Genomic DNA, 144,179 nt, shown 5'->3' on the forward strand with positions numbered 1-144,179 from the left:
GCATCGAGGATATGGCCCAATCTATACAAAAGATAGCTGAAGATGCTTCAGCTAGCAAGCAAGTTGAAATCCCTACTACCTCTGCACAACCAATAAAACCCACGGTAATTGATTTAGAGGAAGAGTGGGATAATTTTAATAAAAGTCTTAATATAGAGGAACAGGTGCCAAAGTCGCAAACTCCTCAAAAGGAAAAAGCTCTGGAAATTACAGTCGAAGAAACTGCAAATGAACCAGAAGTAGAGCATATCCCTGTTACCCCCACCTCCGAAATAATTTTGAAGATTGAAGAAATACCCCCTCTGGATGTATTCTATAGCCCACAGCATAAGGTCGTGGTGAAAAGGCAAAGAAAGAAAAGAAAATTGGACTCTATAGCTGCTACTACCCCTGAAAATGAATTAATGGATGTTCTATGGAAGGACTCGCCTGTTGATCCATCTGCCAACTTAACTAGACTCTCGCAATTTGTAGGTGCTTATGCTACAACGACCATAGACAAAGCAACAGAAGTCCAAATGTTTCTTAGAGAAAAGGAAAATAAAATAACGTCACTTGAGCAACAATTACAACAAGTCAAATCTGACCAACATGCAGAGATACAGTTGGCCAAGCTTCAACAGGAATTTGAACAAATGCAAATAGAACATCGAATCAGCTTAGCCGAGAAGGAAGCACAGGTGCAGGCAATAACTGATCTTCATAAAGATGATCCAAAAATTGATCAGTTTATTATCGAAGCACTCGGACTTAATTCCCAGTTGACACATCAGAAATAATTACTGTGCCAGAAGATTTCACACTGGAAATCTTATTGCGAAACAAGTGATAAACTGACAAGTCAAGTCATAGAAATGCGACTTGAATATGATGAGATCTTTAAAAAGGTCTCTGATCACATCGCCTGGCAAAATATAGAGGAGGGGAGAAAAGACAACCTGCCCAAGCTAGAAGAATCACATAAGGAAATTCTGTTTGCAAGCTAGGATTCTCAGCTAAAAGAAGTAGAAAAGGCAACAGCAGATGCGGCGGCAGCAACAAACATTATCATAGAAAATATCAATTAGAATTTGCATGGTGCCAATCTAGTAGCGGAGTTCATTCCATGGTTCCTTCCAGATGTGAAACAACTCGAACAACAATGGAAACAGGGAGCGTAAGACAAAGCGGAAGTAATAAGGCAAACAACCAGGCTAGACTGGGAGGCATATTGGCAACAATTGGTCAAGCCTCATAGCCAATGGATGACCCTGTGTTGCCTAACCACTTCTGCCGAGAAAATGGCGCCAGCACTGACCGATGTCGTATTCGATGGACAGTTGAAAGCTAAAGTTGGCCGGCCTACAAAGCTAAAGCCTATGGTGGATATTTGTGATCTGAAGGATCGAATGCAACATAGTTAGTCACCCTGTTTACTTTAATTTTGGTTTTATTTTTGCCTAAATTGAGGCAGGTCGTTTAAACCTCCTCAACTATTTTTGTAATAATCTAGTTTTAGTTTTATAGCTTTAGTATTTAAACCCCTCTCATGCATTTAGAGAAGGGTCCAGAATTTTATCAGAAACTCTCTTCAAAACATGCACTTCTATCCCTTTGAGGAAGTTCTGGTGAAATATATGGAACATGATTTATTTTTATCTAATTTAGCATCTTCTACTGAAATTGCACTTTTGTACTCTTAGATGATGTTGAATGGATTGAAGATAGATCAATATTGCTGAAACACATGAGTAGGATGTATTATAAATGGTACTTTTATCTCGTAATCCTTTTTACTTATGTATTAAGCAATCTTTTCTTTTTGAATTATTTATGTATGAAAGTCTGAATTTTGATTATCGTTATTGCACTTCTGTATGATGATGATCTTTATTTTATGTTGAATATATGAATAACTCTTTATGCGAAATATTTCTGGCAATCGTTTCAGCCAACTTTTTATACGAAATGATTATTGTTAAAACAGATTCACTTCTAATCATAATTGAATGATCTTTATTACCAATTACTTTTAGAAATTATTGTAGATTGCATACATCAAGTTTATCCCAAGTATATTATGATTAGATAGCTTTTAGAAATTAGAAGTTAAATGCATTTGTGATTGATTAGTTTAGACTAGATTACCATTATCTTAAATGTTACTCTAAACGCATCACCCCATTTAGCACAAGCATTAAACAGATTGGGAAACTGGTCCCATTATCCCCAGTCGGAGCCACTACTCCAATCAGAAAAGGAGCTGCCAATCAAGGTCTGAACCGGGTGGTTTTCCCCCATGTTGAGGCAACGATTTTCGAGTCTTCAACAGTGGAGTAAGGCGCAAAAATGAGCATATTTACAAAGTCTGTCCACAACCACCATGATGACTGACTTGTTTCTTGACTTCAGAAGACCAGTAATGAAATCCATAGAAACATCTGTCCAGATTGAAGCAGGGATGGGCAATGGTTGTAAGGTGCATGGGGACTTGACTGTTTCTCCTTTGTGGTGTTGACACACAGCACATTTAGCTACAAAAGTAAGAATTTCAGTTTTCATGCATGTCCAAAAGAAAGAACGACAAGTGCGAGCATAAGTCTTCTGAAATCCTGCATGGCCTGCAATGGGAGATGAGTGCAACTCTACCAAAATGCGTGTTTTGAGGGTGGATGTCGGTGATATCACTACTCTATCCTTGTAGTGAAGAATCTCATCCTTCCAAGAGTAGCCCACTATGGAATTAGGATCTGCTCTCAAGTTATTAATGAGTTGGGAGAGAGAGGGATGTGAAAACCATTCCTTGCAGGCTTCTTCAATCTAATTTAGTATGGGAAGAAAAATTGATAGCAGGGTGCTTTCATCCTCAAATTGGCATGATAAAGCATCCATTACTACATTTTTGCGTTGTTTCTTGTAAATTATCTCATAATCATATCCCAGCATTTTGGCCAGCCATTTATTTTGTTGGGGCGAGGATAGATGTTGCTCCAAAAAATATTTGAGGCTTTGATGGTCTGTGCGGATTTGGAAACGTCGCCCCAATAAGTGTGGTCTCCAATTATCTATTGCATGTAAGATGGTCATCATCTCCTTCTCATAGGTAGATTGTCCCATATGTTTCCCACTTAGTTGTTGGCTGGTGAAAGCCAAGGGTCGACCTTCCTGCATTAAGACAACACCAATACCAGTACCTGAAGCATCACATTCAATCACAAAAGATTTGGTGAAGTCGGGTAGTGCCAATACAAGAGTGGAACACATGGCCTATTTGAGAGCCATAAATGCCTATTGTGCTTCATCAGTCCAGAGGAATGAATTTTTCTTGAGAAGGTTAGTGAGGGGTCTAGCAATGCAACCATAATTGTAGACAAATTTGTGATAGTAGCCTGTGAGACCCAAGAATCCCCTCAAACTCTTCAAGTTTTTTGGTTGGGGCCAATCCTGCATTGCCTGTATCTTTTTGGGATCCACCCAGACACCTTCACGACCCAAAATGTGGTCCAAATACTCAACTTCTTCCATGCCAAAATAGCACTTGGACAATTTGACAAATAATTTATGCTTCCAAAGCAGTTGCAAGAGTAGGTCTACATGCTGAAGATGTTTTTCTCAGGTGAGGCTGTAGATGAGAATGTCATCAAAGAAAATGAGGACAAATTTTCCAAGATATGGTTTGAGCAGGTGATTCACGAGGCTTTGAAAAGTGGATTGGGCATTACAGAGACCAAATGGCATGACCAAGAATTCATAATGGCCTTCATGAGTTCAGAAAGCAATCTTGGGAATGTTTACTTCTTTCATGTGTATTTGGTGATAGCTCGAGCAAAGATCTAGCTTAGTAATGAATTGAGCACCATGTAGTTCATCCAGCAAATCATCAACAACCGGGATAGGGAATTTGTCTTTGACCGTGAGCTTGTTGAGGGCCCTGAAGTCTGGACACATGCGCCATTCCCCATCTTTCTTAAGCACCATGACCACTTGTGATGAATAAGGATTGATGCTAAGACGAATGACATCGGCTTCCAGGAGTTCCTTGATGTTTTTTTTGATTTCATTCTTTTGGGCGAAAGGATATATATATGGACGCACATTCAGTGGTTGTGCCCCTGGGACCAAAGTGATGCTGTGATCATGTTCTCCTATAGAGGGTGGAAGCTCTTTAGGTTTGTCAAAGACCTGCTGGTGGCAGTTTAAGACCCGTTGCATCTCAAGATGAATATGAAGAGTAATGGGCTTGATGGCTCTTATGGCATTAAATTGGGTGATAACTCCATGATGGCCCTTTTTCAACAACTTTTCCATTCGATGCGAGCTGATGATAGAAGGAGCACTTGCCTGGAGTCCAAGGAGGGTATGCATGTGGTCATTCTGCTTACAACACATATATAACTCTTGGAAATCCATTGTGATTGGGCCTAGTGTGCGAAGCCATTAAGCACCCAAGACAATGTCACAACCACCCATGTTGATTTCAAACATGTGGGTCTTTAGGTGGTAGTCTCCCATCTGAAGTTTGATATTTTCGCAGCGGCCTTCACATTTCATTGTCCCCCATCAGCAATCTGGACCTGGAAATTAGAGACTGCCCTGACAAAACAATGAATAGCTTCGGAGACTCTCTGATGGATAAAGTTATGAGTGCTACCACTATCAATCAATACTACTATAGGGTGATGTTTAATAAAACCTCTGATTTTGAGAGTTCGGGGGGCAAAAATGCCTGCAAAAGCATGTAGCGAGATAATTGGTTCTTCTGGTGTAGCTAGGAGCTCATTGTCCTATTAGGTGTCCTCAAATTCATCCTCTGGTCCCTCAAGGGGTGGGACTTCCTCATATGAGCTGTGATCAGTAACATCAATTTGAAATAATTTGGGTTCCTTGCATTTATGCCCCGGGGAGTATTTGTCATCATAGTAGTAGCACAATCCTTGTTTTCTTCTTTCATCCATTTTTGTTGGGGACACCTTTTGAAACTTAAGTGTTTGGGTAGTTCCTCGAGCCTGGGTGGGGCGTCCCTTGGCTATGAAATTTGGACAAGGCGACTGGGAAACTAAAGCACGTTCCACTTCAATAGCCTTTGTGCAAGTGTCCATCCATGTAGGTGGGTGGTGCATCCGGACATGGGCTTGGATGGCTTCTTTGAGACCACTTATAAAACATTCCAAATAGAATTCATCTCCCAGACCTTTTGTGCAGATGGCCAATGTCTCAAAGGCTGCAATGTAGTCTTTTACTATGCCTGTCTATCAGAGCTTAGTAAGACGACCCAAAAAATTAGATTCACGGTCAAAGCGGTCACAAATGGATTTTGAGAACACCTGCCAAGTAATTTTCCCAGGATAGCATTTTCGATGCCACTGCCACCATTGCCATCTCTCTTGGTCCAAGTAAAGGGCTCCCACACGTAGTTTAGTTTCATCATCTAGGATATCATTCAGAATGAAATATTGGTCCATTTGTGCTACCCATACTACCAGATTAGAGCCATCAAATTTATACATGTCCAGCTTGGGTGGTCGAGGGTGGGAATGTTGGTGATTTCCATGGAAGTGAATATGATGGCTAGATTCTCCTTCAAGGTCTTCATTAATACCATGTGCCTCTGAATGCAACCCCGACGTGCTCCTTTTGAATGTGTCCATGAATTGCTGCATCTGGTCCGCTATGTTCTTGAAAGAAGCCAACTATTTTTCAAGGCTCTCGATCTTCTCATTGGCCATGGCTTGAGCTCTGGTTTCTACCATACACAGATCCTGGTCACTTGTTGTCACTTTGAAAAAATTTGGGACTACCCGAAAATTGAAGTTGACAAGTGAATGGTACCATGACGATCAGCTCGTCGTCCTGATTCTTATGGGTAAAGTCTCTTATAAGCATCCCGGGAAGGCCTCAAACTTTTTTTTTGTTTACTCTAAATGGAGTTTTACTCCCCGCTTATCAATACTGCAGTGGCCAATTTCCAAAAAACTTAATCCTGCCCAATGTCTTGCGAGAATCACCCCAAGGTATAGGAGCCACAAGCCTCACTGCACAAATGGTCAGATATGCCTGCGAAACCCCCAACTGCTGAATGTGAGTTGGACTACGATGGTGACAAAACCCCAGCTACTAGATCTGAATGGTACTGTGGCAGTAGAACCTCAACTAGTGGATCTTATTGTTGCGGCGGCGATAGAACCCTAACTACTAGATCTGATCTGGCAAAGAAAATAATGGGCGATCTTCAGAGAGTTGAGGGAACTATGGTCTCAAGGAGTGTCAGGTGCTATAGATCGCAATATACATAAGGGTTCAACAATAGTACTCAGCCCAATCTTTCAGGGCACTAACTAAGGAGGATCAACCGTACCCTTAGTCGTACTACCTGACTACCCAATCGTACACGCGAGTAATCTCCCCGAGTGTTGTTCTCGATGTACTATAGCAGCAAGACGGTCGACGGTTTATCTAAGGCGAGGTTTCAGGTGAGCCTAGGGGGCTTTCGATATACCTAGAGGGTACGTGGAAGACAGTCGGTGCGCGGTTTTGTCTAATGCACTACTACTCGAAGGGGTACCCACAGGGTTACAAGGGAGTCTAACAAGCGTGACCACCTCTTGTATTTCCTGCGTGCATACCTCCCCAAATCCGCAGGTTTATGAGCTCAATGACAGATTCTATGGTTTAAAGACGTCGGAACATGTCTCTAGCATAAAAAAAATTCTGCAAAAAATGGAGATACCACCGGCCCTGAAAAGCACTCTAATACCACTTGTTATGCTCTTGACCTACGAGAAGATGCTAGAATTCCAAATATACGAATAAATACAACCCAGAACACAGAACAAAATGAGAAAAACAACAAGTATTTTATTATTCAGAGATGAAAGCAATGTTCACTTGCCTCTTTGAGGGGGAAACCTCCAGCAGAGCAGAGCTCGATTACAAAATAAGACACGACGCTCCTCAATGGGGAGTCTCTATCCTTTATATAGGATTCATACATGCAATACCATGGGTCAGTACCATGGTTCTCTCAATACCATCTACCTAATACCATGGCCCATTTGCAACTAACTGTGGTCCCTTTCTTAAATGAGGGTCAACCACTTATAATTATTAATATGAGCTTTATTGACTCTTTAACTAACTATAACTATGACTCGACCTTATTACATAAATAAAGGGGTTAGGGTTGGGCCCTAAAAGGGACTCTTCTCTTCTTATTCATCAACTAGTCAAAGGATCTAGTCCCAAAAATGTTGAGCTCTGCCAAATATTAGCTCGCATTTGAAATCAGTTAGCACACCTTAGGGACGTCTCCTTCTACCATATCTTAAGAGGAGATAAAATTGTTGCAGATCACTAAGAAAATAGAGCATGCCAATGATCCCAAGGAGGGGCAATAATCAACTCTGAAAGCCAAACCATCCATATCCCTTGACCATTTGCATTAAGATCAATCCATTCTCAGATCTTGTTCCACCGCCCCTAAATTCCCAAGTCAGAAAAAAAACTCCAAAGTAGGAAATATCAGTAGCTATGACGCCAAAATAACTCTCAGGGTTCAAATCCACTCCCCCTCAATAGATTCATTCAAACGAGAAGGACAATTTGAAAATGAAATTATCCTTTTACTATCATTTCCCTTGATCTTGCACATAGATTCCTATCTCTTGAGCCACTCTCTATATCTGATATCACGAGCCAACATCTTATTAAACTACCCTTAGTGCTTGCACACTTCATCTTACCCCTCGCTCAAAATTATCCTCCCCTAAACCCTCCAATCCCCTCCACTCCTCTATCCCCCATTGCTCATGAACTCTATGTAATGGATCCATTAGGACCCTCTAACTCTTCCTGCAAACATTATGACAATATCAACGCAGAGTTGGCTCAAACCAAGGAAATACAAAAGCGATTGAATGAATAATTCTAGAAAATGTTCAACACAAAGATAAAAATTCTACAAGTTGATGCAATCTTGATCAGAGAAGCACTCAACTGGGAAAATCAATGATGCTACCACATCGAGAAGGAAATATCTGCTCTCCATGAAGTCATTGATGCACACCATGGCTACATTGGAACTATGGAACATCGAGTCTTGTTGCTGGAAAGAAAATATGTAGAGAATTCATACTCAAACAATTGAGACCATTGCTCAAATCCCGGCAAAAGAACATTCAATCAACATGATATAACATGGACAAGTAAATTGCCACATCCAAAAAACATCAATAGTCCATAAAACCTCAATGTAATAACTAATGAAGTGCAAATATGTTTTACCCCTCCACTAGTTTGTAAGAAGCTATACAAGTAGTGCAGTAGGAATAGATGGTGTCTCAATAGCAATCAACACTCTTGCAGTGGGAATTCTTCTACTTGATTTTCCCTTTTTCTCTGCAATAATGTATCAAGGATTTCTAGCCTTGGTTTTTTTTTTTCTGGAATTAATACAAAGATAGTCGTTTCAATCAAAACTAAAATAAAAAGATAAAGCCATTATCCACAAAGAAATACATCCATGTTCACAAAATTCAATCACAACAATGTAAACTTTGAAACATGAACTATAAACTCAAAATAGGAACTCTAGCTGAAAAAACCCCAAAAAAACATGAAAAACAGTGCTAAAAACAAGAAGTGTTGATGCTGGAATAACATTTTTTTTTCTAGGGTAAATTTTCAACATGTTTTAAAAATGGCAATGAAAACCAATTTTTTGTGCAAAAAACACCTTGAAAACGAAAAGTGTTGATGCTAGAATAACACTTTTTTTTTTCTAGGGTAAATTTTCAACATGTGTTGATGTTTAAATAAGGTCTGTTTTTTTTTCTTTTCAGGATAAATTTTCAACATTTTGATATAATGGCGTAAATTTTTTTATCATGACTCCGAAAAACATTAAAATTTCAAAAGAATAACGAAAACATAAATTTACCACACTTGTTGGTTCGAAAAGCGTCGGACAAAAAATTCTCTTATGAAATTTTCCTTATGTTATTTCTACTAAAAGACTCTGCTTAAAAAATTAAAACAATGAAAAAAAACAAAAACAAAAAGTAAAAAAAAAAAAACAAAACAAAACGTAAATAAAAATATATATTAAAAAAAGAAGAAGAAGAAGAAGAAGACAAAAAAATTAAATATATAAAAAAGACAAAAAAAATAAAAGTCAAACATAAAAATAAAATAAAAAACAAAAAAAAAATATAAATCAATCATAAAAATGTAAAAAAAAAAAAAAACAAAATTAACCTATAAAAGATAAGAATTAAAAAGCTAAAAATAATTTAAAAAAATATAAAGAAATAAATAATAACAAAAGCATATTTTCAAAAAAAAAAAATATTGTGATAATATATATATATATATATATATATATATATATATATATATATATATTTGAAAAAAAAAACTATAAAATTAAGTAAATAAAAATACAAAAACTTAGAAAAACCATTAACAAAAAAACTAAAAATTAAAAACAAACTTGATTTAATAAAAAAAAAAAAAAAAAACTAGAAAATTTACCCCAAAACACCAAAAAATTTAAAACATTTTAAATAATTTGAAAACAAAATTTAAAAACTACTAAAATTAAATTAAAAACATTAAAAAGAAAATTAATATAAACCTAAAAAAATTCAAATTTAAAAAAACAAAAAACAAACATTACCATTAAAATTAAATATATATATATATATTCAAACTTAAAAAAAAAAAAAAAAAAAAAAATTGCGCCCATGGGCCATTGGGTGGGCTGAAAGCTGAGTCTGAGAATCGAACTTCAGTGCCTCAGTAGCCCGTGGGGGTGCGGTCCTGGGTGGCGGAACTACGGGCCGCTGGGTGGGCTGAAGGTCGATTCTAAGAATCGACCTTCAACCGCTCGGCGGCCCGTGGGGGCACGGCCCTGGGCGGCGAAGCACGCGGCTCCGTCACCCAGAGCCGCTAGGCAGCTAAAGGTCAATTCTCAAAATTGGCCTTCAGCATACCCAACGGCCTAGGGGGGCAATTTTTTTTTTTTTTTTAATGGTAATGTTTGGTTTTTTTTTTTAATTTGATTTTTGTTTTTTTTTTTAAGGTTTATTAAAATTTTTTAATGTTTTTTTATTTTTTTAAATTTAATTTTAGTAGATTTTGTTTGTTTGTTTGTTTTTTTTTTAATTATTTAAAAAGTTTTAATTTTTTTTTATTTTTTGGTTAAGTTTTTGTTTTGTTTTGTTTGTTTGTTTGTTTTTTTTTAAATCAAGGTTGTTTTTAATGGTTTTGTTTTTTTTTTTAAATAGTTTTTTAAAAATTTTGTACTTTTATTTATTTAATTTTATAGTTTTATAAATTTTGTTTTTTCAAATTTTTATGGTTTACAAGATAATTTTTTTTTACATTTTTTATATATTTTTATGTCTCATCTATATATATATATATATAGATAGATATAAGCAATCAACATTGAAAAAAAGAGAAACAAGACTACTAGAAAATTTGTTAAGTAATCATGATTTAAAAAATGTAACATTTAAAAAAAAATATCCACACTTAATACATTAGAAAATTTAAAGTGTAAAAAATAAGCCCTCTAAAAAAGAGGGTTGATGCTGCATCAACACGTTTCAAAATCAGCATGAAAATCACGAACATTTAAAAACAAATATTTATATTTGATACATAAGAAAATTTAAATTGTTAAAAATATGCTCCGAAAAAAAAGAAGTGTATTCTGAATCAGCGTTTTTCAAAATCGGATGATTTTTTTGTTACTTCAAAAAAACGGGTAACCGTATCAGTTCTCGTTTCAAATTTTACATTGTTTCACTCTTAAATATTTAAATGATATTTTAGACTCATTTTATGCTTGGATTGGTATTTGTTTTTGCCGTCTCATTTATGCTCTCAGTGTTTTGAGTTTGGATTTGGTTCATAACTTGGGAGGCGACACTACTTTAATTATCATTATTTTTCCTCTATGGAGGAACCTTGTAGTTCTTGACCAACCTACATAGGTTTGGGGCTATTATTCTGGTAACTTTCTACCATCCTTGGGTTTGTTGGTGGTCTGGGCATCGAGTTGTCATGGGTTTACTTGTAGAAGTGTTCATGGGTGGTTAGTAACAACCTATTTTGCTTGGTGTAACCTATCTCAATGTCGACATTTCATTGGAATTTTGTGGTCCCTTTCCTATGTCATGGCTCTGTCATTTACTTGTCATCTGGACTTGTGAAACCTGTGCTTCAGTCAGGGTGGGGTTTATGGCCTCTCGTGGTTGGCCTTGTATCTGATGAGTAAATACTCCAGGTGTTATTTGTATCAACCTAACATGCATTGACTAGGCATGGGTAGTAGGCAAGGGTGGGGAGGCAAGACAAGGTCCCTAGGCCGCGACCAAAGTCAATAATAAGCCTAGGCTAATGTTGACACTTACCATGTTGTTATTCCCCTAGAAAGTCAAAGTGAAATTTTCTAGTTTGAGATGCTTATTTTTTGAGAAATACAAGCTCTATTATATTTTGAAATTATGGACATATCACCATGGATTCTTGAGTCAGGGACCATCGAAGGAAGAAGGAAACATTATCTCTCAGCCTTTGCTTTATATTGGCAAGCAAAGACCCTGTTGGGGAAGGAGTTGAAGGATAAATAGGCAGAAAATTATAATGTTTTTTCAAGCTTGGCATACGTCAAAAGAGTCCAGCTTAACCAACATATGTTTTTAGAGAGGATTAACTTGATGTTGGCACACATTGAGCTCCATTTTCAGTGTGGACCTATACCACTTGCCCTTCTAGGTTCCAGTGCTAGAGATCCAACTCCCATCACTGATCTGGATTGGATCATTATATTTTTTTCATCTATCTCAATGGTTTTAGAGTGGAAAATGTGCAGTAATAAGCTCATGGAATCGTTTTTACAAGTGGGACCCAATTTGGCAAAATAGGGTCTGAAACTTTCTGGGAGCGTTTTGAGGCATCAACCGACATTTTTTGGGGGTAAAATTGTTCCTCTATAATGTGCAATTTTTTTTTTCTATTATACCCATAGAGACCTTTCTAATGACATAAGAATCATGTTAATCGAAGTCTGTATGTGAAAGTTATGCCACTTAAAAGTTGACCTTCTTGTTTTCACCACCATAGTTCGAGAGGATGTCACATCAACCCCCATTATTCATGAAAAATGGGCTAGCCATGTTATTATGATGTAGAAGACTCTAGAAGAGTCTATATTATAACTCTGGTTAAGAGTTGAGGTAGTCAAACCTAACCACTAGTAGGCTATCACGTTGTATTATAACCCAGCCACTAAGAGGAAAAATGGTTTCATTTTTTCGAGTGCATTCATTCCATAATTGAGCAAAAATAGCCAAGAGGGATAAGAGGTAGAGTAGACATATAGGATTTGTGCATTGTAGCAACTCATGGGCCATAGGTCATACTTCTTTGCACTCTCAGCCACATTTTCATTCAAAGAAAGAGAGTGAAGTGACCTCACCTTCCAACTAATTTTTTCTCCCAAAAGATTTTCCTAGAGCATATCTTGTGTCAAATGTGTGTGTGTGAGATTTTATATCTCGTTCTCCATTTTTTACATAATTTTTGTTTGCATGCATGCACTATTAACAATAAATCTACATATCCATAAATATAATAAAAATTGTAGTAGTGTAAAATTTTAGATTTTAAATATAATATTATGAAATCTGTTGTGTTCAATGAAATATCCACAACAATTTACCGATCAATCACCTCCTCAGATTCTTGAGACTAAATGTTTATGTTAAGTTTTTGTTTTTACAGTACTGTTGTAGACACTTTAGTGATGCTAGAACTGTTGATACTCTTTAAATTTTGGGTTAATTACTCTATTGCTAGGTTTATGTTAAGTTTTTGCTTTTACAGAACTGTTGTAGACACTTTAGTGATGCTAGAAGTGTTGATACTCTTTAAATTTTGAGTTAATTACTCTATTGCTAGGTAGTAAAAAATATATGAATTTGAGTTAATTACTCTATTGCTAGGTGGTAAAAAATATATGATTCCCACTACGTAGATTTAGACCACTTAGTCTGTGACATGATGATGAAGTTTGTTAGATATATGTTCTTGCATGAAATTTTGAAGTGATACATAAATCTTTAACTTATAAAGAAAAATATATATTTTAAACTCATTTTTATTGATTTTATAATATTTTAATCATTTTCTTTGATTTATTTATTTTTTTTATTTTTTTTTTAATTTAATCTTAGCGGTGGAGAGGAAGGGTGTGATTTCTTCATTATGTTTTCAATTAATATATCGAAGTTTTAATAAATATATTATCATAATAAATTTGAACTTTTGTCATTAACTACCCCACCAAAAATTTTTTTAGAGTTTATCTGAAATACAATCCTTGAAATAAAAGAAAGTCCATAACTTTTTTTTTCCAGAAGTATATTACCTGCAATTATTCCTTCATAAATATAGAAAACATACCTATTACTTTGTAATCAAAGAAGTTAATGGTAGAAAACTCTGTCTAATCTACCATATTACTTTAGCTTCAGCACTGCAGCTTGCAGCGAGGGACTTCTAACAATGTGTTTCCAACTTAAAAAAAATTCACTTATTGAATTCAGTGCAGATTGTCCGTGTACTGGGGCAGAACCTAGTTCCATGTGGTCATTAATGTGATTTTATATTAGTTCCGCTAATTTCATTGACAAGTAAAGAACATAATAATTTGCAGGACTCGGTTTTCTTTTGGTGAAGAAAACTAGGTAATATAAGTTTAAATGAGTTTTGATTTAGATTCGTATTTCAAAATGTAAAGATGGTTGAGAGAATGATGATTAGTTTTAAAATAAATTATATGATTTTTAAATTAAAATATTATTAAAAATAATTTATTAATATAAAATTAAAAAATATATAAATATATTAATTAAATATTATAATATTATTTATTATTATTATTATAAAAAAATGAAATATGATATATAAAAAGTTTATATAGAATAAATGTTTTAATATATTGATGATGATTAATGTTCACTAAATATTATTTGGTTTATTGAATTTTAAGAAGGTAAGAAGTTAATCAAAATTGTTTAAAATTTTATTTTTATGCTTAAAAAGCAGTGAGCTAAGGATTCCCAAATCACCATATTTTTGTTGACTTAAAATGTCAATAAGGTTCATATTGTGACACATATTTTGAAAATTAGATCGAATGTGAGTATAAGATTAAAAATATAAAAGAAAGTGTTTTTCATCTTCAGCCCTCTTAGTATCACATTAGTAACAGACTCTTTCATCACATGGTGTTTTGAGAATGGACCAATACCAAATCTACCTACAAAATTCATAAGTATTAATTTTTATCCTAAAAATAAGTATTAATTTTTATCCTAAAAATATTCAAAATTTTGGTCAATAGGGGAATATATGTGAACTTTGGGTGAAAGAAGATTGGTTGACTTTTGTTTTTTTATTGATAATCGGATTTGATGATGAGCTAATATGCTTTGTCTCAATGTTTAATCAACCGCTACCAAAAGGGAAAAGCAAAGGAGGAAACACGTGGCAAGATTGACTTTTATAATTTAGAAAATAAATAAAAAATCTCCATATTACAATAGTCTATAAATTTCATTAGAATCACAATAGCCTAAAAATTTCATTACAATTCACCATGGTCATAATTGAAAATTGAATGTTAATTTATAATAAATAAAAAATATGATTATAAATTAAAAAAACTTCATTTTTAGATATTTTATTTTTTTTCCTGGGGAGAAAATATCGTAATTTCCATTAATTTGTTGAAAATTACATGTTGTAAATGCCATAGGCATATGCAAGTACTGTGACCGTAGTCAGCTGTGTAGAGTTTGAACTGTAAGTTCTACAAAAAGACCCTGTGTTGGGTGTGCTAGTGACTGTTGTTCATATATAAAATAATTACATATTCAAAAATTCACCAATGGTGTTTGTTGTTTTGTTGCCAAAAAGTGATAATTACATAATAGAAAAATTGTAAAAGACTGTTAAAGACTATTGATATTAGGGCCTGTCTGCCCTCCGTAGTTCCTGATCCATATATGGTATGTGGAAGAACTGATAGGTCTGCTCAGGTGTGTGCTCTGTGATCATCCATTCTCCTCGAGGACGATGCGTTGCCTCTTTCGATAGCTTGTGCACACTTCATTACGCTCCTTGTAAATATGAGTGCATGAGATATGAACAAAATGTGTTTTGAGAAAAACAATATCATCCAAAATAGTTTTGAGAGTATATGCATGGCATGATGTTGTGTTGTTGAACCAGTTTATGACTATTTTGGAATCTCCAAAAATTTGTATGTGTCTGCACTGTTTGAGAATTGCAAAATGTAAAAGATGTCGGAGTGTAAGCAGCTCTGCAAAGTTATTTGTACCCTCTCCCAACCCCATGCAAATGTGAAAGTAATGTGTATCAGATAGATAAAGTATAATGCCTCCACCACATCCCTGTACTTGTGCAGCACCATCGAAGTATGCCCAAGGGTGTGCTTTGTCGATCAGTTCCTGTGTGATGTTCCGGGTTCTAAAAACTTGTTCATCTGTCGGGATTTCCCCATAGCTCATACAGATTTTTGGTGGAATCAGTGACCAGATTATATTTCGGCCCCTAAAAATAATGTTATTGCGGCACATCCATATGTGCCAGTTGACCAAAAGCGGCAGGTTCCTAGTTCTCGGCTCAGTTGCAGCTTCCCACCATCTTTCCCAAGCATTTGGGATATCGTCCCCACTCCAGGAATGCATGATACTTAGTGTGTGCCGGATTTGAGACCAGAGAAGTTGGGTAGTGGGGCATGTGAGGAATAAATGGTGATTTGATTCCTCCTCTGCATGGCATAAAACACACCAAGTCGGGCCTGGGAAAGCCCGTTTCCTGAGGTTTGCTCCTGTAGGTGTTTTATCCATTATAATGTTCCACATCAATAATTTTGTGCGCGGAGGGGCTTTTAACTTCCATAGATGTCTCCACCAGCTCATCAGTCTGTCCGGCTTGTGATCAGCATGTATAATATCATACCCTTCCTTGGAGGAGTAGTGCCCATTCTTAGTATATCCCCAGATCAATTCATCCTCCTCTTCTCTTAGGCGCACATGGGATTCTATTAAAGTCTGCAAATAATTTCTCCACTGTCTTTGCCATTGTTCCAGGATGTTCCATGCCTCTCCTATATGCCATGCTTGCTGGAAAATGGTTGAGTTGCGAGGGTCTCCGAGATGTGTGATGAAATGGACACCGTTGTGGTTTAGTAGTGTGATCAGTTCCTGTGGGAGTTGGTAGGCATTTCCACTGCCAATCCATGGATCAATCCCGATCCGGACTGACTCACCATTCCCAATCCTCCAAATGAGGCCCCTTTTAATGATGGGAAGAGTGTTGATTACTACCCTCCAGATAACTGATATACCCTTCCTGTTCCATGTGGGTCATCTTAGCCAGTCCAATGTTGTGCTAGGCCAAATGTATTTGTGGATGACCACCTCCGACCAAAGGCTCTTGTGCTTTAGGAGAAGCCAGCCTAGTTTTGCAGCCAGAGCTTGTGCGAAAGCAGGGAGGTGCTTTAGACCCCAACCGCCCCATTTTTTGGGGGTTGTAATCCGGCTCCATTTGACCCATGCAAAAGGCTTTCCTTCTTTCTGTCCCTTCCAAAGGAAATGGTTGCAGACTCATTGGATCCTATGCAGTATCCCCTGGGGGATCCAGGCCAAGGACATCCAAAAGACTGGGGTTTCTTCTAGCACTGCTTTTATGAGCACCAGTCTTCTAGCTCTGGAAAGTAAGCGGTGGCTCTAGATATTTAATCTTTTTTCCACCTTTGAAATCAGCCAGGTCCAATCTGCAATTTTGTAACTATCTGCTTTAATCCTGAATCCCAAGTACTTCAGACCGTCCTTCAGTGCCAAGGTTTGGTAGGGGAAATTTTGTAGGGCTAGTTGAGATTCTTGTTGTGTGCAATCAGAGAAGGATATAGTGGATTTTTCCCTATTTATTTCCATTCCTGTAGCAGCGCTGAAAAGTTTTAATACCTCTGTGAGGGTGATGATGTCCTGAATTCCCCCATTAAGGAATATGAGTATATCATCAACAAAAAGTAGATGAGTTAATAGGCAATGATCCATGATCTTGAGGCCCCAGAGTCTCCCAGCTCTCTTCTCAGTCGCAATCAATCTGCTCAGGCCTTCCATTACCAGAAGGAATAGTAGGGGGGATAAGGGGCAACCCTGCCTGATTCCCCACTCCACTTGAAAGGAATGGGAGGCTGACCCATTTATAAGGATTGCAAAAGAAACTGAAGTAATACATCCCATAATCCATCTGATAAACACCGGAGGGAACCCCAGGTGGGTGAGTATCATCCTTAAATATAACCAACTAACCTTGTAAAAGGCCTTTGAGAGGCCGATTTTGAGTGCCACCCCTTTTAGGTTCTTCAGCTTAATGGAGTGGAGGGCCTCTTGGGCAGAACCAATGGCTTCATGAATTTTTCTATTTTGAAGGAAGGCAAATTGCTCTTGAGATATGTGTTCAAATAGGATCGGCTTGATGTGATTTTCTATAATCTTTGCAATAATTTTGTAGAGACAGTTGCATAGGGATATAGGATGAAAGTCATTGAAGGAGGTCAGGGAGTCTGACTTGGGAATGAGGGCAATAAAAGTAGAGTTTATGGGGGCATATATGCGGCCTAGAATCCGGCTCTCTTCCACCACCCCAAGCAGGTCTGGTCCAATGATATCATAGAAAGCAATAAAGAATTCCACAGGCCAGCCATTCGGTCCCAGACTTTTGTCCTTCTTAAACCACTTAAGAGTGATTTATAATTCCCCCATGGAGAAAGGTTTTATAAGGTCCTCCATCCCATCAGGTTCCACAAACCCAGGGAAATGGCCTGCAATGTTAATGATTTCAGCAATAGAAGTGGCATGGGGGGCTTTGAAAAGTTGCTTGAAGTGAGAGATACCTAGATGGGCAAGCTGAGAGTGAGTGTTGACTATCTGATCCTGGTCCGAGGGCATCTGCCAGATTGTATTGCTGGATTTTCTTCCATTTGCGTATTTATGAAAGAACTTTGTGTTACCATCCCCCGCTTGGAGCCAGATTGCTCTGCTTCTGAGTCTCCACGTTTCTTCCCGGTTAAGTAGGATCTTAGATCTCTGTGCCTCCAAATCAACCAGATGTAGCTTAGCTTCGATGGATAAGTAGCCAAGCCCACTTTCATCCGTTAAGGAGGCCAACTGAGCTTCGATGTCCGCAAGGGTTTGGTCATCCCTAGCCTTTTTCCTTTTTGTCCATTCAATGGTTAATCTCTTAAGTTGGTTCAGGTTGCTGCAGAAACCAGCAGCCTTCCTCTGGTCCCTGAAAGGGGGTTGGGCTTGCCAAAAATCCGAAACCAGCTTAATGTATTCAGGGTCCTTTAACCATGTGGAGTTAAATTTGAAAGGTGCCTTGGGTTTTCTGGATGAGCCAGCCACTTCCAAGTATATGGGGGAGTGATCTAAAATGCCCCCTGAGCCCACCCATTGCCTGAAGATGGAGAGGGAATGGAGAAGTTCTTCTTGAATGAGGTATCTATCAAGCCTTCTACCAAGGGTTGCTTCTCTAATCCATCTGTTATGCCATGTTGGCATCTTCTTGTTCATGGGAACATCTATAAGTCCATAATGATCCAGGAGGGAGCTCAGCTGATCAGAGAGAGGGTCTAGCTGCGAGTGATGCCCCCAGGATTCCTCATGTTCAATGGAGAAATTCAGGTCTCCCCCAAGAATTGTGGCATTGCTGATCAAGGGATTTTCCAGAAAGGTTTGCCAAAAGGCAAGCCTGTTTTGGTTTGGAGCATAGATATTAATGATACGAAGTTGTTGCCTAATTCAGCTGAGAAGATGTCCATGCCCAGGAAACCCTGGCCTCCCCAAGAAGATATGATCCTTATAGGTTGAGGGTTTATCCCAATGGCTAAGCCCCCAGATCTACTTGCTACATCCAGGGCTTGGAAGTGCCAGCCGGGTAAGATGGCTTGAAGGGTCCTAACAATCTGTTCAGATGGCCCTAGGGTTTCCTGAAGAAGGATCATGTCACAGGGAATGCAATGCAAGAGTCACTTGAGGGCCAGTTTTTTAGGGGGGTTGGCCAAGCCCCTACAGTTGTATGAGAGCCATTTCATCAGGGAACGGAGTCAAGGGTGTCAGATGCTCTAAGTGCCCTTTCAATGGTGTTCTGGCACCCCTGAGCCACATCTGCCCCCACAGATTTGATGGCTTTGGAGATCTTTGAAGGTCTGCCCCTGGAGGGTTTGTGCTCGGAGGAGGGGGGAGGGATGCCCAGTCCTAGCAGGTTAGGGTTAGTCAATTGTCGAGAGCAGAGATTGTAGGAGTGCGAGCCCAAGGCAGTAGGGGAGTGGGAGGGGTGATGGAGGGGGCTCAGTTCTTGTACCATCGGTGGGGTGGTAGAAAAAATGGGGGGAGGGGCTCGAGCTCATAGTTAATGGGGGTATTCATGCAAGAGAGGGATGCAGATTGAGCCAAAGATGCATTTATATGATTATAAAATAGAGCAGAGGGAAAGGGAAGAGGAGCATTACCCATTGTAGGAGTAGCCTCCGTAGCAGACCGGGATCGTGTCAGTGGAGGGGATATAGGTGGTATCTGTGGAGCACTGGTTTGCTAAGCAATGACTCCATCCGCAACCTTTGAGTGATCCAGACCTGTGGGCTGCTCGTCCACAATCGGGTCTTCCGGCTGGCGATGTTTCATTCCCCTTGCAGCCGCCTGTGTAGTAGGAGTGAGCAGTGGGCAGTCCTTGTATAGGTGGCCGACCTTGTGGCATCTTCTGCACCGAAAGGGAACACCTTCATAGTCCAGATTTTGACGATGCAAGAAATGTCTCCAATGGAGGGTTATCTTTTCCTCCAGCCCTGTACCAGGATACACGCCATTGTCATGATTCCTGTCTTTTTGAAGGATTGATCGTGTTCCAAGTAGGTGCCTAGGGCATCTCCAATGCGCTTGAAAACTATAGGGGTCCAGAACTACATCGGAAGTCCCGGCAAATGGACCCAGATCAACCCAACACCCATTTGTTCCCTCTCTGGATCAAATAGTGGATCCCATCTTTTTAGCAGTACCAGAGCAAACTCTATGTGCCAAAATCGGGATAATATCCAGTCTATGTATTCTTCCCTATGGAAACGTAGGGCAAACCACCCTCGAGCTAGTACCAAGGAAAATATTGCAGACACGCAGAACTGTAGCAGATTGAAAACCATATAAGTGTTTGCGGTGTAGCAACCCAGAAACTTAAATTACAAACAAAATCAGGAAGTTGGGCCTATAGGGAGGAAGTTTGTCCCTTTGTAGACAAGGTGTACAAGAAAAATAACATTCTCGACCACGAGAATTGAAGCCTAAAATTTAATACACTTTCGAAGCTAAACTGAGTGTGTGCATCAATTATTACCCGGGAAACACCATAACTGCAAAGAAATACTTGTTGGGACAACGACTGTGTTGTGGGGAAAAATGCCTATGCAGGACGATCCTATCCACCTAAGGTGTGACAGCGCCTTAGCAACAAACGAATACAGCTATCATGATTTCTTCCTTTATAAAATATAAATAGAGGAGATCGGCAGACTTACCGTTGTCTTCCGGTTGTCCCTCGAACTAGATCCTCTTCCCTTTGTATGTCCACAGCTACTTGCCTCCTCGCTTGATTAAGAGAACAGCTACTTGAATCCCACGAGATCACAAGAGAACAGCTACCTGTGACAAGAGAACAGCTACTTGCAACAAGAGAAGAACACAATACAAAGGCAGATATACATATTCATAAATGATTCAGGATTAGAAGTAAATCAAATATACTAATGCAATCATACGAAATACACCAGCATATAGGAAAGAATCAAGATAGCTTTATTGAAAGTAACAGGGTTCAGGAAGAGATACAACCCATAGGGCTCCAACCCAGCATCTCCTTCCCAGCAGAATGGAATTCCTTCTTCAGCTCCCTTCAAAGCATAACACACCGAATGTTTCTAGCCACAAACCAACAGCAATTCTTTGCAAATACCAAATTCCAGCCCCCCAGATCTCATGTAGAAGAGATCTATATATAGGGATATTGGAGAGAGGATGAGTCAGCTTGAGACTGGCCTGAGACTGACTAGTGTCCTCTCCCACTTCAGTTCTTGAGTCCACTTGGAGGTCCTTGCTTCCACTTGGAGATTTGGAACCTCTTACTCATCACTAGTCGAATTCCTTGATCCAAGTGTCATTTTGGAAGCTTCCTGGGCATTGACACCTTGAGAAGTGACTCTGCCACTTGTCCAAACTCGCTCAGCGCAGGTAGCCTTCTTTGCAGTTGACATTCAACGCAGGTAGACAGTGGAGCAGTTGACATTCAGCGCAGATGCTCAGTGGAGCAGTTGACATGATCCAGAATTGCCTTGTTTTTGAGTGTTTTCAGGTGGAGAACTTTTGTTAAGTGCGGTGGTTTGCTGGCCTTGTTCCTCTAGGGGTAGGAACAACATGTTTAGGGACTTTGGATCCCTTGATTATTGACATTTCATGCTCAGTGATGCAAGGCACAAAATGTCTATAACAGACTGGAAGTAACCTGACAAAGGGGTTTTGCTTAGGAGCTTCCACAGTGAAAGGAACACTACACATTTACTTTCCTCGATTCAGTTACCGCCGTCCCTGCCATCAATTACGAACAGAAGGGCAGTGCAAAATGTTAAGAAATTGAAAGAGAAAGGGAAAAGGATTAAATAAAATAATTATTACCATCATTTACTATATAAAAATATAAAATTAAATAAAAGAAATCGTAAGGCCATATTAATTTTTTCAATATACAAAAAGATATTTTTACAACAATGTTTGAATATTTAAGTAGATCAAAATAGACGATGTTGCAGGGGGAAAACTGTAGTCACCAGAAGGCTAATCAAGCCAGACCATCACAAATAACTCATGTACTGCAGAAAATAGGAATTTCCATGTTGGGGTGCAAGTCATAATAGGAAAATGTGTTACAACATAAAGAGAGTTTATCAGTATTACCTAAACAATTCACCACTATAAATATTCTCATTGCCCACAAGTGGAAACTCTGCATGATAAAATGAGAGGTTGCTAAACATAAGTCAACCGGACGTAATTAAATGGAAACTACATTTAATGTGACTATTTACAAAAAAAATTGAGGGTTGAGTTTAGAACACAACATTGATAGAACCATAATAAGGTAATACAAGCTTTACTAGGCCTTCTGCCTTTGATCTTGGCAAGAATTTACTTGACATGCTGTGAGGATTAAGACACCAGGAAGGTGTTATGAAACTAGCTCAAGAAAAGATAGAAAAGATAGATCAACGCCTTAGAATTCAACCTCTTCGAGGGGGCAACTTCCTTTACATTACATAAATGAACAATTCTTGGATGATACAAATGACAAAACCTCCTTTCTATATATAGGAGTCTAAGGAGTCACAATATAATCCAGCCGACCTAATAATAATAATATAAAGCCACAAAAATAACAATAGATGGATTCTATGGGGCACAGAAATAACAATATGGGGGTAATAGGGGCACAAAAATATAAATAAGGGGTATAACTACAATAGTAATGGGGTAATCACTAGTATTATAGGGACCCAACATGCCCCTATCTTTCAAAAAAGTGTTGTCCTCAACGCTTGAGTAGTTCTGGATACTTCTACATAAAATTCTCATCCTCCCATGTCGAATCTTCAGCGGATAAGTTCTTCCACTTGATAAGATACTTTGAAATTGATCGACTTCATAGTTGTCGAGTTCTTGTTTCTGTGACTGCTTCCGGTTCCAATATAATTTTTCCTTCCTCGTCAAGTTCTGGCAATATTGTTTGAATTGGGAGCTTGTCACCTATAACCTTCTTTAAACATGAAACATGGAAAACTGGGTGCAATCGAGAAGCTGCAGGAAGCTCCAATTTGTATGCCATAGTACCAATCTTTTGCAACACCTTGTACGGACCATAATACTTTGGTGATAATTTATTATCCTTCTTAGCTTGCTTTAGGGACATTTGCTTATATGGTTGTAGCCGTAGGAATACCCAATCACCTACATCAAAACTTCTTTCACTGCGATGTTGATCTGCCTGTTGTTTCATTCTATTTTGTGCCAACACGAGGTTATCCTTTAAGAGTTGGAGGACTTGTTGTTGATGTTCGATGTGATGTTCCACTGCCTGAACCTTAGAATTTTCTCTTAAATATGATGTGATGGATGGTGGTTGATACCCATAAAGTGCCATAAATGGGGTCATTTTTGTTGTTGTATGGAAGGAAGTGTTATACCACCATTCAGCCAGAGGCAACCATTTGACCCATTGTGTCTATTTATCAGATACAAAGCAACGAAGATATCCTTCCAAACATTTGTTTACTATCTCAGTTTGCCCATCAGATTGAGGATGATAAGATGAGCTATGAGCTAACTGAGTACCAAGACAAGAAAATAATTCTGTCCAAAAATTTCCAGTGAAAATGGGATCTCTATCACTTACAATAATCTTTGGGTTTCCATGTAGCTTTTGAACTGTTTCCATAAATGCAGTAGAAACTGTACTGGCTTTAAATGGATGTGATAATGCACAAAAGTGTGCATACTTGGTAAGTCTGTCAACTACCACCATGATGACACTCTTTCCCTCAGACTTGGGTAAACCTGTGATAGAATCCATTGAAACCTCCTCCCAACGTTGGCTTGGAATGGATAAAGGTTGTAATAGACCCGGTGTCTTAATTGTTTCAACTTTATTTTGCTGGCAAACCAAACATTCCGCCACAAACTTTTGAATATCTGATTTAAGGCCATCCCAAAAAAATTCCTTCTTAACCCTGTGGTAAGTTTTTAAAAATCCTGAGTGCCCTCCTAAGGGAGAAGTGTGCAATTCCATAAGAATCTTTTGTTTTAGCTGGAAATTCTTACAGAGGTATAAGCGATCTTTGTACCATAACGAATCATTTTGCCAGCTAAATGTATCAAAAGTACTGGAATCTTGTTGTAGCTTTCGAATAAGTGCCCACACTTCTTCGTCATTCTTCCATTCCTCCCTTGCTTCGTTTATCCAATCTGGTTGGATAATAGAAATGGCACACAACAATGCTTCCACATCCTCATCCTTTCTTGAGAGTGCATCTGCCACCACATTTTGCTTCCCTTTTTTGTAGATGATTTCAAAGTCATAACCCAACATCTTTGTGACCCACTTTTGTTGCTCTTCAGAGGATAATCTTTGTTCTAAACAGTATTTAAGGCTATCATGATCCGTTTTTACCTTGAAGTGTCTTCCCATTAGGTAGGGTCGCCATTTCTTAAGTGCATGGAGTATTGCCAACATTTCCTTCTCATAAATAGCTTTGCTTAAAAACTTTCCCTTGATTGGACGACTTTCAAAAGCAATGGGTCTTTCATATTGCATTAGAACAACACCAATTCCATTTCCTGAAGCATCACATTCCACAATAAAGGTTTTTGTGAAGTCCGGTGTAGCTAAGACCGGTGCTTGGCACATTGCCTCTTTAAGATGTTCAAAGGCATTTGTTGCTTCCGGAGTCCATGAAAATGAATCTTTCTTCAATAATGTTGTTAGAGGTGCTGCTATTCTCCCATAATTCTTAACAAACTTGCGATAATACCCTGTCAACCCAAGAAATCCTCGCAGATGCTTTATGGATGTGGGGATTTTCCATTCCTTAATGGCTTTAATTTTGCTAGGGTCTACCTTAACTCCATGAGATACAATATGACCCAAATATTCCACCTCCTGGACTCCAAAGAAACATTTGGATCTTTTTGCATATAATTGTTTCTCCTCCAATAGTTGTAGCACCCTGTCAACATGTTCAACATGATCCTTCCAAGACTTGTTGTAGATTAGTATATCATCAAAAAATACTAACACAAATTTTCTAAGGAATGGTTTGAAAATTGAATTCATTAAACCTTGAAATGTTGAAGGTGCATTGGTAAGGCCAAAAGGCATGACCAAAAATTCATAATGACCCTCATGAGTTCTAAATGCCGTTTTCGGAATGTCTTCAATCTTCATTCTAATTTGATGATATCCCGAATGAAGATCCAACTTGGTGAAGTAAATTGATCCATGCAATTCATCCAGTAATTCATCAATAACAGGAATGGGGAACTTATCTTTAATAGTGAGCTTGTTGAGCTCCCTATAATCCGGACACATGCGCCATGATCCATCCTTCTTGTGCACCAATACTACTGGAGCTGAGAAAGAACTTTGACTCGGTTGAATTATACCAGCCTCTAGCATTTCTGCAACCATACGTTCAATTTCACTTTTTTGGACATAGGGATATCTGTACGGCCTGATGTTTGGAGGAACACTTCCTGGAATCAGATGAATAGCATGATCATGATCACGCATAGGTGGGAGACCTTTTGGAGTCTCAAATACCTTGGAATGATTGTCCAGGACTTTTTGAAGATCTGGAGAAATAGATGATTCCAATGTGGAAACATCTAGCGAACATAATTGTGCAATTACACCTCTTTGCTCCTTTTTTAGAAGCTTTGTCATGCCATTAGAGCTAATTATCTTTCCTGGTTTCCCTGCAATACCCCTTAATTCAACTTCCTTTCCTTCTGTAGAAAATTTGATGAAAAGTTCTTGAAAATTAAAAGCTATTGTACCCAAGGATTGTAGCCATTGGACTCCTAGTACAACATCAGCACCTCCCATTGGAATGGAAAGAATTGGGCTAGTCAATACATATTCTCCCATGGATAGCTTGATATTATGGCACTTTCCAGAGCAATTTATTGTTCCTCCATTTGCAATCATCACTTGACACTCTGGTGCTGGATATAGGAAGCAATTCAATTCTTTTGCTACCCTACAATGAATAAAATTGTGGGTGCTTCCTGAATCAATCAACACTATTACCTTTTTATTCTTGATTTGTCCTTCTATCTTGATGGTTTGAGGAGTGGTAATTCCCGCCAATGCATTACAAGATATGGTCGGATTTATTTTTTCTTCATCTAGGCTTTGTTCCTGGAGTATATCTTCTTCTTTTGACCTTTCTTGCTCCTTTTATTCTTCCTCTTCACAATCTATGTAGAATAATTTCTTCTCAGCACACTTATGACCTTTAGTGTATTTGCTATCACAACTGTAACAAAGCCCTTTTGCTCTTTTTTCTTCCAATTGTTGTGGTGTCAACCTTATAGGTTGTGGAAGACTAGGGGCAACAACACTTCCGTCTTTATAGTTGTGAGTGGTATGCTTCCTGGTTGCCATAATTTTGCTTTCCATTTTTCTTGCTAACCTAAATGCCTTCTCTAATGAATCAGGTTCCCAAAGGCGAACATCATGTTGGATATTATCCTTTAAAGACCCTATGAACACATCAATCCTATGCTCCTCTGGAATATCTTTTACCCTTATGTTCAATTTTTGGAACTCCTCAATGTGCTCCATTACTGAACCCTTTTGTTTGAGACTTATCAATTGGCTAAAAAAAGTGTTGCTTTTTGTATCTTCATAATGTGCTATCAATTCTTCCATAAAAATTGCCCAAGTGATAAATTGTTTACGAGAGCAAATCCATTGATACCATACAAACTGATTTGGTTCCAAATATACAGTTGCCATACGTACCTTTTGTGCGTTTTTCACATTATTGAGATCAAAGAATTGCTCCATCTGTAATATCCATGTGGCGGGATCCTTGCCATCAAACTTCCTCATATCTATTTTTGGAATATGGTGATTCTTCGATCCAACATTAACGTCTATGGAATCATGATTAACATTTCTTTTGTTCTCATCATGAGTTTCCTTTACTACCTTTTCATCATTAGTGACCCTTTCTTGTAGCAACTTCTTCAATTCTTCCATGTCTGTCTTCAAATCTATCTTCAAATCTGCCATGTCTCTCTTCAAATCTGTCTTCGAATCATCCATATTAGCTTCCATGCCCTTTATCTTAGATTCCACGCCACTTATCTTAGCTTCTGTTAGCTTTTGTGAGCGTGACATTTGTTGCACTTGTTCTTGTAATTTTGATATATCATGTAGCATTTCTTCCTCTTCTTCATGAGTCATGCTAGATCTTTCAGTTTCCTTACTAGGTGTTTGCATTTTCTTTCCTCGGGCATCAGTTACCAATAATAATGCTTTACTATGCCCTTTGAATTCCGTTAAACCAAGCTTACACAAAAATTTAAAAAAAAACTACACACATTTTTTCACTTTATAGAAGCCTGATATTGAATTTGATGTATCTTTGTAATTTCGGATCATCCAGTTCTGAAATTGCTACCTGTAGTAGCCTTTTGTGTCCTCTTTCCAATGCCATAAGTCTGAGCCAAATTGGATTCTCCAAGGAAGAGTTATGTGAAATCTCCCACAATGACTTGCTTTTAGACTGGTTCAGTAGAGCGAATTTGTACGACGTGCCACGAGTCACTGTTTCAACCTTTGAATCTGAAACACACACACAAGAAACTACAGTCCGTCCTCTTTCTGTACCTTCTTACGAAATTTCAATCTGATCCCCAGAGAGAAAGTTATGATGATTTTCCCTAGGTCACCTGTTTTGAATGTAATTCAGGAGTCTGCAAAAAGACCAACTTCCTCAGATCATATCTCCGCAAAAATCGCGCAAAAAGCTCTGAAATTCGGACCCAAGGTTCAGCGCGATTTCTTCTCAAATGGGTTTTATTTGTGACTTCTGAAACGTCACAGAAAAAAAGTTATAGCGAAAATGCCACGATGACCTATTTGGAGCAGCGAAACCCTAGAATCCAAAGCTCCGATACCAAATGTTATGAAACCAGCTCAAGAAAAGATAGAAAAGATAGATCAACGCCTTATAATTCAGCCTCTTCGAGGGGGCAACCTCCTTTACATTACATAAATGAACAATTCTTGGATGATACAAATGACAAAACCTCCTTTCTATATATAGGAGTCTAAGGAGTCACAATATAATCCAGCCGACCTAACAATAATAATATAAAACCACAAAAATAACAATAGAGGGATTCTATGGGGCACAGAAATAACAATATGGGGGTAATAGGGGCACAACAATATAAATAAGGGGTATAACTACAATAGTAATGGGGTAATCACTAGTATTATAGGGACCCAACAGAAGGAGTCAGTAAAACCCTTGGATTTCCCTCTCGAAAACTATAAGAAAATGTTAATGGAGAGGCGACTCCAAAGGGATTAACCCTGAAGGAACATGATTTATTCACTAGTAGATAGTCTTAACCTTCAATGTTGGTGTAATCAATCGCATACTAACAAACTGAACAGAAGAAATAAACCCAAAACTTTCATATATAACATATTGAAATAAATTCATCACAATAATTATGTGAAGGAAAAATTGTATTGGGGTCATATGGTCGTTATCCAAAATAATACAGAATCAACAATAACAGTTAGGGTCGGAAACCGTTGTGAATTTATAGGTACTTTTAACATGCAGGTTGTCGAACTCCAGAGCCAGTGGAACTCTATATTCAAACTCGGTCTGTGAATTAACAGATTCTAGGCTGAATCGAGGAAAGGTCCTCATGCCAGTGAATCGGTAATTGCTACAAAAAAAAAGAAAAGTTGTTCTAGACGAAGAAGTGTGAGGGGAGGATCAGGATGTAAATAACCTTGCTGAATTCAGAGGTTTTGGTTATTATCACATTAACAAATATTCATATTAAATGCTCACTGCTAAGATTTTGAGCCATGCAAATAACTGGAAAAATTGCTTAATAGAAGTCATCCAAACACAGTTTGAATAATTATGTGTTACACTGTGAGAACTTGCAGAAGCTAGGATTTGAATCTATTAATTGTTCAAACGAACACAACTGATAGAAGCATAACAAACCCTATATTTAATATTCAATCTTTTACCTGTAGAAATTAATTTGACAACCGTGAGGGTTGGGAGAACTGGAAGGAAAGTGAAAAACCCCCAGTTTTCCCTCTCGAAACACCAAAAGGGTATCAGAGAGGCAGTTCCAGAGGGGTCAAAATCTGAAGATAAAAGTTAATTTAACAGTGATTGGTCTGGACAAGTCTAAACTGGATAACCGAATTCAATTTAAACAAATGGGAAAGGAGAAAAACTAAACCCTAAACTTGCATAGGTGACCATTGTATATGGATTTAGTCATCAAATAAATACAAGAAGCAAAATACTGTAAGAAGGTCACATGGAGGATAACCAAAGAATTTGGTTCCAAAATCCGCCGCTATAATATTACCATAATACTGGATATCAAAACTAAAGAAATCATCTGTTCACAAGAATCATAAACTTTCAATATACCAAGAGCCCATTAGGGCCTAACCTTCATAGTTAACGAATAGCAAACAAGAAACTGGGCAAGATCTTAATGGAATTACAAAAACTACAGTTGGGAAGCTATCACCTTCCTTAAAAGAAAACAGACTGTTCACACCTAATGGAAATACCCTGAGCTACAACACCATAATCTAAGTATTTGGAATAACAACGAGAACCATTTATTTTTCAATACGACGATAATCCTTGGCATTAAACTACACCCCAACAGCCAGAAGTGCACGTGATGTCGTCCCTGAAGATATGATTGTAACACCCGTAGGTTATTGCGGCATTCGAGCGGCATGGGCGTGCCCATCGGGCGAATGTAAACGATGGAAACGAGAAAGCGAGTGACGGGCAACTCATTGGGTAGCGACAAGCTGGGAGGTGACTCAGCGAGCAAGCGCGCACGGCCAATGAAGGCAATGAGTTGGCAGAGGAAACACGAAGTCAAAAATCCAAAATGCGACTAAGTGTTGGGCCACTATGTATAGGCGGGTGGGCGGTCCTAGGTGCGGGCGCCCCTACCCCAAGCCGACAGTGGAAAAACTCGTGCGATGGGTCGGCTTGGCTCATGGCCGAAGCCCCCACCCAAACGAGCTAACACTCGTATATAAGGCGGAGATGGAGCGTTGATAAAGGGCAAGCGAAGTGAGAGCTCCACAAGACTTAGCTTTGCGGTAGCGAAGGTTTTGGAAGGCAGATGAGCCCGCAAAATGGGCAGACTGAACGCAGGTTTTGTGTAGACAACCGCAGATAGGGAGACATAGGGTGTGCATGCCTTCTGGGTGCGGAAACAATGTGTGGTTGGTAGGGCGGCCTAGGGCGAGGGCATCTGCCGATTGAACGATAGTGCGGAGGTGTGGTCGGGGCGACTCATGGAGCGAGCGCCCGCCGAACGGAGGGTTGACACGATGGAGGGTTGAAACGGGTGAAGCCACACAACGCGCTGTGTGGGCTGAAGGTAGGCATCGTCCAAGGTATGAACGAAGGGTGTTCTGGTGAGGCTAAACGGTGCAGCGGCCGGAGGCCGAGCTGCACGACAACTCAACAATGGAAATTGTATAATGCCGATTGAAGGTTTTCCTCCCAGTGAATGTAAAATAGATTTAATAATATAAATCTTACTTGCATATGATTAAGTGTCTTCTGCTGGTGAATGTTTATTTAATGTTATTCCACACATTAAATGTTTAATATGGTTAATGAAGTGAAAGTTAGGCGTAGTTCAGGAAACATCTTAACAAATGAAAAATTTAAGTGTTTGGCCAATGTCGCACGAAAGCCAATTTATGAAAAAAGAGTTGGGGGCATGATAATTGGTATCGGAGTTGATTGCAGAGATCAGGAATGTATGCAGTTTGAAGTTATGGAGAAATCATGGATTCATAATCTGGGTTTCATAGACTTGGTGGTCCATGGTAAGACCATTCAAGCGCTAGTGGACATAGGGGCCACGCATAACTTCATGACGACACGGCTAGCAAAAGAAGTTGGATTGAATATTTTCCCATCGAACATGGAAGTCAAGGCAGTGAACTTGAGAGCTAGAGTGGCGGGTTCGGCACACGAGGTGCTTGTGCAGATTAAAGACTGGCAAGGTCAGTTGGACTTCACGGTGATGGAGATGAACAATTTTGAAATGATATTGGGGTAGGATTTATTGAAGGGCAATAGAGTAGTTATTGTCCCCTTCTGCGATGAGGTTGTGCTGATTGGAGGATCACAGACTTGGACTTTGCGTACTCATAAGCAAAGGAAGGAAGTCAAGGTGCAGCATGTTTCTGCACTGAGTTTGGAGAAGGCTATGTGGGGGTCAGACATGGAGACATATGTGACTGTAATAAGAGAATTCGATGACAATGATGGAGTGGGGACGCCTGTTCCAGCTGAGATTTCTGAGGTGCTGGCTAAGTATGCAGATTTTATGCCCGATGAGCTACCAAAAAAACTTCCACCAAGGCGTGCGGTGGACCATAGCATTGAGCTTGAGCCAGGGAAACAACCTCCGGCTAAAGCTCCTTATTGATTATCAGGACTTGAGTTGTAAAAATTGAAATGATAGTTAAAGGAGTTAACTAATGCAGGTTTCATTTGGCCTTCAAGGTCCCCCTATGGAGCTTTAGTATTGTTCTAGTGGAAGAAAGATACGAATGAGCTTCGTATGTGTTGTGATTATCATGCTCTCAACAAGCTGATGATAAAGAACAGGTATCCTTTGCCATTAGCTACAGATTGCTTCGATAAGCTTGCGAAAGCCCGAGTGTTTTCCAAGCTGGATTTGAGGCATTGGTATTATCAGGTGCGAATAGCGAAAGGAGATGAAAGGAACACCGTTGATCCGGATTTAAACAGGAACGCAACAAATTACAGAGATAACCATATACACAAAGATGCAGCGGAAATAATACTTCATTTCATTAATGGACAATACTGAAATATGCTTACAATCAGAAATGGAAATAAACCAGCTAGGGCGATGGTAGCTTATCTCTGAGAAGAGATGTGATGGCTACATGCCTTTGAACTGTCTTACAATGAGGCTCGAAGGCCTATTTATTGTTGCGAAACAATGGAAAACCCTTAACATTCCAAAACCTAACCCTAGGAGATGAAACGCCAAACTGTGGGCCCCGTTTGGGGTAAATTGGTACATCAACTTCCCGGGGTCGTAACTTTGGCATAAGATCTTTGTTTGATGCGTACAATAGCTCATTAGAAAGATCTATCCGAGCACTATCATTGTTGGAATGGGCAACATCGGTCCATGGACCCATGTTGCCCCTGGATTCCCAAAAAACGTCATTTAGGGCCTCAAAACAGCTCCGAAAGTTCAGGACCCGAAAAACTGCTAAAAATAGTAAGTTGTGCTACAATTAAGGAAACTGAAAATGCTGAGAAAGACAATGGTGGGGGTCCAGGTGGACTTGGCAGGTGGCCACCAATATCCACCTGGATCATTCCTCCCCCCTTAGGAAGCAATGGTCCCCATTGCGTTGAGCTCCTCCATGAGATGAGGAAACTTCTGCTGAACTTGTTCCCTGGTGAGCCACTTGCCCTGCTGAAGGAGTTGGCCTGCTTTGACAACTCGATACAGTTGGATATTCTGTTGGCGAGTGTTCTTGATCTGTGTGTCCATGATCCGATCAGTTGCAGCTTGTTCCATGCAATCTGGATTTAATTCTGTGGGTTTGAGCTGTTCTGCAATGTCGGATGTGTCTAGCAATGGTGGGAAGTATGGCCGAAGGCGGTCCACATTGAACACTGGGTGCAGGCCAGGAATGGGGGAATGCTGAGCTCAAATGCATTGTCTCCCATAGCCTTAGTAATGGTGTAAGGACCATATCGGAGTGGTCTCAATTTCCGATAGGCTCCAGTAAGGCGTTCCTTTTGCAAATGCAACCAGACTTTGTCGCCCACCTGAAACTTGTGTGGCACCCGATGTTGATCATGTCGCTGCTTGTACTTGGCATTTGATTTCTCAAGAATGTCATGGACCTGCTGGCGAATATGTTGGATGCGCTCAATGAAGCTGGTGGCCTTATCTGTTTCGGACTGGACATGAGCTGAATTCATGTGAGTAGCTGCAAGTGGCATGGCCACATCAATGGGGCATAGTGGCTGGAATCCCAAACCACCTGAAAAGGGCTATGGCCAATGGAGCTGTGAAGAGCTCGGTTGTAGCTGTGCTGAACATAGGGGAGGCTCTCGTCCCATGTGCGTGGATGCTTTGAGTTATACATGCGCAGAATGTGCACAATCATCCTATTGACAACCTCTGTCTGGCCATCAGTTTGAGGATGGAAGGCTGTGGACTTCGTGAGTTTGGTGTCCAGCATTGACCAGAGACTGGACCAAAATGTGCTGAGAAACCGACTGTCCCGATCTGAGATGATAGACTGTGGGATCCCAAAGTGCACCCACACTCGTTCAAAGAAGAGTTTAGCAGTGGCTTCTGCTGTGATATTCTTCTTGCAGGCCACCATAATGGCCATCTTCGAGAACCTGTCGACGACCACAAAAACACAGTCATTTCCATGCTTAGTGGAAGGAAGGCCTGACATGTAATCCATGGAGATGGATTCCCAAGGTCGACTAGGGGTAGGCAACGGGGTATAGAGGCCGTGCTTCTTAATGGTCGGTTTGGCAATGGCACAGGCAGTACATGATCGGATGTACTTCCCAACATCCTGTCGAAGATTCGGCCAATAGAAATAATTTTGCAGTACTGCCACTGTTTTCTCGACCCCGAAATGCCCAGCAGCCCGATGTAGTGTGCTTCCCAAATCATCTTGGCACGCTCGCTTGAAGGAACACAAAGGTGACCGAGGTGGCATAATAGGGCATCCTGGAGGTGAAAATCTGCAACATGCCGACCCTCCAAGAGTGTCTGGTATGTGTGGCCGAATTCTGGGTCGCTTTTGTAGAGAAGTGGCCAATCAGAAGTCTCGTGCCCACAAGAGTTGAGCACGGTGGTTAGCGCCATGATCGGTGGTCGACTGAGGCAATCTGCAACATTATTGGTGCTGCCCTTTTTATACTTGATATTCAAGTGAAACTGTTGCAGGTATGTAGACCACTTCTGATGGCGATCATTCTGCAATTTCCCTTGGGTCTGTATGAACTGCAGAGGTCGATGGTCTGTGTGGATGACCGTTTCCTTCCCCAAAATGTAATGCTTCCATTGTCGGCAGGCCTGTAAAATGGAATACATCTCTTTATCATAAGTGGGGTACTTCCGGACTGTGTCTGAAAGTGTTTCACTGTGATATGCCACTGGATGTCCATGTTGAGTAAGGACTGCCCCAATAGCATAGTCAGAGGCATCTGTCTCGACCTCAAATGGTTGTTGTAAATCTGGTAACGCGAGCACTGGTGCCGTGCAGAGGCGATCCTTCAACTCCCTGAATGCCTTCTGTTGAGATTCAGACCAAAAGAATTTTGCTTTCGCCCCGCCCTTGGTGACTTGACTCAAGGGCCAAGAAATATGAGAAAACCCCAACACAAACCTGCGGTAGAAGTTGGCAAGACCTAAAAGCTGCGGAGCTCTGTTAGAGTGGTTGGAGAGGACCAATCCCGAATGACTTGGATCTTGACTGGATCGACATGCACCCCTTGTTCATCAATGATGTATCCCAGATACTGAACCTCGGTCATGCCAAAAGTGCATTTCTCCAAATTGGCACATAGCTTGTGTTGCCGCAGTGTTTGGAGAACCTGTCGGATGTGGTGGAGGTGCTCTTCCCAACTCTGGCTGAAGATCAGAATGTCATCCAAGTATACTACTACAAAGGAGTTGGTGAATGGCCGCAAGATGTCATCCATTAGCCTCATAAAGGTTGCAGGAGCATTCGTCAATCCGAAAGGCATGACCAACCATTCGAAGAGGCCCTCCTTGGATTTGAAGGCAGTCTTCCACACATCGGAGGGTTCGATTGGTACCTGGTGATATCCTGACTTCAGATCGATCTTTCTGAAATATTTCGCCCCCTTTAGTTGGTCTAGGAGGTCATCAATCCGCGGGATCGGGTACCTATTACGGACAGTGATCTTGTTCAGCGCCCGATAGTCAATACAGAGTCTCCACGTCCCATCCTTCTTCTGTACCAACACGATCGGGCTCCCACAGGGCGATGAACTCGGACGGATGTGACCTTTCTGCAGGAGCTCCTGAATCTGCCTCTTGATTTCATTGTTCTCCAGAACGGAGCGCCGATAAATTGGTCCATTGGGTAGCGGCGCACCTGGGGTCAGATCGATGGAGTGCTTGACTTGACAGTGCAGAGGAACCCCTGCCGGGGAGGTGAAGATGTCCTCGTACTCCTCCACAACCTTGTCCATCTGTAGTTGTCGTGCAGAGGGACCCCGTTTGGAGGCCACGGCCACTGTCTTCTTCTTTCCTTGAGGGCGTATCATCAGGAAAACAAATTTCCTGGTTTTGGAAATGATCTTACTGCATTGTTTTGCAGTAATCAAAGAGATGGCGGCAGGTGGTGCTACCTCTGGTATCCTGAACAACTTATTTCCCAATGTAATAATAACAGCACGGGGCCTTGATTCATACACAGCATGTCGCTTCCACAAGTATGGTTGTCCTAGTAATACATCACAAACTTCAAGGGGAGCAATGTCACACAATACCTCATCCGTGAAGGGCTTGATGTTGTATGGAAGGCGACACTGCTGGCTCACGCGAAGATCTCGTCCTTGGTGAAGCCACCCAATGGTGTATGGTTGTGGATGTGCTTTGGTCGGTAAGCCCAACCGCTTCACGACCTCTGCCGAAATGAGGTTTTTTTGACTCCCGCTATCAACAATGAACTGTATTGGGGAGCCCTTTACCCACATCTGGGAGTGGAAGAGACGCTCCTCCTCCTCTGGATCTTCGGGTTCATTTTTTTGGATCTTTGCGGTAGCAACAGTGGCGCTGGGATCCGCATCAATGATCTGCTTCCCTTTTTCATACCCCTTATCGGGTTCTGACTCAGAGTCGGAACATGCATCTGATTCTGAAACCTTTAGCTCAGCCACCAGTGACTGCTTGGCCCGACACTCACTTGTGTTGTGAGTGGAGCTCTTATGGAACTCGCACCATTTTCCAGTGTCCTTTCTCGGCTTCGCAGCGCTGTTCTTTGCTTGCAGCTTCAGCTGGTTGTCTTGGGCTGTCCCGCCTTGGCTTTGTCCTTTGTTCTGTGGTTTAGGGGCACCTTTCCCCTGCTTTGGATTCGCAGATCCAAAGTCTCGCTTCTTTTGTTTAAACTTCTGCTCGACCTTACGGCATATCGGTATGCTGCGTTGAGTGAGGGGATGTTTAGGAATTGTATTTCTTCCTGGATGTACTTGTGCAGGCAGCCACATTATTTGAGTATCAAATGTTGCTCCAAATCCTTGATACCCAACTTTGTGCGAAGGGTATGGAAAAGATTGGTGAACTCCGGCACATCTTGGTCCCTTCCCTGCCGCAGCGTGGTCCACTTTATGTATTCATCCTCATAGCTTCCGACAGGGTAGTATTGCTCCTTGATGGCATCCCGGAACGAATCCCAGGTGGGTGCAGCTGAAAATAGTGAGCCAGTACTTTCATCCTTCTGCTCGCAGTAGGTTTCCCACCAGTCCTTGACGTGGGGGGCTGCTTTGAGAAGAGCAAAAACAATCTTTTCCCGACTCGAATATTCATGAAAGAAAAATAACCCTCTAGCAGATTTAACCATTTATCTACGGCATCTGCATCTATCTGACCCTCGAATATGGGGATTTCAAAATTAACTTGTACCTTAAAGGGTGTGGCGTTTCCAAAGTAGCTGCTGGAAGCCGATGCGCCGCTTCTGGGTAGCCGCTGAAGGATCTGGGCAAAGCTGTCCATCATCGCGTTCCGTTGTCGCTCGAGGGCTTCTTCAAGCAAGATTTTGATGGGATCTCCTGCCCCCTCGTCTTTCTTCTCGTCCGCCATGGGAGGCCGTCGGGATTTGCGAGGCTGGTATTGCAAAGGTTCAACCAGTTCAAGCCCTAACTCCTTATATCCCGACCTTGTTGGGGACATGCAAAGAAAAACAGAGAAAAAGCAGACCGCTCTGATACCACTGATCCGGATTTAAGCAGGAACGCAACAAATTACAGAGATAACCATATACACAAAGATGCAGCGGAAATAATACTTCATTTCATTAATGGACAATACTGAAATATGCTTACAATCAGAAATGGAAATAAACCAGCTAGGGCGATGGTAGCTTATCTCTGAGAAGAGATGTGATGGCTACATGCCTCTGAACTGTCTTACAATGAGGCTCGAAGACCTATTTATTGTTGCGAAACAATGGAAAACCCTTAACATTCCAAAACCTAACCCTGAGGAGATGAAACGCCAAACTGTGGGCCCCGTTTGAGGTAAATTGGCACATCAACTTCCCGGGGTCGTAACTTTGGCATATGATCTCCGTTTGACGCGTACAATAGCTCATTAGAAAGATCTATCCGAGCACTATCATTGTTGCCCCTGGATTCCCCAAAAAAAAGTCGTTTAGGGCCTCCAAACAGCTCCGGAAGTTCAGGACCCGAAAAACTGCTAAAAATAGTAAGTTGTGCTACAATTAAGGAAATTGAAAATGCTGAGAAAGACAATGGTGGGGGTCTAGGTGGACTTGGCAGGTGGCCACCAATATCCACCTGGATCAACCGTGATGGTAACAAGGTATGGAAGCTTTGAATTCCTTGTTATGCCATTCGGGTTGTGCAATGTTCCTACTACGTTTTGCACTTTGATGAATGATGTACTATGTCCATACTTGGATTTGTTCGTAGTAGTTTACTTCGACGATATCGTGGTATATAGTCATAACATGGAGGATCATAAGAAGCACTTGGCATTAGTGTTCGAGGCACTGAAGAAGAGTTAGCTATACTTGAAAAAGTTGAAATGTGTGTTTGCCCAGACTGAGATTCCGTTCCTTGGACATATTTTGGGTCAAGGGTACATATGGATGGAGCCGAACAAGGTGAAGGCGATCGAGGATTGGGTTGAACCGAAGAATGTCCATGATATGAGGGTGTTTTTGGGAATGACTAACTACCAACGGAAGTTTGTAGAGGGGTACTCCAAGGTGACATCATCACTAACAGACCTTCTGAAGAAGGACAAGCAATGGAGTTGGATGGATAAATGTCAGATGGAATTTGATGATTTGAAGAAGAGGATGGTTTCAACACTGATACTGAAGTTGTCAGACTTCGAGCGACCATTTGAGGTATACACATATGCTTCAAATTTTTCCATAGGAGGGGTTCTTATGCAGGATGGACATCCGGTGGCATACGAGAGTTAGAAGTTGCAGGATAGAGAATGGAGGTATCTGGTCCATGAGAAGGAGATGACTGCGATCATTCACTATTTACAGGTATGGAGGCATTACTTGATTGGGAAGCCTTTTGTTGTCAAGACTGACAACGTTGCAGCAAGTTATTTTGCATCACAACCAAAGCTATCAGTGAAGCAAGCTTGTTGGCAGGACTTCTTGGCAGAGTTTGACATGACTATTGAGTACAGGCTGGGTAGACTCAATGCGGTGGCAGATGCCCTTAGTAGGAAGGGACAACTAGCAACATTGGAGGAGGAGGAAGACCGGGTAGCATGAAGTAGGAGTCGAGTCCATATGACAGAAGAGATGCAGAATAAGCTCAAGGAAATAATTGCGACTGATACTCAAGCGCATAATATAGTGAAGCAGATAAAGGAGGGGAAGACACGAAAGTTCTTTCTCCAAGATGGATTCTTGTTCTTTGGAAACTAAATTTATGTTCCAAAGTCATCTAGGCTTAAGAGGCACCTTTTGAAGGAATGCAACGATTCTCCATGGGTTGGCCACCCAGGGCAACATCGTTCTTTGGCATTATTGGAGAGAGGATTCTTTTGGGAGAAGATGAGAGAGGATGTGGAAGAGTATGTATATACGTGCATCATTTTTCAGTAGGGAAAATTGGATACTTAGAGGCAAGGAGGTCTGTTGCATCCTTTACCGATTCCTGAGAGACCATGTATGAGTGTCTCGATGGACTTCATCACTTAGTTACCACAGGTACAAGGGTATAATGGGATCATGGTCGTGGTTGATCGTTTTTCCAAGTATGTTGTCTTTGTTCCAATAAAGATACCTTGTGGAGCCGAGAGGACTATGGAGTTGTTCTTCAAGAACATAGTGAAGTATTGGGGAATTCCGCTGAGCATTGTGTCGGACCGAGATCCGCGATTTACAGGTAGATTTTGGACCACGTTGTTCAAGCTAGTCGGGACAGATTTGTTGATGAGTTCGAGTTACCATCTATAGACAGATGGGCAGATCGAGGGGATCAATGCATTGCTGGAGGAATACCTGAGAAATTATGTGACCGCTGATCAGAAGAATTGGCCTGAACTCTTGGATGTAGCTCAGTTCAGCTACAACATACAAAAGAGTTATGCGACAAGGTATAGTGCATTTGAGTTGGTGAATGGATAGATGCCAGTCACACCACACACCGTAGTGATGGGGGGTTTTTTTAGGAGTCCTCATGTGAAGAAGTTCATGAAGGCTTTGGATGAGACCTTGGAGTTGGCACGGGTGTGCTTGCACGAAGCTGCAAGGAGAATGAAGAAATGGGCAGATAAGGATAGACGGGATGCACACTTCAGTGTGGGAGACATGGTGTTCCTCAGGATTACCGGAGATCAGTTTCAACCACCTAAGGGGACTGCGAGATCTTTGACGAGGAAGTATGAGGGGCCATTCTGGGTTAAGAAGCGAGTGGGGGAGGTTGCCTATGAGTTGGAGCTTCCGCACCATATGCATATGAAACATCTTGTTTTCCATATCAGTCATTTGAAGAAATGTCGACTTGATGCAGAACATCTAGAGAGAGTGGAACCACTGAGGGGACTAGCCATGATTGTCGACAGACCAAACCTTGTGATGGAGAAGATTTTGAATCTTCGGACAACAGGAATTGGGAGTCACATAAGATGGGAATTTCTTGTTAGATGGAAGGATGCACCGGAGGAGGATAGCTGGGAAACGGAGGACTCACTTTGGAGATGGAAGCAAAATATTGTGAAGTATGACAAGAAGCTATGGAGGATAGCCGGATTGCCGAGGATGGAAATGACATTAGGTGGGGGATAATGTAACGCCCACAGGTTATTGCGGCATTCGGGTGGCATGGGTGAGCCCACCGGGCGCGTGTAAACGATGGAAATGAGAAAGCGAGCAATGGGTGACTCGTTGGGCAATGACAAGCTGGGAGGCGACTCGGCGAGCAAGCACGCGCGCCCAACAAAGGCGACGAGATGGTGGAGGAAACGCGAAGTCAAAAAGACAAAATGCGACTAAGTGCTGGGCCACTATATATAGGCAGGTGGGCGGTCCTGGGTGCGAGCGCCCTTACCCCGAGCCGATAGTGGAAAAACCTATGCGATGGGTCGACTTGGCTCATGGCTGAAGCCCCCACCCAAACGAGCTAACACTCATATATAAGGTAGATATGGAGCATTGATAAAGAACAAGCGAAGTGCGAGCTCCACAAGACTTAGCTCTGCGGTAGCGAAGGTTTTGGAAGGAGGATGAGCCCGCACGACGAGCAAACTGAACGCAGGTTTTATGTAGACAACCGCGGGTAGGGCAACACGGGGTGTGTGTGCCTGCCAAGTGCGGAAACAACGTGCGGTTGGTAGGGCGACCCAGGGCGAGGGAACCCATCGGTTGAACGATCGTGCGGAGGTGCGGTCAGGGCGACTTATGGAGCGAGCGCCCGCCGAACGAAGGGTCGACATAACAGAGCGTTGAAACGAGTGAAGTCGCATGATGAGCTGTGGGGGCTGAACGTAGGCAGCATCCAAGATGTGAATGAAGGGTGTTCGGGTGAGGCTGAGCGGTGCAGTGGTCGGAGGCTGAGCTGCACGACAGCTGAACGGTGGAAATTGTATAACGCCGATTGAAGGTTTTCATCCCAGTGAATGTAAAACAGATTTAATAATATAAATCTTACTTGCATATGATTAAGTGTCTTCTGCTGGTGAATGTTTATTTAATGTTATTCCACACATTAAATGTTTAATATGGTTAATGAAGTGAAAGTTAGGTGTAGTTTGGGAAACATGTTAACAAATGAAAAAGTTAAGTGTTTGGCCGATGCTGCACGAAAGCCAATTTATGAAAAAATAATTGGGGGTGTGACAATGATGGTGGAACAAGTGGTTGGAGTCCACTGAACTCCATGCTGAGTCGCAGGGTAACCTGCCAGGGTGGCCAAAAAACACAAACTTAACCTGTTTGGAAAATAGAATCAACAAAAAATAAAATAAACAGAATTTGCACAAGAAATTACCCACCCTGATGAGTCCCCATTGCACCAAGCCTGTAAACAAGGTAAAGAATTTGGGTGACAGACCACCACCTGTAAATAACTACAACAAATATTAATTTCAAATACACAGCCACAGGAATTGAAAACCAGAGTAGTATAGGAAGAAAGAAATCATTATGCCACCAACATACCTGTGAACAGGTTCCCTGAGCTATAGCTGCCTCTAGGAGGAGAGAAATCGAAATGGGTGTTCGAAATCTAGTATTATTAGTGATATTGAATGCTGGAAGAGTCAAGGAGCCATTATCGTGGGAAGAACTTGCAAAGTGAAACCCTCTCCAGACGAACAACGTGAATGGAAGACGAAGGGCAGGGTTAGGGCGGGTGGTTACCAAAAGGAACCCTAGACTGATGCTAACCATGCAATCAAAGAACAACCAGATCAACACTCGTGATGTTTCCAAGTTGCGCCTAAGAAAATTCTGGAGATGGCCACCTGCTATTGAAAACAAGTCATGGTTATGTAAGATTTAAATATCAAGTACCATGAGGATGCTAATTCTTGTTTTAACTAATATATATAGTAAAGCTTTGTGGTTCCAGAGGGGTCAAACTCTGAAGAAACAAGTTAATTTAATAGTCACTGGTCTTAACAAGTCTAGACTGGATAACCGAATGCAAGTTAAACAAATGGAAAAGTAGAAAAACTAAACCCTGAACCTGCATAGGTTACCATTTTATATGGATTTAATCATCAAATAAATACAAGAAGTAAAAGACTTTAATAGGGCTACATGGCCGATAACCAAATAATTTGGTTCCAAACTTAGCCGCTATAATATTACCATAATTTTGAATATCAAAACGGAAGAAAACATTTGTTCACAAGAATAATAAACTTTCAATGTACCAAGAGCCCATTAGGGCTGAACCTTCATAGTTAACGAATAGGAAACAAGTAACTGGGCAAGAGCTTAATGGAAGTACAAAAACTATAGTTGGGAAGTTGTCGCCTTCCTAAAAAGAAAACAGAGATTGTTCACACCTAATGGAAATACCCTAAGCTACAACACCATAATCTAAGTATTCAGAATAGCAACAAGAACCATTGATTGTTCAATAAGGTGATAATATTGGGCATTAAACTGCACCCCAACAGCCAGAAGTGCACCTCTGATGTCGTCCCTAAAGTTGTGATGGTGTAGCAAGTGGTTGGAGTCCGCTGAACTCCATGCCGAGTCACAAGGTAACCTGCGGGGGCAGCCATAAAATGCAAACTTAACCTGTTTGGAAAATAGAATCAACAGAAAAGCAAATAAATAGAATTTGCACAAGAAATTACCCACCACGATGAGTCCCCATTGCACCAAGCATGTAAAAAGGTAAATAATTTGGGTGACAGACCACCACCTGTAAATACCACAACAAATATTAATTTCAGATACACAGCCACAAGAACTGAAAACTAGAGTAGTATAGGAAGTAAAAGAAATCGATTATGCCACTGACATACCTGTGGATAGGTTCCTCAAGCTGTAGTTGCCTTTGAGAGGAGAGAAATCGAAATGGGTGCTCGAAATCTAGTATTATCAATGATATCGAATGCTGGAAGAGTCAAGGAGTCACCATCACTAGAAGAACTTGCAGAGCGAAACCCTCTCCGGACAAACAATGTGAATGGAAGACTGAGGACGGAGTTAGGCCGGGTGGCTACCAAAAGGAACCCTAGACCGATGTTGACCATGCAATCAAAGAACAGCCAGATCAACGATCGTGATGTTTCCAGGTGGCGCCCAAGAAAGTTCTGGAGGTTGGGGCCAGATGGCCACCCATCAATGAAAACAAGTCATGGTTATGTAACATTTAAATATCAAGTACCATGAGGCTGCTAATTCCTGTTTTAATTAATATATATAGTAAATATTTGTGCTATCATAAAGGTTTGGGTTGCCTTTAATAAATTTTGTGAAATAATGTTTGAGTAGGAAGGTATATTTTCTGTGAGGTTATTTTTATTTTTTCTGTGATCTTATAATATATGACATGTAGATGTGATTATAAATTTTCAAGTCAAACTTGATATATATGATTGGGAAACGATAATAAAGTCAAATGGCTTTAGCCAAAAGTTTTGTCATGTGGAAATTAGATTTGATATGACAAATTACATGGATCAATGTCAATTCAACAAAAATTTTAAGGCATGTGATATGCAATATTATGAAATAAATGCAGTGTATGGGTCACTAACTATTCATTTATATACACTGCCAAAGGCCTATGTCGCTGATCCATTGTGCTATATGTTGATCTAAGGATACATACCTTTAATGAAAAACCATGTCCATACCTTTGTCTAATAACTTTTTTGTAAAGTTAAAATTTATGGTTGATAGAGGAGGATAATCATGTGTAATTAGAGTAGGTTAACCACTATACACCAAACAAGAAGCTAACTTTTTAGCAATATAGAATCACTCCATATCTATGAAATTGCTTTATATAATTGTTTTTGTTAAGAGGAGCCTATCATAATAATTGAATTAAGAATGAGGGTATTTATCATATATTTGGAAGGTGAAAAATGATATTATAATTCAGTGAATAATGAATAATAAAGACAATCATTATTGCCTTTTGTCTGTTAATGTGAATTAACTTTTTATTATTATTAAAAAAAACACATATAAAATAATTGGTTAGTAATTTATGAAGAGCTATATGTATATAGCTATCTTAATTTTGTATCTATTCAATATTAGTTTGAATTTATTTAACAAATAAATTTATTAAGTGTTTACGTGATGAAAATTTTCAAAAATTGAAAACGTTTAACTTGCCCATCTTTGTGGAAATCGTTGAAAAAATGGTTCTTGTAAGGTTGTTATAAATTTGAATAATTATGGATTTTTAAGTTGCACTATTTAATTTATTTAGTCTAATAATGAAGTATATAGGAACCAAGTAATGATGAAAATGGATGGTTTTCGTTATCGATTTTTAGATTAAAATAATGAATGAATGTTGTTGCTATTGTGATTTAACATTTTTCTTTTTTTCTTTGCAGTACACAAGGGAAGTTTAACAATAGTGGTCACTTGTCTACTATGGTGTTTCATTTTCTTCATTCTGAAATAGAATTGAATGTACAATGGGATCAATGATTTTTTTCAACATGCCCTAAAGTTATTTGCATACAAAAAATTATTTCATTGTCAACCCTTTTACGAAGACGTTTAGAAATGTTGGAGTTCTTAGTGTTGGGGAGCGAGGATTCTTCTTTTTTTTTTTAAATGCAGTCCAGGAAATATCTCCACTACTTGTGGATGTATTCAATTAGCGTTTGAGGCATGAACATGTTTTTTTTTGTATATTACTAAAGACCATATGTATGTTTAATGTTTTTAAATATTTTTTTGAACATCATTGTAATTCACATTTTGAAGTTATATTAAGGAGATAACCTCATGCTTCTATCTACAAATGGTTGAGGATTTTGATGATGTCATTGAAAATGGAAATGTATATTTAGTTATTCATAATGCAAATTGTATTCTTCACATAGCTCCACTACGTGTGGATGTATTGAATTAGCATTTTAGGCTTGAACATGTTTGTTTTTTGATAATGCATAAGACCTTCTGTATGTTTTTAAATATTTTTTAACATCATTGTAATTCACATTTTGAATTTATATTGATGACATATGTATGGTAAATTTCCAATGTGTTCATATTTATTTGTCTTTAATTTCTTCAACTTGTTGTTGTATCGATTAAGTGTAAGGGGAACATTTTTGTATGTGTTCTAAGTTTTCGTGGGAAACATAATTTCTCAAATATTTCTTCTCACCACTTTTGTTAGTTTTTAGTTATTTCAAGATTGAAGAGTATGTATTAGTGTCAAACGGAATTGTGAAATGACCTTTCAACGAACTTTAACTTTATCACAGAGATGTTGAGTGAAATAAGAAGCAAGAGTGGTGCGAAAAGACCTCGCTTTGTTGCTACACAACAACGATTAAGTGAATACCAACGACAATGGTATAAGTAGAATAAGGAAGTCACTAAAGCACAGAGAAGAAATGTGTATCAATGAAAGAAAAGAGCTTTAGCAAATGATGAAGAAGGAGGAGCTGTAAATTGTAAGTATGAAAAGAGAAGTGGTTTTCTGTTGATCCGGATTTAAACATGAACGCAACAAATTATAGAGATAACCATAAACACAAAGATGCAGTGGAAATAATACTTCATTTCATTAATGTAAAATACTAAGATATGCTTACAAACAGAAAATGGAAATAAACAGCTAGGGCAATGGTAGCTTATCTATGAGAAGAGATGTGGTGGCTACATGCCTCTGAACTATTTTACAATGAGGCTCGAAGGCCTATTTATTGTTGAGAAACAATGGAAAACCCTAAACATCCAAAAACCTAACCCTAGAAGATGAAACGCCAAATTATGGGCCCTGTTTGGGTAAATTGGTACATCAACTTCCCAGGGTCGTAACTTTGGCATACGATCTCCGTTTGACGCGTACAATATCTCGTTAGAAAGATCTATCCGAGAACTACAACTTTGGGAAGAGAAACATCGGTCCATGGACCCATATTTCTCCCAGTTTTCCCAAAAAATGTCGTTTAGGGCCTCAAAACGACTCCGGAAGTTTAGGACTCAGAAAACTGCTAAAAATAGTAAACTGTGCTACAATTAAGGAAACTGAAAAGATGAAAGAAACAATGGTGGGGATCCAAGTGGACTTGGCGGGTGGCCACCAATATCCACCTGGATCATTCCTCCCCCCTTAGGAAGCAATGGTCCCCATTGCGTTGAGTTCCTCCATGAGATGAGGAAACTTCTGCTAAACTTGGTCCCTGGTGAACCACTTGCCCTGGTGAAGGAGTTGGCTTGCTTTGACAACTTGATACAGTTGGATGTTCTGCTGGCATGTATGCTTGATCTGTGTGTCCATGATCCGATAAGTTGTAGCTTGTTCCATGCAATCTGGATTTAACTTTGTGGGTGTGAGCTGTTCTGCAATGTCGGATGTGTCTAGAAATGGTGGAAAGTATGGCCGAAGGCGGTCCACATTGAACACTGGGTGCAGGCCAAGGAATGGGGGAATGCTGAGCTCAAATGCATTGTCTCCCGTAGCCTTGGTAATGGTGTAAGGACCATATCGGAGTGGTATGAGTTTTCTATAGGCTCTGGTAATGCGTTCCTTTTGCAAATGCAACTAGACTTTGTTGCCAACCTGAAACTTGTGTGGTAGCCCTGTGGGTGAGGAGAAGTTGTTCCTGTGTTCTTTCATGACCGTATCCCTCTGTTGATGATGTTGTTGTGTGGAGGAACCCTTTGTGGGGATCATGGATGTGGCGACAATATTCCCCTTACTATGGGAGAGAACTAGACAAAAAATAAATTTCTTAGTCTGTGAGATGAGCTCGCTGCCTTTCTTAGCAGTGATCAAAGAGGTGGCGATAGGTGGGGATACCTTCGGTATCTTGTATAATGAATTACCAAAGAAATAATAACAGCACAAGTATGGTTGGCCTAATAGTACATCACAAACATCCAGAGGTGTAACCTCACACAATACCTTGTTTATGAAGGGCTTGATGCTGTAGAGAAGGCGGCACTGCTGGCAAACTTTGAGATCTCGTCCTTCATGAAGCCACCCGATACTGTACGGCTGCAGGTGTGGTGTAGTCGGTAGGCCCAACCGCTTCACGACCTCTGCTGAAATGAGGTTCTTTTCGCTGCCACTGTTGACAATGAATTGCAACGGCGACCCCTTAACCCACATATGTGAGTGGAAAATACGCTCTCCCTCCTCTGGATCTTCAAGTTCATTATTTTGGATCTTGGAAGTGGCAACAGTAGCGCTAGGCTCCACATCAATGATCTGCTTCCCTTTGCCATTCCCCTTGTTGGGTTCCGGCTCAAGGTCGAAACATGCATGTGATTCGGAAGCCTTCAACTCAGCCACCAACAACTGCTTAGTCCGACACTCACTTGTGTTGTGAGTGGGGCTCTTGTGGAACTCACACCACTTTCTTGTGTCCTTCTTCGACTTCGTGGTGTTGTTCTTTTCTTGCGGCTTCGATGGGTTGTCTTGGGTCACCCCGCCTTGGCTTTGCCCTTTGGTCTTTGGATTTGCAGATCCGAAGTCTCGCTTCTTCTGTTTGAACTTTTGCTCGATTTTGACAGCTATCAGTACACCGTGCCGAGCAAAGAGATGTTTAGGAACTCCATCTCTTCCTGGATGTATCTGTGTAGGCAGTCGCGGTATTTGAGTACCAAATGCAACTCAGAATCTTTGATACCCAACTGTGTGCAAAGGGTATGAAAAATGTTTGTGAACTCTAGCACATCTTGGTCCCGTCCCTGCCGCAGTGTGGTTCATTTGATGTATTTGTCCTCATAGCTTTTGACAGGGTAGTACTGCTCCTTGACGGCATCCCGGAATGAATCCCAAGTGGGTGCGGCTGAAAATAGTGAGCTTGTGCTTTTATTCTTCTACTCGTAGTAGGTTTCCTACCAGTCCTTGACGTGGGGGGCTGCTTTGAGAAGAGCGAAAACAATCTTTTCTCGACTCGAAAATTCATGAACATAAAAATAACCCTCTAGTAGATTTAACCATTTGTCTATGGCATCTGCATCTATTTGACCCTCGAATATGGGGATTTCAAAATTAGCTTGTACGTTAAACGGTGTGGTGTTTCCAGAGTAGCTGTTGGAAGCCGATGCGTCGCCTTTGGGTAGCCACTGAAGGATATGCACAGAGCTATCATCATCGCGTTCCTTTGCCGCTCGAGGGCTTATTCAAGCAAGATTTCAATAGGATCTCCTACCCCCTCATCTTTCTTCTCATCTGCCTTGGGAGGTCGTCGGGATTTGCGGGGCTGGTCTTGCAAAGGTTCAACCAGTTCAAGCCCTAACTCCTTATATCCCGACCTCGTTAGGGACATGCAAAGAAAAACTGAGAAAAAAGCAGACCACTTTGATACCACTGATCCGGATTTAAATAGGAATGCAATAAATTACAGAGAACCATAAACACAAAGATGCAGCGGAAATAATACTTCATTTCATTAATGTAAAATACTGAGATATGCTTACAAACAGAAAATGGAAATAAACAGCTAGGGCGATGGTAGCTTATCTCTGAGAAGAGATGTGGTAGCTACATGCCTCTAAACTGTGTTACAATGAGGGTCGAAGGCCTATTTATTGTTGAGAAACAATGGAAAACCCTAAACATCCAAAAACCTAACCCTAGAAGAATAAACGCCAAACTGTGGGCCCCGTTTGGGTAAATTGGTACATCAACTTCCCGGGGTCATAACTTTGGCATACGATCTCCATTTGACGCATACAATATCTCGTTAGAAAGATCTATCCGAGAAATACAACTTTGGGAAGAGCAACATCGGTCCATGGACCCATGTTGCTCCCAGTTTTCCCAAAAAGCGTCGTTTAAGGCCTCAAAACGGCTCCAGAAGTTTAAGACCTGAAAAACTGATAAAAATAGTAAATTGTGCTACAATTAAGGAAACTAAAAAGCTGAAAGAAACAATGATGGGGGTCCAAGTGGACTTGGCAGGTGGCCACCAATATCCACCTGGATCATCTTTAGCGAAAATTTTGTTTTGATGGTCGTTTCGTTGGATGTTAATCATCTGAAAGAACTTATATTTTTTGAAGGTTTATCAACTTTTGTCTTTTTTCAGAATATTGTGTTTCGAAAGAGAGTCTTCATATGAACAACAATGGTATTTTCTATGAAAACAATGAAAGAAATGCAGTTTTTGGAGTTGATGAGAACTGTAGGAATGAAGAATTTCCTCAAATGGTTGAAAATTTGGGAGACTGTGTTGGTGAAGAGGGTTAGGCATTTCTTGGTAGAAACTATATTGTTAATATAGCTACCCCTGTTGAATTTGTATGTAGTTCTATTTTTTTCCTTTGCATTTTTTTTTTGTCCATCAGAACTTTTTACTATTCTATTTTTTCCCATATTGTTTTTTTAGAACAGTGTCAAAATGATTACTAACTGGCAAATAGATTTAGAAGCAGTAAAACCTTTATTTCTTCCTAAATAAGAGGGTCGACGACCAACTTGTCAAACTTCAAGAAATGATGAAACATACAATAAGACTAATCGTAAGTTTAGAAACTTTCGTCTGTACATAGGAGAACATTTTGTTTGCTTTATTGTTGATTCTCTCCAAATTTTGTTCTTCTTCCATATACCTTCTCAGATGTTGTATGTTTTGGAATATTGTGTTTACATAGGGACCTTGATAGATATGAGAACCTTGGGCGCTGTGCAAATGGTGCAAGAGATGTTATAATGGAAGATAGGGAATCTGATTCCCAGGAAGAAGTTGTTGTGTACAATGTTTTTGGTGGTAGTAATATGCTTGCTAGAATGGTTGATGATTTGGGTCGCTCTGTTGGAAATGCTGGAACCAATATTTCTCGACGTAGCTTTACAAGGAAGATTGTTGAAGCCGAAGAATGTGAGAACAATTTTCCTCTTGGCAGAGCACATGTGCTTAATGCACATTTATTTTGAAAGGTTTAGTGGTTGTCAATGTTAAATTTATATTGTTTTACGAATGTCTTTGTTAATGGCTTTTTGTAGAATTCTGTTAAGGTGAATAATGGTTGATAAAAAAAATTACAAGAAATGCAAGCAATATCAGTTTGACGACTTGCACATGGACGATGCAACAATGAAGAAAATGTAAATTGTTTTTTGTTTCATTAACAAAATTGATTTTTTTTGTGGATATGTCTTTCTTACAAAGGTTATTTTCTTTCTTCCGAGCAGAATCTAGTCACGTGTAATGAATGTAGAAGAATGATTTCCCATTCTGTTATGGAAAGAAATGATAAAACTAATACTCCAGTTCCACGAGTTGTTTCACATCATTGCCAAGCTAGAATGGTGTTTCGTAGAGAAAATGAAAATGTTCGCTATCATTTTAGCGAACAAATGGTTGATGTGCATAAAAGCTTTCGGTTGAGGATTGACAATTTGTTTTTTGTGCATATGTGCCATGTATGTAATGAATGTTACCCTGGTATACAATTTTTCAGATTGCACGAGGGGCCGATTTGTATAAAAGATGTAAGTCTAAGAAAGGTGCTCATCACTTTTCTCACTTTAATAACATGGATCAGGTGAGTAGCTTGAGGCTCTAAGAGTTTTGACACAATTTAAAGAGATGCTAATAGCACGGGTAAATCCAATATTGAAAATGATGCATGCGCGTGGTGGACAACATAAATATAGCGGTCACACGATATGTTTTCCACAAGATATTTCTTCAATTGCAAAGAAGCTTACACAACGTGTTGAAGAACTAGATTTTTTTATTGTAAGAAGGCGAGGTGTTCAATCTGAATACTATGAATGCTATGTGAAGAGACAATGTGTGATGGATGCATTGTGTTATAAAATTGAAATGGACAAGTACTACAAGGATGTGGAAATTGACATGGATTCAATTGTTTTTCTCCTAGAAAGACCTACTGATGTTTCTAGCAGGTTACAATATGTTGATAGTCATGTTGATGATATACCTAGGATGGATGCAGAGATTGAAATAGATGGGGCTAATTGTTTGCATTGTCACCTGTCATCCTTTATTTCTTGCTTGCCTAATGAATCCCGGGAAGTTGATCGAATCAGAAGATTTATTGAGAATGCAAATAACACATTCGTTGAACCAATAGATTGGCCAAATATTGGTACATATCCCATTAATGAATATAATACTGAAGGACTGCTAGATATGGCGTTCCCCACTTTATTCCCTACAGGTGATGTTGATTGGTTGCATCCTCGAATTTGCAATGTTCAGATGCATGAATATGGTTTGCATCTATTGAGATTTTATGATCAAATATTTGGAAGCCATCCTTGGTTTCGATATTTCTTGTTGAATATGATTATGTGGCATCATAGTCAGGGAAAAACTTCAATTTTTTTGAAGAAAAATATTCATGAAAATGTGCCTGCAACTATTCAAGAGTTGCATCAACAACTTTCTGATTTTCCAAATAATAAGTTGGCTGAGAAATTAATGCATTTTGGATCTTGTCTTAGGGGTACAAGAGCTTATTGGACAAAGTGTCGTTCTGAATTAACTGATATGATCAACCAGTTGGGTTTCCCTACTTTATTTTTTACATTGAGTGTGGCTGACACAAAGTGGCCTGATTTGCATAGTGTTATGCCTTCAACCAGAGATTGTCATCGACAAAGTGAGCATGCCAGAAATATTCAAAATGTTATTCAGTACCCGCATATAGTTGTTATGTACATGCACCAAAAATTCAATTTCTGTGACATAGTCTTGCAGAGATGTCTTGGTGTTAGAGACTTTTGGTATAGGCTTATTGTTCTTCCTTTTCGACAATTTTATAATGATTTGAAGAAAAATGTATGTTGTTATGATTTCTTATTATATTTTAACTGCATGTTTTGAATCTTTTTAGGTATGAGTGGAAACATAGAGGTTCCACCCATATCCACGATTTTTTGTGGTTGCCTGAAGCACCAGATATGGAAACATTGGATTGGTCCAATGTGACTATTGTTGGTGTAGCAAAGAGGTACTTTGACAAATATGTTACAACATGGAATCCGCGTGACATATATCATCGAAATGTCATGATCCCTTGAACTTTAAATGATGATCCATGTCTTTTGAACACTGAACAATTTTTTTCTTGCAATCCCGAAGAATATTATGAGCATTTAGTTAACTGTGTGAAAAGGCATACAAAATGAAGTGTTGAATCTTGTTTACGTAAACAAGGGTTTGTTCTTTCATGTCACTACAATTCTCCATGGGAGGTTCGTGCGGAGTCAACATTGTCGATAGATGAAAAAGGAAGAAAAAAGTATGAACCAACACGAAATGATGACCATTTAAATATTCACAATGTTGATGCTTTAACAATGTGGAGAGAAAATGTTGATTGTCAACCAATTATTTCTCAACATCAGGTTTTAAAGTATATTGAAAAATATGGTTCAAAGGCAGAGAGGAGATTTGAAACTTAAAACGAAATGTTGACCAGAGTTGTTGGTGGGAGTGGGTCTGAGGCTCTTGTATTATCTGTGTATAGAAGGTTCCTTGTTGAGACGTTTGTTGAGTGTGACGTTGGAGCTCAAGTTACGTGCAATTTGTTGCTAAAGATGTTTATTATTTTCTGTAGTAAAAAAATCTTCTCCTTGAATGTTGGCAAGAAAGTGTACCAAAGGGTTTCACTACATTCTGATGAAGTTTTGTGCAGAAACAATTTCATTCATGTTTATCAAAGCGGACCTGTGTTTTTGGAAAATTTATGCTTGATAGAAACAACAAGATCATGGAGTTTTGAGGAGAAACATAGGCATGAAAAATGGAGGCCACGTGATCAGCATGATATCATTCATGTTTGGCCACGATTTTATGTTGTTCTTGATTAAGGGTCAGAAGAGTTTGAAACGTTTTGTTGGAGTGAGTTGCTTTCATAGAAGCTATTTCTTGACGTTGGTTCAGATATTGGGTTGTCTACTGAAAGTGATGTTGAGAGTTGGAGGAATTGGAGATATCGTGTGTGGCATGTTGATCGAGGCCCTTTGCCAAATGAAGGTGATGAAGAGGATGTGGAGTCGCTTATACATGAAGAAAATGTTGATAGAGATTTTGAAGAGTGGAAGGTTTTTTTGCAGTTAGTTCCTCCAAGTTGTGTAAGCATTTCAGACCTTGATAATCTTGGTAGAAGGGAATTTGATGTTGATTATAATTGGCAGGAAATGATGGTATCAAGTGATTTTTTAGAAGAAGGGGTGAATTATGTAAAAGATGTGTAGTATGTAGGTGTTTTGAATTGTGGGTTCGTTAGGGACACATATTTGCCTCCTTCCTCTCTATCAGAAAAACAACTAGCTGCTTTTGAAATTATTTTTCGACACTTTGTTAAGGTGAAAATGATTATTCTAGGTACTGCTGGAACAGGGAAGTCTTCTCTCATTTGGTGTATTTATCATGATCTTTATACTACAACAACGAATGGAAAAGTCCTTTGTTATTGCTTTCTCCAACTGGTATTGCTACTTTTAACATACATGGGAAAACAATACATTTTTCTTTAAAAATTCCTATAAAAGATATGAAGCCATTGTGTGGGAAGGCTTTGGCAATGTTCCAAGAGGAAATGAGGCACGTTCGATATATATTGATTGATGAGATGAAATTTATAGGTCCAAGGCTATTCATACAAATAGATTCTCGTTTGCGAGAAGCCTTTCCTGAAAACAAGGATTGTCCTTTTGGTGGTAGGTCCATCATTCTTGTGGGTGACCTTGCCTAGTTGCCTCCTGTTAAGGATAAACCCTTGTATGCAGGTAGAACAATTGGGAAATTTTTGTGGGAAAGCTTCAACATTGTAGTGGCTCTAGACAAAATTTATAGGCAGCAAGGAGATGATCTGAGACAAGCATCTTTTCACAATATTTTAACCAATATTAGAAATGCAGAGCCTTCTCTTGCTGATTGGGATTTTCTTATGACCCGTGTTGATAGTTTCTTGGATCGACAGGAAAGGATTTTTTTAATTCTTATGTTGACTTATTTATGACGAATAATCTTGTCAATTTGCACAATCGAAAAATGCTTAAACCGTTAACCTCGCCTATTGCAAGATGTGTTGTAGAAAGCAGTAGAAGAATAGAAATAAGTGATAGTGATGATGATATATTGTAGCGTGAAGTACTGCTATGTCATGGAGAGTGTGTGATGTCAATGTGTAATTTGTGGGTTGAAGTTGGTCTGGTTAATGGTGCACTTGGAGATATTGAAAATATTTTCTTTGCGCCTAGTTCAAAGCCGCCACATCTTCCACAATTTGTTACAGTTATGCTTGAAAAGTATTGTGGTCTTCCATTTGATAAGGATTCTCTAATTCTTGTACCAATTCCGCCTATTCTTAGGGGGAATATGAGGCAAATGCCTTTGAAAATGGTATGGACGTTGAAAATACATAAATCACATGGGATGACTTTGCAATGAGCCACTGTAGATATTGGAGACAAAGATGCAATTTTATATATTAATTAATTTTTTTTATATTAAAATATAATTTAAATAAATTTAATAATTTGTGTTTCTTTCTTAAATATTACAATAATTCAAAACCTAACCAAAAGAAAAACCTATACATATTAAATAATATATATTGATTCTGTGGGACCCCATATAGTAATGTCTTTGAATCTCTTAATCCTTCCTAAGTTTTTACCAATATTAAAATAAATAATATTGATCTCCAAAGTGAGACTTTGCAATATGGGGTGTATGTGAACTTCCTCGCCCGGTCTAACTACACAATATGGAAAAATATTTCTATATTAAAATAATGAAATATTAATTAGGTTTGGAAAATAACTTGCCAAAACATCAATTAGGTTCATTAAAATTTGCCATGAGGTTATTTTTTTTTTCTGAAAATTATAGAAATTTGACAGGTTTTTGATAAATTTTGCATGGATTTGAGCGTTCCATTAATTTTTGAGAGTACTGAATCTATTTCCGCCATCAAAAACATAATGCAAACACTCTTACTACAAGAATTTTTTGATAATTTTTGAACCAAATTCCAACCACTAACAATTCTTCCGCGTCTATATCCTTCTTCCTAAAATTTACATTAAAAAAAACTTCTATGTCAAAGGTCATTTACTCTTCCAGCGTTATTACAAGTTAACCTAAACCCTAATGGAAAGGATCACGAACAGTTTTCTTACCCCTTAAACTAAACCCAAGATACAAATGTTACCTCTAAATGTGAGGTAGGTGAAGACGATGGAGTGGGTATGGTGGGATCCTACCAAAAGTATCTACTTCCAAAAAAAATTTAAAAAACGACACGGAGAGAATCAAGCCGTTCGGAGCAAATAGATCGAGGGCTAATGTTTAATGAGGAGATGAAACTCTCAGGCCATTAATATGGGAATCGCATACCCTGCGGCCAATTGGAAGGCAGAGCAGGTCTAGCGGGATTCTCCCAAGGGAATCTTTCGTGCAAGACCACGGATCCGATTGCCGGTGACGCATCGGCTGCTCAACCACGCTGCTACAGTGAATTTCCGGCGACGGGTAAAGGAATGGCAGGTGTGGACTGTTGCTCTGTTATCAATCTTGGCTTGTATGCTGGGCAGTGGACTTTGAGTCCTTGTAGCTGTCAGATCGACATTTCACCCACACAGTTTGAATTACATGAAGAGTTATATGAAAAATATATGATATATTCGCACTCTGTATTGTGTCCAGATTGGATATTGATATGGTTCGGTCCGCATCCATATTGTCTAAACTCATCAATATATACATTCCATCTTTGCCCTCGCAAGATTTCTTCTTGCCTTTGAATGGTGAGACCTGGCTCGGCCTGTATATAGTCTGAGTCGAAAATCTGTCCTAAATTTGTTTTGCCTTTGATTGAAGCTGGCAAACATGACAAGGAGAACGGGATGGGAAGTCTGCAGGGGTCAATTTCTACCAGAGGAGTCCTTCATGAGCTGGGAAAATTATTCAATTGCTATGGGGCAGTTAGGGAGTAGATTTCGGGACAGAATGTTTGCAAGGTCTTTGGCTGAAGTGGAAATGACTGAGGTTCGGGCTCGGAGTGGGCATGACATGAAGAAGAATCTAAATTGGTGGGATTTGATTTGGTTCGGAATGGGCGCTGTAATTGGTTCTGGAATTTTTGTCCTAACAGGCTTTGAAGCCAGATATGAAGCAGGGCCTGCAGTGCTATTGTCATATGTCATTTCGGGAATCTCTGCTATGCTCTCTGTGTTTTGTTACACTGAGTTTGCTGTGGAAATCCCTATAGCAGGCAAGAAACTTTTCAATTCTTTTCTTTTTTGATTCCTGCAAGATTTCGTATTTGGAGTCAGAATAGCCTTTATTTCGTCACTTACGTCATAATATAAACATATACATAGCAAGAGAATCATACACAGTTTTTTCCTTTTTCCTTATTTTTTTTAACTTTACAGGGAATTCCAAGTTAGGGTGGTTCCGGTAAACTTGTGTCAAGTTATTAGCAATTTTCGCGCTCCAGGTTTATGACAACCTTGGTTTTGTCCATGGTAATGGTAATGTAGACTATTTAAAAGCTAAAACCTCCATATTAATTGGTTTTGGTGACCAGTGAGATCCACTAAGCAATAATGTTTTTAGACATCATCACTTCTCTCGGTGTTTCATGATCCTAAAATCATTAATATGTCACCTAATCTAAATAGATTCATACTTCCACAGAGTTATTAAATGATGAGCTGCATTGGCAACAACCGATTGACCTTACCCCTTGAACTTACTCTTCAAGCTAGATACACATACAGAGTGACTTATGTACATCAAGGCCATTTTTGCTGAAGAAAGGACCCTACTCTGTTATTCATTTCTAAAATAACATCTAACAGTGGATTTTTGTTTTCATGAAAGTTAGTCCATATAACACAGTAAGCACTGAATACACCAAATTTCATAATCCAACTCACCAAAATACCTTTTGGTGCTGTATCCTCTTACAGCTGTTTTCATAATAGAACATACATAAAAGTATACAACCTGCTTCTTCTGAAGCTACCATCCTTGTGCTTCTTCGAGATGAACACTGACAGCAATGTTCATGTCATCTTCAAGTATATTGAACTGGACCACCCCAAAATACCTGTGAGGGCTGTGATCTGATATTGTTATTTTCTTTCATAGTAGACACAAGCGATATTATATGTTTTCTCGAGTCAACCACACTATTACCTCTCAACTTTGGAGATTCATCTTGAGGAATCTTGAACCAATTCTGCAAAAAAACCTATAGGTGTTCCATTAGGTTGATCATTGCTTTCACATGTTTAAGATATTACATCTTTCTTTAGTAAAACCGGATAAATCGTCTATTTATATGTTGATATTGCTTTATATCGAATATGGTGAAATTCCATGCACACTACCCATTGTATTTGAATCAGTATTCTATGTGGCTGTATAAAAATCAGATCATCCAGCCCTGAACGGAACACACAATGGATGGACAAATATCTTTTCTGCTCCCTTGAGACAAATTGTTTTCTGCTACTAAATTCTTGTTAACTTTGTACAATAAAATGTGCTTAGATGCAGGCGCAAAAAAGCTCTGTTGTCTGAATCAATTATTCGTTTCTTTGGATGGTATATATTAATGAGGTGGGTATCTTGTTGAATGTCCAGATATAGTATATTGGTTAATGATCTATATTCACTGGTAATTGATTTTGAATTCGATCCTCCATGACATAGGTCAGGTAGTTGGTTTTGAGTTTGATCATCTATGACATAGGTGCCTTGTTGGTTTTGAGTTTGATCATCTATGACATAGGTGCCTTGACAAAAATCTAGTTCAGTGATTTAAATTATTAAATATCCATATAAAAAAACTGGTCTTGGGTTTGATCCTCCATGACATAGGGCATAGGTCAGGTAGTTGGTTTTGAGTTCCATCCTCCATGACATAAGTGCCTTGCCAAATATCTAGTTCGGGGATTTTAATGATTAAAGACCCATATAAAAAAACTGCTCATGAATAAATCTAAATTATAAGATTTTTTTTTTGAATTCACCAAAGACATCCATCTCACCTATTTTTTTAACATGCTAATGTGGTTGATAGTATGAAACTTGCTGTAGTCTTTTTAACATGCCTGGTGATTATTGACAGAGTTAAACTTGCTGCATATGTTGTTGAAAGCCTTCTGAAGTACCTAGTTTCTTTGTCATTTCAACCATGTATTCATTATGGCCAACAAAATAACCACCCTAATATTACTAGTGTTTTAACATGCCTATGTAATTGATTGTGTTAACTTGCGACATATGTTGGTGAAAGCCTTTTGAAGTACCTAGCTTGTCATTTCACCCACATACACATTATTGTACATTCTTGAAGTATCTGTGAAAGAGATCTAATATTGTAATATCTCATGATTAAGTAACTCCAAATTTATGTATTCGTGTTTGTGTGTCCTTGATTCTATCCAACGTAGGGCTACCATATGATGTACATTGGTTTCATGACATTGTTGCTTCCTTAGTAGGAAAGCTAATTTATATACTGCACTCTGTTTTAGCCCTCTGTCCATAAGTATCAACAAGGATTTTGTTACCGATCATCTTAAATATCTAATATTCCTTCAATTATTTACTTATTTTGATTGTGTAGGTGGGTCGTTTGCATATCTCAGAGTGGAATTAGGAGACCTTGTGGCGTTCATAGCGGCAGGCAACATCCTATTAGAATGCGTCATTGGTGGAGCAGCAGTTGCAAGGTCATGGACATCCTACTTCGCCACACTCTGTAACCGCCAATCTAATGCTTTTCGCATTCATACAAACCTAGCTCAAAATTTCAATGAATTGGACCCAATAGCAGTTGCCGTCCTCTTCATAACAGGCATTGCTGCCATAAGAAGCACCAAAGTTACTTCCAGAATAAACTCCATCGCCTCCGTAATTCATGTTGCGATACTTTTGTTCATCATTATTGCGGGACTAACGCATGCAAAAACATCAAACTACTCAGACTTTATGCCTTACGGAGTGAGGGGCATTTTCACATCAGCCGCAGTTCTCTTTTTTGCATATACTGGCTTCGATGCAGTTGCAACAATGGCAGAAGAGACTAAAAATCCTGCAAAGGACATTCCTATTGGACTAGTTGGATCCATGGTGATCGTCATAATAGTCTACTGTCTCATGGCTATGACATTATGCCTGATGCAAAGCTACAAAACAATTGATCCTGATGCTGCATTCAGTGTTGTTTTCGAAAAGGCAGGAATGGATTGGGCTAAGTATATAGTAGCGTTAGGAGCCCTTGAGGGCATGACCACTGTCCTAATGGTGGGCGTTGTAGGGCAAGCTCGATACCTGACCCACATTGCGAGGACACACATGATCCCGCCATGGTTTGCATTGGTGCATGAAAAAACAGGAACGCCAATCAATGCCACTGCCATAATGGTCATAGCCACATCAATTATAGCATTTTTCACAAGCCTAGATGTCCTCGCCAACCTGCTATCCATCAGCACCTTGTTCATATTCAGTCTAGTAGCCATAGCATTACTTGTGAGGAGATATTACGTTTCTGGTGAAACAAGCATTAAATATCAGCAAAGGCTAATCATATTTCTCGCTATAATCATTGCATCCTCTGTTGCCACTGCTGTATACTGGGCTACTAGTGATGGGTGGATTGGTTATCTAATAACGGTGCCTGCATTGTTTCTAGGTACATTAGGATTAAGGCTGTTTGTTCCACTGGCTAGAAAGCCAAATCTGTGGGGGGTGCCATTGTTGCCTTGGACACCAGTTCTATCCATCGCTATAAACGTTTTTCTTTTGGGTTCCATAGATAAGGCTTCCTTCATCAGGTTTGCCGTTTGGACTGCCATAATACTGGTGTATTACATCTTTGTTGGATTGCATGCATCATATGACACCGCCAAAGCTGCTGACACAGAGAGGATGGGGTTGCTTGATAATATGGGTTGAGTCCCTGCAGTGGAAGGAGGCAATGGAGCTCCGCAATGTCACAATGGGATCTATGATAGCTTGTAAACAGATTACTTTGGAGATTTGTCTTAGATTTTATTAATATTATAGAAATATATAAAGCTTTTAAATCGAATTTGTTCAGTGAAGTTTACATGTAATGGCCCCCTAGGCAAATGTATATAAGCTGCAGGGCAATGCACTGAGAATATAACCATGTTCTGCAGACACCTTTGGAATTGAGGAATATGCAAATGTTGTTAGTATTGTGAGACACTATTAATGCTAAAAATACTTTGGTGCATTCGACTATGAATAGAGTCCTCTCCTAGGATACCTATCACCACTCTAGAGCACACCTCATCCAAAGAGATGCATTGGGTGCTCTCTTGGTGTAACGTGTTTCTCAGCAAAAGTGAAACCTCTTGATTTTATTCACCTAAGACTACACCTCACTTGGCTAATGTTGTGATTGTTGGAATATTTATCATTATTGAGAAGGGGGTGAATTAATATTAAGTACTTTTTAACAATTTTAATTATATCATGTAAACATTAAACAGTTAACAACACCATTCAACAATGCATAACATCATAGACAATATGTTAATTTTAGGCAACAATGGTATGTTCTATGCTTTAGAGCAATTTTACTTTCATTTCTTTATTAGCCCAGTGTCAATATTCAGATTAGCAATCACATCAACATGATAGTAAAATGCAGATAGAACATAAACATAAACAATAGAGGACAAGCAAAGACAAGAGGACACAAGATGTGGTACCAGCCAAGGACAAACCCCAATGTGGGGAAACCCTTGATCAAATCTTCTTTTAGTCTTCAATAGTTTAGTAGAGAGAGATAATACAATTTACAAATCTAATAATTTATAAGAGCAACAAAAGAGCCCTAACCAGAGAAGTCAACGTTGGTCAATAAGGCAGATTTGACTCTCAGCAAATCGGTCAACTTCAGTCAACTTCAGCCTCCAAACAACAAGATAAAATAGCCCTCAAAACAGTCAAATTCAGTCTAGTCAAATTTTGGTCAAACAACCCACCTGCGGTCAGCCCTAGTTGTAGTCAACGCTGGTCAGCAGTCAATGTTTAGCCTCGATTTCTGTGCCTAGAAATGCAGCTTGCCCAAATAGAGATAGCCCTCACAAAAAAGCAGTCAAAGGAGGTCAACGCATGCTGGTCAATGCTTGGTCAAATTGTCCAGAAATTTGGTCTCCTGAAATTTCGGCCTCCTGAAATTTCGCTCTCCTGAAATTTCAGACATGTGGAGAGAGAGAGGTCTAGAAATCTGTACCCAATCAATGAGGAGAGAGAGAGAGAAGTGTGAAGATGATTGTATCCAACTAAGGCTAAGGCATCATGTATTTATAGCAAACGTTGAGGATGAATAGACGTGACTATTGGGCTTTTGAGCCTACATAAGTTTGTCGACCGACCTTGACAATTTGTCCATTATCAAAATAAATTCATAACTTCAACTGTACGTGTCGGAATCGGATGATTTTTAAATCAATCCTACACCTCTTGGAGAGAAGAATCCAAGAAAAATATCAGTGGTCATAAATAAGATGACCCATGTGGAGTTTGGCCTTAGTTGCCAATTTTAACACTCCCTCTCAACTAGGGAGAACTCCATTTGCTAATCCATCTGCTAATGCATCTTCCAATCTATACTATCTCTGCCATCATTGCACTTCTCTGCTCTGTTGAACTATGAAGAAGAAGAAGTGACCGAGAATGTATCATACCATTCTCTATTGACCCGAAATCGGTCCCAACCAAAAGAGAGTGTGTCATACCACTCTTACTAACTCGAAGTCAGTTCCAATCAAAAGAAAGTGTCTCATACCACTCTTACTGACCCGAATTCAGTTCCCATTGATCTCAGATCAATATTGGTCATCCTAGCATAGGAATTATGGTAGTACACAATGCGTTCATCGATAGTACTATGGTCCTTATCCTCATTTCCCTACTCATTGGCCAGATGAAAGGTACTTCCCATGAGTCTCAGATTGCATGGGTAAGATGTCTCAGCAGAAGAAGGATGAACCATTCATCCTGCCTACATGTCACCAAAGGGTATCGCAGGGGAAGGCTGAACCACTCACCCTGTACACAACAAACCACTATGGGAACGCTGAACCGCACACCCTATGGTTACTCATCGCTCCAAGAAATACCCCAAGCCCCTCGGGGCTCCTAGAGGTCAATGTCCATCTCATACAGGACCCTCATAAGAGGGTCTCTCCACGACTCCAAGTCATTCTCGGAAGGCCAAGAACCTAACCTTCCCCAAGGGCTTTGTTAGAATATCGATGACCTGCTCATCAGTCCCAATGTGAATAAGCACCTGCTCATCAATCCCAATGTGATGGATCCTTATTGCTCCTTGTTGTACCATATCTCGGATAAAGTGGTACCTTATATCTATATGCTTGGAGCGATCATGAAACACGGGATTCTCTGATAATCAGATCACACTCTGGTTTTCACAAAGGATCACGATGGTATCCAACACATGTCCAAATAGCTCATTAAAGAGCTTCCTCAACCAGACAACTTCACAGGAGGCCTTACTAGCAGTTATGTATTCGGCCTCGGCAGTGCTCAAGGCAATTGATTTCTGCTTTCTGCTCATCCAGGATATCGAAGCAAAACCCAAAGAAAAACAACATCCATAAGTGTTTTTGTGATCCACCACACTGCTAGCCCAATCAGCATCAGAATAACCATACAGTCTCACATCTCTGACAGTGTATCTCAGTTCATGAGTGATTGTGCCTCAAAGATATCTCAGAAGATTCTTGGCACCAATCCAATGTATATGATGAGGCTCAACCATATATCGGCTCAATGTGTTAACTGCAAAACATATGTCTAGATGGGATTTCACCAAAAACATTAGTGCTACTATGAGTTGACGACACTTATAAGCATTTCCCAATTTAGGTCCAGTGGCATTAAACAATGTAAACTTTGAAACGGGAACTGATACTGTTACCCATTTCGTAGAGATAGCAAAAAATTGACCCGATTTTGAAAAGGGGTGATGCAGAACACACATATTTTTTTTAGAACATAGTTTTTGGCACTTTAAATAACCGATAAAATTACCCATTTCATAGGGGTAGTAAAAACATGACCCGATTTTGAAAAGTGGTGACGCATAATACAATTCTTATTTTTTGGAGCATATTTTTGACAATTTAAATTTTCTTATGTATCAAATATAAATATTTGTTTTTAAATGTTAGTGATTTTTATCCTGATTTTGAAATGTGTTGATGCAACGTGTTATACAGCATACCTTTTTTTTAGAGGACTTATTTTTCACACTTTAAAATTTATTATGTCCATTTTTTTTTTTTTAATTATGATTACTAAATGAATTTTCAAGTTGTTTTATTTTTATTTTTTAAATGTTGATTACTTCAAAAAAACAAATATAAAAATATATATTAAAAAAGACCAAAAAAAAAATGTTAATAGAAAAAATTATCTCATAAACCATAAAAGAATTTGGAAAAAAAACATAATTTAAAAATATATATATATAAAATTAAGTCAAAATTAAAAAAAAAAAAATACAAAAAAACAAAAAAAATACAAAAAAAAAAAAAAAATACAAAAAACATTAACAAAAACAAGAAAAAAAAAATAAATAAATAAAAACAAACAAGATTAAAGAAAGATAAAAAATTAACAAAAATTAAAATTAAAATTAAAAAACTAGTAAAATTAATATTAAAATCATTTAAAAAACAAAAACTAAAAAAACAAAAATAAACTCAAATTTGAAAAAAAAACCACAAAGCTATAAAAAATTTAAAAATATATATTTCTTTTCAAATTAAAATAAATAACAAAAAAATTAAAGAACATTTAAAATATATAAAGAAACAGGTATTTTTCTATTTAAAAAATAAAAAATAAAAATTATTAAACTTACATTTTTTATTTAAAAAACAAATAAAAAAATAAAAGTTTAAATTTTTTTTTAAACAAATTGTTTTTTTTTTATTTAAAAATATATATATATTAAAAGATTTTAATTTTTTTTTAAACCATTTTGTTTTTTTTTTTTTTTTTTTTTTTTTTTCAAAAAAAAATATTAAATTTTTTTTAATTTTTTAAAACAAGTTTTTTTATTTAAAACAATTTTTTTTAATGTTTTTTATTTAAAAAAATATTTTTATGAAAAAAAAAAAATCGCCCTTCCGGCCGCTTGTGGTGGTGCACCCCTGGGCAAGCAGGCCTCCGCCCAGGGCTGTGCCACCACAGGCGGCTGGGAGGGTGGAGGGGCGATTCTCATGCAGGCCTACGCCTAGGGCCACGACACCACGGGCGCCCTGGAGGGCGAATTTTTTTTTTTTTTTAATAATTTTTTTTTTTAATGAAAAACATTAAAAAAACTTATTTATATATATATATATATATAGTTTAAAAAAAATTAAAATTTTTTAATAATTAAAAACAAAACAAAAAAACAAAATGGTTTAAAAAAATTTAAATTTTTTTAATATATATCTTTTAAAAAAAAAAAACAATTTATTTGAAAAATAAATAAATTTTATTATTATTTTTTTTTTATGTTTTAAATAAAAAAGTAAGTTTAATAAATTTTGTTTTTTATTTTTTAAATAAGAAAATACATGTTTCTTTAAAAGAAAGTGTCTCATACCACCATCCTTGAATGTCACATTGTGACAAGGATTGTGTCCCCATGAAATAAATAATAATCCCTTGGTTTATTATTCCTTTGGGTTTATTATTCTCTTGGGTTTATATTATTAGTCCCTTTTGTTTAATAGTATTCCCTTTGGTTCATAATCCCTTGGCCCAAGTTGGGCAAACAACACGATCGTGCGATGAGGTGAACAAAGGGTTGGTGAGTCGTGTGGCGACCGTGGGAAATGGATTCTGTAATAAGGAATCTGTCAAGATGAGAAGTTATTTGTCTTTCCCCACCCTGTCTATTGTTCGAGGTATGAACACCATTGGTGGTTTGAACATACACCAATTTCATTATGTCCATGGCTTCCCTAAAGGCCTCTACATCCTTGTCCAATATCCCGAGACCTCCTTTTTTCTCTGATAGATTAAGAATCATATTGAAGTCTCCACCTATGATTTTGTGAGGGTAAGGAAGCTCATCATTGATTTTCCTTATGGTGTTCAACATTTGGATTTTGTCATCTACTCTGTGTGGTCCATAAACATTGGTGACACATATTATTTTAGGAGCTCCTATTATTTGCAAGAATGCGGTTATAGAGTTCTTGGTATCCATTGAGGTTATAAGCTCAAATAGCTGATCCTTCCAGAGAATTAACTAACCTCTTGCCATGCCTCTTGCAACATTAGCTATGTAGTTGTAGCCCTTGCAACATTGCTTCTGAAGAGATGGTATGTCCTCTATTCCTATTTTTGTTTCCTGGATAAGCACAATCTTCAATTTTCTTTCCATTATTTTCTGCTTTAGAAGCCTCTTTTTTTTCCGGGTCCATTTAGACCTCTAATATTCCACGAAATCAAATTCATTGAGAAAGAGTTTGAGTTAGGGTGAGGGATCTTACCTTTCCATCATTTATCAGTTTTTCTCTGAGTTCTTGCAGCAGTTGACTTGTTGTTTTCCTGCCTCTTTTTCTTCCCGGTCCTTTGGGATTGTATTGGTCAACTGGGATGTGGGACTTTATACCCTTGTTGTTGTGGTCTCCATGTTGTCTCTTTGCGGTGGCTTGTTTAAGATCTTCTTGGAGCAGGTATGCTCCCTCTATTTTCTGTCTGTACTCCTCTGGAATGGCTTCTAGGCCATGTTTCTTCCATACTTCCGCAATCACGCTTAGGTTTGTTCCTCCTAGGGCCTTGTCTTTTACTTCTTCCTCCATTGTGTTACTGCTATCTTATTGCTCCATTTCTATGTCCTCTACGGCCTGTCAAGTTTCATTTGGACTCACATTATGGTTGGCTTCCTGGTCCTGTGTTTGGTGTGTGGGCTATTATTGCTCCAAGTTACCTTCCTTGTTGATGGTGTCTTCCTTGTCCTGTTCCTCCCTTAGAGATTTGAAATTGTTCATGCTAGCCTGGGACACTATGACTTTGTTCTCTTGAGTTCTTCGATTATTCCTGTTACTTGGAGAAACTCTTGTGAAGCCTTATTCATTTGTCCTTTTCTGAGCTTGCAGATTGGTGGTTTGGGAGACACTTTAAGGACTTTGCTTGAAGAGGTGTCCATGTTCATGGCACTTCCAGTGTCTTAAGGGTATTTGTTCATGATAAATACTCTGGAGCCACACTTAGTCCCTAAAAACTAGCTCGACAACCTCTGGCAGAACACCAAAGACATCTAAGTAAACACAAATGCAAGCGTAGGAGACATAGTGTCATGCTCTTTGTGGCTTCATACGTGTTTATGCATTCACCTGTTTCATCTCCAATTCCTTTGAGGACTGAAGAAGACCAATAGTACGTGGCCATGGAATATAGTTGTATGCAAACACGGCCCCTAGTGAAGTCCTCCTTTTCAAGGGTGAAGTTATCTTTCCAGTAGCGCATATAAAAGCCATTCAAGTTAAAGAAGTAGGGACCTCCCTCAAAGATTCTATCCTTGTCCTCCAAAAGATCAAAAATCATTGTGAAGAATCCTTTGGAGCCCAATTATAGCCTGTATTCCCCTTAGAGGCTCCATTTTGTTTGAATACACCAATTAAGGGTTTTCTCTACTGGCCAAAAACCCACAAACTTGTAGATAATGGCGTATTCTTGCATAAAATCTTTTTATGTTGCAACATCCGGGTCCATTATCTCCAAAGTCGATATTTTCTTCATTTTAAGCTTGCACAGGTTGACAATTTGTGGCGGAGTTTGAGCTTTTCCTCTAGAACTAGCAGGTTGGGAGCTAGTCTATTTTCAAGAGATATTATGTGCCCCTCCTGGGCGATTGATAGAAGGTTCCTTGAAAGAATTGTAACTAGTGAGTTTGGTGAAAAAGGGTCTTGGGTTCCTTACTTTGCCCATGACGATTTCTTTGAAGGAGGGGGGCTCTGAACCCCCTCCCGACACTGCCACGACATCGCTCGGATCAAAACCCTAGGACAGGTCACCGAAGTCTTTGCTCAAGGTAAAGGCTATTGTTCATCAACACATAAACATATGAAAGAGTTTTATTAAAACTAGATATAAGCATATTTTTTATACATTGATGTGAAATTTATATAAATATAAATAATATTATTACTCACTAACATAAATCCATCTTAACTCCAAATTTACAAAGTGCTGAGAGGAATCAAATCTCTCTAAGTGAAAACATTTTATCAAGTTTTACACTTAAAAAAGAGGTTTGCATCTTGAGAGATTTGATTCCTCTCGACACTTGATAAATAGATCCATACTAATTCTAATGTTATAAACTTAATTTTTTTAATGTACTAAACTTAGTTTTTTTAAAGATTTTACATCAACATATATAAAATGTTCAACATCATTAACTCACAACTTATTGAACTAAATAAACTTATATACACATTGTTAAAAAAAACTCATTATTAATATTCAAATTAAAACTTAAATAAATTACCGCAATCAAAATTGAAATTTATATTCAAACTAAAACACACAACAATAATTAAATTAATAAACACACATTATTAAAAAAAATCATTATTAATACTTAAATAAATTACAACAATCAAAATTGAAATTTATATTCAAACTAAACACACAACCATAATTAAATTAATTGACACACATTATTAAAAGAAGCAAATATAAATTGAAAAACACGTAACTTTCAATTATAACTCACTTACAAGGCCTCAATAAGCTTCTAAACAAAATTAAAATGACTAGTCTTAACTTTTCACCACCCTCTTTTATTAAATTTTTGAATTATAACTCACAATATCTCAATAAACTTCCAAACAAATTTGAAATTGCTTATTGGCTTATAAAGTTTACCAGATAAAAATTGCTTATTGGCTTATTAGCTTATAAAGTTTACCAGATAAAAATTATTATGTTAATATTGTTTAAATAAATTTAATAGTTTATAACATGTATTTCCTGTTTAGAAGTCAATAATTTAAACCCTAACCCACATAAAATCTATACCTATTAAATGAATAATATTTACATTGCCAAATTTCTGTTAATATGTACATGTGAAAAGGAATAATGCAAGATCTCCCACATGGGGCGTCTCTAACCTCCTAGACGTTTTCTACTTTTCTGGTTAAATCTCTCTTAATATTGATTTGCCAACTATACTAATTACATAATTTGGAAAAAATTTACCATATTCAAAAAGTGAAATATTAATTATGTTTGGAAAATTAACTTGTAAAAATATTAATTATGTTTTTTCACGAGGCTAAAGTTATTTTATGCGACAAATTGCTTTTTCATTTAGTTGATGTATTTGATCTTTTTCCTTTGATCCCTCACAATAAGCGCTCCCAATTTCTCTACAAATCCCTCGTTAAATAGATTATCCCAAGAGCTAGCTACCAGAATATCCACGTAACTTTCCCTGTTGTCTTTGAAGGCCTCACATTCTAAAATGAAATGCTTTGATGTTTCCACTTTTCTGGAAGAACAAAAAATACATAGTTTTTCCTCCCACACTTCTTTTGGCCTTTTCTAGCGCCTTGTTTCACAACGGAGTTGATACTTTCCCTGTTGTCTTTGAAGGCTTCGCATTCTAAAATGAAATGCTTTTCTGTGTCCACTTTTCCAGAAGAACAAAAAATACAGTCTTCCCTCCCACACTTCTTTTGGCCTTTTCCAATGCCCTGTTTCACAACGGAGTTGATGAGAATTAGTCCTTAACTGAGCAATAAGAATTTTGGCTCTCCAAGAAATATTGACCTCTATGTATGCTTTTTGTTGATGATTATGAGTGGGATTAAACACTTCAATATAGTACTTTTTCTTTCTCCCTAGCTCTTTATCCCAAATATGCTTGTGGAACTTATCCATAACAAAAGCTTTTATCTCTTCACTGTATATGTGACACATGTTCAAGCAAATACTCCATTTACTAAACCATTTGTTATTTTGTTACATCCAAGTCTTCTTTCTTTTGCACAATATGTCATTAAAGACAACCTTAGGCCATCTTCCCTATTCCATTTGCTCAATTTTTTTTTAAATACCTTATGGCTCACACCATAGAAAATGCTTCAATAGGAGCAACCCCTGTTTCACTTAACAAGATAGCATAAGGAACTACACTTTTAATTTTGAATTTGTTTGTAATCAAACGCTTTTGAATTTTCTCAATTTTCTTCCATTGCATGCGGGATGTACCGCTGGCCACAATTCACAACCATAGAGAACCACCAGAATCACTAGAAGCCCAAAAAGAGTTTAAGTGATTTTCCAGTGCCATAACTCTACCTCTCTACACCTATTTTGAAAAATATAAAATGTTTTCCAACTCCCCAAAGCTATTTTCTTTCTACAACCATCCCAACTTAGATTTTTGTTGAAGTCAATTCCGAGGTATTTATAATCCGCAACTTCTTTTAGAATGTTGCCTTAAAAGTAGAACTTATGTTGGTTATGTTTTCTTTTTTTAGAGAAAACCACTTCTTTCGTTTTGCTAATATTGACTTGCATCCTCACCCTTCTACAAAAATGCTTAAGGGATAGTAAGCGCTCTTGCAAACCAAGAGTAGATTTAGCAATCAGAATAAGTTGCTCTCAAATGTTTACGAACCCCAAGTTCCTCCATTCTATGCCACAGCTTATCCCTAGGAACCATGTCAAACGCTTTTCTGAAATCAACAAAGCAACAAAAGACTTCTTCATTTTTCTCCCAAACTTTTTCAATGATGTGCCTTAAAGTTATGCAATGATCAACTATGGAATGTTTAGGTCTAAACCCTGTTTTCCCTTTGGCACGCTTATCTCTTTCTTCTGACCACTTGCTGATTTTATTTTTTAGAATGCTTCCAAATAACTTTGCAAACAAGGGGTTTATCATTATGGTTCTATAATTGGAGAATTATTGACATCACCACTCTTGAAAAGAGGTATTGCCAGACTAGTTGTCCAATCTATGGGGAACCCTTGTTGCATGATGATGTTAAATTTTTTTGTAATGGGAGGTGCAAGAATCTTTAAGCCCCACTTTAGATGCTCTGCTTGGAGTTCAACTAAGTCTTTTTCTTTTCCAACATCCAACTTCTTGATACCCAACTCTACCTCTTGCACCATGAAGAGTTCAATATCAATATTGACCAAGGGCAGAGGGTCAACCTTGGGATCTTGCTCATAGAGTTGTCTTGCATAGTCAACCCATTTAGAAGTTGTAATATTATTTTCAGTCTGTATCTTTCTCAGTTGAAGCTCCTTCCAAAATGATTTTCGGGTTATTTTTCCTAAGGAAGATTAGTTCTTCCCTCCTTGAAACCATGAAATCAACGTTTTTCTTTCTTAATATCTGCTTGTAAGCTCTGAGCTTTATGTTATCCTTGTTTGACTCTTTCCACATTCCCCTTGCGTTTTTTCATTCCTCGTCAAACCAAGCATTAACTGGAAAGCAATTTGTTTCAGACTTCTAAATTTTTTCTCTTTTGCACCCTACAAGTGTGCTTTGAATTAAATGTGTTAATTCGTGACTATGAAGGCCGTGAATTGGGATTTTCTCCTTCTTGAAGAGCCTCTCTAGCGTCATTTTGAAGGTATTACAATTTTCTAGAGTCAAAAGAATTCTGCCCTTTGAGAGATTTTGTTGAACACACTGGGCTTTTTACTCTAATTGCTTCTTTCCAGTCCAAGAGAAACATAAATAAATTGGCTTGTGATCTGTTTTTAAGTCCCAAAGCTGATCACCAATAAAAAATTCCTCCATTTTTTCACACGGACCAAGCGAGCAAATTACATAATCTACTACACTTGCTCTATTGTAAGGATTGCAAGCGAAATTACCAGAGTTTTCCCATCTAGTCAAACCATTACAAAAGACTAAATTAAAGGCCCCACATAGAATAAGCAAATGTTCACCAAAGAGATTGTGGCCCTTGTCCTCTGAAATTCTTTCCCACTGATGATCACTCTCTTCTGTAAGCCAAATAGGGTCACAATCTTTTTTATAACAAGGAATGCTAACTTGCTCACTTGCAGTCCTAGTATTGAAATCACCTATTATAAGGACTTCAATTAGCTAAGAATTTGCTGCAGTATCTGATTTTAAGGTTGCAAAAGGATTTTTGTGGTCAAGCCCTCTACTTTCGTAGATTTTTGAAACTTGCGGCGCAAAATAACACGCCGCAGTTCTGATGTAATTTCTATTTTCTAATATTTTATACCAAATGAATTGTTCATTTGGGTCTTCTTTTTCTAACTGAATGAGATGACCTTCTTTTTCCCTCACTAATACCATGATACCCCTGTGTCCTTTTCCATTCCCTGCTGCCTTGTTCCACACTGCTATCTTCCAGTGTCCTTCAAACAAAGGTGTCTTGCACCCTTCATGCTCATGTGTTTCTATGAGAAAAATTATGTCTTTATCTTCTGCAATAGGCCCTAACTCAGGGCCTCGTTTCCATGGGTAACCTCTGCAACTCCAACAAACTAAACTTAAGGAAACTTGGTTATTACTTGATTGCTATTTATTTTGATATGCCAGAGTCACAGTTGAGTCTTTGTCCCTGCTTTCCCATACTGACCTTACTTCCTGATTTCACGTTCAAAAATTTGTTGCCTCTTCTTTATTACCATCTTGTTGCTCTGTTTTGGAAGAAGGTCCAAATCGTGCAATCACAACTTTACCTTTATAAATCCATGCTCTCTTGTTGCTCTAACCTTTGACATTTCCTCCCTCCTTTCCTCTTGTTTTCTTACAATTAAATCTTCTTCTAGAAAAAGGCGAGAACCTCTCGAGAGATGTTTCTTGCTTAGAATGATATATTTATCATGCAAGGTAGGCATGATGACTTTTATGGCCTTGACTCTCTCACCATTAAACTTACCCACCCTCCATGCCTGACGTATTTGTCCTTGCCATAGCAACTTGTCTTTCAAGAAGTCCCTTGCAAGGTCAAGGGTTCATTCATTTTTCCCATAGTCTTTCACCCCTTTAATAATTATGTTTGCTTCTCTATTTTGTCTTTCCTTGCTTTCTCTATCTTACATGTTGCCAACTTGAATGTTTGTTTCTCCTTCCATATTAGCAAAATTGCTAATAATTTGAGCCCAAGTTTTGGAAACTTTTGTGGAGTCTCATTTCTTTTCTTCTCTTGCTTTCTCTTCATGGTTGTCTATTTGGGCAACCACTTTCCCTTTATCCTCAGATGGTTTCAGATTCACCACCTCTACTACATATTTCTTTATGTTTTGAACATCCGCCTTCATGCGTTGCCAGTGTGTTTTCCCTATCAGGGGAGCTTCATGCAGCAATGTCACTTGTTCTTTCGAAACTTTATTGCTTTCTGCGAAACCCTTGTTTGTCATTGTTATTATATGAATTTTATGATCTCTTTCTTGCTCTTTAGCTTTTAAAACCTCCAAGCTCTATTTTGCATTTAACAATTCTCACATAAAGATCAGATGACCAGGTGAGAGGTGTGGATGTGGGACTATAGAAGGCAGAATCATCAATGACTTTTCTTCTGGGCTTGTTGTTGCCACATGCTTGCAGAAGGGACTTGTTTGAATGTTTATTGTGAAGGGCCCGCGTACTTTCCCTTTAAGACCATTTTTCCCTTGTCTACTCCCATTTTAGATGGGCTAGTCTTCGTTTTAGAATGCCCCGGTACTATTTGGCGTTGACCCAAACCCACTTCCCAGCTTTGGCGAATAAGGGAATTTTCACTTGTCGTAGATCATTTGTTTCCACAGATTCTGAAATTTCTGATCTCGTAGTCATGTTTGAATGCATGGCTCGCTGATTCGATTCTCTGGTGCTTAAAAAACCAATTTTAAAATTTTCCCCAAAAAATTGTTGAATGCATAAACTTTGATTATCAACAGCTCACTGCACTGATAAAAGCTTTAAACACTTCCAACATCGTTGCTGATAAAAGCAAAACTCCACGAGTAAAAACCTGACCTTTTCATGAACAACAATACGTTAAATCTCGGAAATCGAACCGAGGTTCTCAGCCTTAAACTAAATGCCTCTTCCAAACTTAAAAACTCTCGGGCTTAAACTGGACGTCTCTTCCGAACTTAAAAACCAGATAAATGAAGACCATACGCGGTCCCGCACTGTACTTACTGAAAAAAGAGAACCGAAAATAAGCTCCGCCCATCTCTGCGGTCCTGCAGTGACTGGATTACATAACATGGAAAAATTTTACCATATTAAAAAGTGAAATATTAACTATGTTTGGAAAATTGACATGTCAAAACATCGATTGTGCTTTGCCAAAATTTACATAGGAAGGATCTAAAAGTTCAACCCAAATAGAGACCATCGCAGAGTGCTCATCAGCCCCCGTTAAACTAAACCCGAGTGACTAATGTTACCCAGTAAATGTGTAGTTAGTTAATGACGGAGGAGCAGGTCTGCGGGATTCTCCCAAGAGAATCTTTTGTCCAAAACAACTACGCCGCGGAGAAATTTGAGCCGTTCGCTGCAAATAGATCGAGGGCTAAAGTTTAATCGAGTGATGAAACTCTCATGCCGTTGATTTGGGGGCCACAGATCCGATGGCCGGTGGCGCATCGGCTGCTCAACCATGCTGCTGCAGTGAATTTCCGGCGACGGGGAAAAGAATGGCAGGTGTGGACTGTTGCCCCGGTATCAATCTTGGCCTGTATGTTGCGCAGTCGACTTTGAGTCCTTGTAGCTTTCAGCTCAACTTTCCACCTACGCAGTTTGAATTACATAAAGAGTTATATGAATTAGATATGATATATTCGCACTCTGTATCTGTGTCCAGATTGGATATTCATATAGTGCGGTCCGCATCCATAATGTCTAAACTCATTAATATATACATTCCATCTTTGTCCTCGCAGCATTTCTTCTTGCCTTTGAATTGTCAGAACTGGCTTGGAATTTATAAAGTCTCAGTTGAAAATCTGTCCTAAATCTGTTTAGTCTTTGATTAAAGCTGGGAAACATGACAAGGAGAAGGGGATGGGAAGTCTGCAGGGGTCAATTTCTACCAGAGGAGTCCTTCATGAGCTGGGAAAATTATTCAAATGCTTTGGGGCAGTTAGGGAGTAGATTTCGGGAAAGAGTGTTCGCAAGGTCTTCGGTTGAGGTGGAAATGACAGAGGTTAGGGCTCGGAGTGGGCATGACATGAAGAAGAATCTAAATTGGTGGGATTTGATTTGGTTCGGAATGGGCGCTGTAATTGGTGCTGGGATTTTTGTCCTAACAGGCTTTGAAGCCAGATATGAAGCAGGGCCTGCAGTGCTATTGTCATATGTCATTTCGGGAATCTCTGCTCTGCTTTCTGTGTTTTGTTACACTGAGTTTGCTGTGGAAATCCCAATAGCAGGCAAGAAGCTTTTCAGTTCTTTTCTTTTCTGATTGCTGCAAGATTTAGTAATTGGAGTCAGAATAGCCTTTATTTCGTCACTCGTGTCACTTTATGAATATATACTAACATGTACTTCCATTGATAAGGCAAGAGAATCATACACAGTTTTTTCTTTTTTCTTTTTTAACTTTGCAGGGAATTGAAGGGATGGATCCATGTCTAGTAAACTCATTGACATATACTAATACACCTAATCTAAGGAGATGCAAATTAAATACCTACTTGCACGGAGTTATTGAATTCGAATTAAGTACTTAATTGTCGAGCTGCATTGGTAACAGCCAATTGAACTTACCCCTTGAGCCTTACTCTTCGAGCTAGATACACAGTGACTTCTGTAACTCAAGGCCATTTATGCTGAAGAAATGTTTCTTCTTTGTTATTCTCTTCTAAAATAACATGTAACAGTGGAATAATAGCATCTAACAGAGGATTTTTGTTATAATGAAAGTTAGCCCAAATAACCCAGTAAACATTGAATACACCAAATTTCATCATTCAACTCCTTAAAATACCTTTCGGTACCGTATTCTCTAATAGTTGTTTTCATATAGCACATACATAAAAGTATAAAGCCTGTTTCTTCCTAAGTTACCATCCTTGTGCTTCTAGAAGATGAACAGTGACAGCAAGTTCATGTCATCTTCAAGTATATTGAACTGAATCACCCTAAATACCTGTGAGGGTTGTGATCTGTTGTTGCTGTTTTCTTTCATAGTAGACACAAGTGATATTATATGTTTTCTCAAGTCAACCACCCTAGTACCTCTTTGGATGAGCATTGTTAACAGTGGAGTTTCATCTTGACGAATCTTGAACCAACTCTGCAAAATACCTATAGGTGTTGCATTAGGTTGATCATTGCTTTCACATGTTTAAGATATTGCATCTTTCTTCAATAAAACCGGATATATCGTCTATTTATATGTTGATACTGCTTCATATGATATATCAAATATTGTAGATTCCAAGCATACTGCCCATCGTATTTGAATTAGTATTCTATGTTGCTGTATAAAAATCAGATTATCCATCCCTGAACGGAGCAGAGAATGGATGGACAAATGTCAAATATCTTCTCTGCTCCCTTGAGACAAACTGTTTTCTGCTACTAAATTCTTCTTAATTTGGTACAATAAAATGTGTTTGCTTAGGTGCAGGTGCAAAAAAGCTTTCTGTTGTCTGAAGTTAAAAGAACGCTGTCTAAAAGACCTTGTAACTAAAATTACCTAATGTATCCGAAAAAGCTTTTAGTGAGTTGTGCGTTTGAATGATTTTGCTTGTTTTCATTCAGCTAACTTACAGGTTATTCGAGATGGGATGTGCCTAGAAGGTCCGGCAATCATTCAGCCTCTGTATTAAATCTGATGGCAATCTTTTCTGAGATTAGAGGAATCTTTCCAGGGATGCCTTCCCAGGACACCAAATTTTTTGGGACTGTCGTTTGTCCTGCGTATCATGCTTGACATATCTGCCTATTAGCCTTTCTCATCCCTGTATTTTTTTTAGGTAGACAATTTGAAATTCTTCTTGTGCTTACAGCTTACAATATCTTCATATTCATCATTTTCATAAGGTGTTTCAATGGTATTGGATTTTATTAATTTTTTGGGTAGCCCAAAATTTCAACTGACCATATTGTGTTCCTGGTTATATGGAGGAATTATATACATAGTGTTCCTTGCTTTGGATCGCTCCTCTGATAATTTTGTTTTTATTTTATTTCCCTTAATTTCCATACAAGAGATTTACAGAGCAGTAATAAGAATCAATTATTCGTTTATTTGGATGATATCTATTAATGAGATGGGTATCTTGTTGAATGTCCTAGTATGTTGGTTAATGATCTATATTCACAGGTAGTTGGTTTCCAGTTTCATCTTCCGTGACATAGGTCAGATAGTTGCTTTGAGCTTGATCATCCATGACATAGGTGCCTTACCAAATATCTAGCTCGGTGATTTTAATGATTAAAGACCCATGTAAAAGAACTGGCCTTGACTAAACCTAAATTATATGATTTTTTTTTAATTCACTAAAAGCATCCATCTCACCTATTTTTTAACATGCCAATGTGGTTGATGGTATGAAACTTGCTGTAGTCTTTTTAACATGCTTGCTGATTGGCAGAATTAAAGTTGCTGCATGTGTTGTTGAAAGCCTTCTTAAGTACCTAGTTTGTCTTTTCAACCACATACACATTATGGCCAAGAAGTAACACCCTAACATTACTAGTGTTTTAACATGCCTATGTGATTGGCAGTGTTATCCTGCCACATATGTTGTTAAAAGCCTTTTGAAGTACCTAGTTTGTCATTTGACCCACACACATTATTGCAAAGAAACCATCCTAATACTAGTCTAGGATGATTGTACATTCTTGAAGTATCTGTGAAAGAGATCTAATATTGTAATTTGTAATGTCTCACGATTAATTTACCCCAATTTTATGTGTTCATGTTTGTGTCTCTATGATTCTCTCTATCATAGGGCCACCATATGATGCACAGTGGTTTCTCGGCATTGTTGCTTCCATGGTAAGAAAGGAAATTTATATATTGCACTCTGTTTCAGCCATCTGTGTAGCCCTCACTAGTGTAGAAGCATCCACAAGGATGTTGTTACCTATCATCTTAAATATCTAACATTCCTTCAATTATTTACTTACGTTGATTGTGTAGGTGGGTCGTTTGCCTATCTCAGAGTGGAATTGGGGGACTTTGTGGCGTTCATAGGGGCAGGCAACATCCTATTAGATTACGTCATTGGTGGAGCATCAGTTGCAAGGTCATGGACATCCTACTTCGCCACACTCTGTAATCGCCAAGCTAATGCTTTTCGCATTCATACAAACTTAGCTCAAAATTTCAATGAATTGGACCCAATAGCAGTTGCCATCCTCTTCATAACAGGCATTGTTGCAATAAGGAGCACCAAAGTTACATCCAGAATAAACTCCATCGCCTCTGTAATTCATGTTGCGATACTTTTGTTCATCATTATCGCAGGGCTAACGCATGCAAAAACATCAAACTACTCAGACTTTATGCCTTATGGAGTGAAGGGTATTTTCACATCAGCTGCAGTTCTCTTTTTTGCATATACTGGCTTCGATGCAGTTGCGACAATGGCAGAAGAGACTAAAAATCCAGCAAAGGACATTCCTATTGGACTAGTTGGATCTATGGTAATCATCATAATAGTCTACTGTCTCATGGCTCTGACTCTATGCCTGATGCAAAACTACAAAACAATTGATCCTGATGCTGCATACAGTGTTGTTTTTGAAAAGGTAGGAATGGGTTGGGCTAAGTACATAGTAGCCTTAGGAGCGCTTGAGGGCATGACCACTGTCCTAATGGTGGGTGTTGTAGGACAAGCTCGGTACCTGACCCACATTGCAAGGACACATATGGTCCCACCATGGTTTGCAATGGTGCATGAAAAAACAGGAACTCCAATCAATGCAACTGTCATAATGATCATAGCCACATCAGTTGTAGCATTTTTCACAAGCCTAGATGTCCTCTCCAACCTGCTATCCATCAGCACCTTGTTCATGTTCTGTCTAGTGGCCATAGCACTACTTGTGAGGAGATACTACGTTTCGGGCGAAACAAGCATTAAAAATCAGCAAAGGCTGATCATTTTTTGGCTATAATCATTGGATCCTCAGTTGCCACTGCTGTATACTGGGCTACGAGTGACGGGTGGATTGGTTATTTAATAACCGTGCCTATACTGTTTCTAGGTACATTAGGATTAAAGCTGTTTGTTCCGCTGGCTAGAACGCCGAAATTTTGGGGGGTGCCATTGGTGCCTTGGATGCCAGTTCTATCCATTGCCATAAACGTTTTTCTTTTGGGTTCCATAAATAAGGCTTCCTTCATCAGGTTTGCAGTCTGGACTGCCATAATGCTATTGTACTACATCTTTTTGGGGCTGCATGCATCATATGACACCGCCAAAGATGCAGCCGCAGAGAGGATGGGATTGATTGATAATATGGGTTGAGTCCCTGCAGTGGAAGGAGGCAATGGAGCTCCGCAGTGTCACAATGGGATCTATGATCGCTTGTAAACAGATGACTTTGGAGATTTGTCTTAGATTTTATTTATATTATAGAAATATATAAAGATTTTAAATCGAATTTGTTCAGTGAAGTTTACATGTAATGGCCCCCTTAGGCAGTTGTACATAAGTTTCAGGGCAATGCACGATACCTGTCATGACTCTAGAGCATACCTGATCCAAGCGGATGCATTGGGCACTCTTTATGTGACATGTTTCTTATCAAAAGTGAAATCTGCTCTCGGTTTTATTCCACCCAGACTACACTTCACTGGGCCAATGTTTTAATTAAGTTATATTTCTTATCAGAAAAACTTTTCGGTTTTATTCCACCCAGACTGCACTTCGCTTGGCTAATGTTTTAATTAAGTTATATTTCTTATCAAAAGTGAAACCTCTTGGTTTTATTCCACCCAGACTGCACCTCAATTGGCTAATGTTTTAATTAAGTTATATAGCAGCTAGAACTTTTATCTTCGCTTGGCTAATGTCTTAATTAAGTTATATTTCTTATCAAAAGTGAAACCTCTTGGTTTTATTCCACCCAGACTGCACCTCAATTGGCTAATGTTTTAATTAAGTTATATAGCAGCTAGAACTTTTATCTTCGCTTGGCTAATGTTTTAATTAAGTTATATTTCTTATCAAAAGTGAAACCTCTTGGTTTTATTCCACCCAGACTACACCTCAATTGGCTAATGTTTTAATTAAGTTATATAGCAGCTAGAACTTTTATCTTCTTAATCCAAAACCCAAATCGCAAACCTCAATTGGCTAATGTTTTAATTAAGTTATATAGCAGCTAGAACTTTTATCTTCTTAATCCAAAACCCAAATCGCAATATGATTACTCATCATAGTACAATTCTTTTGTAAGTCTTATCATCAACATATTCATATTCAACAATAAAACCAAACACAAGAATATAGTGCAATCTTTTCCATCAAGGGGTGGCTTGTGGCCTCACACCCCACCAATGTTTTATATACAATTGTATATAGAATACAACAATGTGACAACCTCACTTGGTTGAGTGGCATTGTACCTTGGCTGCAACAACAATCCCCTTCTTGGTCTCACGTGTCAACAATCAACACTTAACACTTCACTAAATTTTTGGTCCACCCTTTGGGTGGAAACCGTCAACTTCTCCCTTTCGATGAACCACCAATTTGTTGTTTTTCCACAATCCCAGTGTCTAGGATATAATCTTAAATCAATGATGCTACCAATCCAAGAATCACAACGAAGCTACTTTGCACAATGGAATATAAACAACAGTAAATCTACTAGTGCACAAAATATACACAACATTTTACACAATATTGTGAAATAACCCAGTCTTTGTTATATTAGTCCAACTGAATAATACAACACTTTGGGGCTCCCACACCAGGGATAATGGCCCTCAAATATCCACAAGTACAAGAACACAAAATACAAGAGAATCTGACAGTCTAGTTGATGTAGTCAATGATCACAACTTCTTTGTCATATCCTGTACACCTACGAGTCCTTCACTCCCAATCTATAGCACCTGCCTCTATCAATGCACCAACTCCTTTAGGCCACTAAACTCGGTCTCCACAATTTTCCCTCTAGCTGATCATAAGTCCATCTATCATCAACACATAGGGACTTCTGCCCACTGCTTCTCCTCAACTCTTTTGGGACTTGTCTTCCCACTATAGTCTTCCTATGTTGCTCCAATGAAGACTAACATAGGGCAGGAGGGCTGCCACCTATCACCATCAAATGTCGCTTCTCCAATGATGAACACAGGTTGTCAACAATTACTCCTCTGACTGGCCAAACCTTGAGCTCCAATTTGCCTCCTCTAGTAGCCTCCTTAGTCCATCAAGGAGCTACTTAGGCTACCCACACTTCACCCAACTCGCAGTCATCCAAAATCCTTCTTGTCCACTGCTCTACGGCTACTCTTTGACCCTTTCACGCTGTCATCCAACAGTCCACAAGGAGTCCAATACAACTGCCCACTCTAGGAAACCATCAACCTAGCAACAATTCAACATCAAATCAACAATAACATACCTTAATTCTGGTCCATCTCTGCTGTAGGTTAGGTTGATTGGTTACGGAAAAATGACAGTCCACATCAGCCCTCTTAAACTCCTCCAAACTGCCTCCTAATAGCTGCCACTGCCTTCTTCTTGAGTGCGAATCCTATGTGCTTGAGTTATGGGCTGTTACTAGCCCTCCAAACAAACCTATGACCCCTCACCAAGATGATCTAGGGTTGCGTCCCTCATCAAATCACCCAACCAGACTTGCAACACCTTCTTTAGAGATCAACCCACACAAACAAGCCTTAACACTACCCATAATTTCCTCTTGAGGCCTCAACCTACCTCTGCCCCCACTTGGTGCTTGAAATAGTCACGAACAGACCTCAAAACAACCCTATTTCCAAACACGTCCTTCCTCCTAGAGCTGCGGCTACCTCATGAGTTGATTTACTATGAAATGTTGCACATGGGATGGTGAGAAATGCCTCTCATCTCTCTCTAATTTATACCTTTCACATGTGGCTTCATCACATTCTAATTTGGCACACCTAATACTCAAGCTAACTTGACTTGTACAACCACATAGAAAAATTCATTAGTCCACTTTTAGAGCTCATATTTCAATGATTTTCGTTGCCCCTTTCACCTCTAAGGGTCCTCTAACACCTCCATGTGTAAAATCATCGAAAGTCCTCGTGGTTCCACACCCACCAGCTTGAGTGAAAAGCCCACACCTTGGGTTCCAAGCCCACAAAGTGCTTTTGTGGTGCTCCAACCTCCAAACCTCGAACCCTAAGGCTTGGAGTAACTCCCAAGCTACCAAAAATCAACACTCCCTCTTATGGAGGGAGGTACTTCCAAGACTAGGAAGTAGCTCATCATCATCATCATCATCATTGCTCGCAACACTCGCTCAACTCCTAAAGCCCACAACTGCAACAATCCTTGTAGCAGGACTACGCCTCTCTCTGAAGTGTAGTTGTCACTGAAAGCCTCTTGCTTCTTCTTCTTTTCCTGAAATGTCTTCCACTCTCTCCATGATTCCTTCTTGTTAGATGTAGAAGCACCTTTGCTTCCCATTGACCATGCACTCTTCTTGTGCTGCAAAGTCTTCTTCTGAACCTGCAAACTCCCTCTAGAACCTGACTCCCTCTAAGCCTCTGGAACCAAGACCTTCTCCTATGAAGCTTGCACCTGCATCTGCTTCTGTAGAATCGGCACCTGGTCCTCCTTCTTCTTCTCATGATCCATAGGCTTTCTCGTCAGCCTGTATAGACCATGCTCTCTAACTCCAATCACCACACCTATGGAGCTAGAGCCTCTGGACCTAAGTCTTGCCTTCTCATTTTGGAACAAGACCTCAAATCCCTTCTGCTCGATTGTTGAGGCAAATATCATGCTATATCTGAGTCTTGGTACAAATAGTACTTCCTTGATCAAGTGTTCAGTACTTAGCTCAAAAATCAAAGTTCCCATGTTGGCTCAAAAACTATATGAATGAGTCCGTCTCATCAAAATGATCGCAACACTATTTTTTTCGTCGAAAACGGAGTCCGGATGAAGGAGAAAAGCCCTGCTGTTCGTTTTCCTAAACAACTAAAAAAATTGCAGAATGGGACAAATGATGACATGGTAGTCCAGTTAGCAAGGGGAATCTTCTTCAGTTTTCACCCAATGGGGCTGTGACAAGTGTCACCTCCGGATTCTCTAGTGTGGTTGTGTGCAAGGGAAATTTCTTAATTGGCCTCTAAGGTGGAATTTGACATTTTTTATTTAATTAAATATTATTATATATATTTTTATGTTATATTATATAATTTTTAAATTATATATATATATATATATATATATATATATATATATATATATATATATATATATATATATATTAATTAACCCAAAGTCCGCATTGCATATATGTTATATATATTCGAATGGCCGCATTAAACCAAAATTTATGAACTATGGGTTTCGTATGTATTTTTCCATTGCATATATATTATATATATTCAGAATCATTTGGTATAGGACTTTCAATTACATCTTCTATTTTAACTTGAGTTTCATGTATTTGGTTTGAAGAGAGTTGAAAGCAACCAAAATCCTTATCAATTGCATAAATGGGATGGTTCCTTGGCTGGTTTGTTTTGCAAATAGTATGCACAAATCTTACCTCTCTATATAACCTTAGTTGTTCTCCCCCATAAACTGGAATAGTGGCATAAGACATATCCATCTGAAGAGTTCCCCCTAATTTGGCACAGCAAGACCCAGAACGGAGCATTCCAAATTTGGGAGGAATATCTGTGACAACTATATCAAGCACTACACTTTTCACTAGAATTTGGGCAAGGGTGACTACTAAATCCTTAATCAATCCTAAGAAGGGCACCCTTTTAGAATCAAAGGTGTACAAGTCATGATAGGATCTAGTTATGGCAAGTTTCAAATGGTCCATGATAGTTTTTGGCATGAGGTTATGTGATGCTCCATAATCAAGCATACAATTATATAACATGGAATCATTTGTCTTAAGAGTTACATAGAAAGGAGGCACTATTTCATCTATCATATTTGAGCTAGGACCAAAGACAACTGCTGGTTTTTCATCTTGCAGACTAATGATATCACTTTCAGCATCAACTGAGGTGTTTTGTATCCATTTGGAGACTTGATTTTTATACCCAGGGTTTTTGGAAAGTTTTGAAAGTGGAATTGGGATTTTAACTCATTCTAACTCTTTTTCAACATTAAATGTAGTCAAAGCATTTTTATCATTTTGAACAGTATCAGTTGACTGATTTAATGGTCGAATAACGGTTGTTTGAGTTTTAGCAGCTTTGGTACGAGGTTCAATTATTGGAGTCTCCTTAGGATGTCTTCGAAGGCCGGGTCTAGGCCTAAGATCATATCTCTTTTTCAACTCTGCAATTAAAAATTCAGAGAAGGAATGGTATTTAGAAACCTGTGAGGATTCTTGATCTTCTTGAACATGATTCTGTTATGAGAGAGGAATAATAACTGTTTGATTAGAAGAAGTATCCATGTTATTGATATCTTCAGTAATAGTCATAGTATTTTCATCAAGTTGTTGGTCATCTATCAGTAAAGGAGTGGGAACCTACTGATCATTACTAGGTCTCTGAAGAATTTGTAATTGTGGATTCCTTTTATACTGACCTTGATTTTGATTTTGGGGTCTAGTAACTATTTGTTGAACTGTCTTAGGTTGAGTCTCAATCTTGGAAATTCTATTAGATAGATTTCTAAGAAGAGAAGTTATTTCATCTATTTTAGAATCTTCAGTTTTAGTCTTAGAAGAACTAGAGGAATTAGAGGCTTCTTGAATAGATTTGATTTTTCTTTGGGCCTTTTCCTCTTTAGCTTTCAAGGAAATCGAAGCAACCCTATTTGCTTCCACCTCTATAGCATTTTTTTGCATATCTTCAAGAGTTCTTGAAGTTCTCTCTCTTAGCATTACAGCAAAATCATCATCAAAGGCTTTAGAAAACCTAGAATTAGTTGTTGCTACATGGGGTTTACAATCAGGGGGCATCTTATGATAAAGTTTATTGAACCTTTTGATAAAATCTTATATAGGTTCACCAAAGTTTCTTTTAAGTTCTTCAAACTCAGTCAGAAAGTAAAGAGGATATTTCTTTACACCCCATTGGTTTCTAAATATGTTTGTAAGCTCTTCCCAATTTCTAATGGAATTTACAAGTAACTCCCTAAATCAGATTCTTACATTTCCTTCAAGTGAATGTACAAACAATCTCATATAAACATTTTCTTGTTCAATATTCATGTTGTTTGCAAAGTCTAGAAAATCTTGAAGATGCTCCTCAGCTGAGGGACCAGTTTCTCCATTATACTTGGGAAGGTATTTCAAGTATCCAGCTAGGAATGCGTCGAGGTTAGCAGGTAAGACTAAAGCTGCATATCTAGCCTGTACAATAGGTCGGAATGCCATAGTAGAAGGTGGTGTGTGAGGTTTTTGTGTGGATGAAGAAGAAATAGAAGAAGGTGATTGAGGGGGTGTGTGACTATGTGGAGGTGAAGAAGGGGGGAATCTCCTGAATAACTTTAAAAGAGTCTAAAGAACTAACTTTGAGACTTGTGAATGAATAACCTCTTTTGTTTCAAAGAGTGGATTTTAATATATAGAGATGGTCTCTTTAGGTTGTTCAGAAGTAGAAGCTTCAATTCATGCAGAAGTGGAAGGAAATTAATAAGTGGTAGGGGATATGAAATCTGTGGGTTTGTATTCAGGTAAATGAACAACTAAGTCAGACTCAGTTTTAGGTGATCCTAGTGGTAGAGGGGGTTCTTGAAGTGTTTCAAAAGAATGAATGAGGAAAGTTGAATCTAAATCAACTCCCCTATCTAATAGTTCAGAAACCCTAGGAGGTATTTGTGTCCAATCAGGATCATATGGAATATTACTAAAAGGATCAAATAATACTAAATCTTTAGACTACAAGGCTAAAGAGGAAGAAGATGATTGATGTCTCCTTTTAGTACCGGCCTTTCTTAAAAGTTTTTCAGGAACCGACAGAGGATTAACTAAGTTAGATTCTGAATGAGATCTTGTGTGCTTAAAAGGTGCCAGTTTGGGCTAGTGGAGTCGCCAAGTGAAGGATTTTAACCTTTCTAGACCTTTAATCACCTTAAAGGAATAGAATAAATATCGTTTACCCAGGAAAACTTAATGAAATTCAAATCCCCGGCAACAACACCAGATTGATGTTGTACCTCTGAGATAATAATGGTCAGCTATCATGCCAGAGCATCTAAGATAATTGTTTTGGGGGTTTTTGTTTTAATTTGGAGGACCAATGAATGAAACAGATGTAACACTGTAATGCCTAACCTTTTGAATAATATTAATACCAAAACAGAGGGCTGCTATAAAATTTCACACAGTGATATAGCTTGAATAGTGGTGAGCAAAAACAAAAAATAATATGATTATCACAATTTTGAGACTGAAAATTAAATAATCATAAGTATGAAAACCTCTGACCAATGTTTAGAAGATTCAAGAGAATATGCTTAAGCTTACAACAAGATGTTGATGATTTATTGATTCAGAGGGAACTAACTAAACAGACAGCCCATTAATCCATTCTCTTTATAGATTATCACTTCAGGAGCTTATAGGAATAGATTGAAACACAATTATTCCTACCTAGGTATCTTTGTAAGTCATAAGAATATGAAGAAAAACATAATGAGTAATACTCGGAAAAATTAGAGGAAACACAAACTGTGTAAAACAGAATTCAGAATCCTTTGTTTTGTATTAAAGGTCCATAAAAGTTAAGAACATCAAGTGTTTTCAAATGCTTCATCAAGGGTGCAACCCTTCTTCAAGAGTGCAACTCTTCTTCAATGGTCAACCTGGTTCAATGGTGAACCCTTAATAACTGGTAAAGAGAGTTATTTATACAAGAGTAGAACTAAGAAAATATCCTAAATTGTTTTTACAAAAATAGATTATTATAAAATTGAAATAAACACTGCTAGTTGATCTGGCACTATTTTGATGTTGTGTTGTTGGTGACTATCACTAAGAAAAACTGAAAGTTGTTGAAGTTGGCTGATTGTTCCTCTTATTTAGGTTATGTTGTCCTTTAAACTTTGATCTTTTTCCCTTTAAGTTGCTTGCCTGTTTGATCTTCACGCTGGATGTCATATTCACTTATGACCTTTCATCTGATACACTTTATCTGCCTCCTCTGTTTAGTCTTTTACCATGAATGTTCTGTTTTAACAATTGTTGTGAATTCTTCCACCTTATTGCTTTGGTGAAAATGATTTCATCTCTGTTTTATCCATTTACTGTGTAAATTGTTTCCTTCTGTGTAAATGACTCCTTTCTGCTCTGTGTATGATTGTTTTTTCCTTCTGAATAAAGGCTTTTGAATGGATTTCCTTGTGAATCTTGGAGTAAACAGGGATTGTGACTAGTATCAAATTGTTTATCCAAGCTTCTGGCCTTCTGCTAATCACCTGAAAAATACAATAATTTATTAATAAAAACACAGGTTGGCAGAGAGGTGATAATGGTTTCAGGGAACAAGAAAGTGTGTGGACAGAGTCTTGGCAGTGTTTGGATGGTAATTGAAGGTCAAATTGGGTTGCAGAGGTTCATGGTGGCACAGGAAGGGTTAGGCGGGTTTCACTGGGTAAACGGGTGAAAAGAGCAAAAATGAGGGTCTTTGGCGTTTTAATGGGAAGCTTTTAAAATTAGGCGCAGAAGAGTTTTGTGAACAATGGGCGGTTTCGGCCTATGGCGAGGAGGCGGTATTAAGGCCCATCACACCGCTTTCGGCCGTTGGGTGGTTATTTCCTGAGGGCATGCGTATTAATGTGAGATTTCTATGTAGCCAAAAGGGGCCCGAGCAAAACCACGAATCTCGCATGCTCTTTGGCCGGTAAAGGATGGACATTGGGAGCGCGCAATATGGATGTGGGTCGTTGAATTTGTGGGCGGATGATCGAACGGCTATCGCGCAATGGAGTTGCAACGAGGGGAATCGAGCGGAGATTAGCGGGGTTTGTTAACCATGCCAAGGGGGTGGGTTAAACAGGGTTTTGTCGGGAAAATGGAGAATTGCGCAGTTAATTTAAATAAAGCGGGGGTAAACAAAACTTAGGCTAAAAGGGGTTTTATGGGTTTTTAGGGAAATTACAAGGGGAAAGTGATTTCTTCAAAGGGGAATGGGTTTCACACTAGGGAAAAGGGGTTTTGTGTTGGGAAATGACCTTTGGAGGGTAATTTTCTAGGGAAATGTGTGAAACCAAAGGATAATGGTGAAAATGAAGGGAAAATGGTATTTTCTTAGGAAATGATGGGATAATGAGGAAATTAATAAGTATGTAGTGGGGGGTGAAATGAGATGAGGGGTAGTTAACCCAATCAACTAGTGAACATCCTTTCTCTTTCATAATTGCTCTTGCACACTAAAACACATGATCAAGTATGATAAATGTGCTTATGCTTCAATCAAGTTTGTACTTCTGCAACCTTTCTTTTACCTACCCTTTACTTACCCTAACCTTTTTCCTTCACTTAATTGGGTGCATTTAAGCTAGCAGACCCTTTTCTTTCCTTTTTCTTTTGAAAAGCAAACTATCTAATTCTAACCTTATAATATCCAAGGGCTCATATTAAACTGATGAGTTCCTTATTATTCTCTACCTAACTACTGATTTGCCAAGATTAAACAGTTTGGCTAGATCTTTATTCTCTAACTATAAACATGAAATTTAAGGCATGAACTAGTCAAGATTAAACTATTTGACTATCATGGGTTGTGGCATTTATGACAAGCTGCACACAACCATTATTTTACATAATAAAGTAAAAAGTAGTGGCACTTGGACTTGCACACTTTTAGAGTTTATTATTTTTTGCTTTTCTCTCTAACCTAACATTTTATTTTTGCCTTCATTTTTTTAGGGCATATATTCTAACATTTTGTTTTATATGGACATATTTTTCAAAATATTTCCTAACATTTTTATTCAGTATTCTTTTTGTCCATATCCTAGCTTAACATTTTTTGAAAAATATTTTCATTTTTTGACTAAATGATTCTAACTTACCAAAACCAAAAAATGCTACAACAAAACCTTCAGATAGCAGAGCTACAATTGAAGGCTCAGCCTTCAACTCCGCCAGAGGTCAGAGAACAGCGTACCACCACGATCACAACAACAATGGCGGTAGTTGACAATGCAGTGACAGGCTGCATGAAGCTGTTCGAGCAGTCATTCGAGGTCCTCACCACCCTGCAGGAGGACTCGAACATGGAGCGCCGAGAGAGAGAGATGTGCGAGTTGCAGTAGAAGTATGACAAGGTAAAAGGGACTGTGCAAACGGTTTCCCTTACACAGAGGCTTGTGAGGATGCAGCAGGCCAAGGCGCTCAAGGAACAGGTGGATGCCGCTCGGAATAAAGAGGCAGTTTTGAAAGCGCGCCTACAACCATGGATTGACAAGGCTTATACAATTACATACTCCATTGAAGCAAAGCTCGCGCAACTGCAAGAAACTCAGGAGCAAATTAAGGGTAGCAATTCAGTGACAGCGGTCACCGAACAACGCGTAGAGGAAGTTCAGCAGGCAACCTCTCAGTGCACTACTGAACTTGCAGCAATCCAAACAGAGCTGGGAGGTCTTCGCGCTAAGATCTCCGCACCTGCAGAGTGACTCGAGGGCAAGTCACGATATTTGTGTTGGGGGCCTGTTGGGGGCCTATTGGGCGCAGGATCCCCCAAGGGAAGTTTTTGGGTTTAGAACCCAGATTTTGGTTCGATTTTCTAATTCCAATGTAAAGACTCTGCATTTTTTGGACACAGAGCACGTAGTTTGTTAAAGAGTCATAGGTTTGTTCCCCCTTATTTTGATAATGTAATGTCGGTTGTAGAAGATCTACCCATGGTCCATGGACCATGGAATTGTATAAATAGAGTGAAGCTCTAAGTAGTTAAACACAACACAATGTCTAAGGAATGAAGATGTATGCGAGATAGATCTGAAGTGTAAGTCTAAGTTTTGGGTCGTAACGTAGGTAGAGGCTCTGTAGATGAGTGCGCAGAGGCCTAGAAGTCTGCAACTGAGTGCGCGGGCCCCTGCAGCTAAGTGCGCAGGGCGAGTCGAGTCTGTAATCATTTGGAAGTATTAATAAAGAGAAGTTTCTATCATTTCTACGTCTTTATTTCCTGCTTATGCATCTGTTATATCGGGTATGAATTTTACTTCTAATGCTTATATGATGCGCGAATGTGTATAACTGTCTTAGTTAAGTGAACGCAAGTTAGAATATATGTTGACGCAAAGATAATTAAGAACTGTCAATAAGATAAGTAAGATACTTAGTCTAGTTCGGGAAATAGCGCAGTTCGCTGCCCTAGCAGCGCGAAAGGACTTCAGCCCCTAGTTAGGGATGCGCGAAAGCCGATTGTAACACTTCGTGAGGGTACTAAAGGGTGGAACAGAGCGCGAAGCAACCTGTGCAAAGGCAGGTATAGTTGGAATAGACCGACATCACAACCATCTCAAGGGTGCAGAAACTTGGTTCTAGCATCCCCCCATATTGCTTCGGGTGAAACTTCAGTCCGCGCTCTGCAGGGTAATGCTGAAAGGGTCAGTAGTGTAGGGATTTATCTAGCTAACTAACTCTGAAGCTAGGTTAGGCCCCCATAAGCCAACACGTTGTCTAGCTATTTTACATTTTGACTTTTTTTACCAGAATCCATTGGTACAATTGTGGGTGGGATTTTTATCTTTGGCTGTTTAAAATGTTTTTTCATTGTGTACATGGATTCGACACCTTGGAGCTCCTAGATTTTGCATGTTACGTAACTCAAACTTGCGATTCTAACAAATATTTATCGAATTTTGGGCAAAATTGGCTAGAAAATATGCCCAAAAAAGATCTAAATGTAGAAGAGTTAGACTACAGTGGTAAAAATTTTAGTTAAAAAAATAAATTTAAATCACTTTTATAAATAGTAGCCCATGGGGATAGCTCAATTAGTGATCGTCATGTTATGAAGTATTATGTAAATTGTGAGATTCAAGGTTCAAATTCCCCTATTGGTGTTCTCTCTCTCTCTCTCTCTCTTTTATATATATATATATATATATAACACTGTAAACTCTGAAACGGGAATTGATACAATTACCCCTTTTTTTGATGTAGCAAAAAAATCAATCGATTTTGAAGACCGCTAATTCAGAATACATCTTCTTTTTGGACCATATTTTTAACACTTTCAATTTTATTATGTATCAAATATAAACAATTTTTTTTAAATGTAGGTGATTTTCATGCGGATTTTGAAAAACATTCAACATAAGCATTCAATTTTTTTTAAGGACATTTTTGGCACTTCAAATTTTCTTATGTCCTTAGTATGCACAAGTTTTTTTTTAAATGTTGATTATTTAACAAATTTTCAAGTTGTCTTATTTCTCTACTTGTTTCTCATCCTAGGATGTTAATTTTTTAAAGGATTTTCCAAACATGTGTTTTTTTGTTTTTCTTTGAAATGTTTTTTTATAATGAAACTTTTAATTTTTTTTGCAAAATAAAATAATAATAATAACATTATATATATATATATATATAAAATAATGGTTCTTACTGTGGATTCTCCAGTGATTAAGTCGAAAAAAAAAAAAAAAAAAAAAAAACAACAACGACGACAACAACAACAACAACAACAACTTGTAAAAACTTGAAAAAGATAAATTAAAATATTCAAACCATGCATAATATAAATAATAATAATAATTTAATCCAAAATACACAAAAATAAAAGAAATTTTAAATAATTAAAAAATAACCCTAAAAAACATTAAAAAAATTAAAGATAAAAATAAATAAATAAACATTATAATAAAACAAAAAAACCTAAAAAACACACACACGCATTAAATAAAAAAAATAAAAATTAAGACATTAAAAAAACATTATTAAAAATAAATAAATTTATGAACATTATTTAAAAAAATTGGAAGCTCACGACCATTGGGATGGGCGGCCTTGGCAGTTGGGCGTAGCCGCTTAGGCAGCTTAGCCCAGCGACCAAGTAGCTCGGAATCGACTGGCCAGCCCAGGGCCACTCGACCGCTGGGTTGGGCCACCTTGGCCGCTGCGCACAACTGCCAAGGCTGCTCAGCCCAACGGTCGAGCGACCCTAGGCTTCCAAGGTCGATTCCGAGAATCAGCTAGGGGCCCAGGCCGATTCTCAGAATCGGCCTTGGAAGCCCAGGGCTTCAAATTTAATTTTTTTTTTTTTTAAGAATGTTCATAAATTTATTTATTTTTAAATTTGTTTTTAATGTTTTAAACTTTTTTTTTATTTTAAATTTGTTTTTAATGTTTTAAATTTTTTTTTTATTATGCTTTTTTTAATTGTGTTTTTTTATTTATATTTTTTGTTTTTATTGTAGTGTTTTTTTTTAATTGTTTTGTTATTTTTTTTTTTTAGTTATTTTGTTTAATTATTTAAAATTTATTTTCTTGGAATAATTTATTTTTTTTTTATTAAATTATGTGTGTTTTTAAATATATATATATATATATATATATTTTTTTTTTTTTTTTTTCGCCATATATATATATATATATATATATATATATCAATTTTTTTATGTTTTAATATCTAATATTATTTACTTAGACATTATTTTTTAGATTTTTTGTGTTTTCCTTTGTTTTTTTTAATGTTTAATTTGTATTTTTTTTTTGCTTTTTTCATGTTTTTTGTTTTATATTTTAATATATACTTTTATTTACTTATTATTCTTTTTTTAACTTTTTGTGTGTTTTTTTTCAATGTCTTAATTTTTGTGTTCTTTTATATTTTTCATTTTCATTTATTTATTATTTTGTTTTTTTTTTTTTTTTTTTCACAGGGTCTATGTCAATCCTCGACTAGTAACCCAATCTCCTTATATCTCAATTTTATCGTTGATTTTAAAGTTTTCGTTATAATGGATTGAGTCCACCCTCACAGTGTGTCAATTTCATGGTTGGTATTTAAGTTTTCATTACAATGGGTCGAGTTTGTTTACACTTTGTAAATTTGATGGTTGACCTTTAAATTTTTGTTGCAGTATGTCAAGTTGTCTTAGGCTAAGATTTTAAAGTCGTCATATTTTTAGCATTTAGAAAAGAAATTACTCCTGGTATAATGATTCTTTCATTCAGGTGTTCATTTTTAAAGATTTTTTAGTCATAAATTTTTTCCATAATGTCATGGTTGAAAAAGTTGTCAAAAGTTTAAAATTTTCAGGCATTCCAGTATTCCAGCATCAACATTTTTCTTTTTTAGGTTGTTTTTCATGTTTTTTTGGGTTTTTTTTCTAGAGTTCTCTTTTTGAGTTTACAATTCTTGTTTCAATGTTTACATTGTTATAATGTTAATGTGATTAATTACCCAAGATGGGAGATGAGTGGGGAGGTTCCTTGTTGATGTCTTACCCTACAATCATGGGATGGCACGTGGTAGGACACTCCCCAAGTGTATTAATTTCTCCACCCCTTGTCTTGATGGTATAATCTGATTGCTCACCATCATTCGATGGCATTTTTCTTAGTACATGGTACACAGGTATTGCATCAACGTTGTTAGAAATCTGTAAAATCCATGGTTTGTACTCATGTATAATTCTAGTCGTTGGATGGCCTTGTCCTAGCCACCCTCTCCATGCTCGATTATCATTCCACAAGGCTCTCAAATTCAATTTAGTATAATGGATTTAGTCAATGCGCGAGTTGCAAAGTTTTGCTCGCTCAAGGCACACTCAAAATTGAATTATGGAAATGCATGGAGATAGCTAACTTTGTTTGAGAAGCTTATGGACAAGTATTCTATTGGAACTACTATTTATTCCCACTCATATTGGATTGTTCTATCTTTGGTTATCCTAACCTCTTGACCTCTCCATGGAAGTTTTCTTTTCTTATTGGTTTCCTCCTCTTTGGGTTGTAATTTCTTCAACATTTTATTCCCTCCTTCCCGATTACCCTCTTTTCCCTCTTTTAGCCCCATAGTTCTTTCATTCTATACCTAGAGCTTCTCTTCCTCTTGTGCGAATCATAGCCCATGCTTCTCATTTTTCCTTATCTTCTTAATCTCTCGCTCTCAATTTGGTCCCTCCTTGACCCTCTCCTTAAGTTTCTTTCAGTCATAGCTCCTTATTCGTGGTTTTACTTTCTCATTGAGCTAACCATGCCTTGCCAACAAACCTATGTTTTTCATGGCACTACTTATCCATGTGATCTTGAGGGCTCCCAATATCAGGTGAGAGTAGTGAACTCTACCCAATGCTAGAAACACTATACATCTCAACCCATCAAAGCATACACAGAACAAGTTGAGTGTGATATTATCAGGGAATGGTATTGTTTGTCTGATGCAATGATCTTAAATGATGTGGGTTATTAGGTACCTAACACGGGTCATAACCTTGGTAGATACAACTAATATGTGTAGATTATTGATATTTCTTTACATTTTAAGTTTCTAATGGGTGGAGTTTTATTGGACTACAATGAGGCCAAAGAAGAAATCGTATTGATGCTAGACAAAATGAATCTGACCATGTAGTCACTAGATCGTAGACGTGGATGTGTTGAAGAACAACTAGGCATATTTCCATACTCGTTGCTCATGTGAGAGTAGTAAAGAGTCTATTGCAGTTGAGGCCTTGGAATCTCATCACTCTATTTTTTAATTTTCTAGTTTAGTATATAGTTTTTCAATTAGATTATGGTCTTTATGGCCCAGTTATACAAGCTAGTTTCTTTCACAAATTATTGGACATTAGTAATTTGCTTAAATGGTTTCTTATTAGTCTTCGTTTTTGTATATAGTATGGTTTCCTTAGTGATAAGCGAGAATATACATTTTCATATTATATAAATTCTTTTTGAAATTGAAAATAGAAAAATTTACCCTAAAAAGCATATCATTAATTAAAAATAAATAAATTTTATTAATATTTACTAGCCTAGATCCATCTTAACTCTAGATCTACCAAGTGTCAAGAGGGATCAAATCTCTTTTCACTCTAAAAGAGGTTTGCATCTCAAGAGATTTGATCCCTCTCTACACTTGGTAGATCCAGAGTTAAGATGGATCTAGGTTGGTTTAATTTCACCCTTTAAAGAGGCTATATTCCATATGAATATCATGGGTGAATACCATGAAGTTATTTTTATTTTAACATTATTTTTTATTATTTTTATTTTATTTTGATCGGGTAAAACAATTTTCACGTAAGGTTAATTTTTATTTTTAGGGTTAAACAAGACATTACACTACAACATCTCTACAATACTGAGTTGGAGGGCACCTCTCGGCACAATAAATAGTAACCATAAAATAAAACATAAAATATAAAGATTAGTATATTTACTAATTAATGTGAGATTATTTCGAAAAACAAAATTTCCAACTTATCAAAAATATCTCAACATTTTAGTAAATAATTAAAAAATAATAGAAATAATTTATTTAAAAAATCATGAAAACATAACTCATTATTTAAAAGGAAATATAATATTTTAAAAATAAAACTAATTTTATAATATTTATCTAGAAAATTAAAATGTAAAAGAAGATTAAATATTTTAATTAATAAACTTATATTTTATTAATATCCACTTTAAAAGGCCCATGTGATCTGAGAGGATCTTGGAAAGGCCAAAAATTCAAAGTTCTCAAAACTTAATAGAAACAGTTCCATGTTGAAGAGCTTGACAAGATGATTCCATCGCAACTTGAATCACGACAAACAAAGTCTGTATGAAGAAGTTAGGACATTCTGAAGATTTTGGCTAACAGGAAAAAGTCAAACTTACCAAAACACGTGGCAGCCCCTCGATGTGACCCCTCAATTGGCCAAGTTGTTCTACCAAATATGTTTATGGTTGTAACGGCCAAGGGTCAAACCCTGACCTTGTAAAAAACAAGCCAATTGAATGTTATTGTGTTACAATGGATGGTCAACAAATAAAGTGGGCGAGTAATGTATAGTAATCAACTCCACATCAAACAACTAAAAGGGGAGGCCCATGAGTTTGACCCTGGGACCTCTCCCCAACAAAATGACCTAAACTTAACCCACTATTCAGTCCACCAACAGGACACTTTGTGATGTTTTCACAGAACTTTGTATTTAAACCAATGTTTACACATTCGTGGGGGGAGAGGGGCCCATGCCCCTAGCCACGGGTATGAATTCCAAGGCGGAAAAAAGCATGCCAATTCTTTGGCATGAAGTTCGAGGCAACCTACATTAATTGTAGAGATGTACATCGGCATGGCATGAAGTCTTAGGCAAAGAAGCTTAGAGGGGTCCAGAAGTGACGGTCACAAACACTTATGGTGTTTATAGCCACTCCTTCATGATTTTTCGAGATGAGTCCACTCATGTAAAAATAATTTGGATTTGAGTAGTGTAGCTGAGAGCTCATGGTTAAAAGCCCATATGTTTCATTCATGCTTGGCATGAGTTTCAAGACAAAGATGCACTTTTTAGAAGTTAGTCGTGCTTACAATTTAAAGTTGTAAAATGATGATATATGCATGTTTTTGTTGAGTTTATTGAGTTTTAAGCATCTGATTGAGATTTTTGGCACAAAAACTAATGTAAGTCTCATTTATTATTGATTTTCCCATTTTCGAGATTTGTAAGAGGGAGAATATGTACTTACATATTCTATATGATCTTTATATGTTGCAGTAAGGCAACACAATATGAATTATTGCAGATAATTCTTTTCTTGATCCTATGCACACAAATTGAGATGGTGTGGTACTGAAAATGTGATTCCCACCTGAAGTGAGAGTTTAGTCCTTTTGTATTGTCAAAGAAGAATGTCTCTTTGAAGTAGAGACATTGCCACTTGAAGTGAGAGTCCAATCATTTTGTATTGTCAAAGGAAAATTCCTCTTTGAAGGAGAGACATTGCCACTTGAAGTGTGAGTTCAGTCATTTTGTCTCGTTAAAGGAGAACATCTCTTTGAAGGAGAGACATTGCCACTTGAAGTGAGAGTTTAACCCTTTTTTATTGTCAAAGGAGAACGTCTCTTTGAAGAAGATACATTACCACTTGAAGTGAGAGTTCATTCCTTTTGTATTGACAAAAGAGCATCTCTATTGAAGAGCAGTTAATGAAGCAGAGTCCAGAGACGTAGCCCACACTAGATGAACTATATTACCAACTTGGTGATCTCTTCTCTTATGTGATTGATCTCTTATCTCATGTTTTCTTATGCATGTTATTTCCATAATTATGATCATTAAATGCATTAAGTAATGAATTAGGAGACTATCAACACATTCACAAGTTTAATTGGATTCAATCTTGTTAATGCAATCAAGTTAGAAGATCATTATTAAGAATTGAGTATTGTTTAAGGGGATTTCAACTAAACCAAGTTTGGGATTAGTTTCCCATCGAATCCAGATCAAGATTGATATCAGAGCAGGCCTGATAGGGATTGTAGATATTGAATCAAAGATGGGAAAATCATTAAAGAATACATGGCTCAAAAAACTCAAGGAAATCAACTAGAGAATTCAAGTAGAGAATGTTGAGTTGAGAAGATTGCTACAAGAAGAAGAAGAGGAGAAGAAGAGATTGCAACTTCATTTATAATCCATAGAACAGGCCTTGGTAAATTTGTAGTGTAATAAATTCTTACCATAGCCATCCTCACACGATCCAGAATCGAAAACTGAGATAAACAGTGTTAGTAATTCTTCAGTTTCATGTTCTTCCCATTATGATGAAGATTTTGGTGTTTTTGAAAAGCACACTGCAGGCATTGGCTTGAAGGTAATGAAAAAAATGGGATATGAAGGAAAATACCTTGAAGTTAATGGCTAAGGAATTTTGAATCCCATCCAAGTGGTAGAACTACCTCGATATGCAGGACTAGGATATGGAAAAAGACAAAGCATTCTCTAAGACCACTGATGAAAGAAAATCCAAAGCCACAAAAGAAAGAGATTCTTCAAGTAATGAGTCTGAATCAATTCAAGCTGAGATCACATAATACCATTCCAGTGATCATGATTGCAAGGCATCTCCAAATGGAGGTGATCATTTCAGAGGATGAGCTAAGTAATGTTCTCCTCACTAGATATGCATCAAAGACAACCATTCAAGGTATAACTATTCCAACGTTCCCTTTGATTATAAGAAAATTGGTAATGTAAAGCAAAGTTTATGGCATAGAAAACCATGTACATTTTGTGGTTTGAATAACCATGTTGTTTCCAAGTGTTAGAAAAGAATGGCTTTGTAGAGGAAAATTATGTCGACCAGGAAGGAGATATGACATAAATACCCCTCTCCACATCAGGAGAAAAAGAAGGGTGAGAAAGTATGGATGTTGAAAAATAAATGCACCTATTGCAACAAGAGTGGGAACTAGAGAGATACATGTTGGAAGCTCCATCTAGATATATGTCCAAAGAAGGACCAAAAGTTTATGAAAACACCTGTGAAGAAAGCAACCCTTGTGCAAGAACCAACAAATGAGAAAGTAGAGCAAAATTGGAGTCGCTTAGGAAGAAAGACAACTACGGGACGATAACCCATTAGCCTGGTTGTGTAAGAGATGGGTAGCCTTTTTAAGTAGTTGAGTGTGGCTACTATTATAAATCATATGTTTATTTTGAAGACCCCATAGATAGGTGAATTTTTTTGTGAAAGTGATGAATTGTATGACATCGCTTAAGAATGAAACATAGTGATATTTTAGGCATTTTGTTGTGTAGAAAAGGGTATGTATTATGTTGTAAAATAGAGAAAACATGTATGATACTTCTATGTAAACTTTTCGGGTCAAAAAGTCCTTCAATCGGGTGGAATGATCTAGGAGGATCTTGGGAAAGCAAAATATTCAGAGTTCCCAAAATTTAATGGAAATAGTTCCATGTTGAAAATATTGATGAGATGATTCCAACAAAATTTGAATCACAACGAATGGAGTCCATATGAAGAAGTTGTGATGTTATGAATATTTTAACCATTAGGCAAAAATTAAAACTTGTCAGGACATGTGGCAACACCTAGATTTGACACACGACAGTACAGACAGGGTGACTTGGTAGATGTAGGAAGTTGTCACACCATGTGGATATGACACATGGAACTAAGTTAGCAGTTACATGGTAGAAGTAATGATGTGGTAGAGGATTTAAGCGTTGATGTGGCTAGCTGAATAGGTGTCATGTGGCAAGGTCATTGGCTAACATGTGGAAAAGGAAATGATGTGGCGAATGACTTAGGTGTTGATGTGGAAAAATGGACAAGAGACACATGGTTGACTCTGAATGGATGAGGTGGACCATTCAAGAAGTGACACATGGCACCCTACATACACATCCACATGGCATATCACTGATAGTGACATGGACCAATCATTGGGTGTCATGTGGCACCCTATAGTTGGCCAAGTTAGTCTAGAAAAAATTTGTATGGTTGTAACAGTCGTAGGTTGAACCCTGACCTTGGCAGAAATGGGCCAATGGAACGTCATTGCATCACAACATATGGTCAATGACTAAATCGGGAAAGTAATGTATATTAATCAACTCCATGTCAAATAACTAAAAGGGGAGGCATGCGGATTTGACCTCAGAACCTCTCCCTAGTGGAATGATCTAAACTTAACGTGCCAACTAGTCCACCAATGGGTTGCTTTGTGATGTCCACCTACAACTTTGTATTTAAACCAATGTTTCTTCATTCGTTGAGGGATAGGGACTTGTGCCCCTAGCCATGGGCACAAATTCCAAGGAGGAGAAAAGCACTCCCATTCTTAGGCATGGAGTTCAAGGATGCTTGAATTAATTACAGAGAGGTACGTTTGTGTGGCATGAAGTCTGAGGCAAAGAAGCCTAGGTCTAAAAGCGATGGTCATAGAAACCTATGGTGTTTATAGTCATCCTTCATAATTTTTTGAGATGAGTCCATAGGTGTAGACATAATTTGGATTTTAGCATTGGAGTTGAGGGCTCATGGTTAAAATCCCATATGTGTCATTAATTCTCAACATGAGTTTCGAGACAAAGATTCACTTTTCAGAATCTAGTCATGTTTATGGTTAAAAGTTGGAGATTGTTGAGATGGACCTGTTGGTGTTGTATTTGCTAAGTTTTGAGAATCTGATTGAGCATTTTGGCATGAAAACCAATAAAAGTCTCATTTATTGTTGATTTTCCCCTTTTCAAGGTTTGTAAGAGGGAGAATATGTACTTGCAGATTCTGTAATAGCAGAAGTGTTCTCAAACACACAAATTTTATTAATAAGGAAAATAAAATTACACAAAATCTGCAAGAGCTTAAACATGATCACTCAACACTCTTGCAAGTGGAGAGAAACAAGATTTAAATAAGCTTGTTTCCTAAACTAATTTTGTTATGGATCACTTATTTCATTTACAAGTGTCCATTTACATTTAATGCACTTATAACAACACTCCTAACTATTTTCCTAAATTAGTTCCTAAGAAACGACACCTTTCTAGATGTCATATCTCTTATAACAAATAGATATTCTAAGAAGACTCTAAATAATTAAATAAATATTCTAACAAAACTCTAAATAATTAAATATTAATTTATGTACTTTGGATCATATATCTGACATTCCCCCCTTTTATCCAAAGGTACATTACAACATATACCAAGCTCATCCCTGAATTTAGTAAATTTGATCCTGCCAAGTGGTTTTGTGAAAATATCTTAGATCTGATCTTCTGAAGGACAATATATCAGCTTGATGATGTCCTTTGCGATGAGTGTTCTGATGTAATGATACTTTGTTTCCACATGCTTTGTTTTGGAATGGAAAACTGGATTTTTGGCAAGCTTTATGGCTGACTGGTTATCGATGAATAAAGATGTGGCTTCTTCTTGAGGAACGCCTAAATCCTGCAAAACTCTTCGCAACCAAACAATTTCACATGTTGCTTCCCATGCTGATATATATTCTTCTTCTACTAAAGAAGTGGCCATTGTAGCTTGCTTCTTGCAACTCCAAGAAATTGTAGTTGACCCCATGTTCATTAAATAACCTAATGTTGATGCTCGATCATCAATACTTCCAGCAAAATCTACATATGAATATCCACCAAGTACAAAGTTCTTAGTCCTTTTGTAAAGAAGGAAAAAAAAATTCGTCCCTTGGATATAACTAAGGACCCTTTTTGTTGCATTCCAGTGGATTTCCCTTGGTTCATGCATAAAGCACGATAGAATATTGACTACATAATATATGTTTGGACGAGTGGTTGTCAGATAGATCAAGCTACCAATCAGCTATCTATAAGTAGTATCATTCACCAATTCCCCCCCTTCAATTTTTGAAAGTTTTAATCTTTGTTCCATTGGGATGAGAACAAGCTTATAATCTTGCATTCCAAATCTTTGAAGAAGTTCATAAGCATACTTGCTTTGACAAATGAAAATATTTTATGGATGTTGGAATACTTCCACTCCAAGATAGTAGTGAAGTAATCCCAAACCAGTCATCTTAAATCCATCCTGCAACTCCTTCTTTACCTACAAAATATGATCATTGTTGTTCCCAGTAATGATCAAGTCATCCAGATACATAACTAGAATTACCATATTTTTACCATGTTGGTACACATATAAATTATCATTAAATTCACTTCGCTTAAAGCCAACCTTGTGAAGGTACTCGTCTATTTTTGCATATGAAGCTCGTGGAGCTTGTTTCAATCCATATAAAACCTTGATCAATTTGCATACTTCGTTTTCTTGCCCTTCAATCTCAAAACCTAGAGGTTGATTCATATATACTTCTTCCTGCAAGTCTCCATTGAGGAAGGAACTTTTAACATCCATCTAATGTACTTTCCATCCTTTTTGAGCTACTAATGCAAGTGCTAATATGATGGTGTTCCATTTTTCTATAGGTGAAAATGTTTCCTCATAGTCAATTCCTTCTTTTTGTTCAAAACCTTTGGCAACAAGTCTTTCCTTGTACTTGTCAATGTCTCCATCTAGCTCATACTTAATTCTGTAAACCTATTTGCATCCGATGGGTTTCACTTTTTTAGGACAATCAACAAGTTTCCAAGTGTTGTTTTCCATCATTGCATTGTATTCTTCAACCACTGCCTTTTGCCATTCTATATGTTTTACTGCCTCTTTGTATGTGGAGGGATCAGTAAAATCATTTGTTATTAATGAAAAAAATTATTCATTTCTTTGCGAACTTTGTGTTCCTATTTTTTTTTTTTCATCTTGCCTGACATCCTTCAAAAGTTGAACAACCCATTTTGGAAGTTGGTGTTCACTTGTTTGTGGATCTGAATAATCACCATCATTATAAAGTGGATTGATATAAACAATTGTTCTTTGATCATTTGAAGGTTCAGGGAGTGGAGAGTCATTGTCAAATGAGCTACTGCTAGGAGATTTAGATGAACTTCCAGAATATCCAAATGGTCTAGATGAAGTAGATGAGTTGGATGAACCATTTTTTTATGAAGGCAATTCAATCTCATACCAATATTGTGTACTTGGTTGATTTTGCATTTTTATTTTCTTTTTGTCTCCCTTAGTTTCCAATTTTTGTATAAGACTTTCTATCTATGTGGAACTCTTTCTTTATGTTTCATCAAATATAACATCCCTGCTAACAACAAAATTTCCACTGGATAGAAGACGATATCCCTTATTTTCATTGGAATACCCAATCAATATACACTTCAAACTTCGTGAATCAAGATTAATTCTCTTTTCTTTTGAAACTAAGGCATAACACAATGAACCAAAAACTCTAAGATGTTTGACTCAAGGTTTGAAACCAAACCATGCTTCATATGGTGTAATTCCATCCAAAGAAGTATTAGGAGACTTGTTCCTTAACTAGACTGATGCATGTATTGCCTCTACCCAATATAAAGGATTTAAATTTTTGAAATTTAGCGTGGATCTTGCCATTCCTAACAAAGTGTGATTCATTCTCTCTGTTACTTGAATTTTTTGTGGAGTGTAGACATTTGTAAGTTGTCTTTTGGTACCATTTTCCCTTCAATAAGTTTGGAATTCATTGGAAGTGAATTGCCCTCCGTTGTATGTCCCGAGAGTGCCAATTTTCTCTTTGACTTCGTTCTCAACGAGTTGGCGAAAAGTCTTAAACTTTTCAAATGTTTATGACCTTTGTTTCAAAAAAAAAACCCAAGTCATTCTACTAAAATCATCAATGAAGAGTAAAAAGTATCTACAACCTCCTAGAGAAGTCTCTAGACATTCACATCTTGTGTTTTCTTTCTTAAAAGTTGGAAGTCCTTTAACCATTCCCCGTTTTTGAAGTTGAGAGATACTTTCAAAGTTTAAATGCCCATATCTAACATGCCACAACCTTATTGGTGAAATATATGTACTTGTTGCTCCTGCAAAATTAGAGTTCTATGGAATGATTGTTCCTTTCATCCTTAAAATTTTTCCATCTTCATATCTTGTCATGACTTTCTTCATATTTTGTTTGATGGAGTTGATTTTTACTAAGCCATCCTCCATAAAAACTTGATGTCCTGCTTGTCGAATCGTGACTAATGACAACAAATTCTTCTTGAAAGTGGGTACATACCAAACATTTGAAATTAGTTTTTTTCCAATGCCACAAAGAGAAAATTTTACTACACCTTTTCCACAAGAATTGTGTCTTGTATCATCTGCAAGAAATATTGAATTGAGATGGCTTTGTTGAAAGTCCAAAACAAGTCACATCCAAAAGTCATATGTTGTGTTGCCCCTGTATCTAAAATCAAAACATCTTCATAATCACTTTTAAGATATGTGGAGACCTGTAACATTGTTGATTCTAAACTTTGAAGTTTAGTAAAGACATATTCTGAGCCATCATCTTCTTGATCATTCTTCCATGTGTTGTTGAAACTTTGGAATTTTTTCAATAGAAGTTCAAAAATCTTCAACATAATGACCAACTTTGCTACATCTTCTACAAACAACTTGATTGAAATCTTTGCCTCTACCTTGACTCTTTCCTCTGCCTTTTCTTTGTCCTCTACCTTGATTTTTTCCTCTGCCTTGACTTTGTCCTCTTCCTTGATTGTTTCCCCTGCCATGATTGTTTCCTCTGCCTTGAATGTTTCCTCTTCCTTGAATATTGCCTCTCTTGAAGTTGTTCCCTCTACCTTGTCCTCTATATGCTCCTTGATTTTGATTTGTGTGCCCTCTTCCTCTACCTCCAGAACTTTCAGTTGAAGATTTACTAGTGTTAGCTTCTGTAAAGAAGACATCTTCTCCAACCTGTTTCTTCTTTCCAAAAGTTTTGTCATGTTGAGATATAATTTCACTTAATTCATCAAATTTTAACTTCTCTAGCTTTCTAGTTACTTGTAAAGTTTTCAAGAAATGTGTATATGAAGAAGGAAAACCATCAATCAAAATAGTAGTCATGAAACTATCATCCACTGGTTGAAATCCAACCTTTATTATTTCCTGCTTAATGTTCTTAATTATGGAAATGTACTCAAGTACATCTCCCCCTTATATCATTTTTTGTTGAAGCAAATTCAATTGAAGATCGAGTATCTTTGATTCTAGTTGTGTATCAAATAAATATTTAAATTTTCTCTAGGAAGACCATGCATCAGAAGCATTTTCAATGTGAACATACATTTCATCATTAACTAAAGATTTAATTAATGCTAATGCTTTGGCATTTTTGATCTCCCATTTAGCTAGTGAGTCTGCATCTGTAGGTTTGTTTGGTTTAACATCACCATCACATACATCTTTCCAAAGTTCATTGTAAATCAAAGTGCTTTCTATGTGTCTTTTCCATGTCTTGTAATTCTTTGAGCCTTCAAGTTTGTCAGACTCGGAAAATAAATTTACCATCTTGGACATTGTAAAAGTAAATTTATGCACCAAGATGGACCATTCACCACAAAAAGAAGATGGACAACACACCACACACAACACCACAACAAAAAATGATCTATCGAGGCTTGGCCTTGACCCTTGTATAGTTGTTTGAGGAGAAAAGTGACTGAGATTTGCACTTGGATCTAGTCAAATTCTCTAAAATTTTACAATAAAGCTTTCAAATTTTGACTTTAGCCCCCCCTCAAAGTAAAAATTACTTTGAGTTACAATTTGTTTCCCTAAAAAAAATCAAAGATTACACCTTATTGCTCTTACAAATTACAAAATTATACCTTATCACTCCAAAATTAGAAATTTCAATCACACCTTATCACTCCAAGAAATTCAAAAATTACACCTTATTACACAAAAAAATTACAAATTTCAAAATGAAAATAACTCTAAAATATTTTAAGTACCATATAATTTTGCAACACACGAGGTTTTCCACACAAGTCTTCCAACGCATATCTTTTCACACTGCACAGTCCTCCAACTAGGTCCACGACCTAGCTACTCGTTGGCTCAATGTTGGTCCTACAACACAGGTGACGTCTTCAAGCTTCACACAGGTGGTTTCATGCAGGCAGGTAGAAGCATGAATTTGGATTCACGTTGGAAATTTGAATGGATTCTCTTGTTGACTAACAAATCCTCCTAAACGCTGGTCCTTCCACGCAATGGATGTTCAACGCATCTAGCTATGGTTTTCCATATCGGGTCCTTCTCCACCCTGGATATACATTGATGCTTTCATCTACTGCTCATCTAAATTTTGTTGGCTTATACTCGCAGGTGGGTCACACTGTTGGTCACTCTTCAAGTCGCTCCAAGTCATGCAAATCACTCCTTCACAGGGATGTCCTTAATGTAGATCTCCTTCGTTGCAGGTCTTTATGCTGGCTTGGATTTTCACTCTTTTGTGCTTTAAAATAGAGATTTTTTTCTTAATATATGTCCAAGAACAATGTAAACTTTGAAACAGGAACTATAAACTCAAAACGGGAACTCTAGCCAAAAAACCCCAAAAAAACATCAAAAGCAGTGCTAAAAACGAAAAGTGTGTATACTGGAACGATGTTTTTATTTTTTAGGCGTCAATTTTGAACATGTTTTAAAAATGGCAGTGAATACGAAATTTACTATGAAATTTTCGTGCAAAATATAGCTTCAAAATGAAAGTGATGATACTGGAACATTGATTTTTTTTTTTAGGGTCCATTTTCAAAATTTTTAAAAAATGCTAATAAAACCAAATTTTTATGTCTCAAACAAAGTTGTTTATGAGGAAAAAACACATTAATGTTTTTGGTAGAATATCATTTTTCTTTCCTAAGTATAAATTTAACATGTTTTCAACCATAGCATGCTAGATACAAAAGAAATTGAAATTTTTTCAGCTATAAAATTAAAAAACCATGACATTATGAACAAATTACATCACTAAATGAATTGAAAATCATTATTTGTATACTGAATAAAACATACATTATATCTCTAATTTAATATTGCAATGTAGATATTTTAAACAATAAAATTTATCATGATTAAGACATATAATCCAACAACATAAAAATGCTTCATAACTTCTCATTTAACGCCATATGGAAAACATTAATTTTATTTGAAGATACAATGCATACATCAGTTATATAAACTATCTTAAACAATTATTCAAAATCACTCATATTTTCTTGCACACCATCAAAATTCACATCTTCATATGAGTGACTGGATGCTGACGAAGATGTTCCATATTCTTCTCTTTCATCAACTAGTGCCCCATCTGAGTCCACTTGCATGCCCAACATTCCAGGTTTCAAAATTCTTCTAGATCTACGACTGGTTTCAGCAGACTCCCATGTCAACATTGTTCCTTCTCGTAACAACCTTTTCAGAATCTCTATCGTCTTGAAGCGAAGAGTTCCTCTCTTTGTTAAATTGAAGTCATAAACAAGTATGTCAACATCCTCCAATTGTAATATGTCTGTGCGGTGGCTATTTATATTTGTACCCTTTCTTTTTCTTTTTCTGCCATTTTTTTTGTCAACTACCATCTCTGGCTTATACACACCATTGAATGGGTGTGTATTTGTGGCATACCAATGTACTTCAACACCTGTAACATCCTCATTTTCTGTAAAGACCTTTATAACTTTAGCAACCCAAAATGGATAGCCATTGGGATCTCCATCTGCTAGCACTGCAGTCATGCAACCTTCCTTAATATCCTGTACTGAACCCCTATAAAGGTCTTCCATGGCTTCACGTTGTGCACGAGATCTTTTGGAACCAATATACATCTCTCTTTCCGTTGCCTGTGAAGAATTAATAATATCTTGACTTTGTTGCTGTTCAATAATGTTTACTTCCTCATGTTCATTCGACACATTTTGTGGCCAAATAAATGGATTTTTCAAAGGTATATCTTCATTTGTTGTTGTTGAAATGATATCACTTTGATTATTGAAAAATGACTCCCACCAAACTGAATCAGCAATGTCAAAGTACTCATATGTATATCTAATACATTTTTTAATTTCTTCCAGGAAATCAGAATCATTTATATCTCTATTCTGTCTGCGTGCATTCTGAACTTCACCAACTGTTGTTGGGAAAAGTATCCAATACGAAATGCCCCTATCCCACTCTAAGAGGTGATAGTGCCTTAGCAACAAACAGGTAAACTTATTTGAGTATTCTACTTTATGAAATGCAAGTGAGGAAGAAGGATCTAACTAACCTGTATCTTCCGCTAGTTTGTCGATCCAAATCTCTCCTCTCTTCAGTAGCTCCCAGCTTCTTGCTCCTTCACCGGCCCAGCTTCACCGAATTCCTGCAAGATCACAAGAGAGAGAAACTACACAAAGATACAGATATACATTCATAAAAAGCTCAAGATCAGATTAAGCTAAACATGTAAGCATAACAAAACATCATTGGTATACAACATGTAGGAGAAACTCAAATAGTTTATTGATAAGATAATAAAGTCTGAGAGGAGATACAACCAAGTGAGTTCCGATCCAGCATCTACCTCCCAGCGATGGAATCCCTTCCTCTCCTCCAACAAAGCATAAATCACCCAATGTGCTAATGTCAATCTCAAACCAATAGCAATTCTCTGCAAAGTACAAAATTCCAGCCTCCTGAACCTCTGGGTGAGAGATCCATATATAGATGTGAGCAGAGAGGATGAGTCAGCTCATGTTTTGACTTGTGGCTTCTCTCTGTCAGTTCTTGCTTCCACTTGGAGGTTGAGAACCTCTTACTCATCACTAGTCGAATTCATTGAGGCAAGTGTCATTGGAGAAGATTCTGGAAGCTTCCAGGGTCTTTCCACCTCGTTGAATGAACTTGCCATTTGTCATTTCCCGCTCAGCGCACCCTGGTAATCCTTCTACCTGCGTTGCAGTGCACCTAGCCAGTGTAATCTCTGCATTTCAGCGCAGACAGCTAGTGGAGCCTCTGAATTGATCCTGAATTGACTGTTTCTAAGTGGTTTTTGGTGGAGAACTTCTGGGAGAAGCTGTCATTGGTTGACCTTGTTCCTCTAGGGGTAGGAACAACTCATTTAGGGACTTTGGATCCCTTGGATTATGGACATTTCATGCTTAATGCTGTAAGGCACAAAAATGTCTATAACACCAACTGATTGTAATAACAATATTTTTTATGCAAATATTGGATGATTTGGAATGAACTTCAAAAATTGCAAACCTGATGACGGTGCCCATTCTGTAGTAGTTGAAAACTTCTTGCCCCATATTAGTGTTTTCCCATCAATTTTTTTGATACGAAATTGATGTCGGAAGCTAATGTCATTAAGTTGTTCAATGCATTTCCCCTCACCATATGATCCCAGAATAAACCTTCGCATGTCAACAGTTTCTTCCAACACATCAAAAGTAGGCTCTGGCATGTATGATTTCTTAATACATTCAATTAGTGATGGCAAGCTCCCAACTTCCTTCCTCCTCATTGTGACTGAAAAACGACTAAACATCTGATCAATATGGTCATGAGTGTGCCCAACAAGAAGGAAACCAACCTTTACCTTTTGAAAAATTCTCAATTCAACAAGCATGTTTAGATATCCAAAAACAACCTGATTTTTGTTTTCACGGCAAGTGTTGTCCAATTGTAGATACAAAACTTTAGGAAGATGACCAGACCAATGAGAAATCACATCATGAATTATGGTTATGGTCAGATTTGCATCATTATGAATATTTGGAGCTGTGAAGTACACCCTTGGCAACATTTTCTCATTGAAGACCATACAACCGACCAAGTGAAACTGAATAAAATTTTCCTCTTGTAAATTTTTGGGTGTGCGAACAAAATGTGGTAAAAGTGTTTTCTTCTGGTCCATACCATCAATTATCAAACCCAAATATTTATTCGTATTATCATAACACTTCTTTTGATGCTTGTACAACTTCCTCCTTTCATTTGTTTGTTGTTCACGATGCTCCTGAAGTTCTTTGACAATTAAATCTACACAACATAAGAGAAATTCATTAAGAAATATGTTTTCATAGTTGATGACTATACAATTTTAAAAGTTAAAGTTATGAACGCTTACCTCTTTCTGAGCCTTCACATTTGTCCCTTTTTTATTTAAGAGAAGCACATGTACTGCAAATCCCCATCCTTGTCTTCTTAGGAATATGGACATCGTTTAATTCTTTCTTCCATATCTTCACAAAATATTGATATGTAATAAATTGGCCATGTCCCTCAGCACTTTCTACATATTCTTTGTATAAGTTGTAGATTTATCGTCTTGAAAAATTATCTGGAATATGTATTGTCTCTCTATTTGGCATACACTCTCCATGCTTTGAAAAGAAATCTTTCATCCATGTCATTGCAGTATTTGATAATGGCCCAAACTGTCTTTTATGACGTACTTCTAAATAAAATGTGGGATCTTTTTCCAAATTTTCTTGAATTCTCGAGAGACGAAAATTCTCAATCGAATGAAACAGTTTGAAAGCTTTTCTACACAATAATAAATTCCTAATATGATAATCATAACCTGACAATGTAGATTACATACAGCCAACTAAATATGAATTTTGCATGCTTTTATTCATTAACAAATATCTCATCCTGCTTTCTAATGCAAATGTGAAATCCATATGTTTCAAGCAATTTTTTTGGCAACATTCACTTGAAATGAGAGCACTGATAGAACTTCTTCTCGTCAGATATTCTGCTCTACCCCTTGTATAACTAGAACAACTTGCATTGATATGAAAAGGTCTGCTCCTACTCCTCGATACAATATTTCTTGGCAACATCTCCATCATTGGATCATCATTTTTATAAGGATTTTCATCATCATTAAGAGGAATGTTATCCACACTATGATCAGCTCTGCTTTTCAAATATTGACTTAGAGGATACTCTTCATCTTCCCCTTCTTCAGTGCTACTGTCATAGTCCTTAGAATTCGGACTGAATGGAAAATTTGACTCGATGTTTAATGGATATTCTTCCTCATGTGCATTGTCAGTGCTACTCTCATAGTCCATAGAATTAGGACTACGTTGAAAATGTGATTGTTTACTTATTGAAGATGCTACATCCTGTCCTTTGTCACTGCTACCTTTATACTCATTAGAATTAGGACTAACTGCATAGTGCATCATCCTGTCTTTCATCACTGCTGCTCTCATAGTCCTTAGAATTAGGACTAAGAGGACACTGTGACACTCCATTCTTTTGAAATTCATCATCACGCTCTTCATAATTGTTGCTCTCATAGTCCTTAGAATTAGGACTAAGAGGACACTGTGACACTCCATTCTTTTGAAATTCATCATCACGCTCTTCATAAATGTTGCTCTCATAGTCCTTAGAATTAGGACTAAGTGGACACCGTGATACTCCAATCTTTTGAAATTCATCATCCCGCGCTTCATCACTGCTGCTCTCATAGTCCTTAGAATTAGGACTAACTGGACACCGTGACACTCCATACTTTTGAAATTCATCATCATGCTCTTCATCACTGCTGCTCTCATAGTCCTTAGAATTAGGACTAAGTGGACACTTTGACACTCCATTCTTTTGAAATTCATTATCGCACTCTTCATCACTGCTACTCTCATAGTCCTTAGAATTAGGACTAAGTGGACACTTTGACACTCCATTCTTTTGAAATTCATTATCACACTCTTCATCACTGCTGCTCTCATAGTCCTTAGAATTAGGACTAAGTGGACACCGTGACACTCCATTCTTTTGAAATTCGCCATCATGCACTTCAAAACTGCTGCTCTCATAGTCCTCAGAATTAGGACTAAGTGGACACCGTGACACTCTATTATTTTGAACTTCACCATCATGCTCTTCAAAACTGCTACTCTCATAGTCCTCAGAATTAGGACTAAGTGGACATCATGATACTCCATTCTTTTGAACTTCACCATCATGCTCTTCATCACCGCTGCTTTCATAGTCCTTAGAATTAGGACTAAGTGGAATCTGTGACTCTCTATTAATTTGAAATTCTCCATCCCCTATTTTATCAATGCTGCTCTCATAGTCTTTAGAATGGGGACTAAGTGGAAGAATTGACTTTCTATTCATAGTGGAAGAACCCGCTATATTCATCAATATGAATAGAGTTGTTACGCGATGAAGATGTTGATGGTGTATAAATCGAAATTTCACTATCAGAACAATCCATCCCTTTCAAATAGAAGATGTTGAATGATACAAATGGAGTCTCCTAAGGATATTATATAGCTTAAAGAATGAAATATTCCCTCCAAAAAGTTTCGCGAAAATATTTCCCTCCAAAAATTTTCGCGAAAATATTTCCCTCCAAAAATTTTTGCGAAAATATTTCCCTCCAAAAGTTTGTTAGATTTATTTACCTTCATTATTTTATTCTACAATTTATTGAAAAACGTAAACTAATTTTTTTTATGAAATAAATCACTAAAATTAAAATTGTAAACTACAACTTGTACATTAATTATTCTAATAGTTAAAGTATATAATATTTACTAAACAACTAATTTTTTCTTTTTTTTAATTTTTATAATATATTCTAAAACAAATTAATCCCACATTCAATCCGTTGTAAAACAATTCTACAATATTCGCTCTATAATATTTTAAAACAAATTATCCCACATTAATCATATGGAAAAACATCTCCGTAATTTCACTTATATATTAAATTTCATTATCACTATTACTCACATCACATCCAGGTTTTCTAAAGTTCGTTGAAAGACTCGTGAATTTGTGGAGCAGCTATATTGCTATCAACAACATATTCAACAAAGAATTCTCGCAATTGAAAGGTAAGCCCAATTTTTTTCCTTCAAAATTTTCATATTAAATTAATTTAATGAAGAAGATTTTTTTTTTTTTAAATTAATAATTTTTCTGAGCCAAAATAACAAATATGTCCATCGAGCATGATGGACCCGATCAAACTCTATCGCCCAATAGCCGTGGGTGGGTCGTCGTCGTGCCCCCCATGTCCCTTCCCACCCCCCAATGCTCCAACCCTCCCCCAACCCATGCGCCCTCCCCCCCTCACCTCTCAGCCTCCCCCCAACCCATTACCGACCTCTCCCCCTCACCCATGCCCCCTTCCCCCTCCTACCCAACCCATGCGCCCCCTCACCCTCTAACCCGCCCCCCCACTACACCCCACACCCATGCGGTCCCACCTACCCACGCCCCTACCCCCTACCCATGCGCCCGATCCCCCCTACACCCCCCTCTAACTCCCCTACCCACGCCCCTACCCCCTACCCATGCACCCCACTCCCTCTACCCCCCACCCTAAATCCCCTACCCACGCCCCTACCCCCCCACCCACGCGCCCAACCCGCCCACACACGCCCCCCGCCCAACCCCCGTACCCCACCCCTCTACACCCGCCACTACCCCCCCTACCCACGCGCCCCACACCCCCTACCTCCTACCCATGCCTCCCCCCCCCTCTAACCCCCCTACCCCACCTCCACCCACGCCCCCCCCCCCCCCCCTGCTAACACCCCTACCCCTCCCCCACCCACGCGCCCCCCCCGCCGCTCCCCTCACCCCCCCCTCCCCCTCTCCCCCTCTCCCCGGCCTCCTCCGCCCACCCGGCCGACGGCCTCCTCTGCCTGCCCTCGACCGTGCCACCCCTGCGGCCCTCCACCCCGCCCGCTCGCCCGGCGGAGGGCTGCGGGGGGGGCGCTAGCCGAGGAATCGACCACCCGTCGGTCGGGCCGGGCGGAGGGCCGCGGGGATGGCCAGGTGTGGGTGGAGGAGGCGGGGGAGAGGGGGAGGGGAGGAGAGGGGAGTGGCGGGGGGGCGGTGGGGTAGTGGTGGGTGGGGGGGCTGAGAGGTGAGGGGCGGGTTGGAGTGGAGGGCCGAGAGGTGAGGAGGCTGGGGGGGTGCGTGGGTGGGGGTGGTAGGGGTTGGGGGGGTGCGTGGGTGGGGGTTGGGGGGGGTGAGGGTGGGGTAGTGGGGGGGCATGGGTAAGGGGTCGTGGGGTTGGGGTTGGGGGTGAGGGTGGGGGTGTGGGTAGGGGGTTTTGGGGAGGGGAGAGGGTGGAGGGAGAGTTGGGAGGGGTGTAGAGGGGGGGCACATGTGTAGGGTGGCGGGTTGGGTAGGGGGGCACATGGGTGTGGGGTGGGGCATGGGTAAGGGTTGTTAGAGTGGTGGGTCATGGGTAGCAGGGGTAGGGGGTTGCGGGGGTAGGTGGGGGGGCATGTGTAAGGGGGTTGGAGGGGTGGCATGGGTTAGGGGGTTAAGGGGAGGGGGCATGGGTAAGGGGCTTGGGGGGTCGGTTGGGTAGAGGGGGGGGCATGGCTATGGGGGTTATGGGGGGTAGATGGGGGGGGCATGGGTAGGGGGACGGGTCGGTTGGGTAGGGGGTTGTGGGGGGCACGTGGGTAGGGGGGGTAGGGGGCTCGTCCTCACTTACCCAGCTGTCCACCTAGCCCCGTCGTCCCTCACCCGACCTCCCACCCGCCCATCGACCCGCCTGCCCGTTCGAGGTGGCTGGGCGATTATGATTATACAAATAACAAATTTATGGTATATTTTCATTGTTAATTTAAGTTAATATGTTTTTTTTATTTACTAATTTATGTTTTTTTATTTTTTAGGAAAATGGCATCAAAGAAAATTTCTGTGAATCTTTCTGGACCAAAGACTCTTAAAGGTGCATCTTCAAAAAACATTGGTGAACGAACTCCACCTGAGCTCATGGCTACAAATCTTTCAAGTGCCTTAAGTGATAAGAAGATAATTTCAGACTGGAAAAATTCAAAAGAGGTGAAATTTCCATCAAGAGTATGGTATGTGAAAGAAATAGAAAGCACAAATGTGAATATATATCTATATATTGATATACCCCGTAATAATGAAAATTTGGAAGTGATGGGAAGAGTCATAGATATGTGTTCGGTACCAAACACTGAAGTTGTTTATGTACTTACAAAAGCTCCCAAGTCACATGAAATGATTAAATACCGACTATCATATTCATTATATGACACGAGAGAGGTATCTACAAAGTTGTGTAAACAAATCGTAAATGAGATGACACAAAACATCGTAAGTATTGTTATTTGTATTTGTATTTTGTGTTCTTGAAAGTGTCTCGCTATATTTTTTCAACTTTTTTTTTATTGACATATGATATTTTGTTTGGAAGAATTTTGTTGAAAATTGTTCAATTAGGTTGGGAGGCATTCATTTCATAGAGCATGATATCATGAAAGTTGTCAGCAATTTTTACTCAGTGTCAGAAGAAGATATGGAAAACATGAAAAATGTAGTAATTGATGATGCTACAAAACTACATCCAAAGAATCAGAAAAAAAGGCCTCTGGTGGATAAATCTAGCAAGGGTAAACAAGTTACTTTTGAGGACGATGAAGTTGAAACTGATAGTGAAGCATATGTTTCCATTACTGAAGATGACATTGGAACTGAGAAAAGTCGTAAAAGACCAAAAGTAACAATGCCCAAGAATAAATCTGTTGAGAATGTTATGACGAAGAAAAGTAAAGTTGAAGATCTTGAAGTAGTCATTACCAACAGTCAAGAACCTAGTGAAACTTCAAAGAAAGTAGAGAAATCATTACACCAGGAGCTGATTTAGATGATGGCATTATCAAAACAAAACAAAATGCCATTCGACAGAATTTGACAAAGAGAAACTTAATTGATGGTGGTCGTACATTTCAACTAAATGTCAGAAAAACCTATAAGGCAAGTGAAGGACAATGCCAATATCAAGTCAGAAAGCCACATCATCTGCATGTTCACAACTTGAAGACATTGATGCTCGGTACAATCCATATGATCATGTGGTTAGTTATGTGCTTCTTGTTGATCCACTTCAAGTTCCCAACAAAGAAGCATTTGATAAGTCAAAATGTTTTGAATACAATTATTATGTGCTTGGGGGGAACCATTCTGTAGAAGCTCAAAGACAATTGATGGAGGAATATCCTAATAACCCACGTTTTGAAACAATGAAATGTATCATTTATGCTAGTTTAAATGAAACAAAAGCAAAGTTAGTGGCATGGGATCATAATTCAGATAATGAATATAGGATGTCTATGACTTTCATCCAAAGGATTAGATTTATTCATAGTCAATTTCAAGAAAATGTGGTGGGGATAGGATAAATGTTACTGTAGATTTCTGAAAGGAATGTTGTATGGAAATAGGCTATCAAATTGAAGAGAAAACCAATTCAAAAGGTGGAAAAGACAACAGAAATAGTGATTTATTCATAGGTGTTGATAACATTTTCCAATTGGCATTTAGAACTGGAGATGTTTGGAAGTTGATTGATGAGATTTTTAACATGTGGGAAGACATTGGCATTAAAAACCAGAGGGTCAAAAAGTCTAAGGCATTGATATGTAGCAACAGTAAATCATCTTCTGAACTGAAGCAACTTCCAGACGATATGACCATCACGCCTTGGAGGGCGATGCAAGTAGTGAAAGATGAAAAAATTGTCAAAACAATATTATCTCGTGTGAGGTCAGGGGAATTATCATTGGAAGAAATGTCTGAAGAATTTCAAAAATAAGTTTGCTGAATTATTTTTATTTATTTCTAGATTATAGTTATCTTTTAAATAAAACATGTTGTTCTTGGTAGTATTTGTTATACATATCATTATATGAACTTTTTCTTACTTTATCTATGCAGTCACAAAGTTTACATGAAAATTCAGGAACAAATGGTTAGATTGTTGAATGAAGATAGTTGGGATGATGTTGTACGCAACTATCTAGATTAAAGTTCTACATCAACATTAAAAGCTTTTTATTTCGAATTTAAAAATGTATCTTGATTTATACATTTAGTTTTATTCATCTGTGTACTATTTTTAATTTAAAACTTACACATATATTTGTTTATTTGATAAAAGATGAGGAAGGAAGATAATGGAGCACCAGACAGTTTCAAGACTTTTATTGAAAAAATAAAGATTGAAAGACTGAGGAAGCAACGTATTAAGAATGTTGAACTTGATCCAACTCTTAATCATTTCATTTGGAATGGGCTAGACACTATTCAATATCAAGTAATACAAGGCGACTGTGAAGACATTGCTAAACTCATACCAAAAAGGGATTATGCCCTAGTTATTGCAGATATTCCCCATGGTTTCAATATTCCAAACATTTACTATGATAGTGACCCTTATACTTGTCAAGCTTTTAATAAAGTGGTTGCGGGATTTGTAGAAGTGACGTCATCACCATTATGGAGATTTGTGACATTTCATTCAGACACACAATTGGCAATGATATTGTCAAGCTTCAAGGGGAAAACAAATTCAAGGATGCAACTTACACTTTAAGACGTTTAAAAGGTATATTTGATTAATTTTGAAAAATTCATTTATGTACAAGTTAACTGAACTTTTACTATTTCATGTTACAGGCACAAGTCAAATATTCTTAACAATGAAGATCAACAATTTATAAATGACTGTGAGTTCATTCATATTGATAGTTGGGCAAAAGATGATAGCCATATGTCTATGATTTTTAATCGGGTGGATGGAAAGAGTCATAGCCAAATACTGACTTATGATGCTGTTGTGAGAAAACTAACATATGAAGACAAAGAAACAAAAGGAGAGATAGTTAACATTTATCAAAAACCATAATTATTGATTAACTATCTTATAGACATATGTTCAAATGAAGGAAATTGGGTTCTGGATTTATTTTCTGGCTCAAGTAGGTTTTGTTATATGGAATTGAATTTCAATATGTACTTTTTTAAATTAATATGTCATTGTACTAATTTACTTCATTATTTTTTTTGTGCTTGATAATTAGGTACAACACTAGCATGTTGCCTTCAAAAAGGAAGAAATTGCATTGCAATTGAGAAAGATCCATTACAATGCAATTTCATTCAGCAAATAATTAATGCTCTTCAATTTCTTCCAGATGCAATGCAAGAAATTGGGTTGAAGAAAGGGGACTTTAGTGAATCACACGTGGAAAAAAAGGCAAAGGAACCCCAACCACCATTACGTGGAATGTTTGGAAAGACATACATTGGGAGATTCGCAAACATCAAAGACCCATTAGAAGAGGAAAATGAGCAAAAGGAAGCAGAAAATATTGTGGAAGAAGACAATGATGAAACTCTAGAGGATGAAGAGTTTGGATTACGTGACATTGTTGATTAAATTTAAGTTATACTTGGAAATCAAGCTAAACAATGTTTTGACTCTGACATTTTATGAAAAGAATAATCAACCAATTAAAGTTGTTATGTGTTCAATATTTGTAATTTGTGATTTTCGCATTGATTTTTAAGTTAATTATTATTTTTTGAAAAAAAAAGTGATTATTATTATTTTTTTGACATGAAATTCATAAAAAAACTATTATTTGACCATTTTTAGTTAAAATTTTTGTATAAAAATTATGATTTTGACATGTCAATTCTAGCAAAAAATTATCAAAATGTGTATTTTTTTGTTATATTTATGTTAAAAATGGTTATTTTTATGTCCATTGTTAAAAAATATTGTTTTTTAGAAACAATTATTTCATGTGGATTGAAAAATTAATTAAGGATATATAAATATGTAGATTATCTAAAATTCAAACTATCGACTTTCTAATTTAAAAATGCAAAACAATAAAAACCCCACTACAAAAAAAAATTAAAATTAAAATAGAAAACAAGAAAATATGAAGAAAATGACCACTTCAAAAACTATCAAATTTAGAAAATAATTATTTACATTTCATACACTAGAAAATTTAAAGTCAAAAAATAGGTCTTTTAAAAAAAGGGTGTGATGCAAAATACTCACTTTTTAAAATCAGCATGAAAATCACTACCATTCTAAAACGTAATGTACATGAAAAAAATTAAAGTTCCAAAAGCTATGCTCTAAAAAAAACATGTGTGTTCTGCATCACCCCTTTTCAAAATCAGATCATTTTTTTGCTATCTCTACAAAACGGGTAACAGTATCAGTTCCCATTTCAAAGTTTACATTATTCAAGAAATGAGTCGACTCTACCACATAAATGATTTGCATTGCGAAATGTTCGAGGAAGAGGATAAGTTATCGATTATATGTCGATTGTCACGTTCGAGAGCCAATAGGGATTTTGTGATACTCTTGGGGATTTATAATAGGAATAGGGTGTGGCCGCAGGATTGGAAACAATTCAAATGAATAGGGTGTGTCCACAGGATTGGAAACAATTCAAATGAGGAGGGTGTGGCCGCGGGATTGGAAACAATTCAAATGAGTAGGGTGTGGCTACAAGGTTGGCAATGATTCAAACTAGGAGGGCATCGATTTATCTGCCAATGGAGGCATATTTAGGTGTATTGGTGCCATAAGATGAACGTCGTAAGCTCACACCGAGGATTGGAATGAAATCTATACTCTGATCTTCCAATAATTTGAATATGGTGGTTTACCACCAGAATCAAATTACTTATTCTTAATGGGAGAATTGAAAAATAATAAAATTTTGGTAGTGAAAATTTTAATTTCTAGACTCAAAATCTGAAATCAACAATAATAATCAAATTTATTTTCCTCAATAAAAGTCGAACAATTTGCATATCAAACAATAGCTGACCAATTCAATGGATTTTTCCAAAATCCTGCAAAGTTGGAATCTCCTTCTTCACAACATCTGCATCATTGAAGCTTTGATACCAAAATAATAGCATAAGCGTCCTCAGACACACAAATTTTATTAATAAGGAAAAGAAAATTATATAAAATCTGCAAGAGCTTACAAACGATCACTGAACACTCTTGCAAGTGGAGAGAAACAAGCTTTAAATAAGCTTGTGTCCTAAACTAATTTTGTTATGGATCACTTATTTCATTTACAAGTGTCCATTTACATTTAAGGAACTTATAACAACACTCATAACTATTTTCCTAAATTAGTTCCTAAGAAACGACACCTTTCTAGATGTCATATGTCTTATAACGAATAGATATTCTAAGAAGACTCTATGGCTCTAAATAATCAATTAAATATTATAACAAAACTCTAAATAATTAAATATTAATTTATGTACTTTGGATCATATATCTAACATTTGATATGATCTTTATATTCTACAACAAGGTAGCAAGATCTAAATTATTACAAAGAATTCTTTACTTGAGCCTATGTATGCAAATTGAGACAATGTGGTACTAAAAGGCCATTGCCACTTGAAGTGAGAGTTCAATACTTTTGTATTGTCAAAGGAGAATGTCTCTTTAAAGGAGAGGCATTTTCGCTTGAAGTGAAAGTTCAGACCTTTTGTATTGTCAAAGGAGAACATCTCTTTAAAGGGGAGACATTGCCACTTAAAGTGAGAGTTCAGTCCTTTTGCATTGTCAATGGAGAACATCTCTTTGAAGGAAAGAAATTTCCACTTGAAGTAAGAGTTCAGTCATTCTGTATTGACAAAGAAGAGAATCTTTATTAAAGAGCAGTTAATGAAGTAGCTACACAATTGAGTGGAGCTTGGAGACATAACCCACATTGGGTGAACTCTGTTACCAACTCAGTGATATCTTCTCAAGTATGTGATTGATCTCTTGTCTCATGTTTTCTTATGCATGTTATTTCTGCAATTATGATCATTAAATGAATTAAGTAATGAATTTGGATATTATCAACACATTCACAAGTTTAATTGGTTTCAAGCGAGTGTTAATGCAATCAATTCAGAGGATCATTATTAAGAATCAAGTCCTATTCAAGGGGCTTTCAACTAGACCAAGTTTTGGATCAGTCTCTCCTAGAATCCAAATCGCCACGGGGCATATAGGAGATGGTGACACGGTGTTACATTAAGGCACTCATTGGTGTAAACATCATCGATTTGAAACTTTGTGGTTAAAAAAAATATAACCATGCTAACAATTGGTGTGGCCGAGGTGTGATGTGATCTCCTGGTGATTTTTACGGCTTAGATGCCCCTGGGTCACAGCTACTCAAGCCACAGGTTAGGAATGCGAGTTATCTCAGAACTCACATAACCTAGCAAACAAAAGAAAAATATCTACATTAAAAGGAAAAATAAATTAGTTAAAATATGATTATGTAAATAATTTTTAAACCATCTGCTAAATTTGATAATAAAAAAAAAGAAGTTATTTTCATAATAATAAAGTATCTATAAAATGTGTGAATATTATCCTTTGTAAATGTTATTCAAGATTTTAACAATTGATAAAGTATGCAGATGTTTATAATCTCATTATTAGTCCTACATGACTCTAGCAATGTATTTGTTTGTTGCCTACTATTTAGTTTAGCATTTTCCTATGAAACTTATAATGTTTAACTTTGAAAATTAAATATTTATTTTTCAATATTATTAAAATAACTAATTTTCAAACATTTTATTAGACCATAATTTGAAGGTATTATTGCAACCTTTTCACAAGATAATTCCATGTGGATAATTGTCTCACATATTTTATGCCATAATTTATGGAGATGGTTGTAATATTCATGCATTATTTTTAGATATTTGTGTAGTGCTTTTTTATTCTTAAGCTTTGAAGGAAGGAAGTAACATATTTACCTTTAGGTACTTCCCACGAGGGTTGGAATTTCAAATGCCCATCATAGGGCATTTTGCCTGTATTTTACGATTAAATTTGTTATGTAATCATCTCTCCTGATGTGTTTTGAAGTGTGTTGTAAGATCCCAAATGGCCAAATAATCAATAGATCTAGAATTTTTTGGCGTTCTAAATGAAATACTGACAAACCAAGCATAGAACACAAGATACTTAAAAAAAATGCAGCGTTTATTTATAATATTAGTTGAAAAATATAGTGCATGCCCATACAAAATATTGGAGCCCCTGCAATGGCATGCACAACTGCTCAACAAAAGAGAAAAAAAAGATTGAAGCACAATCATGGACCCTAAATGGATCCACCAGACAAATCACACCCACGAGGTTTTCGTCCCTGTGATCAAACTAGAACTGGCCATGCCAAGTTCTCAAGAAAACACAATAAGACAAATAAACTCGGATGATCCCACTGTCAGGCTCCTATGCCCTTTTATAGGCTTGATGGACTCTCTAGAGACTTTATTTTATTGTTTTCCCTCGAAAAATGAAGGCAAATACCATGGGTCAATGCCATGGGCACATACCACAGTAAATACCATGGGCAGATTCTGTCCACTTTGACCATATCTAAAAAAGGGAATATTACATGTGCATAATATATTTTTTGTTTATCATTAATACCTTATCTCAAACTGTTGAAAGGAACCACCACATAGACTTGTTGCATATGGAGTACTCATTACTCGTTACATTAAGCCTATTATATGGAGGAACTAGGGCTATAATATAAATATTTTATGTTTTGTTATTTTTTCGAGCATATTTACCCGTCAATTTTACTTGAAATCTTGTAGAGATTTGTTGGAATCATAAGTTTGAGGTATAAAACATGCATAATATGAGTTTTCCATGGGTTTTTCAGTGCGCTAAATCCATTTATGCATTCAAAAAAAACATATTTTAAATGACAAAAAATCATAATTTCACTAAGAAAAAGCCAAAACTCAGAAGAGTTATATTGCCCATTCAAAAAAGAGGTTTTCTTTCATTTGTGTAAGTTACTTGTGAGTTAGGTTGTGGGCCTAGGCTCAAGAAACTACCTCTAGGATTGTAGCTTCAATGTTGGATGGAAGAATAATTTCCCCTTGTAAAAGAACTGTGAACTGTGAACCATTTACCAGGTAGGTTGAGTCTATGTTGGGGCTAGTTGTTACTAGGATTGTGGCCTCGAAACAACTTATTTTCTTACAGTTGGATTCTACAGTCAACCTCTCCCACAAGATCTTATCAGGTCTAAGCATCACACAGACCAAAAAAAATATCTAAACTTAATAACCCTCTAAACCTAACTTAATAGTAATGAGATCGGATGTTGTCTTAACGCACTGATACATGAGTACACCTTGGGAATAATTCACCTAGAAACAAAGCCAAAATTATTACAATTGAAAATGCCTCCAAAATTTCTCTGAACTCACCACCATTACTGAAGAAAACATATATAAGATCTTACATCTGTTAAACAAATATTTTTAAAATTTTGATGGTTGTGAACTGATAGCATAAAGAACATGCTTAAAAATTGTACTTGTTTATTTATGACTAGACACATGCTACGACCCCATATATTAAAATATGTCATGTGAACGATGTACGCTAGCCATATAATGTCTCATTGTTTCTCACTGATGAGAAGGAAAATAAATAGTGCGGACTATAGCTGAGTTGGTTATGTGCAGACTCACATGTGAAAAACTATCTACATCGTAGTGTCACCTATGGAACAATGGAAGTGTCGTTTCAAATACAATTTGTACCAGATCTCTAGAGTCCAAATAGATCAGTTTAAAGATCTGAAAGTTTGGTCTCATGAAGAATGATGTCTATCACCATTTATGAAATATTAAAATACTTTTAATACATTGTGCTTGCTTGAATACAAACTCTCCACCACGGACCCCCACATTAATTCCATGTGATTATGATCATGGAGAGGATGCAGAGCATGGAGGATAGCCTTCGGTCAACTCTAGAGTCCTTGATATGGAGACTTCTTCTTGGGAAACTTTCTTTGTTCACATTGGTGGAAAAAATTCGTTTTGTTTTCATTGAAATTGAAACATTCAAATGGTTTGATAAAACCCCAAGTCAAGAATACTGAAATAGGGAGCATATTGATTGCAATAATGGCAAGCAATGTGAATAAAACAAAGTTCTAGATTTGCACATAATTTTTTTCCCTATGTTTTGGAGAAGAACTAATAAGTGGAATCTACATGGTTTGGGAGTTGTCAATCCCATCAATCCAAATATTTCATTAAATTGATGAAGTTATTTCTGGGTAGCTTGGATCTGAGGAAATTGAAGAATCCTTCTAAGAGGAAATTGAAGAATCCTTCTAAGATGCGTCTGATAGAAAATTGGAGGAGGACTCTCAAGAAATCAATCATCTTCAAGTTGTGGAAAGACATGAGCAGGAAAAGTGGGGCAGAAATTAAAAGCCTCAGAGGGAGATGTTTGAGAAAAGTCACAAGAGGAAGATTGAGATTATGATTGAATACTATAATCACATGCAATAATACACTACAACAAAACCAGCGATTAGCGTCCCTTTTTACTTCTTTTTTTGCATCTAGAGCCCATTTTTGGTGCTATTTGCATCCATTTATCAAATATGGTGCAAAACTTGACACAAAATTTGCATCACGTTTTGCACCAAATCTTACACCAAGTTTAGCACCAGGTATTGCAATAGGTTTTGCACCATGTTTTGCACCAAATTTTATGCCAAGTTTTTTGTCATCCTTCGCACCAGGTTTTGTTCCAGTTTTTGCATAAATTTTGGCATCTATTTTTGTTTGACATACATTTGCATCCTCATTTGCATCCACTTTTTGCACCTACACTTGCATCAACTTTTGCATCGACTTTTGCATCCTTTTTTGCATCCCTTTTAAAATCATTTTTTGCATCCATTTTTTCATCCATTTGTGCATCACTTTTGCGCCACGTTTTACATCGAGTTTTGTGTCTAGTTTTGCATATAATTTTGCATATAATTTTGTTGCATCCACTTTTCCATCTTGTTTGGCATCCATATTTACATCCTCTTTTGCATCTATTATTGTACCCACTATTGCATCTAATATTTTTGTGCCACAATTGGCGCCTAGTTTGGCACCTCCTTTTGCACCCACTTTTGATTATAATTTTGCATCCACGTTTGCATCCTCATTTGCATCTAGGTTTTCATCAACTACTACATCTATTTTTGCATCCCTTTTTGTATCCAATTTTGGACCAGGATTTGCATCGGGTTTTGTGTCTCGTTTTGCATCTACTTTTGCATCGACTTCTATTGCATCCACTTTTGCATACAATTTTGCATCCACTGTTACACCCATTTTAAATTTCACTTTTTGCATCCCTTTTTACATCTTCATTTGCATCATACTTTGATTCTTTTTTTTCATCTATCATTACATCCACTTTTGTTATGCCATAATTTGCACCATGTTTTGCACTCACTATTGTATCCACGTTTGCTTCCAATTTTGCATCCATGATCACATCCTCTTTTGCATCAAATATTGCATCTATTTTTGCATCCACTTTTGTGTCAGGTTTATGCATTGGGTTTTGCATCTCGTTTTGTATATACTTTTGCATCTACTTCCATTGTATCCATTTTTTTCATCCAATTTTGTTTTGCATGTTGCATCAATGTTTGCTTCCACTTTTACATCCATTTTTGCATCTTATTTTGCATATGTTTTGTCTATTGTTACATCCACTTTTGTTGCACCATATCTTGTGCCTACCATTGCAACCACATTTGCTTCCACGTTTGCATCCACATTTGCATCCTCTTTTGTGTTCAAGTTTGCATCAAATATTGTGTATGTTTTTGCATCCCCTATTGTATCCACTTTTGTTTCATCCATTTTTGCATCTACTTTTGTGTCCGTTGTTGCATCCACATTTGTTTCACCACAGTTTGTGCCAAGTTTTACACCTACCATTGGACCCATGTTTGCTTACACTTTTGCCTTCATGTTTGCATCCAAGTTTGCATTGACAACTGCATCTACTTTTGCATCCACTTTTGTGTTAGGTTTTTCATGTTGTTGTGCATCTACTTATGTTGTATCCACTTTTCATCCAATTTTACTTCTATTGTTGCCCCCATTTCTATGTTCGCTTTTGCATCCCTTTTCCAACACTCATCATATTTTCTACATTGATGATATTCCTTATGGCATTGACAATTATGAACAATTGATGACAATGTCAATAATATTGACAATGATGAAAATGAAGATGATGGCGATGACATGAATTGTGATTATGATGATAAAGACGATAGTGGTTACAATGACATTAATGATGATGATGGCAATGATTATGATGATGACGACGCTAATGACCTTGGCGAATCTTCCCAATTTTAGATGTTGTCATTGTCATAATCATAAGCATTATCTTTGGTGTCATCATCATCATTTTCATCTAGGTCATCATAAAAAACAATAATGGCATGAATGATGATGATGATTACAACAATGTTGATAGAAATTACATTAATGATGATGATGGGGATGATAAAAATGACAATGACAATGATAATGGTGGTGATGATGATGATCATCGATCACCTCTCAAAAATAGAGTTGTTATTTCTCTTACGTATATCAATGTGTCCTAAACAACCCTTTTCTAGCACTGATCACATTTTTTGGGTTGATGATATTTCTTACAACGTCTATAATTATAAACACTTGCAAACAATGTCCATAATGATGATGATGATGGAGCTAATGATGATGGCATGAATGGTGATTATGATGATAATGTAATGATGGCAATAACGATGACAAGGATGATGGTGATGATGATGACAATGATTATGATAATGAGAATGAACAATTACTAGTTTCACTACCATCTTCTGGATACATATTACTATCATACTTTTTAAATTTTCTGTCTCTCTTGAGGTATCTTACTATAATGGTGTTGTCAACACTAGAAAGATTTCTTGTTGTAATGGTGGTTCTAATGTTAGCACTAGCAAAGTTTTTGTTAAATTTTGGTTAAAAAAAATCGATTTATGCAATTATTTTGACAATCTATGTAAAAAAGTAAATAACATCCAATTATTTTGACTGTAGTCCCATTGATTATCATGAAGTCACCAGTCTGAAGACCATCTTCTACATACATATTATTATTAAACTTTTTGCATTATATCCCTCTTATATCTTGTTGTAATGGCAGTATTAGCACTAAAAAAATATCTTGTTGTAATGGTGATGTTAGTATTAGCACTAAAAAAATCACTAAATTTTGGTAAAAAAAAGTTTATCATTTATTTATTTTTAATTTGGGAAATTTTTGTTTTTAATTCTATTTTTATGCAGTAATATTTTTTTTGGTTGAATTTTGGTAGTAACTAGTTTTTGGTCGAATCATATGTATTAACCATGTTCTTTATGCTACAAGTCTAATTGTTGGGACAAAATTGCTCTTTCAAATAAGTTGCAAAAGCTATTTTACATCCATTGTTGCACCCATGTTTACACCCACTTTTACATCCCTTTTTGCATCGTATTTTTCATCTTCATTTGCTTCTTTTTTTGCTTCTATCATTACATCTACTTTTGTTGTGACAAAATTTGTTCCATGTTTTGCACATACTGTTGTACCCATGTTTGCTTCCAATTTTGCATCCATCTTCACATCCTCTTTTGCATAAAATATTTCATCTATTTTTGCATCCACTTTTGTGTTGGGTTTTGCATCTCATTTTGTATCTTCTTTTGCATGTACTTCCATTTCATCCATATTTTGCATCCAATTTTGTTTCTCATGTTGCACCTGTGTTTGCATCCACTTTTACATCCCTTATAGCATCTTGTCTTGCATCTAAGTTTGCATATTTTTTTGTGTCTATTATTACATCCACCTTTTTTGTGCTATTATTTGTGCCATATCTTATGCCTATCATTGCAACCCACATTTTCTTCCACTATTGCATCCATATTTGCATCCTCTTTTGTGTCCAAGTTTGCATCAAATATTGTTTATGTTTTTTGCATCCCATTTCGAATTTACTTTTACATCCACTTTTGATTTGTCTAGTTTTGCAACTAATTTTGTGTTCACTATTGCACCCATGTTTGGCCCATGTTTACATCCCTTTTTTCATCCAATTTTTCCTCCTTTTTGCATTCAAATTTGTGTCCATTTTTTTTTTACATTCATTGGAGTATCCACATTTGTTTCACCACAATTCATGCTAAGTTTTATGCCTACTATTGTGCCGATGTTTTCTTCCACTTTTTCATCCATGTTTGAGTCCTATTTTGTGTTCAAGTTTGTATGAAATATTGCATCTACTTTTTCATCCACTTTTGTTCAATTTTTCTGTCTTGTTCTGCATCTACTTATGTTGTGTCCACTCTTCATCCAAATTTACGTCTATTTTTACCCCCATTTTTTTGTTTACTTTTGCATCCATTTTCCAACACACATCATATCTTTTGCATTGATTATATTTCTTATGACATTGAAAATTATGAACAACTGATGACAATGTCAATAATTATAACGATGATGATAATGAAGATGATGACGATGACATGAATTGCAATTGTTATGATAATGACAATGATGATAAAGACGATGGGAGTTACAATGACAATGATGATGATGCTAATGACCTTGGCCATTCCTCCCAATTTTTAAATGTTATCATGGTAAAAATCATAATAATTATCTTTGGCGTCATCTTCCAAGTCATCATCATCTGATCATCATTATCATTATTTTCATCTTGGTCATAATCAAGAACAATAATGGCATGAATGATGATTATGATGTTCATGATGAAGATGACAAAAATTATGATAAAACTTATATTAGTTATGATGATGGGGATGATGACAATTATAATGACGATGATAATGGTAGTGATGTTGATGATCATCAATCATTTCTAAAAAATAAAGTGGTTATTTTTCTTTCATATATCATGTGTCCTAAGGTTGGTGATATTTCTTATGATACCTATAATTATGAACAATTGACGACAATATACAAAATCATGATGATGATGATGATCATGAAGAAGACATGAATGGTGATTATGATGATAATGAAATGATGACAATAATGATCACATTGATGGTGGTGATGATGGAAATAATGAAGATGATGACCCTCCCTCTAAACTAGCGAGGTACTCATAATGAGACAAAAAAGTACTCTCAAGTTGAAATATTCATATAAGAAGGGATCTAGATTGATAAGCATCAATGATGATTTACATCATCATAGCCAAAATTTTCAAAATAGTAAGGCCTTGACTAACAAGTTTATCTCTCCATTAGATCAGAGCACAATGTTGGGAGGCATAAATTTGGACACCACTGCCTTTCAAGGCACTTACCCCACCAAGATGTTTACCAGGTATGTCCTCACATGATCATTTCCTAATCCACTATCATAATATTTGACACCAAAAAATGTCAATCCTCATGACTATTCTTATCTTGGATTAATGTACTTGACTTATGGCGATTAGTCCTAGTCAATGTCCAAATTCTCAAAGAATATTGGTCCCAGATGTTTATCCAATCCACCATTATCCCTACTAGTTCCTTTACTAGGCTTACGATTGTTAATCCTAGCCATAGTACATGACACATGGATAACATGGTGTCTACCCTCACTCCCTCTCAACCAGGGAGGAAACATCCACAAGCATAAGATTTTCTCAAGAATACCCATCATTTTCGTAGAGAATAACATCATTAATTTGTTTTCATCACATGACGACTTTATGATTAAGCATTCATAGATTTGTGGCAAAATATTTCCCCTTTTGTATTTGTGATGAAATACAATAAAAAAGTGAAAGCCAAAATCATTAAACATACACTATATTGATTTATCTAAGTCTAAACTCTAAGGTTGAAGTGAAAATTCATGTAAATCTTATATCTATGAGTTGTGCCAAACTTATGAAAAACTTATTCCCTAAGTCCTATATATAAGAAAATGAAAAAGAAATAAAAATAAGGGCCAATAAATGGTAACTCATGTATTCACTCCATCTTTGGAAAATATATGAATATATACACTCTTAGTCACACTTGATCACATGTATGTGATGGTTAAATCATGAATTCTTCTTTTCTCCTTGCATTTTCACTTCATCATTTAAGCACCTAATTGAGGATCTAAGGAATGTTTGTTTCCTAAGGCTTTCAGGTCTACTCTTGGTTTACTTATGTCACACTACTGTCAATTTATGTGACAGAGTGAAATACATAAGTTTGTGGAGTTATTATAGAGGTGTATTGAGTTCGTAACCACACACACATGTATTACATCTCATTGATCCACATGTGTGGGTTGGAGACTCATTTCTTGACAACTTTAATGGAGACTACTTTGTGGCTTTAATGGTATAGCTTACAAAATATCTTGTTAAACATTTCGATTCATTCTTTCTTTTCCTTGAGACACTTATAATATTGAAGTCACTCCCAACAATCCATGGAGATGAGGAGTATAAATTACTTGTGCTAGAAATAGAATTGAGAAATAGAGGTTTTCCATTTGCGATATTGGAGTCATAGACATTGGATACATGGTAGTAGTCCTCAATGTCAATTAACTAAAATTGTATTGTCATAATGCGAAAAGAGGTAAACGTATTGGTAACCTTGATGTCTTAATCATTTCAAATAATAACCATTCCACCCAAGTATCTCTAAGCATCAATCACTACCACTTGGAAATTCCTCCCCCATTTTCTAATTATATGAGGTTGAACCTCACTTAATATTTTTGCTTCTTATATCAACATTATTTATGGGTGCTTTGCATACCATTTTTCTTTTAGGAGTTTGTTTTCGCTTACTATTGACACCCCTCATGTTCCAAGACTATTTTCATCAAAAATTTACATAGAAAGAAAGTATAAAGTGACTAAAAAGAAACATGTCTCAAGATTTAAGTGCTTGGACAATTCCACTTCATGACTCCTATATTTCCTTAACCTGGGACCAAATGGTGAACTTGATGGCCTTAAGGGAAATTGATCAATGAAAATCTAAAAAAGAGGTGATTTTTGACTTTATCACATACAATTTAATATACTAAAAAAAATATCCATAACAATTTCATCAATCAATGAATCATTAAAAAAAACATCCAAAACAATTTCATCAAGCAAAGAATCATTGCATTATAAAATACAATCTATAAACATTTTGGGAAAGTTTTGCTAAAACATGCTTAAAAATCAGCATATTTAATATTAATATTTAACAATAATATGGACAATAACACATTTTGATAAATTAAATAACATATTATCAAGCCTAAAAAATGTCACTAACTGAAAACTACAAAGCATGCAACTAATGGAAGTGACCACTCAAGGCCACCACAAGACAATTAATCTATTAAGACCAAGATTAATGGGGATAAAGATCTATAAAGGACAAAGGAAAACCTATTTTAACTTTATTGTTTTATTAGCTTGGTTCAAGATGAACATTTCAAGATATCATGAAGAACATAATTAGTTTTATTGCATTAAGAAAACCCAAGCACATTCTATAACTTAGCAAGAAAGAGATGTATAACACCCATCTCAGCAACACGACACATGACATTAAGTTACTTTACTATATATAATTCAAACTCCTATCATAAAATCACAAATTTAGCATGAATGGAATGTTTAAAATCCATTTTTATAAAAACAAAATATAATTTTTCTTATAGAAAAATATACCAAAAACTAAATATATTTTTCTAGAAAAAAAAAATACTAAAACTAAATATATATTTAAAAGAAAACTAAAACATAAGCACACTAGAATTTGAATTTGACATTCTTGGTCACTTTCGGAAACATATGATGGAATGTAATCTCTTTATCCTCATCTTTAGCTTTTTCCTAAAAAATAAAAGCATACAAAAGTGGGAAAGAGCCATAAAGCATGGGGAAGCTTTTTCCTAAGCACAAAAGCATCTAAAAAGTGGAAAATTCCTTTTTTATATGAGGAAACATTATTCACCCAAAATATTTTTCCCAAATTGAACTAATGAGGAATTTTGGAAATCTTCATAGCCTCCACTTTCCTATATATTAGATGCTTGGCCATTGAAAAAATGATGGGAATTTTGTATTGTCACGCTCTTGAGATCTGTCTTGAGAGGGAGAGTTTTGGAGCTATGAGTTGGGGGAGGTGATGTTGCAACTATATCTGATTGTTGTAACTTTCCTCCAACTCCTTTATTCATATAGATCAGTTGTTCTTCCTTCCATATGTTTCTATTCATTCTTTACTTTTTCTATTTAACTAATGTATGCATGGGTTTTTGGTTTATATTTATTTATTCAATAATATTTATATGTTTTTTATAGTTTTGATTATTAAGATATTATGTTGTGAAGGTTGCTTTATTCTCTCTCTTATGTGTAGGACCAAGCTTTGGAGCTAGCTAGGAGCGCTTCTTGGCTATACGAAAAACTCCAAGAAGACCTGCATGCGAGGACTCACAAGAATTCATTCTCTTTTTCTTAATCTATACTCTACATCTTGATCTACTAAGAGTCCTAAGCCTTAGAAAAACCTTTCTCTTAATTGGTTTGTCCTAGGTTTCTGAGATAAACTGAGAGGGTTTTGTTTTCATCTAACCATGCATTAAATCCTACAGCAAAATGATATTTAGAAAATTTAATATATTTCACTATGTAAATGAACTTAGTAAAATGAACCCATAGAGGTGGTCATAAATGGAAATAAAAGTAAAACTCTAAACAAGAAGCCAAAAGTGGATTTAACCATGGATGAAAAATTGGGAGTAGAATTGGATGTTAAACTAGCCATCAAAACAATATGCAAACAATGACACAAAAAGGTTTTTAAAGTAAAATTAAAAAAGGGTGCAACACTAGACACAAAGAAGGGAACAAAATAGGGCATATGAAAGGATACCGAATTGGGTGCAAACAAGGATGCAAAAATGGACACCAAAATGAGGATGCAAAGAATGGTGTAAAATTAGGATGCAAAAAGGATGTAAGAAAAGACACAAAACAAGATGCAAAATGGGACTAAAAAATGGTGAAACCAAAGATGTCAAAGATGATGCATAACTAGATGAAAATTCCAACTAAAATCTAGGTGCAAAATGAGATGCAAATGTGGACACAAAATGTGGCAAAAAAAAGGATGCAAATTTGGAAGCCAAAAAGGATGAAAAACTAGATACCAAAAAGGATGCAAATTTGGACATAAAAAATGGTGCAAAATTGGACACAAAAGAAGAAAAAATGGTGCAAAAATGGGCATAAAAATGGCTCAATTTTGGATGCAAATTGAGATGCAACATTGGATGGAAAATGATGCAACAAATCATTCAAAACTTGGTGCAAAAACAAATGCAAAAGTAGATGAAAAAATGGCTCAAAAGTGAACGTAACAATAGACACAAAATGGGATGCAAAGGTGGATGCAATATATGGTTCAACATAGGATGAAAATTTAGATGCTCAAAAGGATGAAAAATTGGATGCAAGAAATGGTGTTAAAAACGATGCTAAATTGGATGCAACAAATGATACAAAATTAAATGCAAAATATGGTGCAAAATAGGATGCAAAAAAGGGAGATAAATAAAATGCAAAAGTGGATGCAAAAAATGGTGCAAAAATGCATGCGAAATTTGGCACTAAATTAGATTCAACATATGGTGCAAAATTGGATGGAAAAGATGGTGTAAAAAAAGGCAGAAAAATTGGCACAAAAATAGATGTAAAAATAAGTACAAAATTATAAGCAAAAGATGGCATAAGACCAGATGCAAAAATTGGCACAAATTGGATGTAAAAAAAGGCGCTAAATAAGATGTCAAAGATGGTGTAAAAATCGATGCAAATTATGACACAAAAATAGAAGCAAAGAATTCCACAAAAGAGGAAGCAAAAAATGATGCAAAAATAGATGCAAAAAAAGGCACAAAACTAGAAGCAAAACCTGTTGTAAAACCAAATGAAAATCTTGGTGCAAAATATGATGCAGAAAATGATGGAAAATTTGGCGTAAAAAAGATGCAAAATTTGGTGCAAAAAAGGACGCTTTAAAAATTGCACAATAGAGCCAGATTTAGCGCCAGGTTGCTCATCCCAATTGAGAAAAAAATGCACTAGAATCTGGTGCTAAATCTGGCGCAAATTTCCTGTTTTGTTGTAGTGATACTATAACCAAATGTACAATATGGAGAGATTTAGGCTCAAGAGGGCCAGGTTTGGAGTCGTTGCGCTCGGTGTAGTTGTTTCCACCCAACAAAGCGTTTAGAGAAGGATTTGGGTCAAGAACAAATCACAAGCAGGGATAATTTAAGCATTTTGTCAATCTACTATTTTTGTTTGTAACAATAATAATTAATAAGACTTTTGTGGTGTTGGTTTTCATTTATGTTTGAAAGATTCTTTATTAGATGAATTTTTGTTTCACAGTTCAAATTTATGTTTCAACGTCTAAAACCAGGTCCATCTTATGTACATTTAATTGTTATCTTCAATGTCCTGAAGATTGATTTGCACTTCGAACTCAACAAAAATTCATCCAACTATGAATATTGTGAACATAAATAAAAATAAGATTTTTCTTTTCCTAAAGATCGATTTATCCAAAATATAAATTCTTATTTGAAAGCATAAAACTTTTTTACTTTAAATTTTAATAGAAATATACATTTTAAGAATTAATAAGCTCGACCAAAGCTTCTGATATAGCAATGGATATTTAAAATATATCTTGCATCATAGGCCTAGTGGTAACAATGCAATCATCCAAGATTCCCTAATTCAAATTTCCATAAATCCTTTTGAATTAGTAGGGAAATTTTCGATCATATTTGCAAAGAATTGAATTCAGTGGTGCCCAAGGAGGACACAATGTTGAGGACAACAATCCCTCTGAGTCAATGAGTGGTTGTTTCCATACAGAGGCTATCCATTGGATAACCATTGCATCTAGTGTCCAAGAGATCTGGATTGGGGATATCAACCTGTCATAAGTTGGTATTGGAAGTATGTGTTGCTATTCGCCAGGTGCTTCTCCCTAAATTTATTATGGGGCTTTCCAATGATTGGATGTAGGGCTTGATGAAAGAGTTTGAAAGAATGTATGGTATTCCTAAGGTTGTTGGGACCATGTACACTACTCATGTTCCTATTATTTCTCCCAAGGATAATATAGCTACTTACTTCAATAAAAGGAACAGTAAGAGAAACCAAAGAACATCCCACTTCTTTACATTGTAGGGAGTTGTAGATAGCACAAACTCCTTCACTAATATCTGTATAGGCTTACTAGGTTGTATGTCTGATGACTTATTCCTAAAGATTTTTTATCTTTTCAAATTGAAAATGAATGGTTTAGCTTATCCACTCTTGGATTGGCTTCTAGTTCCATATGTCCAAATAATCTTACTTGGACTCAACATGCTTTCAATTATAAGATAAGCAAGATTTAGAAGATTGTAAGGGATTCATTTGGTCGATTGAAAGGGAGGTGATGTAGTCTAGAAAAGCACACTGAGGTGAAGTTGCTTGACTTGCTAGTTGTTCTTGGAGCACGTTATGTGCTAGATAATATTTGTGAGTAGGACAATGAGGATTTTGATCCAGAGTTGGCATTTGAACTAGTCGATGATGAGATGTGTCCAGAAAGTTATGTGTAATCTCAGAGTTCTATGCAAGAAAGGGATAAAATTTCCCACAATTTGTTGCATCATGCTCATACTAGCACAAGTTTTCTCTAGACATACTTCCAAAGTCATTTTCTTCTTTTGGGTTATTTATTAGATTCTATTTTCTAAAAACCATATTTATCTTCCATCATGCTCATGAGCTTGAAGCATCCCAATCAAAGATGGGATGAATATAGGGTCACCTGTAATTCATGAATATATTGCCCACAATTTGTTGTATCATGTTCATGCCAGCACAAGTTTTCTCTAGACATACATCTAAAGATCTATGCTTTATTTTTTTTTTTGTTAGGTTATTCCTTCTTGATTCCATGTCAATCTCCCATGCATGCTCTTGAGTTCTCCCACTTCTCCTATACCTAGAGGCATCCCATTGAGAGATGGGATGAATGTAGGGTCACCTTTAGTTGAGTTGGAAAAACTCATGGCTTAAACATAATTCCATCCTTGTTTTCATTAGGGTTACATGTTTAGATGTTACAAAAACAACTAAATCATCCCAATTAGAGATTGGATGAAAATTATTTGTCAATTTTCCAATAAATTATTTTATCTAAAAAATAAACTAGTTATATGCTATATGGAGCTTTATTAAAGTGAGCTTGTTTTGATTATATTCAATGTTACTTTAATACACACTCATTATATATATATATATATATATATATATATATATATATATATCGATTTTGCTATTTTTTATGACAAATAGAAGGAAGGATTTGACCAAAGCATGTTTTACCACATTTAATGCTTATAAGTATTTGCTCTTTGAGAATGTAATAATAAAGGAGGAAACCATAACATAATCATATAACATGTTCCTAAGAGATATTTTATGTCTTTCAATCTTGTTAATGTTAGTGTTTATCTGATGCTCTAAAGCAATGCTAAAATATATATTCTCAAATGTATACTTTATCTTTAGATGTGATAATATATATTAGACTATGTAAAGCGTAACACAATTTCTTATTAATAACATTCAACAATTTTACTTTGTTGGTAATCTTATATGTCCCATAAGATCTCCTTAGTCATGTCTCATATATATAAATGCTATGGCATGTCTGGGTCAAGGACTTTGATTTCAGGGTTATGTAGATTTTATTGTGAGAATTCCATGCAATTTCAAACCAAAATTCAGGATTCAGTAAGTCATTTGCGTGTTATGGTCATTTTATTCATTTTTCTTATGATAAATATTTGAAAATTTTTAATATAATTGTGTTATTGAAGAGTAATTTTTTAATTAAACCTTTATTGGTGGAGGGTTAATTTATTATCAAAACATCACTCTTTAAGGGAAAAATTTTAAACATAATGTCTCTTGATCCGGGGCATAAAGACCCAAAATGTCCAAAAAAAATATTTGAAGGGTAAAGAGGAATCCAAATTCCAACCCTGGTTCCCATTATAATTTATTCAAGACCTTGCATAAAAAATGGATAGGAATAAGATGCAAATAAATATATTTACCTGGAGTTACTTCTCATCAATATTTATGTTTTCCTCAACACTTATGTAAGTAAAATTGTAAATGTATAGACTTACTAGTGGTTATTACCCACCAAAAATTATACAACTCTAAATTCCTAAGCAAGTAATTAATGCTTCACATCTCAATGTATTAGTTCCTTCCAAAACTAGATCATAAGAGTCCATTTGCATATTAACCACTATTAATTTAGCTAACTTTGACTAAAGTAAATTATATTTTTTTATGCAATGTTTCTTATAATTTTTTTAAACTTTAACCTTAATGAATAAACTACCTTGCCATATTTGTTCATATAATTAATTATTTCATGAGACCATTGGTTTGAAAGATATATTCAAAATATTTTAATAATAAATGGTCACGTAGTCCTACCTCAATAATGCTGTCAACAAAAACAACCATCTGGTAAAACACCAAATATTCATTGTTAGATGAATTTCTGTTTCAAAGTCCAAATTTATGTTTCACTCTCTGGAACCACGTTCATCTTCTGCATATTTAATTTTCATCTTCAATGTCATGAAGATTGATTTGCACTTCGAACTCAATAAAAAATCCTCCTACTATGAATATTATGAACATAAATAAAAAATAAGAATTATTATTATTTTTCTAAAGATCGATTTACCCAAAATATAAATTCTTATTTTAGAGCATATTTTTTTTGCTTTAAATTTGAATCAAAATATACATTTTAAGAATTGATAAACTTGACCAAGGCTTCTGATATAACCATGGATCATTAAAATATATCATGCATCATAGACCTGGTGGTGCCAATGCAATCATCCAAGATTCCCTGATTCAGATTTCCATAAATCCTTTTGAATGAGTAGGGAAACTTTCAATCATATTTGTGAAGAATTGAATTCAGTGGTGCCCAAGGACACAATGTTGAGGAAAACAATCCCTGTGAGTCAAAGAGTGGTTGTTTGCATACAGAGGCTAGCCACTGGAGAGCCATTGCATCTAGTATCCAAGAGATATGGATTGGGGATGTCAACCTATCATAAGTTCGTATTGGAAGTCTGTGATGTTATTTTCCGGGTGCTTCTCCCTATATATTATGGGGATTTCCAATGACTGGATGTAGGGCTTGATGAAAGAGTTTGAAAGAATTTATGGGATCACTAAGGTTGTTGGGGCCATGTACACTATTCATATTCCTATTATTTCTCCCAAGACTAATATGGCTACTTACTTCAATAAAAGGAACACTAGGAGAAACCAAGGAACATCCTACTTCATTACATTGTAGGGAGTTGTAGATAGAACAAGCTCCTTCACTAATATCTATATAAGCTTACAAGGTTCTATGTCTGATGACTTAGTCCTAAAGAATTTTGATCTTTTCAAGTTGGAAATGAATGGTTTAGCTTATCCACTCTTGGATTGGCTTCTAGTTCCATATGTCCAACATAATCTTACTTGGACTCAACATGCTTTCAATTATAAGATAAGTGATATTCAGAAGATTGTAAAGGATGCATTTGGTCGATTGAAAGGGAAGTGACGTTGTCTAGAAAAGCGCACTGAGGTGAAGTTGCTTGACTTGCCAGTTGTTCTTGGAGCATGTTATGTGCTAGATAATATTTGTGAGCAGCACAATGAGGATTTTGATCCAGAGTTGGAATTTGAACTAGTGGATGATGAGATGTGTCCAGAAAGTTGTGTGCAATCTTAGAGTTCTATGCAAGAAAGGGATAAAATTTCTCACAATTTGTTGCATCATGCTCATACTATCATAAGTTTTCTCTAAACATACTTCCAAAGCCCTTTTCTTCTTTTGGGTATATTTATTAGATTCTATTTTCTAAAAACCATATTTATCTTCCATTCATGCTCATGAGCTTGAAGCATCCCAATCAGAGATGGGATGAATATAGGGTCACCTATAGTTCACAAATATATTGCCTGCAATTTGTTGTATCATGCTCATGTCAGCACAAGTTTTCTCTAGACATACATCTAAAGCTCTATGCTTTATTGCTTTTTTGTTAGGTTATTCCTTCTTGATTCCATCTCAATTTCCCATGCATGCTCTTGAGTCCTCCCACTTCTCCTAAAGCTAGAAGCATCCCATTGAGAGATGGGATGAATGTAAGGTCACCTTTGGTTGAGCTGGCAAAGCTCATGGCTCAAACATAATTCCATGCTTTTTTGAATTAGGGTTACTTGTTTAGATATTACAAAAAACAACTAGAAGCATTCCAATTAGAGATGTGATGAAAATTATTTGTCAATTTTCCAAGAAATTATTTTATCTAAAAAATAAACTAGTTAAATACCATATGGAGCTCTATGAAAGTGAGCTTGTTTTGATTCTATTCAAGGTTACTTTAATACACATTGTTTTTGTTTATATATATATATATATATATATATATATAGATATATAGATATATCGTTTTTGCTAAAATAAAAGGAACAATTTGATCAAAACATGTTTTTACCACATGTAATACTTATAAGTATTTTCTCTCTAAGAATGTAATAATGAAGGAGGAAACCATAACATAATCATATAACATGATGCTAAGAGATTTGCCATGTCCTTTTGTTATAAGTTTAGTTTTTCATTTTTTAAAAGTTGCAAATGTAGGTCTTCAATCTTGTTAATATTAATGTTTATATCATGATCTAAAGCAATGCTAAAATATATATTTTGAAATGTATGTACTTCATCTTTAGATGTGATATATATATTAGATTATGTAGATTGTAACATAAGTTCTTATTGATAACATTCAATAGTTTTACTTTGTTGGTCATCTTATATGTCTCATAAGATCTCCTTAGTCATATCTCATATAAATAAATGCTATGGCATGTGTGGGTCAAGGACATTTGATTTCAGGCTGATATAGATTTTATTGTGAGTGTTCCATATAATTTCAAACCAATCTTGTTAATATTAGTGTTTATATCATGATCTAAAGCAATGCTAAAATATATATTCTGAAATGTATGTACTTTATCTTTAGATGTGATATATATATTAGATTATTTAAATTGTAACATAAGTTATTATTGATAAAATTCAATAGTTTTACTTTGTTAGTCATCTCACATGTCTCATAAGATCTCCTTATTCATATCTCATATAAATAAATGTTATGACATGTTTGGGCAAGGACATTTAATTTCAGGGTTATGTAGATTTTATTGTGAGTGTTCCATGCAATTTCAAATTTAGGATTCAATAAGTCATTTGTGTGTTATGGTCATTTTGTTAATTTTTCTTATGATAAATATGTGAAATTTTTTAACATAATTGTGTTATTGAAGAGTGATTTTTTAATTAAATCTTTATAGGTGAAGGGTTAATTTATTATGAAAACATCACTCTTTAAGGGAAAAATTATAAACATAATGTTTCTTCATGGCCCATGGGGAGCATAGAGACCCAAAATGTCCCAAAAAAATTATTTGAAGGGTAAAGAGGAATACAAATTCCAACCACAGTGAGTGTCACAGGGTTCGTCGAACCTAAAGGTTGAGGTCCGAAATTCGGCGAATTTCAAAAAAAATCTTAAGGTTCGTTTAGGTTCGAGAAGGTTCGGTTCCTGCTGCGTGCATTATTATTATAACGACATTCATATTGTTATTACCCTAAGGTTTAGGTTCGAGAAGGTTCGGTTCCTGCTGCTGTGTCCTAACTTGGACAGTATTCCACATAATCGTCCCAATCTCCCAGTGAGCTTGTGCGCGATTTCCGAGTCATGGTTCAAATTTTTTTGCTAACGCGTTGACATTATTATAATTTTACGAGTATTATAATATATTGCAGTATCGAAATCTGCGTACATACATTATAATGTGTTAAAAGCATTATATTTTAAGGCGTCAACATTATTATAATTCTATAAGTATTACAATGAACTGTAGTATTGAACTCAACGTACATGTATTACAGGCAATACAATATGTTAACACATTACAATGTATTGAACTCAGCTTATATGAGGCATTACAATGGGCTAATGTATATTTATTATTATTATTATTATTATAATAAATATAAGTTAACATAATTTAAAAATTATATATTTTTACAAGAATTATTTTTAATAAATAATAAATTATATTATTTTAACGAAATTATGGTATTGTTATTTTAAATATTATAAAATAATATAACTTATATTTATGGAAAATTATATGGCATTGTTATTTTAAATATTATAAAATAATATAACTTATATTTATGGAAAATTATAAATTTATTGATATAGTATATGATAAAAATTATAAATATATATTAATTATAAATGAATATAAAAGATTTATGTAATTTTAATTATTATATATATATTTTTAAAATTACATATATGAACGAACCTAATGGCGAACCTCATTTGAATCTCATCGAAAAATTCGAACTCGAATTGAACTTAATTGTAATCGAATTCGAATTCGAACGCGAACCATGTGACATTGACCATAGTTACATTATAATTTAATCAAGTCCTCCCATAAAAAATGGATGGAAATAAGATGCAAATAAATATATTTACTTGGAGTAATTTCTCAACATTATTTATGTTTTCTTCAACAATGTATAAACTTACTAGTGATTATTACCCACCAAAATTTATGTAAATCCAAATGCCTAAACAAAAAATTAATATATCCACTTCACATATCAATTTAGTTACTTCTAAAATTAAACTATAAAATTTCATTGGCATATTAACCACTACTAATTTAGTTAACATTAACTAAAATAAATTATAATTTTTATACACACTACTAATTTAGTTAACATTAACTAAAATAAATTATAATTTTTATACACATTTCCTTATAATTTTTTTGAACTTTTAGCTTAACGAATAAACTACCTTGCCATATTTATTTGTATAATTATAAAATTATTTTACAAAACCATTGGTTTGAAAGATACATTCAAAATATTTTAATAATACTCCCAACAAAAACGACCATCTGATAAACGACCGCTATCCAGGGCCGCCGTTATCCGCACCTCCACTTCCGCCTCATTCCCCTCCGTCATCTGCGCCTCTTCTTCCTCTTCGTTCTCGTCGGGGTCGTAAGTCTCCAACGGGGTCTTCAATATCTTCAAAGATGTCAAAATTGGCCGTAATGTGTCCATGGATATCACAGTTTCAAGACATGGCAGCTCCTCTACTTCCAGGGCGCAACATCCCCTTATGTCCAGCCGCTTAAGTTGTGCAAGACCACACAGCCCTCCTACTTTTCTCAATGAACCACAACCCCTCAAATCTAGATGTTTTAGGGTGGTTGGCAATGCTCCAACCTCCACCAGATCATTACACCACCTGATCTTGAGCCTTTTAAGGTTGGGACAGACACCTGCAGGGAAGGACACCTCCGATATTTCTGTGAGATACAGATGCATCTCACGTAGTCCATTCATGCTTCTGTCACTGGAAGAATCCAATTCCCTCCCTTGGGAAATCTCTGTTAACTCAACAGATGGTTCTCCTTGTCCTTCAACCTTCTTCTTAAATGGTAGTTCGCGTAATGGGCAGCCGCGTACTGTTAGAATTTCCAGATTGTTCAGCTGCATGACAGCTTCTGGTAAATATTGTATTCCACATTTTGAAATCTCCATCTCTGTCATATGCCTCAACTGTCCAACTGAATCGGGCAGACATTTCAATTTCGGGCATCCATGGAGCAGCAATTCTTTCAAATTCTCTAAGTAACCGAGCCATGGTGGAAGCACTTTCAACAGAGGGCTTCCTAAGATCAGAACTTCCAAATTGTTTAGCCATACAGGAGGCGCACTGGGCAACTCTCTTATGTTGGTATTCAACAAATTTAACATTTTCAAGGACCTTTGATGTACCACCTGGAGAGGTAATACTTCTATTTGGAGACAACCTGAGAGATTTAAGCATTCCAGCGTGGTGATATTTCCAAGCGTTTCATTAGAGACGATCAACCTGCTACAACAACTCAAATGGAGATGCGTCAGTCGCAGTAGATTCCCCAGGAAATTTGAAGGCATCTGCAAATTGGAGGAGTGAGATGCATCGATATATGTGAGGTTTGTTAAATTGCCAAAGTTATTTGGAAGCGCCTTCAAACTTTCACAGTACGCCAGATTGATCTGTTGGAGATTCGTTAAATTCTCTATGGAATCTGGAAGCACCTCCAAACTTGTACAGCCGCTCAGACTGATATTTTGAAGATTTGATAAATTCTGGGAGAAATTTGGAAGTCTCTTTAAATTTCCACACCCTGACAGATCGATTTCCCGAAGATTCATTAAAGTCCCGATGGCATTTGGAAGCACCTCCAAACTTGTACAGTTCCCCAACTTGATGTTCTGGAGATTTGTTAAATTTTCAATGGAATTTGGAAGATCCTCCAAACTTTTACAACCCTTTAGATCGATCTCTCGGAGATTCGTTAAAGTCCTAAAGGCATTTGGAAGCGCCTTCAAACTTCTACAGAACTCCAGATTGATGCTTTGGAGATTTTTTAAATTTTCTACGGAATCTGGAAGCACCTCCAAACTTGTACAACCGCTCAGACTGATATTTTGAAGATTTGATAAATTCTGGGAGAAATTTGGAAGTCTCTTCAAATTTACACACCCTGACAGATCGATTTTCCGAACATTCATTAAATTCCCGATGGCATTTGGAAGCACCTCCAAACTTGTACAGTTCCCCAGCTTGATGTTTTGGAGATTTGTTAAATTTTCAATGGAATTTGGAAGATCCTCCAAACTTATACAACCCTCCAGATCGAGCTCTCGGAGATTCGTTAAAGCCCTGAAGGCATTTGGAAGCGCTTTCAAACTTCTACAGCAACCCATATTGATGCTTTGGAGATTCTTTAAATGCTCTATGGAATCTGGAAGCACCTCCAAACTTGTACAACCCCTTAGACTGATATTTTGAAGATTTGTTAAATTCTGGGAGAAATTTGGAAGTCTCTTCAAATTTACACAGTCTGACAGATCGATTTCCTGAAGATTCATTAAAGTCCCTATGGCATTTGGGAGCACCTCCAAACTTGTACAGTTCTCCAGCTTGATGTTTTGGAGATTTGCTAAATTTTCAATGGAATTTGGAAGATCCTCCAAACTTATACAACCCTCCAGATCGATCTCTCGGAGATTCGTTAAATTCCAGAAGGCATTTGGAAGCGCCTTCAAACTTTTACAGAGAGGCATATTGATGCTTTGGAGATTCTTTAAATTCTCTATGGAATCTGGAAGCGCCTCCAAACTTGTACAGCCGCTCAGACTGATATTTTGAAGATTTGATAAATACTCCAAGAAATTTGGAAGTCTCTTCAGATTTACACATCCTGACAGATCCATTTCCCGAAGATTCATTAAAGTCCCGATGGCATTTGGAAGCCTCTTCAGATTGTGGAAGTTGCTTAGCTTTAGGTATTCCAAGGATCGGAGGTTAGAAAATTCTTCTGGTAAAGCTGCTAAAGTTGATAGTCCACTCCTGAACAAATAATCGCACATATCCAGTGAAATCTTTTGGAGGTGCAGCATGTGACATAAAGAGTTTGGAAACTCTAAAAGTGGAGCAACAATATGTAACTCCCGCAACTGTAGAGGTGGCTGCAAAGTTCACGTTTCAATCATAAGAAAGATAAGACATAAATGATGTATATCAGAAACAACCTGTTGAGAAGTAGAAATTAAGTTCATCTACATCACCTCTTGAGAAGTAGAAATTAAGTTCATCTACATCCTAGCGAGCCTACCTGACATTCACTTTGCCACAATCTTTCCAATCTGTGCCCCTGCACTTCCAAAAAACTTAAATGGCGCATTGGGATACAGGGGGGCAGGGAAAAGCAGGGGCACTGATTCCAGCGGAGCCATATGAGATTTGGCGACCGCACTTTAGTCAATATGATTTCAACAAAATCGCCATCAGCTTCAAGAAGTTGTAATTTACTGATTCCGAACACTTTATCACTGAAACTTTCATCCTCCCAATGATCTGTTTCCCTGGACCACCAAGGAGCCATTATAATTCCGCGCACTTCTATTACCTGTTTGTGACATAAAAACAAAAATGGATTACAATACAGCACGCTGCAGATTTTTTTGAATAAAAATTCTTTGAAAATTGTTGACAGATGCAAAGGTTGTGATGATTAAAGCACTTACAGACGATGATGATTGTTCCAGCAGATCATAGATGTCTTTGCTCGTAGCACCCCCAAGACGACGCGGCATTGATGGATCCTGACCAATACTTCTTCCCAAGTCTCTCAGGTGATCATGCATTCTTATCCTATTTTTCCCATCTACTTCAACCAGACATTTATTCTCCAAATTTCTAAGCCCAACTGAACCTTTCCACCCTGACCAACCCCATATTTTAATCCACTTATCCTTATCTTCTCCTAAGGAAAAATAAGCGATATCTAAAAATATCTGCTGCTCCTCTTGACTCAGTGAGTCATAACTTATTTTAAGCCTCAGCTGTATTTCAGGAGGTAGCGCTTGAAGTCCATTCAGTTGCTCTTCCCAGCAGGATCTGTCGTCTTCTTGACAGAGTAAAGCCCCAAACACTTCCAACGACAGAGGCAATCCGTCGCAGGCGTCTAGAAACCCATCTACAAGCCCTACAAATTCTGGTGGTGGACGTGGCTGAAAGAAGGCATGCCAACAGAAAAGATCTAAAGACTGTGCTCTGTCGAGGCCCTTGAGCTGATAAATTGACGAGTCTGCAATTCTTGCAGTTCTAAGAACATGCTTGTCACGAGAAGTAATCAAAATCAAGCTCATGGGGTCAAGGACATGCTTGATTGGCAATAAAGCATTCAATTGATGGAGATGATCTACATCGTCTAATATTATGAGAG

At 37.1% G+C, this 144,179-nt stretch overlaps 4 protein-coding genes, 1 long non-coding RNA gene and 1 pseudogene across 6 annotated transcripts in view; 3 read left to right on the top strand and 3 right to left on the bottom strand.

Annotated features, from left to right (window-relative positions):
- Positions 1 to 17,831: 17,831 nt before the first annotated feature.
- LOC149225240 (uncharacterized) lies at positions 17,832 to 18,656 on the bottom strand. The gene has a single exon (XM_089379896.1). It carries the CDS (start codon positions 18,654 to 18,656, stop codon positions 17,832 to 17,834), a length of 825 nt encoding a protein of 274 aa, XP_089236022.1.
- A 20,923-nt stretch (positions 18,657 to 39,579) lies between these two features.
- On the top strand, positions 39,580 to 40,056 carry LOC149225241 (uncharacterized). The gene has a single exon (XM_089379897.1). The coding sequence runs from the start codon at positions 39,580 to 39,582 to the stop codon at positions 40,054 to 40,056; it is 477 nt and encodes a 158-aa protein (XP_089236023.1).
- Positions 40,057 to 42,008: 1,952 nt separating this feature from the next.
- LOC149225242 (uncharacterized) lies at positions 42,009 to 42,945 on the bottom strand. Its single transcript, XR_016246949.1, has 3 exons — positions 42,750 to 42,945; positions 42,583 to 42,646; positions 42,009 to 42,487 (listed from the first exon to the last, which is right to left on the bottom strand). It is a non-coding gene; the product is annotated as an uncharacterized LOC149225242 (long non-coding RNA).
- Positions 42,946 to 55,312: 12,367 nt separating this feature from the next.
- LOC149225243 (cationic amino acid transporter 1-like) lies at positions 55,313 to 60,103 on the top strand. Its single transcript, XM_089377013.1, has 2 exons — positions 55,313 to 56,142; positions 58,513 to 60,103. Exons 1-2 carry the CDS (start codon positions 55,758 to 55,760, stop codon positions 59,844 to 59,846), a joined length of 1,719 nt encoding a protein of 572 aa, XP_089233139.1. The 5' UTR covers positions 55,313 to 55,757; the 3' UTR covers positions 59,847 to 60,103.
- A 13,141-nt stretch (positions 60,104 to 73,244) lies between these two features.
- Positions 73,245 to 78,736, top strand: LOC149225244 (cationic amino acid transporter 1-like; annotated as a pseudogene). Its single transcript, XR_016247654.1, has 2 exons — positions 73,245 to 74,327; positions 77,051 to 78,736. The product of XR_016247654.1 is annotated as a cationic amino acid transporter 1-like (transcript).
- A 61,440-nt stretch (positions 78,737 to 140,176) lies between these two features.
- LOC149225245 (uncharacterized) overlaps positions 140,177 to 144,179 on the bottom strand; it is a 5,330-nt gene continuing 1,327 nt past the window's right edge. Inside the window, exons 2-4 of the mRNA XM_089377014.1 lie at positions 143,479 to 144,179; positions 143,067 to 143,360; positions 140,177 to 142,920 (exon numbers count right to left, since the gene is read on the bottom strand). The exon at positions 143,479 to 144,179 is cut by the window's right edge and continues 410 nt beyond it. Of these exons, the coding sequence (XP_089233140.1) occupies positions 140,260 to 142,920; positions 143,067 to 143,360; positions 143,479 to 144,179 (3,656 nt within the window). The 3' untranslated portion in view covers positions 140,177 to 140,259. The remainder of the gene's footprint in view (positions 142,921 to 143,066; positions 143,361 to 143,478) is intronic.

This window comes from Pinus tabuliformis, chromosome J, assembly GCF_031772625.1.
Source record: "Pinus tabuliformis cultivar Carrire ecotype Pingquan chromosome J, CPIR1, whole genome shotgun sequence".
NCBI classification, from domain to species: domain Eukaryota; kingdom Viridiplantae; phylum Streptophyta; class Pinopsida; order Pinales; family Pinaceae; genus Pinus; species Pinus tabuliformis.

Excerpts from the sequence above, each read along its gene's own strand:
- LOC149225243 (XM_089377013.1), top strand. The coding sequence starts at position 55,758 with ATGACAAGGAGAACGGGATGGGAAGTCTGCAGGGGTCAATTTCTACCA. Across the intron at positions 56,143-58,512 it reads TGTGGAAATCCCTATAGCAG|GTGGGTCGTTTGCATATCTC; the intron begins GCAAGAAACTTT and ends TTGATTGTGTAG.
- LOC149225240 (XM_089379896.1), bottom strand. The coding sequence starts at position 18,656 with ATGAACAAGAAGATGCCAACATGGCATAACAGATGGATTAGAGAAGCA.
- LOC149225241 (XM_089379897.1), top strand. The coding sequence starts at position 39,580 with ATGGTGTTCCTCAGGATTACCGGAGATCAGTTTCAACCACCTAAGGGG.